The following is a 123,168-nucleotide window of genomic DNA, read 5'->3' as shown; positions in this document are numbered from 1 at the left end:
GGGATTCATCTTCTTGGTTCTTTCGGTAAAGTCACGTAGAATGGACATAATAATATAATAAAAAATAATAATTCTCACGACGTTTCGGCCACAACGCAAGCAGCCGTCCTCAGGTGAAGAACAGGTCTGTCGAGAAGACAGAGTCTGAATGACACACTCCAGGCTTGGAGCGACTATTTAAGCCTGGAGTGTGTCATTCAGACTCTGTTTTCTCGACAGACCTGTTCTTCACCTGATGACGGCTGCTTGCGTTGTGGCCGAAACGTCGTGAGAATTATTTAATTGGTTTATTCTAATTATTGTATTATTTCCATTCTACGTGACTTTACCGAAAGAACCAAGAAGATGAGGTCCTGGAGCTCTTGGGGCCGCGCCACTGGCTTGCCCTGCTCGGCCCTGACAAGGACAGCGAGCCAGGGGAGTCCCAGGGCCTCTTCTGCCGGTCTTCAGTCTTCACTGGTGAAGCTTCTAACACACTGGCCCCGAGCTCTCTGGCTCCCCACCTTTTATAGGAATCCTCTCCGAGGGGTGGGGCTATGGGGGATCACAGCGCCCCCCCCATGGCCCCCCAGGGTTAACCGATGCGGACGTGGATGTAGACACCCGTGTGTGGGTGCAGACACCCTCGTGTTTCTGTCCGCCTTTCTCCCCGTAACAACCCCTACAGTGGTAAGCAGTGGCAGCAGATGCAATGCCGAGGAGCCGCGCACGGTCCGGGCAGACCCTCCGCACAACGGCGATTCGTTATAGCGTGTTGTGTATGCCGTTTATTGTGAAAATTCAGTCACAGTTCCTATGATCACTGTTTCATTGCTTTCGTGGCTTTATTTTGGGGATTTCGAAAAGTGTATTGGTTTGGCCATGTTTGTTTGTTGTAGTACAGAGTTAGACTGATGGCCTTAATCTAAGTTGCCTTGTGGTTGTTGTTGGTTGTTTGACTTGCATCCCACTGGGATTTTTGCACACTGCGTTGGTGTACGGTGTTTTTTCTGCAATATTTAGCTGTCTTTTCTTGGATTTTCTGTTTGCACTCAGTCACATATTCACTTTAAGATGTTTTTTGTTCGTGTTTTTGTTTTTTGTTTGTTGCGGTTGCACCCGATTAAAGAGATGAATGGCTCACAGGGCTATACCTAATAAATGTACTTGAACTTGAGTCTGCGACACTTGTTAGATGGCGTCTCAAGGCTCACCCTGTTTGGTGCAGGCTTTTTCCGTAACTTAGCATTGTATGCAAATCGCTTTGAGGCCTTTTGGGAAGTGTGGTATGTAATACAGTTATTTTTTTTACTTCTCTGGGAACGCATTTTGAGCACGAAGCGAGGTCTGGCCTGTAACACACACAACGTTTAACACGTCGGCTTTCGCGACGATGAAGCCGGTTGTAATTACTGGCGAAACGTCGTACTCAGATTGTAAATGTTGTGGCTTGGCACTCCAACAGACCGGTTAGTGCTGTACTAGTATACTACACTATACACTACTATACACTACACTATACAATACACTACACTATACACTAGTGCTGTACTAGTGATGAATTGGTCACGTTCTGTTGATGTGACAACCCTTCCTAGTTGGCTGTGTCGGGTGGTGGCGGGTTTTAACGATACATTTATATTTTTACGCGATCTAACCCAAAAAACCTCCATTATGAACACGCAACGTTGTCCCACGTCCGGCCGCATGGACATATGTAGGAGTCCCGGACGCTGCCGGTCAGCGTCGTGCGAGAAGAAGCTTCGACGAGCAGGGCGGTTATGTTTTGTACGTTTATTGAAAAAAAGAGACACCTCAAAAAGGTAAAAAACCAGTAAACCAAGCAGAAAAATAAACATAGGGTGCTAAAATGACGTACTAACGAATTTGCGGACTTGTATATGTACACACACGTCAACACACAGGCTCAAGGTATATAACTGCATGTGTTAACAAGTGAATCTTATTATTATTTACTTTCCATAGGCTGTCCGACAATCACTCAAAACTACAAATATTATGAAAACAGCCTTTTTAAAAATACAACACACAGTATATTATGTACTTAGCAAAGTCGAGGTGAAGTCGTGCATCGTCTGCCTGTTTTTGCTCGTTTTGTTGAAATCGTTTAACCACCCCTTGGCGTACAAAAAATTGTTTCATTAATTAATATCATCATCATCATCTCGTTTGCCATTACAAAACGACGGGTGGGCCCACCGAGGCCTGGTTGGGGCTTCCCACACGTGCGCGCGCAAGCGAGCGAACCCCTAAGCCTCGCGTTCTCTCTGCAAGTCACGAACCCCTGCGTTGCCTGCGTGGTCACGCTATCTACTGGACGTCAATGGTGGGTTTGTGTGTAGGGGGGGGGGGTGGTGGGGGTGGTACGTTGGGCTTGCTGACCGTTCGTCACCGGGCAACAGACGACGATAAGTGGATGTGAACGGTGGCGCCGCGCGGGTGTTAAGAGCGCCCGGTTCGCACGGTCCGGCGGTAGCCGCCCTGGGTTAACGCCGCTTTGGGGGGGGGGGGGGGGCGTTAGTACCGACCGTGTGTTTTAAAAAAAACAGGGAGGGGGGGGGGCGCCACTCGCTCCCGTGGCGATTTCGGCGACGTCGTTCGCGAAGACTCTGGAGGCCGCCCACCGCTGCGTTGGTTCGGCGTCGGGGTCCGAAATTGAAAAGTTACGTCGCAAGTCAGTCGACTGGGGGGATGACACGAAGCGGCATCCGTCGCCGCGACAGCGCAAAACTGGCAGGACCCTTCTGCAAAAAGAGTCACGAGACTCAGTGAGGCCCTCCCTTGGTGAACAAGCGTAGTAATAATTGGATGGTTGAGTTTAAATCCCAATTGGGGGGGGGCTGCAACATTTTATCTTCATACCTCCTCCGGGTTAGACTAAAACGAGTTAATGCTTTCTGGTTAAGTTAACAGCTGTCGTCCATTGGATCTACTGGCACCTGCCATAGGAATGTGGAATGTCCACCACTGGCAGGAGCCAATCGGTCAACGGGGACGAGCGCTGTCGACGCAAACGGCGGTGCAGGCCCACGGCCCTCAAACGTTTCATCCCACGGAGCCCCGGCGCTGTGGCTGCGTCACCGCAGCACAACATGGGATGGAGAGGGGGGGGGGGGGTGACACAAACCAGCCATGGCGCACCGCTGGTTAATTGCGTTCACCAATTTGATGGGCGGTCACGGTCAAGCCGGTTCACGCGGTGATGACTGCCGGTTATTTTGGGTTGGGTGTTCACCCCACCCACGCAGTTAACGTCGTGGGGTGAGAAACGCACAACCGTCACCACCACCACCATCATCGTTGACGCCAGCTTTAACAGAGACGTGAAATTCTGCGGTGCAGCGCCGGACGGGGGGGCTCTTCTTCAGGAGTAGGCGGCCAAGAGACAACATCTCCAGCAGCGGATTGACAAAAGGTGAAAAAAGCGCAGCCGTGCAAGTGCCCGCTCACACCAAAGCTGGCGGGAGGGCCTCACCGCTAGAAGGAGCTCTAGAGAGGAGCCCCCCCCCCCCCCCCCCGAGGAGAATTTTGTCTACACTTCCACACTGGCCAGATGTCACCGAGGATGTGAGAATGCTCACAAGTCACCCCACCGCGCACGATGGGTGGACAGAAGCGGGGAGGGGTGGTGGTGGTGGTGGGGTGGGGAGCATTTTTAAAGAAACGGCCCCCAATGTTTCAACCGGCGACCTCTGCGATGATTGCAAGTCCAGTGTGCAGACCGTTACATCACGGCAGGAGAGTGGATTGCTATAGGCGTTCTATATATAAATATACTGTTTCATTGTAAGGCGGCGATAATGACGGCGGTGGAGAAGCGTTTCCAGCGTCCGCGGTTTCTCGCCACCCGCGGTCGCGACAACGTCCCCGCCACGTTCAATTCACGCACGTGACGGAGATTTTGTTTTTGTGTGTCCACCAGCCAGAGCGCCCGCTCCAAACTAGACTTGTAAATACCAACGCTAAGTTGCTTCACGCTACAACAGCCGTAAGCACGTGGGTGTTCAAGAGACAAATAAAAATAACACCCCCCCCTCCCCCCTCCGCTTTGCGTTACGCTTATTTGTGTTTGTCGAGCGCACCTGAACACCGTCTCTAGACTAATTATTATATAAACAAACATCACGAGCTGCCCGGCGTGCCGTTTCAATCCTGTACATGACAGACGTCCGGGCAGATCGAGAGACACTTGAACGCAACCTTGGATTTGGGTGGCTTTGTTTTAGTTTGTACAAGTAAAAAACAATTCCGGTGTGCCTAGCCCACATGCCCCCCCCCCCATAACCTAACCAAATACCCCTTTCCCTGCTCGAGTTACCCCCAAAATCCTGCAACATGTACTATACAACTCAGGCAAATCTATAAACAATTACAAATTTGACGTCGTGTCTCGAATATGTACACGCACAATTACCTTTGTGCAATTAATTTTTTTGTACTTTTTTTTTTAAATCGGGTTTTTTTTAATAACGAGAAGAAAATACATCTGAGCATAAAGTTTAGCACTAATCCGTTCTCCGCCAGCCTTAGCTCATGCCAATCGGCGATGTGTGGCCATCGCCACACACTCCCCCGCTCCTGTAGTGACCACAGGACAGCATCAACGATAAATATCTCATCCCTATTACTTACATCGTTCATAAACCAGAGCAGGGGGAAACTGCGCGCCATGCCTTGCCACAGCGGGCTCCTACGCGTGAGAGTGATACAAGAAACGTCTTCAACTGGAAAACGCACACACGACGACTCTGCTCGCCAAACGGAGCGAGGCTACTCGACAGCGGTTTGGAAATGCCCTCCGGTTGAAACCTTTTTTTCTTTTCCAAACGCCACAGATGGTCACATTTTCAACCGGACGACCCCTTTGCCACAATGCACGGCAACCCACGTATCCCGAGGCCGGTGTTCTTAGTCACGGCTCGGCTCAGGCTCGGGTTCTGGGCGCATATCGTAGGCGGCTCAGAGCCATGCTTAATAAACTCAAGCCGGGCAGCCTCAGGATTTCCGCGAGTCGAGCCAGAGCCACGCCCCGAGCCGTTATTTTAGGAAGCGGAGGCAGAGCTGAGCTGTCACTACAGACACGGCCCCTTGGACCTTTGGTTTCCACACACAAGGTTCAAGGTTCAGCGAGCAAACTTCAACCCGGGAAGGAAATTCACGTGGCGTAACGAGCACGAGACAGAGTAACTAGTTACATCTCCAAATGAAGAATCCCAGTTCTGTCCCACCCCACCCTGAGAGAGAGAGAGAGTACCTGAACTGTTTAGGCGACCACTCTCGCATTCTGTGGTTCTAGTTTAAGTGTTAGTCGAATGTCGTGGAGAAAATATTTCCAGATCTTGCAAGCTCCGCTCTGACCAACAACGTAGGCGTTAAGTGTGTGTTGTGTGCACGCGATTGCATGGGCGTGTGTGCGCGCATGTGATTTCGTGCGCGAGTATGGATGTCGTTACATCTGCGTGTGATTGCATGGGTGTGTGTTTCTATGTATGCATATGATTGTGTGGTTGCGCGTGGTTGTGTGCGTTTTGCGTGCGAAGCGTTTAACACACTGCGTTTTATGAAACCCGGCCACGTGAGTTTGATTCCCGGTCGTGGCTAACATCGGTGGCGAGCGATACCTGAACCAGTTCCTGGCACCCCATTCGGCAAGCACGGTGAAGTATGGTCAAACAACCCCCTTGACTCAGTCGGCCTGGGGATTGCAATTACACTAACGCTACAGTGTTGTTTTATTGCATTAGAAACATGACGCTACAGGGACTGTTCAACAGCGTCTCTGTGAAAGTAAAAGGAGCTGCGTTCTTGCACGACGTTTGTTAACTTAAAATAGCACTGCTCTGTGAGCAAACGGAGAGTAACGAAGACAGCGGGAACAAGAGTTTTAATCGTAACGTCGGATGTTATAGCATAACCCCTACGGACAAACCACCTGAAATGCAGACCATCATCTCGTCAAGATCTCGTAAGCCAAGCAGGCTTTTGGGCCTGGCTAATGCTTGGATGGGCGACCACTACCATGCATACGAGTGGCTACAGGGTGCTTGCTGATGCAAAGCTACGCTATGGGCAGCACCGCGCACGGCAAATGAAACACTTTGTTGTACTGCACTATGCTCCCCCCGCCTTCACCGACCCGCGATGCGCAGCGTGGTGGAATACGGCCAAACATCCGCCACGGTGCGGGGATGGGAGCGGCGGAGGGGGAGCCTTCATCCAGCAGTCGATTGATTGGCACAATGATGGCACGTGTACGTGTTGGGAGTACAGTAGGGCCAATGCGTTTGTCCTTTGGAGGATGTTAAAAATCCAGTGCGACGGGTTAACGTGCGCCGTCTGTCACGCTCGCCGAGGACTTGGCCGGGGGGAGCGTAGGGGGAGCGTGATGATGAAGGGAGTTTTACAAGAAAGAAAAACCACGGACACCTTCCGACGTAAACAAAGCGTTAAAAGCAGCCACCACATTCTTATCACCGACGCTCGGCCCGCCTGCTTCGCTGCTCTGAACGAGTCTTCTCAATGCGATCGTTATCCTGTTCCTACTTTTGCGCGCTTGCCACTGCAAAACTGGAGGCAACCCATCCCAAAATTGTCGACGAATATTCAGATTTTTGCTTTCGTGCGCGTTGTCATTTTGTTTCCGTTTGCGCGGTTATAGGCCCCCCCCCTAAAACCTCTTAGAAAAATAATGGCCGTTTCTTTTCTCTCGCGCATATATATTTTATTTTATTTAGCCCATTTCCTTATTTGGCTTTTTTCTCCTCGTTGTTGTCGCTGCAAACGTTAACAAAGTGAAATACGACCCCGCCGCTTGGCCACGGTAACGAGCAGAGGCGATGCGGAATCCCAACGCGGGGCGTGAAATCGGCTGGGTTTGCGCGCAGCGACCCTAAACAAACATCACACGACCTCCCGCGGGGTCGCTGCCGCCGCCGCCGTCTTCCAACTCTCTCCCAACGCGTTCTCGGGTCGTGCCGCGCTGGCGTTGCCGTTCGCAACATTAAAAAACAAAAAGTCAGTGATCGTCCCAGGCGTTCCCGCTAACACGTGGTGGCAGAGAGTTCGGGAAGTGGCGATTTCAGTTGTCGCAAGAAGCTCCAAAGGGTTCCCCAAACCGCCAGCACGTTGCACGAAAGCTTCGGGACACCGCGCAGAAAGGGCACGCGGCCGCAACCACAGCTCGGAAAGACGGCGGAGAGAGAGAGAGACACCGAGCTCGATCGAGCCGTGTTTGCTGAGCACAGCAAAAGTTATTCCCTTCGTCTGGGTCAGTGGTTCCCAACCAGCGATTGTTGCTTTGCTCTGGGCGCCACGGGGTAAAAGCTGCCAAAGCACACAAGGGAAAAACGATAACGCGCAAAAAAAACTGCAACGCGACAGCCTGCGTGCCATTTATAACCATCACGTTGTTACTGTTGGAAGTCGTTACAAATTAGAGTGACGGAGTGGTAAATTGTCAGTTGACATTCGGCATTAATTCATGAGATAGATGACCTATATTTAAACTCACATGAGAGCCGAGGACCCCCAGAGTCTTATTTTAAAGGGATATGATGATTCATGGCTTTGGATTAAAAGATCTGCTATGCCCACAATCGCTACACGCACGCTGCCGTTTCGTTCGTTGGTTCGTCCGTGCGTGCGGCGTCACGCTGCCGTGCGCCGGTGTACATTGCCGGCTACGACTCACGGGATCGGAAAACCATGGGCACAGAGACGAGGGTAAGAGAACACACACGTGACAGGTGTGCAAAGCAGCACGGAGAGATGCACGCACGGTAGTAGGCCAGGATACACGAAGAGGAACGCAGAAAGTGACTGGGCTTGGGCAGAGCGTATTGTGACGGGAAGGGGCGATGGCTGGAGGTGGAGTTTGGCGATGGACGTATTGTTGTGTACGTTGAACTTCTTTCGCACACGACGTAGCCAACCGTGCTAATCGGAGGTGCGGGGGGAAAGGATAACAAAGTAACACACAAAAAGCAGTTCTAAAGAAATTAGCTTTAAATCTCGATTTAAAAGTGCATAGGCTCCAGTGGCTTCCTAATATCGGAAGGGCATTCCAGACGGCCGCAGAAGGGTGTCTCTAAAAGCTCGCAATGCGGTGACCGGAGGTCATGGGTTGAGGCAATGCTCCTCCGTGAGGATATCCACCTCGGAAACGGAGCGACGAAAGTGAAAGCAGGTCGTGTTAGCGGGGCGCCAGGTGGATCATTACATCGTAAGACTGAGAGATGGTGGTGACAGCTTGGGGTAGGTTTGGGGGAGGGGCATTTAATCCAGCAGTGGGCGAGGTGTTTTCAAAGCTGGCATGACCAGGATGGGTCTACCCCCGTGATACGAATAAGCCATTGGAAGGATGTTTTCAGAATTAAATTTTAGCCTCTGGATAATGGGGGCGCCGCTGTGAACGGTAATTCACAGCGGCATGGGCGGCGGTGTTGCTCTCTCTCGTTGCTTTGCCAGTGAATAGAATCATCGAGCCTCGAGTGAATTCTCCTGCGATAGGAGAGATCTCCCTCGAGCAGTATTTAAAAAATTCGCCGTCCTCCCAAGAGAGACGTAAACACTTTCTAATAATTCACGTGCTGAAATATTAAAATGCCCGGCGCTAGTTTCCCCCCCCCGATGCTCGACTGTTGTGCGGGCGCGTTCAGGCAAGCGTGCGCAGCACGCCACGAATTGTTCCAGCGGAAGAAAAAACACAACCTTGCCCGAGTGGGAGGTGAGTCAACACAACTTTAATGGCCACGTGCTTTTCTTATTTATAAAGGAGGTGTTTTTTTTTGGGTCATCTAATTACTAAGGTTATTATGGGATCCGTTTGCTAACGGCAGATTATTATTCAAACGCAGGCCCCACTGTAATCACAACCGCCCATTAACGTGCTAGGTACCAAAGGTGTTCGGCAGAATCCCCCCCCATCTCAACTTTCTACATCTGTGCCAAGATGCGCAATGATTTTGAAAAGATAATCCAATCGGACTTTCTCCTGTCTTACGCACGCGCAGAAGTTTACAATTTGAGAAGACTAAAGTTTCTTTTTTACAAATCATGTTCCCCCACCCCACCCCCTCCAGTTGTATCGGGCGACTGGTTTAACACGTCTGGGGCGAGGCATCAATTCAACAACTCTCAAGGAGCAGCGCATATCACGCGGAAGGAGATATCAAAGAACTACTTCCGAGATACCTTCTGGTGAAATGTATTCTCCACTCGAGGTCCGCTGTGCGTTCCCAAGCGCCCCGCTAGAGGAACACTTCGTTGCTTGACAAGTCAAACCGATTACTTTCAATTGGCTTAATCTGTGACTAGTTTTTCGTTGCTGCAGTCCCCGGCGACCACACCGAGCCCAACATCTCACTACATTCGAGAACCCGCTTCAAATTGCAGACAGCTGAAACAAAAACATAGAATTTTTTTTACCTAGAATCTCAAAGGGGCCAACTCCACACTCGGCCACCTCAAAGGCATTTTTTTTTTATCCAAGCAATCCCCACTGCTTTAAAAGAATTATGCTACCTTCAGTCAGCAGGAGTAATAATAAAAAAAATGACGTATTTAAATCCGTTAATGGAAAGAGACAGTTGGCAGAATAAAGTACACAATCTTTTGCATCTAGCGAAAAAATTTGTCTAACCGATTGGTAAAATCCACCATATATACACAGTATATTTACAGCATAAATACAGATACACGTACGTGTGTGTATGTACACAGAAGTATAGAAACACACATGTGCAGACGCATATATACATTGGGACAGTATGTACACCAAGACACGAATTACACACACACATACATAAATAAGAGAAAACGGAAAGAGGACGAGTTTTAATTAGGATGAATTCTTACCATAACCAGTTTATAATAATAATAATAATAAAACTAAACAATTAAATAAGAAAATATATTTGTTATTACAGGCAGCATGGGCTGGCAATATCCATACTGTTTGCTCAACAAAGTGGTCCTAATTTTATAAACCCCCAGGAGGGATGATGGGCTGAAATCGACCCCTCGGACCAAGATTTGAACTTACAACTGCCCGATTGGCGAGTCAGGTGCCATGTCAACCCCGACGGAGTTTGAAACGATTCATGAAAACGAATAATTTACAGCACTGTGTTAAATCCACTGCTGGGCTGAGGGCCTGCCCCCACACCATGACAAGAACGGGAGCCGTTTGACCATACTTCACCACACTTGGCGAAGAAGGAAGGGCTGGTTAAGATGTCACTCGCCGCTGACGTTAGTAGCATTGTCTGGGAATACGTGCGCAGGTTATAGGTACCAGAGTTCATAGCGCAGCGCAGTAATCACTGCGCCACCGCTCCACCCGGACGGTACACAAGACGTACGCACGTCACCGTATTAACCCTTTCCCGTTCCGATGACATAAGCATGGCGCACGTCATCAGTTTTTCTTCGGATTCCGTTCCGATGACGGAATCGATTCCAGACGGGGAATCGCATCCGCCACCGGAATCAGAAGTATAAGGCCCATGCCAGAGGGCGCATGGCACAGTTTGGCATCAGCTATCGTAGAGTTGCGGTCGTGTTGCCATAGTTCTCTGCGGTGAGTACAATGCTTTGAAAACAAGCGCCGCTGCGCCTCTCTTGATAAAATCAACGCCCGACCGCTCGCACGCTCCGAGATTCCGCTGTGAATGGGACCCACACACTCTGCAACTTGCAGACGTCTCAGGAACGGGTTCACCCTCTCGCATGCGACATTCTTTGAGCGGCAATTTAACCAAAGTGAGGGCGCAGCGGCGGCGTCCAAGCCGCACAAGCGCCAGCAACTTAACGTGGAATCTTACGGGCCCAGCGGCGCGCAGCTCACAAGGCAAAAAGAGAAGAAATCCCACCGGAGGCTCGCCGCGACCCATCATACCTCTAAGGGTTGAGAAAAAAGGTACACAACCGTGACCGCTGTACGGCAAGTCGAAGGCCGAGGCCGCGTGTTATGAATAGAATCCACCATGCGGAGCTAACGAGCGGTAGGCACCGGGGGGCCGTCTGGCGGAGGTGAACGGCGGCGGCTCCGTCCACGTGAACGAGACGCCGTGTGAACGCCCGGACCCAAAAACGGAGAGTGTTAACGGCGAGAAAGTGACTTTACCGAAATTAAAAAAATATATATGTATGCGCGCGTGTGCGGGCGTAAACACAAGCACGCGGCCACGCAACCTAAATTATATTACGTTGTGTAAATTTTTATTGTTTTTTTTTTACATTTAGTTGCTGCACCTCCCCAACCGCAGAGGCAATTTCCAGCTGGTGAGAGTGAAGAACCACTGAGCTCATGACTTCGGGAAGGGAGGTCAAACCCTGGGTGATGGTTGTTGACCTTTAGGCCGTTTCGCTTACCAACTGGAAGAATAAAGAAAAAGGATTTTTTTTTTATATTGCGTTGCAATGTTTACGTAAAAATATTTGAGGATGAATGAATTTACACAACTGCCCGTCGTCCTACCCAACACTGAAAAACTTAAAAAAAATATTGCCTCGTTAGTTGCACGTGAACCGAGTTCAGCCGCACGGAGCTGTTGCTGTGATTGCTGTTAGCGAGCGCCTATTAAGGCCTGTGTGGCGCAAACGTTAAGGTGGTGACGTTGCCAACACCACGCGCGCGCGAACGCCTGCACGTTTTCGTTTCCCTCCGCTGTGGATGTCTACAAACTGGAACGGGCGCTCGTTTAAGGCTGGGTGGACCTAGGGGAAGCCCAGGACGGGCGTAAACGCCACTTGCTGTCGACGCTGTGAATGGTGGCTGGAACTGATGCCGATGCGAGCACGCGCGGCAATGCATGTGCCAACTCCACATCAATGACCACTTGGGGCGGAATGAGGCATCATTTACGGATCAATATCGATTTTTACACGCACAGAATCGCAAGCGCATGAGTATCGATGTTGTTCCGATTCGCATTTTGACTTGTACGTAATGGGGCTTGAGTCGCACCTTTGCAGCCACTTGGGAGACGCTACCGTTCACCGAAACGTTTCAAACTCGATTTGTGAATTTAATCGGAACCTGATTCGCGTCAATTGAGGGGTGTCTTGGAAGAAGCTGTTAACCCACATGCATTTCTCTTTAATAACCCACGCTAACTCAATTGAAACAATCTACAAGCAACGTGATAGATTATTTGATCGTATAATCTGCCCACAGGTGGACAAACAAGGGAACTTAACAATTCCACTTTTGTCATAAATTTAATCAATTGCCTATCCGTGACAAAAGCTGACTTTTGAGATTTGGCGGGTTACCAAGATTTTCCAGGACGCTCCTCAATGCGAACATCGGATCCCGGCTGATGATCGCTAGCCAGATAGGGGTTTAATAAACAGGGTGGTGGCAATGCAAGGCTTATAGTTATATTGAAATAATTCTCGTGAATGGAAATTAAAACCCAACAGCCACGTTCGTCCCTAAGTGGCGATGATGTCACCAGGGCGCTTATGCCAGGCTAGGTGCACCGTGAGGCCATGTGAAGTGTTGAAGACTCGCCGATAGGAGGTGATGGGACAGACCAAGGTGTTATGCGTCAACTGAGATGACAGATGCACCACCTGTGCTCCCGACTGTGCCAACTTGAAAACCCAGGGCACCCACAACACAGACACCTCCCTCTCTTCCTGCAACAGACGCTGCTGCCTGTACAAACGTTAAGTGAATTTCGAACAAAAAAAATTAACTATACAACGGAAAGTGCATGCAAATGTCGTGAACTAAAAAACGTAACGTAAAATTAAATCGTCCAGAGCTTACGTGTTTTAATAAGTATTACCAGAATACAGTAGATAATAGCGTGTACTGCAGGGTCCCCCCGCATTCTACGGGGAACTTGCATGGAGCACGTGGGGGGGGGGGAGGAAGGGGGCGTAACGAGACGGCAACGGCGGGGGGAATGTCTGACGCTCCAGGTGACCGTCGTGAAACGCAAGGCCCGTCGCTCTTGCTGTGCGCGTTATCCCAAAGGATGGTAACGGCCGCTGCGGAACAGAACGGCCGATGGGCGTTCGCCGCGAGGTGCGGCCTCTAATGCCGATAGGAATTTCAACGCATTTGACTAGAATCCTGGGACTGATGAAATGAGTCACCAAAGGTTTTCCCTGCAGGGGTCAACTCTCCTGGACTGAACGACGAGGGTGCAGAGGGCCCAGAAAAATCCCGGGGTTGAAACGGCAAAGAGGGCGCACAAATGTTGATGCGGCTGTGACGACCCGAAACTGACACCAGATAAAAGTCCTGAAGTGCAATCGCCCTTGGTGCACGATTGTTGTAATCGAGGGCCCTGGGATTCTATCCCCACAAAGGACGAACTCTTTTAGTCTCGCTACTCAAACCGCTCGGAGATCAACAGCTCAGGGTCGCTTTGTGGCTTTTCCCGTGAGTGATTTTTTTTTTTAAGTCTGGAAATGTGTGGAAGGCACTGGGAGCCAATTATGATGTAGGGTTTTCTCCAAACACGTCTCTGAATGTCCTCCAATTTTCGTCCATATTTCTTAAAATGCTTTTTTTATTTCTCCATTTTTCAGTTATAAAACAAACAAACAAAAAAACCCAAGACAATTCAGGAACAATTGGAAAATTGACAAGCATTAATCTAGTGCCAAATTTGTTTATAATCCTTTACAACGAAGTTAGGTTTACTTAACATGCACGCTGTTGTCGCGCAGCTCAACTGCCCAGTGATGGCTTTGTCAATTACAGTTCATTAATGATTAATTCCAAACGGAGCGTGTGCATTTGTGCATTGGCAAATGGGGGCAAGCCTGGCATGGCAATCACTGCAAGGTCAACTCCACACAACGGACGAGATTCATAAACACACCTGTCTGCCTAAAGTCAGCTGTAACAGTACGACTGCCTTACCGTATTAAACACCAAAGGGGTTTATTTAATGTGGGACAGCCCAAAGGGACGCATATTTCCCTTGCAAGGGAGCCTTGTGAAGGAACAAATTGATGTTTTATATAAACCGTAAAATGCATTAATTGTTCCACTCACAAAAGTGAAATATTTACGGATAGCAAAATAAAATGTATTTATGGTATCTCATGTCCGAGGCTTCTGTCAAATGCATGAAAGAATTTTCAATAATTGCGATTAATGCGTGCGTTTTTTACGGCGGTTAAAAACGATTGCTTTTTTGTAAAGTAATCACAAGTGAAGTGGGGATGAGTTCAGATTTAGAATCGTCAGATTTCGGATTTTATAGGCCATTGCAGATATATATTTTTTAGGATTGTGTTGAACCAAACAAAAGTGTCGCCGGATAGTTCAGATTTTTTTTTGGTACGGAGACCATAATTGTGTTTTTTTTCTTCTTCAGAAACAAAAAATGTAGAGATCGTCAGAAAATCGTGGGATTAAAACGTGACGTGGGTATCGATACCAAATTGCACGTCGCATTGAGCGCCAATTTTGCATGAATCAGTGCGCGCTTCCTTGTCCTCGGAGATTGCTAAAATGTCCTCGCCGCATGTGATTTTCGTTTGCTTTTCCCCGTGCTCCATACAATGTTCCAAGCCGGTCCCACGTGGGTAAAACCTTCAGCGAGCTGTCTCGTATTTATTATATTTAAAAAAACAGAACAGGAAACTCCCTTGACAAATTGTGCCAACCAATCGCAGACAGCAGCGCAGCACGACGGAGAGAACTTAACTGAGTGTTAAAAATTTAGGGGGTGGGGGGGGGGGCGCACAAATAAACAAAAACGTAACGAGACACAAAAGGGAATAGGTTAAATTATTTTTTTCCAATTTTTTTTTTACGTTTCGTCTTTTTCATATAAAAACTTTGTTAAAGCCAGCCCCATCCGCGCACACTTGCCAAAAAAAAATAGTGGGTAAATGGTACTGCACTTTATATAAACTTAAAACAGATAAAATTTATATATATTTATATTTCTGTCGTTCCGTTCACAAGCCAAGACCCTTTCTACGTGGCGCGTCGGTGGCGGTGGCGGTGTGGAGCGCGCCAAAACGACCGCCATTGCCGCTCGCGCACCATCACCGACCGCTCCTCCCCCACCATCCTCCAACATCGCCATCACCACCGTCGCCACCACCGTCGCCGTCACCACCGTTGCCAGCATGACCCTCGTAACTGGGAGTCCCGACACACAACCCCTTGAGAGCAAGGCGTTGCTCGTGCGCCAAACGGGCGGGCACTAGTTTCCACCAGCGTCCGCTTAGACGTGTCTCTCTCTCTCTGCGAGAGCTCGTGGCAGATTTTTTTTTAGTTTTTTTTTGTTTTGTTTTGAGCACCTGTGTCTCTTCTCACCCCTGTCCTTCTCCACTCGTCCGCCTTCCGGATCCGGCTACAACAAACTCGACAAGCTGGTGTTGGGCCCGTTCTGTGCCTGGTACTGCATGGGGAATGGTCCATCCGTCCACTGCTCGCACACAAAGATAAAGACAAAGATCCCCCACGTGGAATTAACAGACTGTTGGGGCAAGTGTTGTTAGCGAGCACCTATCAAGGCTGGCACGACACACGAGGGGGTGGGTGGCCAACACCACGCCCGGCCACCTTTGCCTCCATAGTGGCGACGATTACACACCACACTCGGGATTCATTCGAGGCAGAGTCGACCTAGGGGAGTCCCAGGACCGGTTCAGATAATCGTCACTGTTGTTGGCCGTGAGCGGGTAATCGAACCCGTGTTGCCAGGTTTGTAGAGCAGTGCGCAAACCGCTACACGACCGCTCCACACACAAACACACGAGATCCCCCCACCAATCATCAGTTCAAGCCACGATGCACTGGGTGCGGTTTCAGGGCAACTTGCACCGACCAAGCAATAATTGCGAGCAACTATGGCAACTCGTGTGGCAATCTGACAGAGGAGGGGGGTTTCTTATCCTGGCGGCCCCCCGTGCCAGAGGGCTCGTGGAGCGACCCATCAACTCACGGCCCGTCAAGACACGACCAGACAGATCGGTCAGATGAAGGAGACACAAACAAGAACTGGAGATGAAAGGACTTTAGACAAGAGAGGCAGAATAATGAGATGAGAGACTCGAGAGAGAGAGATGGGAGAGCTGGAGACAAGTCGGAACAGATTAGCGGCCACATGGACGGACCGCCTTGACGCAAAATGTGACGTCGTAACACATGACGTCACGTGGCCTGCCAGGGCACACGAATTTCACCGTGTGGCCGACCGGAAAACACAGTGGAAGATTGCCGACATACGAGCAATGGGAGCTGTGTCCAGCCAATGATAACAGAGTTGGTTGAAGAGTGTGCAGACTGCAAACCTGGGAGAGCCATTTGACCTCGGGCCTCCAAGTCTATTTTGGAATCTTAATTTGGGAGCTTTCGTGACTGCAGGAATTATTCTTTGGTTCTTTTCGGTTAAGTCACGTCTAAAAATAAAATAATAAATCAAAATAAAACAACACATTACGACGTTTCGATTGCAACACATTGCAATCGAAACGTCGTAATGTGTTGTTTTATTTTGATTTATTATTTTATTTTTAGACGTGACTTAACCGAAAAGAACCAAAGAATAGTCTATTTTGGAAGTTGCCATCTCGGTTGCTTACGAGCGGGGAGCAGCAATCAGCTTTGGGAAACGAATCTTCCAATAATAGACCAAGGTACGGAACACCATTTACCATGATGACTGCCGACAATGATTGCCGCGAAATTGCCATGAGTGTCTCATGGCCTTTATAGATTATACGGGGAAGGTACTGGCGACGAGTTTCAACTAAGGCCAGAATGGCAAACAAGCGAGTGGTGTGGGTGAGCACCATGCTTGCACGGACGCCTTTGTCTCCCCACTGCCGATGTTCACCAACTGCTCGTTTAAGGCCGAGCCAACATAGTGGGATGGAGCGGTGGCACAGTGGTTAGCTCACTACATTTTGAACCCAACAACCCGAATTTGGTTATGATGGGATTACTATGCCAATCGGGGATTACACCAATCATTGCAACGATTCCAATGATAAACTGTCACTCGAACTCCGATCATCAACCGCAGCGGCGGCTTTTGGCCAGCCATCGAACAAAGAGGGTCACCGCACCGAGCGCTTTCAGATGCGCTACTGCAGCAGTCTGGAATGCTCTTCATTCCGATATTCGAAAGCCACCGGAGCTATTCACTTTTCAATCTTGATTTAAAACTAATTTAAAACTAATTGCGTTTGTTGTCCTTCCCCTCGCGCCTCCGATTAGCGCAGTTGGCCACGTACGGTTCGAAAGAAGCTCAACGTACACACAAACACAAACAACGCAAACGATGATGGTCTCACGTTAATGAGGTTGTGCTCGGGCAAGCTGCAGGCCTCGATGTGGTCATTGAGGAGCTGCTGCGAGAAGTTCTGATGCATCTGCGATGCTTCGTGCGCCTCCAAGCTGTTGCCGCACGCCTTGTTCAGATCTGAGCACGGGGGAACAGAATAAGAAACATCGTCGTCATGGGCCGAGATAAATTGACTGCTGGATGGTGGCCTCACACACCATGCTCCTCTGTCAGCCACGCTTTCGGCAAAAAACTTTCGGAGATCGGACCTTTTCGGACCGTGGCTCTCAGATATGGAACGCTCTCTGTGCCCGACCACTGAGATTTTCCTATTTAGAAAGAAACTAAAAACCTACGTATTGTCTATGATATGTTAGATATGTTAGAGATGTTTTCTCTTTCTCTACGGTGCTCTGAAGCCCTTTGATGGGTCTGCTGTGCCTTATGAAAACGTAAACAATATTAATAATAACCAAGGCCTCGCCAAGTCGTCACCAGCTCTCACCATCTTTTGCGATTCTAAGATTCCGCCCTGCACCTGCGCACGAGCCGAATTCCGTCGCTCCAGAACAACGAAGGCTTTCGCAAAGATAAAAAAAAAAACAAAGCGCCGGATGCAGCAAAAAAAAAAATGTCGTCTCTTTTCAGCCGAGCGCTGGGCTTGAATTTTGCTCGTCTCCACTGACAAGTCCTGAGATGGTGAAACAAACAAAACAGAATGTTCGGGAGACGTTGTGGAGGTGATCCTTCATGGACTGCCAGCAGCAACACCTCCGTCCATCAGGGGTTCTCGGTCAGCATGAGTTTCACCTCCCCACCTCTCACACCCCACCACCTAAACTGCCATTTGGGCGAGCCCATCAACTGTTATGACAGCTATTGCAACTCTCCCCAACAGGATTATGACCTCGAGTAAAAATGTTATTTGCTCAGAGCAATGGCATTTTCTTAACTCTTTTTCAATTTTGTATTCCCCGCCACTTAAATTCCAATTGCGCTATAGGCATTAAGTCATGACCCCGAGTGTCCATTCAGAACTATGAGATATTCGTGCATCAGCCCGTATCAGAGAACGGCCCGAGGAAAGTGAAATCATAGTACTTCTGGAGATCCCTTCGAGTGATTTCTTATCCACATGACATTTCTAGCCACCCTACGACAGAGTCGTGTTCGTGAGCTGAAGGTCAAACAGACAATGTTCAATTCCCAGTGCTCGAGTTTAGCCAAATTCAGCACAGAACCAACATTTTATATGTTTTTTTTGTGCGGTCATTGGCAACTGGGTGGAGATTATAAACGCACTACATTCGAAAACTCAGGCCAATCACACGTAAAGCTACGCAAGTCTATGGGTTTCTATGTGAGCCTATGAGTCTCCTGTGTAAGTCTATGGGTCTCTGTGTAAGTCTACGGGTCTCCTGTGTAAGCCTATGGGTCTCTGTGTAAGTCTATAGGTCTCTGTGTAAGTCTATGGGTCTCTGTGTAAGTCTATAGGTCTCTGTGTAAGTCTATGGGTATCTGTGGAAGCCTACGGGTCTCTGTGTAAGCCTATGGGTCTCTGTGTAAGCCTATGGGTCTCTGTGTAAGTCTATGGGTCTCTGTGTAAGCCTATGGGTTTCTGTGTTAAGCCAATGAGCTCACTGCACTTGAGAAACCCGGTTTATTCACAGGCTGCTGAAACGTGGATTTGAAGCCAGGGTCTCCGTTTTGCTGTCTCGGTGCTCTGACCCCTAAGGACACCCTGACACCTCTCACAGAAACCGCATTAATATTGTGACGAACAAAGTCGTGCTACCACTGCACCCACTGAGAAAATCAATTGACTCAAGCCTAAAATGGCGAGATGGAAACCCACAATGCCTGCCCGACAACCTTTCTGTACTCTTTGGTTCTTTCGGTAAAGTCACGTAGGTAGAAAAATAAAATAAAACATAAAATAATAATAGCCTTTCTGTATTACGCCTGTTGACGTCCGATATATCCTGCCGAGTGGCACAGTGTCCATTAACAGCTGCACGCACTAGCATTTCTCACAAGCGCCGCATGGACCCCAAGTGACCGGCACGCAATCCATTCATACAACGACGGCGGTGTTGTTGTTGTTGTTTCGATGAATGACAGTGACGCCGACGATGCTGTGAATTGCCAGCGACGGCGATGATACTTTTTCATAATGATGGTGACGATACTCGCCGTTTAACGACATCTTTCATAATTCCGTTTACAACGATGACGACAACGTTGCGAATGAGGACGGTAACGATCGCGCCGTGGTCAACGCCGACGATCGTGCTGTCGGCGACACCGAAGTTGACGGTGGCGACGCCATCGTTTGTGACACCGACGCGGTTAACAAAAGGCGAGGACGGTGGCGAGGACGGCCACTGCGTCACCCTCCTCCACCCCTCCCCGTCCACACTCACCTCTGAGGAGAGCCGATGACCACAGCTGCACGGACACGTCGGGGATTTTGCTGGCGAGCTGCATGGCCGGTACCACCATGTTATTGCTTTCCTGTGAAACAGCGCACAATGACGAGTTATAGCCTTGAACAGACTGCTGCGGACAAGTGCTGTTAGTGAGCACCATTTATTAATTTTTTTAAGCCAACGCGAGCCTGGTACAGAGCATCGATCACAGAACAAGGAGTGGTGGTGGGGGGGGGGGGCAGAAATTCGAAAAACAAAGTCCAAGATCAGCAAGGCAGGGCTTAGTGAAGAGGGGCGCGGATTGGGCTCACTGCCCCAGGTGGGGGGGGGGGCTCTAGCAGAGAAGTGAAAGTTCATATGGGGGAGGGGGGGGGCAAAGAGGAACGTAATTAACATAAAGGGGAGGAAGGGGGACGGGAAAGAGGGGGGGGGCGATAAGCACTATTTTCGAAGACCGACGCGCCGCAACAGGATCTGGGCATGCCCATGACTTAGTTCAGATACGCTTTACCGATAGAGTTGGCCGTGAGCGGGCATCAAACTCAGCCGAGTTGCCATAGGAATGTGGAATTTCGAGGTGGCCAAAAGGCTCAAGAGGTCAGAGTGCCACGCCAGCACAGCAGATACCTGGGTTCGACTCCAGGCAGCTGCCCACAATGAAACCAGGTTAACAAGTTTGGAGAATTGATGTTCTCAACCTGGTGAATCATTGCTTTTATAGCTTTATTTTGGTGATTTTCGAAAAGTTTTTCGGTTTGGCCATGTTTGTTTCTTGTAGTACAGAGTTAGACCGATGGCCTTATTCTAAGTTGTCTTGTGGTTGTTGTTGTTTGACTTGCATCCCACTGGGATTTTTGCACACAGTGTTGGTGTACGGTGCTTTTTCTGCAATATTTAGCTGTCTTTTCCTGGATTTTCTGTTTGCACATAGTCACTATAAGATGTTTTCTTGTTCATGTGTTTTGTTTGTTGCGGTTGCACCTGATTCAAGAGCCGAATGGCTCACAGGGCTATACCTAATAAATTAACTTGAACTTGACTACACCAAAAATAAATATTCAGTTATATTAAACTTGGTTCTCCACCTGATTTGGCCAAATTTCACCGGGTAGGAATAGGCTACCCACTACGGTGTAGACTGGAGTTCGATGAAGGGATCTCAGAGGTAGTTCTACGACATCTTCTTCTGCGGGTTGTTCTCTGAACACCGAGAGTTGCACCGCGATTCTTTGTCGCGTGACGCGACGCCGACCACACAATCTGGATAAAGTGTTGGGACTTCTGACGGATGATACCAGTAATGACGCCAAGCCAATCCAGGTACGTAGCCACTAGGGACTTCGAATACTAGAAATCACACACACACACTGTGCACACAGCACATGCGACCGTACTACTATCCTGCTCCATGACTGCGAGGCACATCCAGCATACTGCACTACAGAAATTGATAATATTTAATATGCTTAGAAAGTTCAAGTTAGGTTTACAGAATTACAGCCTTCTTAAGCTTTGCTCAAAAAAGGAGGAAACCCCACCCTCAGGCTTGTGTCTAGATAGCAACCACTACACAATTCGTAACAGCGGAATAAAGAAGCCTGGCTTTGTTTTAGCCCGCGATTACAAAGTTCAATTTGTAAAAACGCTCGGGTGTTGACTGCACTGAGCCAAGAGGTTAAAGGTCGAGACAAAGAAACTCACTGCCCGAGCGAGTGACGGGGGCCGCCGGATCGTCACATTACAACATTTCAGAATTAGATTTTTGTTTTGGGAGGGGGGGGGGGTTAGGTGTTAGGCCACGTAGTGAATGATCCAACAAAATTTGTGTGTCACCGAGGCCCTCCGCCACCCGACGATGATGACGCAACCAAACGAATTCAACCGTCACGTGGGGCGCAACGTCGGGCAACCGTGCCGAAAACAGCACGCAGCTCAACCGCGAAAACTGGCGCGGCGGTATTTTGCCAGTGCCGTCGGGGTCGTTAGTCTAGGGCGTGCGTGTGTGCGAAACAATAAAATAAAGGTCAGTTTACCCTGCGGACACAAAAGATCCCCCCGAGCAATTCTTGGATAATGGGGCGCAGGGTTTAACGGTAGAGTTCTGGTGAAAATTCTCAGCGGGTCAATAAAATGTCGCTGGTTTCTCTCTAATTGGCTTATCACAGTGGGTGGAAAACGATAGCAATCCTCCCCTTGAGAGACCCGGTGTCACGGAGGAAGAAGAAATTGCACTGCCTTGCATGGGTCTGCAGCGAGCATTAATATCGTCAAATAAATAAATCCATCAGTCTCATGCAGGCCGTGCATGGAAGAGTTTATTCAAATTTGCAAAACCACCACAGGGTTATGTTTTCTGATTAGATTTTCTATTAATGCATGCTTGTATTTTTTTTCCCCCCAACTCAAAACAATCAGATTTCATCGCATGCGCCCAGCTGGTAATCTCTTTTTTCCATCCGTTTAGCGAATACACAAAGTGGACGTGCTGCAATGCGTAAATATCGGCGCCCCACTTCAAGGACCAAAGTCAGACCGTCGCCAAGCCCTAGCGAGCACAATGAGGGCAGCAATCATTTCCACTTGCGGCCCTGAGAAAGTTGTGGAAATTACACATTCCTATGGCGAGGGCCAGCTTGTCCATAGGACAACTGTTGATTTCCCACAAAGTGGTATTCATTCATTTTATAGACTCATTAGAGAGAAGAGAGATGATAGCGTGGGTCGACTCACCCAACCGGGATTTAAACTCACGACCTTGCGAGGGTGCGTCACGTGCGTTACTCTATAAACGATTAAAAACTATTTTTTATTTTACCAAACAGAGCTAAATAGCTCTTTTTCAGAAGCGACATGGCCAAAAATGATAGCCCAACGAAGTGGTCGATCATGTGGAAGCAGTTAAATACTCAAAATGCATATTTCGGAAATGTGGAAGGAAAACCGGAGGACCGCATTAAAAATCCACGCGACCACGGGGAGAACATGCAAACTTCATACAGCCGTCAGGGTCCGGATCAAACCCACGACCTCTTGCATACCTGGCAAAGTCATTCACATCTCGCAGTGGTGCCCGGCTGACTTGTGGGCCCAATAACAATCAGACGGCACAACTCATGCAACCCATGGGGGGGGGGGGGGGGAGGACTATAATCGTAGCAGGAGAACCATTGCACGACGGCCTGTGCAGTTGCCTGATTCGTCTTTTTCCACGTTTTGCGAGTGGCAGTTTTACCATCAGTTACGCCTTTCTGATCAAAGACACAAAGATGAGCTATACCGCACTAAAATCTGCCCTACGAATTGAAATCCAAATCTTAGAATAAGTCAAAAGGCGACAAAAACTTTGCTGTTATTTTGTAGATACATGCAAGGAATGTGTGTCCCGGGCTGACATGATTTAAAAGCTTGCTTAGCAATCAAAACATATTGTTTTAAGTGACAGTGACGTTGAGTGTTAGGCACAATGCTCAAGTGCCGCCCAGTGAAGGCAGAGCCATCCATACCAGAGCCTCCCCTCCTGTGCTAAGAGGTCAGCGACTCGTGACCCCGCTGGCTACGAGGCATGTATTGCTTAAGTGATTGGAATAATTGTCAAGATTCATCAAATCAACGACGGTCGCTCCTTCTCCCCTGCGGCTCTCTCCACAGGATGGAACTCCTGGGGCTTGTCCACCACCTCCACCAACCCACACCGACCAGTGTGGTGAAGTATGGTCAAATAATTCCCACCGTGAATGACACAGTGTGGGGGGCGAGGTGGGGGGGGGGGTGAGGAGGCCTGCATCCAGTCCATTCCAGGAGAGGGGACAAAATATATATAAAAAAATATAATCACACGATTGTTTACGCTGAGGCTCTGTCCTCCCTCCTGTAACAGAGCCCAGCTGCGCTGCTGTCGTCACAGGAGTGGTCAGCGTGAGTGACACCGCCTCGCACAACGCATAATTGCGGTGGGCTAATGCGCGCGGGTAAACTAATTTGGCAGCACAGCAGATCGGATTATTGGATCGCCTTTCACCCCTGCACACCCCCCCCCCCACCCCCTTCTGCCCGGCGCGGCACCGTAAAATCGCACTTCCGCTCATCGTATTGAATGTCCCCCGCATCAACGGCGTTCCGTACGATGCGCGTCCGGACTTTCACATCGCTTGCCGCGAGTCACCCGGGGGTGGGGGGGGGGCTATATTTAAAGACGGGCGCCAAGTCAGGCGGCAGAGGAGTCGGCGATATTAACGCACCGACAACGCAAAGACAAACAGATATTTTATCTCGTACGCGCACGCACCCCAGGCTGTGCAAATGGTCCAGATGCTCCTCACGGCTGATGCTAGCCAGCCATCCGTGGCTGGAAAGCGAGAACTCGGGTCGCCAGGTTCATGGAGCGGTGCGCAAACTATTGCGCCACCGTTTCCCCTATTACAACTGTGCATATCCAAAATACTTTCCTGCTTTGTGGTTTCTGTGTGTGCCAGATTATCGATTAAGGTGTTAACATCATCACCACGAAGTAATATCTGTAACTGTATAAGTCAAGACATGAAAACAGAACCCAGTAACTAACCAAGAAGGAACTTCATGGCAGATATCATCAGACAATGAGTAGCTCATTATAGAATGTGGCAAGCGAGTATTGGAGATGGAATCACTAAAGAGGTGTGCATTATGAAGGATAGGGTCAGCAACCTTGAGGTTGGGAATGAAATGTGGCAGGAGGAGGAGGAGGTTGTGTGGGTAGTGGAGGAAGGGGCAAGGCATCAAGAAACGCAGAAGTTTGTGACTAAGGGGAAGACCCCAAAGCCAGATGGGGGTGATGATGATGCGACTCTAAAGAGCGGTCGTGGCAGGGCATGTTGACTTTGGTAACACATGGGGGAAAACCTCAAATCAGAGAGTGGTGATGAGACTGTAAAAGCAGCCCTTGGAAGCGGGGTGACGACTCTGCAATGGCCGTGGGATCTAGCAGGAGGAAGGAATCGATGGCGCGGTGTGGTTACACCGACGGAATTGACCGGCGATGACCTCTTTTGGCCCCGACACAGCCGAACGTTCTAAGTTCGATGGCGCCGGAGAGAAAAACGACTCTTGGGAGAATTTGCGGACGAGGACCGACGCACCGCCTCTCCCCCCCCCTCCTCCTCATCCCCCCCTCCATCTCCGGAGGGCTCCGAGAAAATAACATTTTGTTTTTAAAAATTGTAAGTAAAAAAAAACTAAGCAAAAATTTTAACGCATGGGAAAAGCGTACGGATGCCTTCAAAAAAGGAGACTCGTCAATTTGCAGGACAGGAATAGCTGGCGCACGGGAGAAGGGCACCCTGCACGGGAACCGCATTTAATTGGAAGCTAGGATCAGCAAGATCGGGTCATGGCGAGCCTCCGCCACTCATTATTTTGTTACCGCCCCCCCCCCTCCCCGCCGCTGATTAAATTCCGATTGTGCTCCAAGAAGAAGAAGATGACAACGACACCTCTAAACTCCCCCCCCCCCACTCCGATCCTTATTTAGAACTCTCACGTGGGAGCAGCTTTAAAACGTCACGTCGTGTCAGAACGACGATGCAAGGCAACGTCGTATAGACGACTCGGGAAATCACGTCAGCCGTCATTTTTTAATGTGATTGCACGGCAATAAATCCAAAGCATACATTATCAGCGGATGTTTTTGTTTGCGTGTTCACCGCTTACGTTGGTCAATGCGGACATGACTCCTTGCAAAAGGTTTCTATTTGGTGTTTCAACATCTTAACACCTGTTGTATTGCAAGAAAGGGTAAAAACCTATTCTTCTTTTTTTCATATCCAATACATGTAATAATAATTCTCAGAGCAAGAATTCTGCCAAATCAAGTGACAAGCCAAACTAAGATGATATTTTCAGCAATAATTTGAGAAACCGGTTTAATCACAGATGACTGGAACCCCGGAATAATTATTTTCACTCCCAAAAGGCACCCAAATTACAGCTTCGATTGAACACGACCTGCCAATTCTCAGAACACTTAAACTCGGCGTGGATTTAAAGAGCATCCAACTTCAGTGCAGCGATGAATATAGGCATCTTTTCTTGGGCGGTGGTTATAATTTCGAGGCAGCACATGTTTCAAGAAGGCCCTCTGCTGTCCAAAAGCTGCACCAGCAGTGTTATCCACCACTCAACTTTACATTCCTATCAGCTTGGAAGGGCCTGGCTCCATCACTCGCCATGCAACCGACCTCCTGTTCGTCGTGCAGCTACGCACCAATCGCGACGCCACCACTCCCAACGCCGGCACAAACAACGACCGCCATTCGCCACTTAATGGCCGGTTGCGTTCTGTGCCCAGGTTTGGCTCACTTTGAGGTGTGCACTTATTGCAAAGGTAAAGATCCTCCATATAGCTTTACCAGATTGTTGGGGCAAGTGCTGTTAGCGAGCGCCTATGAAGGCTGGCACGGCACATGTGCGAGTGGGTGGCCAACACCACGCCCGGCCGCCATCGTCTCCCCAGTGGCGATGTTTACACATCGCATCAAGTACTCGTTTGAGGCAGAGTCGACATCGGGGAGGCCGAGGACCAGTTCAGATAATTGTGACCTGGTGTTGGCCATGAACTGGAATTGAACCCGGGTCACCGGATTCGTAGTGCAGCGTGTTAACTGTTCCACTACCAGTTGCCGCACACACGCACATAAACACACGCGCGCGCACGCACATACACACGCGCGCGCGCGCAGACACACACGCACACACTGCTTACTCTGTGATTTCCCAGCGAGTAGAAGATGTGCCCCAGCAACACGAGTGAACACGCCGTCAGTCTGTTCAGATCCTCCGCGTTCGACATTTTCAACGTCTCTCTGAGAAACCGCCTGTCAGGTGGGCAATGGGAGCACGTCATCACCGTTACCACGCGCCCATCTGACGTCACAAGTGCAGGTCACGCGAGACGTGCAAACAGCATCAGCCTCTTAACTAGTCGTAGGTTCACAGCCCACACCAGAGTAAGAGATAGGCCTCGGCAAGGCAAGGTAAAAGTTAAACGGTAAAAAAAACAAGAGAAACTTTACCCTACCTTTTAACCTTACCACAATACAATCGCGCTACCCTACCTTTTACCCTTTAGCAGGTAAGGTAAAAGGCAAAAAAAGAACGAGCCTACCTTTACATTACCTTTTACCCTTATCCCATACAAATTTCGCGATTACAGGATAATTACTGGGATAAAAAACGTGGAAATTTTTTTTACCGATAAATGCTAGTTAGAGCGCTTTATTCATTTTTCGATTTAAAGCTTTCGTGACTGCAGAGATTCATCTTCTTGGTTCTTTCGGTAAAGTCACATAGAATGGAAATAATAAAATAATAAAAATAAAATATCATAAAATAATTCTCACGACGTTTCGGCCACAACGCAAGCAGCCGTCCTCAGGTGAAGACCAGGTCTGTCGGGGAAACAGCGTCTGAATGAAACAGCACCATGCTTGGAGCGTATATTTAATCTGGGTTGGAAGGGGGGGAAAGGGCGCCTTGACAAAATAATTTGCATATCAAGAGGAATTTAGCATATTTATGGGAAATGCAGGTATGTGATTAGTACTACTTATGCCCGTGCATTATGCAGGATTAGCAGCATCAAAAGGAGGGGATAGGGGTAGCATTAATAAAGGGAAGGAGTGTTAATAGTATGTAGCTGCAGTAACTAAAACCACCACGTAAACAACTAAAGTATAAACTACATAGTATCATCAGTATACTAAATATACTCTACAATAAGCTGAGTTACTAACAGTAAGTAATGCATTACAATTCTACGTCGTAAAAAATATAATATGCTTCCATCTAAACTTTATTCTCTTATATCACACGAGTCTACACCGTACTATATACTGCCATAGACAAACCCAACATTAAATTATATACTGTAGACAGGATGTAGAGTGGAGTTTGTCTGGTGCCAGGATGTAGAGTGGAGTTTGTCTGGTGCCAGGATGTAAAGTGGAGTTTGTCTGGTGCCAGGATGTAGAGTGGAGTTTGTCTGGTGCCAGGATGTAGAGTGGAGTTTGTCTGGTGCCAGGATGTAGAGTGGAGTTTGTCTAGTGCCAGGATGTAGAGTGGAGTTTGTATGGTGCCAGGATGTAGAGTGGAGTTTGTATGGTGCCAGGATGGAGTTTGTCTGGCACCAGACAAACTCCACTCTACATCCTGGCACCAGACTAACTCCACTCTACATCCTGGCACCAGACAAACTCCACTCTACATCCTGGCACCAGACAAACTCCACTCTACATCCTGTCTACAGTATATAATTTAATGTTGGGTTTGTCTATGGCAGTATATAGTACGGTGTAGACTCGTGTGATATAAGAGAATAAAGTTTAGATGGAAGCATATTATATTTTTTACGACGTAGAATTGTAATGCATTACTTACTGTTAGTAACTCAGCTTATTGTAGAGTATATTTAGTATACTGATGATAGTATGTAGTTTATACTTTAGTTGTTTACGTGGTGGTTTTAGTTACTGCAGCTACATACTATTAACACTCCTTCCCTTTATTAATGCTACCCCTATCCCCTCCTTTTGATGCTGCTAATCCTGCATAATGCACGGGCATAAGTAGTACTAATCACATACCTGCATTTCCCATATCCCCTCCTTTTGATGCTGCTAATCCTGCATAATGCACGGGCATAAGTAGTACTAATCACATACCTGCATTTCCCATAAATATGCTAAATTCCTCTTGATATGAAAATGTTTTTGTCAAGGCGCCCTTTCCCCCCCTTCCAACCCAGATTAAATATACGCTCAAAGCATGGTGCTGTTTCATTCAGACGCTGTCTCCCCGACAGAACTGGTCTTGACCTGAGGACGGCTGCTTGCGTTGTGGCCGAAAAGTCGTGATAATTATTTTATTATGTTTTATTTTTATTATTTTATTATTTCCATTCTACGTGACTTCACCGAAAGAACCAAGAAGACGCTTTATTCATATAGAATACTCTCAAATCGGGCGTTTAGGCTGTCGACAACACCGTCCTCCATAACCTCCTCGTCCCAGTCGTCTTGGTCGATGGCGATCTCATCAACAACCTGATCAAGTTCGTCATTGCCATCATCCTTGGACGGACGACAGACAATAAGATCCTGCGCCGTTCCAGCCCAGTTAGACGGAACCTTCAGGCAGCCGGCCGTGATCCATGAGCACAAGCACATGGACTTTATGAAGAGCGTCATTGACAGCGACTGGCGAACGCATGTGAACTCCTGGCCGGCTCCGCTATTCGCACGTTCACAGGGAGTTGACGTTGCTGGCGCACCGAAGTAGTCGCAGGCCATCTTGTAGTGGGCGGGGAGCAGCTCTTTGTGGAGAAACCACCACTGCATTACGTCAATGAAGGCGCTGGCGGTCGTGACGCCCATGCTCAAAAAACGATCGACTTCATCGCCGTCGTCTATGGAGTTGCCGACGTTGCTGAACAGGGTGCTGAACAGCGACCGCTCCTCCATATGGGCAGCAACTGCCGTCGGCGAGATCATGAGCACGTCCGAGTAGCGATGCTGCAGGACAGAGCGGATTGTGGCCTTCCGTGTAGCCAGCTCGTCTTGGTCTGTCGTTTTCGGCAGCTGTAGATTCAAGTAGGATGCCACAATGGCGGGTTCCTGAACCCGTAGGTGGCGGTACCGCACCAGTTCGGCCTTCATCCCCATCGCAGTCAAGGGCTCATCGATCGCTGAGGGCGGCTTCACCGTGATCGCATTGACGAACGAGGTGCTCCATCGTCACCGGCATAAGATCCAATGTCGAATTGTGGTCTGCCGACAACGAGGCCATGACCTGGCGCGGCATCTGGAAGCGCGCCATGATAATGTCCAATGGGACACGCTTCTTGATGGCGTCGTCGACCATGTCAAACGTCGAATGCCACCTGGTCGGCGAGTCCTGGTGCGTCGGCTCCTTGCAGGCGAGCTTGGCGATCTCAGCCTCGCGGCGGTACGACTGCCGGACGACCTTGCTGCACCTGATATTGACGAGCGCCTTGCGCAGTTCGGCATTTGTTGACTTGATCAGTTTTAGAACTTGGACGACACCGATCTGGACAGAATGATCCGCACATCGAATATGGTGGCAAGCCCCCAACTGCTCATATCTGGCGTCCACGTTGACCAGGGCGAACAACGTCTTGACAGCACTGTTCGCATCGGAGCCATTGTCGCTGGTGACAGCGAGCAGCTTGGTCGAGATATTGTGCCCGAGGCTTTGGAGGTGCTCGAACAGAGCGGCCCCAATGCGCTTGCCGACACCCCTTCCGGACTGCACATCGAGGATTGTCAGCAGCATGGAATTTGACGCACCAGATTTGCTGTCGATCAAGTGCACCGTGACCATCCAAAATCCCTTCAGGTTGCGGTTCGACCACCCGTCGATGGTGAGCGAGATGGCGACGTCCAGGTTGGAGAAGAACGCCCCGACGATGGGCAGCATGATGGCGTGATGCTCGACAATCCTGCGAATGATGGTGCGGGTCGATGGGCCCTCGTATCCCCGCGTCAATGTGTTGACCAAGGTCTTGAACTTGTCGCTGCCGGCGGCTCGCAAAGAGATTGCACCTTGGATAACAAAATCCACCACCGCGTTCTCAAACTTTGCCAGGAGGCGATACGGGATTGCTGGCCGGCTCAGCGTTTGCTGTATTAGGCGGCTCGCCGACGCCGACGCCCCGACCTCGCTGCCTGGAGCGAGCACGTTGTGTTTCTTGAGGTGGGCTTTCCACCCCGACGCGTTCGTGTGGGTGGAAAACCACTTGCGGCAGTGCACGCACTGTCGCTTCCCTTGCTGTGCATGCGGATCACCCTCCATCCAATCGTGTGTGTGCTCCCACGGGAACGCACACCGCTGCCTCTGTCGATTGCTGTTCGCAGCAACCCCAAAAAAGCCGTTGCTGGCATCCTCGTCCTCTAGTACCTCGACCTCAAGAACGTGGACCGTCTCCATGTGCTCCGCCACCACTTTAAAATGGAGGCCACGGACTGCGTCACTGCTCCACGGAACTTTTAGCGGTAAACAAGGTACTGTATTTACCGGGTAATTATTCGCCCTACCCTTACCCTACCGGGTAATTCTTCTGAGCTACCTTTACCCTACTCTTTACCTTACCCCTTGGCATGTCGAAACCATTACCCTTTATCTTTACCCTTTTACCCGGTAATAAAGGTAATTTACCTTACCTTGCCGAGGCCTAGTAAGAGATGCACACAGCTTCGTAGAGCAGATATGCAGCTCATCAAAGCTGGGTCAGAGATATGTATTTATACATTTCCAACAGTGTTTGCATGAACATCGTACACCTTCATACGAATCCTCATTCACCAACATTGGTGGTGCGGTCTAGGGCGAGTTTTCTGGACAAATATACACGAGCAAATTTACACAGATTGGCCGCTCACTGTCGGTCAGTCACCTAGTTATCACTCTTTTATAACTACTACTGTGATTAATGTTCCTGTGAACCTCACTCGTCGATTCCGCCACGTATGTTGAGGACTCGGCTTAACCGGACAGTTTTTTTTCATCTCGTCCACGCTGTTCAACAACCACACTGCAGGTCACAACAACACTCTTCAGAACTGCTTTGTGTTTAGTTTGTTGTATTTCCCCCGCACCTATTAGCACGGTTGGCTACGTACGGTGCGAAAGAAGTTCAACGTACATACACTCACCTACCCACTCACTCACTCACCACACTGCAGGTCACCTCTCGCTTCTCTTACTGCTTCTTCGCTGACGCTGCTCCACTTTGGAATTCCCTCATCCCCATCGTCTCTTTACCCAATTAATTTCTGAACAATGCGCCTTGCTCAATTCAAGAAACGTATTACACTCTTATCCGTTGCAAATTTGACAATGGGTGCCGTTTGCAGCTGGCCGCTAGACACTTTGCCCCCCCCCCCGCCCCCTTTGGGCCGAGTTGCCCGGCAAATCGTGTAAACACAACAGATGACGTGGGCACTCACTTGGCCTCGTTGTATCGGCCCTGGAAGAAGGAGAGGAGACCCCGGATGTAGAACGCTGCCGCCCGCAGACAGTGAGAGCTGTGGACAAGAGTCGACAGAGATGTTACCCGTCGATTGGAACCTCCCGCTCATGACCACGTGATGGGCACGCTGGCACACAAGCACGCACCTCGCTTGCAGCGGACAAGCGTGCAAAAGGTCAGCTCCACGATTTCCAGGCGTGTACGGAAAGTTCTCGCCTAACGCGTGGTGGCTCACACTAGAACGCGGTTTCTTCTTTCAGGGGACACTTTTCGCACAGCGCGGAACGCGCGCCGTTATAACACGGTTTCGGAGGGGACAATGGCGATGTACTTTGAGTTGCACGGCTGAGCGGTGTGATACAGTATGTCGGAATGATAACACTGGTCAACACACTTTTTCTGGCATAAGGTATTCCAACGGTTTTAAGGTAATTTTGGGGTGCCGATTCCAAATCTGGCATCAGTTTTTGGTTATCACATCAGGTTTTTGAGATATCAAATATTGCATTTTCAATAAAAACTGCAGAAGAAATATATTAAATAAATGTGGATATCTACATAAAATGATATTATAAACACACTATCCTAAAATACAGCACCATATTTTAACACTAAAGCAGTCACTGACTCGCAACAACTTGCAATCATAAGTGACAGAGTTAATTTCGGGTAAAATCAATGAAAATGGGGTATGCCGATAGCATAAAATGAGCTGTGATAGAGCAAATCTGAGGTCAGATTTGGAATCAGCACCCTGAAATTAGTCTAAAACATCTGCAAAAGTCCCGGCCAGAATTTTTTTTTGTTGACCAGTGTAAGTCACGCGGCAGCGTAACCTCAGTTATTTGTCCTGCAATCTTACTTTGTATGCTTACATCGTATCTCGCCAAACTTTATCGTTACCTTAGTTATGCGGAAATAGTGTGTGCTAAACGCGGCACTTTTCAGGAACGCGTTAAATGAGGACTACCTTTACACATTGCAAACTCTAAAAGACCTGGGTAATCATTAGTATGACCTTGAAGTGGCTTTATACTTGGACGTAGTATGTCAACCACTTGGTTTCGCGATTCAGATTGAAATATCATTCTTGACATGGAAGAAATGCCCTTAAAAGTACCGTGGAGTTGGACGTACTCAAACAATTTCACGAATCTGGATTTGAAGCTTTTGTTACTGCAGGAATCCATAATCTTTGGTTCTTTCGGTAGAGTCACGTAGTTAGAAATAAAATAAAACAAATCACGACGTTTCGATCGCAGGCCTGATGACTGCTAGTGTTGCTTGTGTCACGAATGCTCGGATGGTGAGTGTGCATTCAGTTTCACCTGTGTAGCAAACGATGAGACTTATTCAATAAACAAGCCACGTTTTTTGATTTAAAGCTTTCGTGACTGCAGGGATTCATATTCTGGTTCTTTCGGTAAAGTCACGTAGAAGGGAAATAATAAAATAATATAAATAATTTTTTTTACAAATTCTCACGACGTTTCGACTGCAACACAAGCAATCATCATCAAGTGTGAAATCCACACCTGATGATGAATATGAAGCCACGTTTTATTAGCCGATACAAACTTACATTCAAAATGACACCCACTGTGTATTGTTCACTGAGGGCTGCCTAGTTTGCGAAACTGCTCCGTGAGCGTGACGGAAACTCGCGCATTCTTAACTGCGAGCTTTTTTCCCCATTTTTTTATCTAAAAGTACTTACTTGAAAAATGATCAAATGCCCAACTTTTTAGGGCTATCAGGGCTGCTCGTAGTATATGATATATCAATATATTTTGGAAGACAAGAGTTTGACGTGAACGAAAATGCTACAAGGGCAGTGCGTTTTATTGGGCCACGTGTTCATTTAACAATATTGAATTCCCTTTGTTTACTCAGGAGACCATGTCGGCACGGTCACCTTTCTTGGACAACTCCACAGCGAGAAAGAACGAGGAAACGATGGAGAGAGATGGTAGCGTCAGTTTGTTTGGATGACGTCAAGAAATTTGGGGACGCCACGGTGGCGAGATGTCAACTACCTGGCCTGGTACACAGGTCGTTAATTCGATCCTGACGCCTGTATATTTGGAGTTTGCGTGTCTCTCTCCCCGTGGTCGCGTGGAATTTTTATCCGTGTCCTCCGGTTTTACCCTCCACATTTAGAAACGTGTGTTTGGAGTATTTGGCTGCTGTTCCAAATTTCCACATCATAAGCCACTTTGTTGAGGAATCATTTGTGGCCAGGTCGCTTCTGAAAAATAACTACATTGCTCTTAAAATAAAATAGTAGCCGTAGTTTAATTGGTCACATGCGGGCAGTGACCAGGAGTTTCTCAGCAATGCAGGGTCAGAATCAGCTGGAGTCTCATTGCCATGAGCCCCCCTGAAACGCATATGGCGCACACAGAAGTAGAAGAAAAAAATGCGAAATAGCGAAACAAATGAATGCTGGTGTTCTGCAAAATGATGGAATTATATCTTTTAAAAAATCTATAAAAAGTGAACTACACTGCTCCAATCAATGTCAGCGTGCAGTCACAACCGCCTGCGAAAATTAATTACATGGTGGTGCAAATCCGTGCAATGGGAATTGCCACCCTCCTTTACCCACAAGCGTGCAATTAGCGGCCCCCCTTTGTGAGCGTGCGGAAATCACAGTGATTATCGGGCGAGGATGGGCCCAGGCTGTGAAGGGCACCTATCGACGCGTGTGTATCGGCCTGCTATGTCGTGCGGATGGAAATCGTGGACACTGACAAAGAAAGTTCAACTAAAGCTGAAAAGGGCACAGAAAAGCATGGAGAGCTTCGCCATTGGGGACTTCACTGAGACAGAGGAGCACGTGGGCCAGAGAACACACAAATAATCGACATCATAGAGACTCAATTTTGAAGTAAAGCTTTCGTGACTGCAGGGATTCATATTGTTGGTTCTTTCGGTAAAGTCACGTAGAAGGGAAATGAGGACTACCTTTACACATTTCAAACTCTAAAATACCTGGGTAATCATTAGTATGACCTTGAAGTGGCTTTATACTTGGACGTAGTATGTCAACCACTTAGTTCTGCGATTCAGATTGAAATATCATTTTTGACATGGAAGAAATGGCCTAAAAAGTACCGTGGAGTTGGGCGTACTCAAACAATTTCACGAATCTGGATTTGAAGCTTTCGTGACTGCTGGAATCCATAATCTTTGGTTCTTTCGGTAAAGTCACGTAGTTAGAAATAAAATAAAATAAACCACGACGTTTCGATCGCAACACAAGCGGAAAGAAACAAGAATATCATAGAGACTGTTAAAAATACTGAAGTATGCTTGGGCAGGACACCATCGCTAGACGGGATGATGGCCGATGGATGGGAGTATTTAGAGAATGGCAGACTAAAGAGATAACGCGCCACAAGAGGATGAACAGCACAGAACATGGAGCGATGAGACCAGCTCACGTGTAAGAGGGAAATGGACTACGGCATCGCAAGAGAGTAACAGATTACGAAAGCATGGGGTGAGGCCATCATCCAGCAGTGGAAAGACAATGACTCACAACGATGACATAGGTACACTTGAATGCTGTAATGAGCTCTAGTCTGTAAGAGCACGCTTGCTTGTACAATCTCTATATAGTGCGTGGCAAGAAATAATTTATTTTGAAAAACTTTCCAAAGCGGCTAAGCCGCAATGTTTTAACGGCTGTCTTTTTCTACAACTATGTCAGTTACATCCAGGTAAGTCTTGAAACCACCCTGGGTCGCTTCTCATCTGGTTAAACAAAATAACTTAACTTCATCATCGTAACTTGGAGATTGTACGAGTGGCTATGGTTTGCTGAAAAAATTAAGGGTGAGAATTAAAAACTTTCATATGCGAAAGGTTTATTGTTTTTTTTTTTGGTGGCTTCGATAATTTTTTGTTCATAGTACAAATACTCTTTGGTTTTTTCGGTTAAGTCACTTAGGTAAAAAATAAAATAAATAAAAAACAACTAAATTAAATCACGACGTTTCGGGCGCAACAGAAGTGTCCTTCTTCAGGTGGGGGACAACGCAGCGAAAACGCAACCGCTTAATCTCTTAGTATGACAACCATCTTCAACGAAAACAATAATTGCGAATAATATAGCTGGGCAGCTGATAGGTCCCAGCACTAAGCTCCCACCACTGAGATCCTGAATTGTAAACCGGCTGACTTGTGATTGTGGTCGCAGCTGGAAAAAAACAATGACTGAGAAAAAAATCTGTCACATCCCACTTGGCTATGCAAATAATGTGGCTGCATTTTAGCTCCGACAATGTAAAACATTGGTTTGACTCTCATGCGATGATCAATACTCTCAGTGACAGGAGTTAGTTGCTAAGCCATCAATGGGTCGTTTCGAATTCTCCTCCAGGTGTCGCAATCCATCACCCCACGAAAGTGGACCAGGAGTTCAATTCGAAGGGATTCGGAGGTAGCTCTGAGATATCCATTTCAGCGGGCCATTCTCCAGTTGCGAGTGGTTGCACCGCTGAGAGTTCCAAATGGATCCTTCCTCTCAAGACGCGACACCGATAGCCTGGATAAAATTGAGCCAAAATTTCAAAGATGGAAAATCGCTGTGCACGTGCTGTCAAAAAACCCAAGTTATTCGGGGCTGCGTTGCGCCTTTAGCAATACAGCTTACCCTCGCTCAGAGGTCGCAAACGGGTTTTGATTCCTTACCCGTACCCGTACCCGGCCGCACCAGGGTCGCAAATGGGTACCCGTACCCGGCCGGGTACGGGTTCCCGTTCCCTACCCGTACCCTACCCGAAATGAGTGACAAACGGTTACTCACCAGTGACTCACGGCCTACCCGTACCCGGCCGCACACGGGTACCCGTACCCGTACCCGGTTGGGTATGGGTAGCCGGGTATCGGGTAGGGTACGGGTATCGGGTACCCGGTTACGACCTCTGCCCTCGCTCGACGCCGGTTCGGCTTGTGATATTTCGCGCTGTATATATGGCTAACCCTATTTTTACCAAAATTCGCGATACTCTGCGGTTTGAATTCACTCTACATGCGGCAAGACGTGGGACAGGGTTGTGTGCGTACTGTGTTTGTATTGTGTGTACTGTGTGTATACTGTACACGCTACTCGGCAGACAGCCGTCTCCTCGTGCGGTTTCGCTTTTTGTTGGAACGCATCGACTATTACCGCGTTGTGGTAATGATGGGTGGTGACGATGGGTCGTGATGTTAGCGATGGGTGCCGACAATGATGGTTTGCTTTTTGTGTGGCTACGTACATGGCTACGTACATACGTTCATAAATGGAAATAAGTATTTCATCTTTCAAGCTTTTTTCACGCACCCCGGTAGCCAACTACAGTTCTCAATTCAACTGCTGCCGAAAGCTCGAGAGAAGAAACAATGCCCAACAAGCTGCTGCTCATGCCAGAGAAACGCATTTCGGATGACAAGCGACCGCAAAAACGTGCACGTGTTACAGCCACTTGCGCTTCTTGAATTCGTAACCATCGACTCACCTTACTGGGAAGTTGTGGTCCGGGTTTATCCTTTCCAATAACGTGTACAGCTGCAACAACAAAATAAAAGACATTCCTTCATCGATTGGAAACTTGCAAATGAATGTCATCAGCACCAACGGCGGGAGGCGAATGCACTCACGGCATCTTGGGTAACGAAAGGAGGCGGTGATATTTTATGGGAAGCCACTCACGTCCTGGTGCCGGTTGCCCTCCCGGATGTAGACGCTCGCGAGGTTCGTTACGATGTACGTCCACAGCTCCTGGTGCGACGTCAACTGCAAAGACGAGCCATATGCAAAGACATTCTAGATCTGAAGTTTTCGTGACTGCAAGGATTCATACTCTTTGGTTTTTTCGGTAAAAGTCACGTAGGTTAAAAAATTTAAAGAAATTAAATCACGACGTTTCGGAAGCAACACAGCAAAATTACTGTATCAAGTAATTTTGCTGCGACGGTTCCACCTGAAGACGGAAGCTTGTGTTGCCTCCGAAATGTCGTGATTTAATTTATTTAAATTTTTTACCTACGTGACTTTTACCGAAAAAACCAGAGAGTATGCAAAGACACTCCATTTAGTCACACGCACTGTTGGGGCGTGCGCTATTAAGCGAGCACTTATTAACACCGTCAAGGTGCATAACGGGATGGATTTAGCCATAAAACATTCCCGGTCGCCTTTGTCTCCCCTGTTCTGATGTTTACACACTGCACCAGGTACTCGTTGAAGGCTGCATCGACCGTGGCGAAGCCTAGGACCGGTTCTGATATTGCTCGCCATGGCCGAGAATGTAACGGAGGTTGCCTGGCTCGTAGCACAGTGTGCCGACAACTTTGCCATCGCTCCTCAAACAAATGCTTGCAGATATGCATTGCGGCACAATAGGGTAGTGTACACAGTGATGTTATATCATCATGAGCCGTAACTCATCTACTGCTGGATGAAGGCCTCTCCAAGCTAACACCACACAGACGCACGACGAAGCAATCCATCTCGCTGCGGCACACAAGCCGGTCTCATCGCTCCATCTCCTCCTCGTTGTGGATGTCCTCGCGGGGCGAATTCACTTCATTTGGCTGTCACTTCGTTATTAGCGTCCATCACCAACCCATCGTCCCTTGTAGTGTCGTCGTGTTCTGCCCAAGCCCACTTACTTTGCATCCGATCAGAGTCCAACTACCGGGTTTCTCTATCCCCCTTGCTAAATCGCACGCTCGAACGCAACGTGGGAGATGCGCGCACACATTCCGCAAATGGAACGTTGAGGAATCGCCGAACCGTGACAGTGGTGAAGTCCAAACCATCAAACGCATTGCCGACGAATGCACCATCCATGCAACATTTTCAACAGATTCAACTTTTTTTTATTTTAACAGCTGAGGCCCACTGAGCTATATAGATTTTTCAGAAGCGACCTGGCCATAAATGATAGGTCAACGAAGCGGCTTATCATCATGTGGAAATGGACAGCATCCACATTTAGAAATGCACGTTTCTAAATGTGGAGGGAAAAGCCGGAGGACCGGCAGAAAAATCTACACGACCACAGACAGAACATGCAAACTCCAGACGTACATGCGTCAGGGTCAGGATCGAACCCGCAGCCTCTTGTATACCAAACAAGGTAGTTCACATCTCGCCACTGTGGTGGTGTCGCTGCTACCCGTAGCATCTACTGCTGCCTCATTGTATTGGTTAAAAAAAGTGTAAGCATTTAAGTCCAACATGTTTCAAAACTGTTGTGTTTCCCTGCAGCCATATACGAAAGAAGAAAAAGAATACGACTTGGGCTGATTGCTTGGGTTGATTTGAATGCAGAAAGACAATTCCAAAGAGCCTCCCTTCTCAAAGCGGCACAGTTCCAGGGACCCTTTGACAGACAAAAGCACTGCGCACGTGGTGGCAGCTCTGGCCACTGCGATTTCTCACTTACCCTGAGTGCTGTCGTGAACTGGGCTTCTGCGCTTTCCATGCAGTTTACGGAGACGCTGTAGAGACCCTGCAGCAGAGACGACAACACCAACGTGTAGGCGTCAATTTATTTATTATCATCATCATCATTATTATTATTCTGCTCGTCTGCCGAGTAAAGGCTCACCGAGTCTCATCTCTCTTTTTCAGGAGGGCTCTGCCAAGTTTCTCGCAGTAGGGGAGTGACTTCGCTGCTGTTGCCGTGTATGATCCCAATCGATTAACTTGTAGTAGAATTTTTCAGCACGTGGATTTTGGCCAATGAAAGCTAGACTGTATGTTTATTAGCTATGGGAGGAAACTGGAGAACCCGGAGAAAACCCATGCCGAACATGACGAGAACATACAAATGCCACAGAGATGTGTCGGAGTCGAGGCACTAGCTGTTAACACTGCACCATCCTGTCGCCCAATCATCAGTGACACGACGATGTAGGTGGGTCGGTATCATGCAGGTACTCTTTGGTTCTTTCGGTAAAGTCACGTAGGTGAAAAATAAATTGATCGACTCGCAACTCGTTGCGAGTTCACCGTTGCGAGTCGATCAATTTATTTTTCTACCTACGTGACTTTACCGAAAGAACCAAAGAGTATGGATTCTTGCAGTCACGAAAACTTCAAATCTATCATGCAGGTGTCACTCCATCAGCAGCAATACGAAATGTTCACACAGACAAAGCAGAAAAATCCACACACACAAAGCGGCCAAACACTTTGCGCGGGTTTGAGAATGTTTACGGTGCCGGAGGGTAAGGCCTAAAGCCAGATAGTGGCAGTGGGCGGTGGTGTTGGAGGTGGTGGTGGTGGGAATGGGGAACGGTAGTGGAGCGGTTGGCTGGGTGCGCTCCGAACCTGGCGACCCGAGTTTGAATCCCGCTCACGGCGAACACCAGTGGCGATTATCTGAACCGGTCTTGGGCCTCCCCTTGGTCGATTCAGCCTTAAATCAGTACCTGGTGCGGTGTGTAAGCATCGCCACTGGGGAGACAAAGGCGGCCGGGCGTGGTGCTGGCCACCCACCCCCTCGTTTGCCACGGTGGCCTTCATAGGTGCTCACTAACAGCACTTGCACCAACAGTCTGTCGAGGCTACACGGGAGATATTTGTCTTTGGTGGGACTGTAATCGGTTCATTCATGGATGCACTCCAACTTGCGGGATCTGTCAGCAAGCGATGAAGTGTGGTGGGACGAACGGCATTATCCTTGATGACCTCTCGATTTCAACCGTTACCGTCGTTAGGCCTCTGCAGTTGTAATCATTAACAGCTGTGCCTTGGTTTGTAGGCGTTGAACAACTGATGGATAATTGACTGCAGTGGCTGTGTACTCGCGCATATTACGTCAGCCATTCAAGTAACACGTTTCGCGCCTCCGATTATCACGGTTGGCTATGCACGGTGCAAAAGAATTTCAACATATAAACATATACAACCAATTGGGCCTGTAATTCAGATTACATTAATTTGTCCACCTAACCCATTAAGGGAGAAATACCACGCTGGGATGGTGCACTCCGTTTTGTGTATGTGTCAAACCATCGCCTTATTCCATAAAAAAAAATCCATGCCTGTCAAAGCGATAGCGAGCCACCTTCAAAATGACACCCCCCCTGCGATTTACTGGGATGTCTGTGAGACACCGAGGGCAAGAGTTGCCTCACTTGTGCAACTTCCCCGTAAACCCTCACCAGCTTCCCTTTATTGGCAAAGCGCGTCATGCGCTTAAATATTGAACGCCCAACTTGGCAAAAGCCATCAATGCCAGCCACGGGATTTTCTAGACGACACACGTGGATGTCATAAGCTACTGGTTGGATGTGTTAAACCAAAACTAAATTGTTTTTTTTAATTTACCGGGTAAGGACCACTAAGCAATAAAGCTCTTTTTCAGAAGCAACCTGGCCACAAATGATAGCTCAACAAATTGGCCTTTTCATGTGGAAATTTATAGCAGTCAAATATTCTAAACGCATGTTGATTCTAAATGTGGAGGGAAAAACCAGAGGACCCGGAGAAAGAATCCAAGCGACCACGGGGACAGAGAGACATGCAAACTCCAAATATACAGCAGGCGTCAGGGTCGGGATCGAACCCATGACCTCCTGCATACCAGGCGAGAGAATTAACATCTCGCTCCCATGTTACATCGACCGTGGCAACGGGGAGGCTGAGGTTTTTACCAGCAACGTGTGCAGCTGTGCAGCGTGGTTCGAGAAGAGCCGGGGAGACTGCTGACACAGCTGGCATGCCTGCGAGATCTGCAGACGCACATAAACACAACACGAGAAGGCGTCAATTCCATCCGTTCCACCAGAGCAATAAAATAACATTTTCACGTCCGCCCGGCCAATGCGTTTTCTTTGCCGAGCCACAGTTTTACCACGGAGTTTCTTTCGATCAGCTTTGACTTTAATGACTCGCACACCAGGAATACATGGCTCTTCCATCCTGCCTGGGTGACAGTAATGACTAATTGTACATGTAGAGCCCTTTCGTCAATGCAATGCTGGGTGATGGACTCCCCACAACTGCACAGGGCGTGGGGATTGTTTGACTTCACCACGCTGGTCAGTGCAAGTTGGTAAAAGACGGCGGGAGCAGAGATCCATAATACAGGTTTTTTGTTTTTGGGTATTATGGATGATATTGGTCGCGAAAGTCTACGTGTTAAATCGGAAGCATAGACGTACAGTATAATGGTTTTTGCTGCTCTCGAAGAGCAAGAATGACTCACGTGGCAGTAAGCAGGTGGTACCAACAATTGCCAAAACTCTGCGGTCCTCTATATATTAAGGTGTTATCGGCCAATTGATATCGTTATTATACGTGTCAGTGGAAAACGCAGAATCCCACAAAAAATCCACGCGTGCGATGGGGCAACACTCGATGCCATAAAAATGGAAGACAGACAGATAAGTCCACACTAGCTGTGCTACCAACATTCTGGCGAGTCTCCAAAACCGCTGGAACGCAGGGGGCACATTGCCAACACAAGCAGGAACCATCCAGGAACACCATGGGGCCGCCACAAGGTTACGTTTGTTGTAGTCCAGCGGAAACGTAAAAAAGAATCATAACGCCACGCCGTCTCAATGAACGGTGCACAGCTGTCCCAGCCCACAGCCCCCCCTTAGGTCAATACCAGCTTACGAGTCTCTTTATTATGGTTTTACTTACAAGCGTAAACACATTGTTTACAGTTACACTACTCCTAAACTAATGATTTAGAGTTCTCTGTCAATGAACTGGTGGCCGAAGATCTCCCCACGCCGTTTGTTTGGCCATACTTCACCACGCTCGTCAGTGCCGGTTGGTGAAGTCAGGTGGGGGGGAGGGGGGCAGGAATCAAACTCGGTCCCGCAGGGTCCGTAGTGCTGTTAGCGAGCACCAATAATATCGCCCATGAGGGGTGGTGTGGCTAGAACCACACCAAGCCAACTTTGTATTCCCAGTGCTGAGGCTTACCCACGACACTGGGTACTCATTCAAGTCCCCGGGGTTTGTAGCGCAAAGTGTGGACCACCATGGCCACCGCTCTCCGCACATTCACACACGAAACAAAGCCAAAGATCCCCCTGTACAGCCTGACAGGCCGTTAGGGCAAGTGCTGTCAGTGAGCAGCAGATGCTTACACACAGGTGCTCATTTTAAGGCCGAGTCAACCTAGGGAAAGCCCTAGAACGGTGCATATATTGAGCACTTATTAGTTTCGCACCTCCGATGAGCACGATTGACTACATACGGTGCGAAAGAAGTTCAACATACATCCATATGTGAGGAGGAACTGAACTCGGGGTCGCCGGGTTCGTAGCGAGCGACGACAACACACACGTACGGCCATACCTCTTGCAATGCCAAGGCCTTGTGCCCCGTGACGAGACGGCACATGATGATGTGTTCCAGCAGCATCACTTGGAAGGAGGAGAGGATGGGACTCGTGTCCAGGACTACGGAATCACAGGACATTTCAATTAATGTCACAAATTAAGAAATGAAGCAAACAACTAAATTAAGAATCGCGTTTCCCGAGACGATGTCTCACTGCGTGGCTTTTAATGAACGCGGGGTCAGATTTGGAGTTGGTCGGACATCCTGATGTAGGACCAGAAAAGCTTGTATGTGGTTTCCTGCGCCTCTGAAACACTCCCACTCTCTCTCTCTCTTTTCTGAGAGTGAATGAAAACTGTGCATTACAAATCAAAAATTATTGCTATGATTTACATAATAACAATGTAGAGAACGGCTCATTTTCACCAAAAGCCTGATAGTTCTGATGAAAAGGAACATCCGGCATTATGCAAATCAAACAAATGTTTATTGAATGATTTACTGATGACTGTGTTTAACTGTAACAGTGACAGCACAGTAATTATTGTGCCATGGTAAGTATGTATCATTAATTTACAGTCCATTGTCAATTCATTGCTGCATGAAGACCTTATCACGGCGTGTCGGTCGTGAGTTATTTTGATCAAACTTCACTATGCTGGTCAGAGTGCATTGGTAGGATTGGTTCAGGTATCACTCGCCAATGACGTTAACTGTGGCCAGTATTCAAACTTCCGATTGTCAACTTTGTAGCGCAGTGCATTAACCACTGCGCCACCGCTCCGCAACAAAGACCCCCCGTATAGCCTAAATAGACTGTTGGGGGCAAGAGCTGTTAGCGAGCAGCACCTATGAAGGTTGGCACAGCACACGAGGGGGTGGGGGTTGCCAGCACCATGCCTCGATGCCTTCGTCTCCCCAGTAGCAACATTTACAAACGGCATCAGGTTCTAATTTATGCTGAGTCGACATAGGGAAGGCCCGGGACCGGTTCAGATAATCATCACTGGTGTTGGCCGTGAGCGGGAATCGAACTTGGGTCGCTGGGTTTGTAGCACACTGCGCTGATTGCTACACTACCACTTACCCACACACACACACACATGTATATAAAAAAACAGGCGGGTGCTCACTTTTGAGCTTTTCTATCTGCATGAGCGCTTTGTCCGTGTACTTCTGTGCTTTCTCCAGGTAACCCGCCTGCATCGAGTGCATGACCGTCACCTGCAGTAGAGGAGAGACAAAAACGGGTGAGTGAGTGGGACACTCATGAAACAGCGCTGAGGCCACTTACACTTAAACATTGAAATATCCGTTCTTAACGCACCGTAAAATTTAAGACCAGAGCGCACGTTGCATTACCACGAATACCGTAACGTACATCTCACCTTCGTGACCTAATAAAAAAGAAAACTCGTTGCGATTCGTAAATAAAAAAGCTAAAAATGCCTCCGCGTTCACAAACATTAAACGCATCTCAAAGTGAACATTTTCTAGTCTTCCTCAGACCGGGGGTTGGCCACCAGATGGACTATCCTGCGCCGTGGGGCTCTGTCTTCGCCAGTTCTTGCAATGTGTCCTACGCGAAGAGCTGTCCCTACAATCAGCATCATCAACCCAAGTTCTAGAGGTTCGATCACGTGATTATTTTTATACATTCTTGCTTGTGCTTAGGCGATTCGAAGTGAAAACTACGATGATACAAATTATGTTCATCGTGACATTGTTGACAATGATGAAGATGATGACAAACACGATGTTGATGATGAAGACGATGCCGCTGCTGCTGAAAATGATGATGGTGGTGGTCGTGCCAACGATTCAAATTCGCATGTCTCAAGGCAGATCTGCCCATTGTCATCACAAGTGGAAAATCTAAAAAATCCTGATGTGCCCCTGTGGAATCAATGACCAGACCATAAAGCCATTTCATATCTAACTAAATTAGACATAAGACTGAGGAGATGCTGGACATTTACGAGGGCGGTACGGTGAATTGAGGACGAAAGCTCAAGACAGGACAGGATGGGAGAGCGTTTAAGCCAAAAACCTGCCATTGGGCAGCATACAGGAGAGTTAATTTTGTATAACTAGGTTAGAACTCAAGAGACAAGGAGAGTACCATTTGCAAGGGTGACCTTGGGCAAGAGTCTGTCAGGAGGGGGTGAGGATTGCTGCTGTTTAATCCCGATTGAGTAAATTTGCAAATCATATCAGAACTGGGGAGAGTGTGGCACCCGATTGTGGCACACAATGGCCTACTCTTGCGCATGACATTGCAGGACCTGTAACGTCCGCTACGCAGCCGCCAGTAATCACACGCCGCAGCATTGACCAGGGTGGCCAATGGATTCGAACCGTGAACCTCTGCAACAAGCGGCGAATGCGCTACCGCTGGGCCCGACTCACCGAAGATTGCTTATTCGGCTATATGCGAGAGAGGTAATAGAATTGACATTATCTGGGGTAATGGTGGAGAGAGGGATGGATGGCCCAGATAAACCAGAAACAGAGATAAAAGCCTACTGCACGGAATGCGAATTGCTTCTTAAACGAACCGGTTTCCTTGCCGACGCGTTTGCGGTCACGTGTGCACCGATTCGCTGACACTGGATGAAGCCGGCGGAGCTACTAAAATTGTACACAGCGTGCGTGTAAAAAAAGTCCGCTCGTGCGCGAGCGCAGTAAATCGGCGACAATGACATGGGGTTGGCGGAGGCGACTAACCAGGTAGACAAGGACACACATGTGCTCCTTGGGGAGCCAGTGGAAGAGGTCGGCTGGGTTCGTGGGCAGGATCTCGTCGTCGTGCAGCGTGGATATCGTCTGGATGCCCTGCTGCAGCTGCTTGAGACACGGCTTCACACTCTTCATCTGCGAAACGCGCACGGGGGAAAAAAGGCACAGCGTTGCAAAGGAGTGGACGCAAAAAAATGGTTCGTCTGCTCCAGTCGGCAAAGAGAGTAGTTTGGCGCGTGAATGTTTTCAGGGGGTTAGGCCACGCAATGAACTGGTCAAAATTATTGTCGTGAAACCCTCCACCACCCACCACAACGAAACAAATTAAATTTGTCACGCGTACAATCGTTTTAACGTGCCATTCCCACTTCCTGGTTTCTGACCGGAAGGTGACTGATGCAGTTTCAAGCGAAACGTCGTATCTCATCGCTAAAATTTGCTTGTGAAAAAGTGTTCTTCACCGTAACCAGCGAACTGATACAATAATAACTGGCGCGTTAACAACGTCGATGATGGCGAGGAAGACCATGACGGCAGCGGCTGTCAGCCTCACCTGGCCGGCGTCCAGGTAGTGGGTGACCTGCAGAACGAGGAAGAAGATCCGTAGCGACTCCTTCTGTATGGGGTTGCCTTGCCAGCCCTCCACGAGCGTGCCGCACAGCGACAGGATGGGGTGCACCTCCTGTAGCTTCCTCTCCATGAGCAGCAGGAGACCTTTACTGAGCAGGAACAGTACTCTGCGTGGCAGAGAAATTAACCACAGCGACAGTCGTCAGCAGCAGCAACAACAGCCGCGTCCGCAGCAGCACAAGACAACGCTCCATAACAATGTTTAGTTTCTATTTTGTGTCGTGACTCATGCAAATCGCATCTCAATTCGCCATGGAACTTGTTGTGGGTACAGTTTTCGCAAGGATGGCTTTGCGGGAAAGCACAGGCGAGTGGCAAGACAGGCACAATCAGTGGCAACAGTTGCCCAAGCCCTGTGGTCCTATATCACAATGTTTGACTAACTTATTTTGCGGGTGTTTATACACGCGGGGGGGAAATTGTAATACCTGGAGAAAGCCCACGCGTGTGATGCAGGTAATACTCAACTTCCATACGGATGGAAACTAATGCACTCCCCTGCCAAACCCTTGCAAACCAGTTGCCCTTTGGTAGGAAGTTTCGCAGATTTGTGTGATCCAGCAACACTCGTCTCCAAAGCGCTAGATTAAGAGGCAAGCATAGCCACCAGAGTGCACTTGTCAGGAAATGAGGATTTTTATAATTCTGCAAACTATACATGTATAGCCAATTGCCAAACTACTTCCGGACGAGGGCCTCCTTATGCCACAAAGGTTAGGCGTGAGTAGGCATGGAATTTGGGTCACCCCAGGTTTGTAGCATTGCACGCAAACCAACGCACTACCGCTCCCCACACAAAGACACAAACTCAGACGTACACACCACAATGCACAACTGTAAGCACACACAAATACACACACGACAATGACAACCACCATTCACCACTAAGTGGCGGTGAAGTCATCACGGCGCTTGTGCCAGGCTATGTGCACTCAAGAGGCTACGTGAAGTTTCAAAGGTTTGCTGGCAGGTCACGGGACACACCCAGGTGCCATGGGTTGACCGAGATAACTGACAGATGCACCAACTGTGCCAATACACAGATAAAGATCCCCCTGTAGCCTTAACAGACTGTTGGAGCAAGTGCCGTTTGCGAGCACTTATGAAGGCCAGCACGGCTCACGAGGCGGTGGGTGGCCAGCACAACGCCCGGTCGCCTGTTTCTCCCCAGTGACGATATTTAGAAATCACACTAGGTACTCATTTGAGGCCGAATCGACCTTGGGGAGGTCCCATCAACGGTTCAGATAATCCTCACTGGTGATGGCCGTGAGTGGGATATCGAACTCGGGTCACCAGGTTCTTAGTGCAGCGCGCTGTTACACTACCGATCTCACACACTCACACAAAGATAAAGACAAAGATCCCCCATATAGCCTTAACATACTGTAAGGGCAAGTGCTATTAGCGAGCACCTATGAAGGCTGCAATGGTACACGAGAGGGTGGGTGGCAAGCACCACGCCCGGCCGCCTTTGTCTCCCTAGTGGAGATGTTTACACACCGCACCAGGTACTCATTTGAGGCCGAGTCGACCTAGGGGAGGCCCAGGACCGGTTCAAATAATCGTCACTGGTGTTGGCCGTGAGCGGAAATCGAACTCGGGTCGCCGGGTTCATAGCGCAGCGCACTGACCGCGACACTATAGCTCCCCACTCACACAGGCACACACACACAGCTGCACACAAACGAGCCGGCTGTCACGACACAACGTACCGCGTGTACTCGGAGCCAACCACCCGTGCGTACTCCGCCCCTACGCCCAGGAGGTCGCTGGCCGAGATGAGGTCCTTCTCCAGCGTGTGGAGTTGCTGTTGCGAGGGCGGGAAGAGACAAGAAAGCGAGTTCACACCAGGGCTCTCAGCTTGAAGACAGCTCCTCCTGCCGCAGTGGAGAGATGTCAACTAGCTCGCCTGGTATATAGGACTGTCGAGAAGACAGAGTCTGTCTTCTGTCTTCGACAGACCTGTTCTCCACCTGAGGCGGCTGCTTGCGTTGTGGCCGAAACGTCGTGACAATTATTTTATTATGTTTTTATTTTTATTATTTTATTATTTCCATTCTACGTGACTTTACCGAAAGAACCAAGAAGATGAATCCCTGCAGTCACGAAAGCTTTAAATCGAAAAATGGTATATAGGAGACCGTGGGTTCGATCCCAACCCTGACAATGCCTGGATATTTGGAGTTTGCATTTGTCTCTCTCTGTGGTGACGTGGATTCTTCTCCGGGTCCTCCGGTTTTTCCCTCCACATTTAGAATCAGCATCACACAATTCGATTGTATGGCTGCTCCAAATTTCCACATTGATAAGCCACTTCGTTGAGCTATCATTTGTGGCCAGGTCGCTTCTGAAAAAGCGCTACATAGCTCAGTGGGCCTTACCTGGTAAAATAAAAAGTTAGTTCGTTCCTCCTCCTCCTCACAAACAACACAAATTTAACGAGGCGAGACGTGGGCAGGTCGCTCCAGGGTAAAAGCACAGAGCTGTCACTACTGAGATCGTGGGTTTAGATGGATAACTCCTGTGATTAAACCGGGTTCTCAAGCACAAAGATGGTCTCGGCCCGGTCACCAATGACTGCACAAAAAGTCACAACACTACATGTGGTTTTTCACTTAATTTGGTTGACTTGCAGCTCTAAGACTTCAATATTTCAGTTCAACACGTAGGCTTTCGCGACCAATATAATCCATAATACAGGTTTTTTTGGGTAAGATCGCGCAAATATATAAATGTGTAGTTAAACCCGCCACCACACGACACAGCCAATTAGTAAGATTTGTCACGCAAACAGAACGTGGCAATTCGTCACTAGTACAGCACACCGGTGTGTTGGAGAGCCAAGCCACAACATTTACAATCCGATTAAGACATTCCGCAAGTAATTACAACTAGCTTCATCAGGCGGGTTTAACGACACATTTTTTTTATCTACGCGATCTAACCCAAAAAACAACGGTATTATGTTCAATATTTCAGTTTTATTGATATGCAAGCAAACACCCTTTACAGAGGTGTGACCCTGGCATGGATAGAAGCGTAACCCAAGTGACCTCAGAAGTAGTTCTGACGTCATCTCCTGGAGTTGTTCTCCGAAACATGGTGATACACTGTAAGCTGCAGAGTTCTTAAATAAAACCTCGTCTCAATTGATGTACAACGGAGAGAAATTATCGTACGTACATGGGGTATAGTGGTGACATGTTGGTTAGTGTCCTGCACGATGATCCCAGCGACCAGAGTTCGATCATTATTCACATCGCTGGTGAGTGTGAGATGAACTAAACCGAAATCTGCCCTTCATCACTACACAGACCAGTGCGGCAAGGTCAAACAACCACCGTGACTGAAAGGCATGAAGAACACTCATCCAGAAATGGACCGATAAAGGGTTGTAAATGACTACAATTTTATCACGATCTGTAAACGACTTAAACCTATCTGTGTGTGGTGTATGTGACTCTGGTGGCAGTGCGGTGAACTCACGGCGAGCTGGAACAGCAGCCTGCAGTGCCAATAGGGCGTCTGTTGTGAAATCTGGATGGCCTTCCTCAAGAGCGGCTTGGCAGAGTCCACAAGGTTCTGATGTTCCGATGCAAGCATGGACAGAGACACAAACAGTTATGCAGAGAGGCGAGCGAGAAGTTAACAAGACACACAGACATACAGGCAGACAAGTAGGCATGTATGGAAGTCAACGTACAGAGACCTGAAAATATACTGGCCGTACAACTGCTGAAATTTCATTATTGTGGAATTGGCCAAACGTGTGCACACGCACACGCGTAATGCAACAGCGCACGCATTGCCAACCAAATGCTGAACTTTTACTTCAATACCACTCGTTCGCACTCAGCTCCGAGAAGAATTAATCATATGCCTCGCTTACCTGTTGACAGTAGAGCTCGGCCAGCAGACTTGCCGCTTCGAACTTGACATCTTCAAATGAAGGGATCTGGGACAGCTCGAGTAAAGGCCAGTAAACACTTCACTTTTTCTTCTCACACAACAGCGCAAAAAATTATCGCAGTCCAACAATCCCAACCGCAGGGCGAGAGTTTGTTTTGGGCAGAAGTTGCCACCACGTAACCAAACCACCAACCTTACCGAGTCTAAACTAATCATGGGACCTCCTTTGCCAGTACCAAAATAAACTAATAGGGTTTTTCCCCTTTTTTCTGGCAACAAAACTGACACCTTTTGCAAGGAATCATTGTTAACATTAACCACAATACTTGCAGTCAAATGCGAACAAAAAACTCGTTTTCAGGAGGGTTCTGCATTGGCGTGTGAAGGCCCTGGCTCTTTTTATGAAGGAGCATTTTGGAGTATTGGAGAGAACAAGCCGGCACCATCAGCCATGATATATCCACTGCTGGAGGAAGGCCTCTACCAAGCTCTGGCCAACTTTTAATGGTCCTGGAATTCACTAATCCACCTGGCTGATGTAATCGCTCCATCTCCATGGTGGAATATTGTTTAGGCATGGTGCCTCCTTTGACCATGCCACTTGTTAGTTTCGACCGCAAGACATCAATTCTAGCAACATGTCCTGCCAAAACCCAATAACTTTTCTGAATTAAATACATATAATGCGCAAGTGTCTGTCCATTACGCTCTGTATCTCGCACACTGTTGGCCGTACGAAAATAAACATTAATCAAAAATGTGTTTAACTTGGACATACGTACAAAATTGTCACCTTTCCAAATTAACGTTCTGCTACCAAATTTTTTAAATACAACGTCCAATGCAAGCCAATGGGAGCAAAAATCTTCCGGAAGAGGACTCGTATTTCATTGGAAGCACTGTTGGGAAGTTTGGTTCCACATGACGTTATGTTACCTGAAACAATGTCTATGGCTTCTATGATGAAGTCACCCTACGAGGCTGAGCTACTCCTTGACGATGCCATCACGCTTACAGCCAAATAGTTACGCAAGGCACGGGAGTGGGGGCACGGTGGCAACATCAACCTCCATCCCACCCACCACCACGAGCGTGGATCCCGAGCAAATGCATGGGCAGTGCTCGTGATGTAAATATTGCCATCCTCTTTTTCCTAAAGAGTAAAAAAAGCATCTGAAGAAAGGTCAAGCGTTTGGAGGTGTTAACACTCAAAAAATTGGCTGACGAGATATGAACCCACTTGCTGTACCAGCCATATCTTGCCAAAACAGCAATATTTTAAAAAGGCTGCACATTAATAATCCATAGCTTTGTGCTTTATTTTCCCTTGCCAAGTTATCTGACCCAAAGTCAGAAACTGTCATGTGGAAAATCAGTTTTACAGCACTCCTAAACTCTGACATCACACTGGCAAAGAGAATGTGAATGCTTTGAGCTGTCATTGATCAAGCTCTCGATGTCTTCCAAAATATCTCAACTATGTACGATCTCATACCTAAATCTGTGCAAAATCTCCCGAATCCATTATTTTCATACCCCAGCTACAGCTGAGATCGCCTCCCTCACCCATGCCCTCCATCACATCCCAAATTGTACCGTGCAATTCATAACACTTTGAAACGTCCAGGTAGCACCAATAGTTTAAGACTATTTCTATACAATTCAGACATTCAATAAATCCGAATGCAACTTGCTTATAGTTGAACGTAGTGTGAAGGCACACAGCTGTGCTACGGCGCACTGGTGGGTCAAATTGAGGTCATTGTGTGCTGCAAGTCTGTCCTGCGAGGTGGCTTGGAAATGGCAGTACATAAACTGGGACCATTAACCGGTCTGTGTATGTGTTCTTCAAGTAGTCCGGTTTCTTCCCACTTTGAAAAGGAGCTGGGACAAACATCCTAATTCAGCACCATCATTAAAAAAGGGCCCTGAGACTCGATGAGGCTTTCCTTGATAAATGAGTGGCATTCATTTATTTAGCGTAAAGGAAAAGCAAGCGGCTCAGTGGATGGCAAGCATGCTTTGCAAAAAAATGCAGAAACTATTTCCAACTGCATGCTTGACTGGCTTAATACTTAGCAGGACACGCCCCCGTGTCGCCACGCAAAATCTCGTTTGTGCAGAAGCGATGGGATCCGACTACAACAACTTTCCCAGTGTGGTACAGCTACCCGCCTGGCTTCAGAGCCATCTCATCAATGTCTCTGTGGGAACAAGGGGTCTTTAAAATCCCATGTACGACGATGACATTGCTGTGGTTAACGTAAATGTCCCTGCATGCTTCAGAGGTCAACTTCCGTGCGTGTTAGGTCATGTGCCAAGTTGTTTCCTTATATACAGTATGCAGTATTTTTATGTAAAACGGTCTGTAATCAATTCAAGCTTGTTCAACATCGTGAAATGTTCTTCACACATTTAAGCTGAATCTACGGCGATACGCACACACACAAACGTCACACGTCTCCTACGTAAGATAAGATTAAATGAACAAACGGGGAAATGGCTTGCAATTTGAGGACTCAATAGGCCCGCTTACCTGCCTAGTTGCGTTGTTTATAAACATTTGTTTGCAATAGCATCAATGTCTTATGCCCAACCAATCTCAAATAAATTAACTATACCTGCTCATAGAGGTATCGAGTGGCACTCGCCTCAAATGGCTGCCCAGTGTTGGAAATTCCACATCGCTGTGACCGTGGTCAGTCTTTCAAAGGACAGTCAAGAAAATGACTCCTTGCAAAGTAGGTAGTATTTATTTTCCCATTACACAGGCTCAGCTGCCTCTGGCGAAACTAAAAAGTATCTCCGTGTTCATCTGTAAGCTATGAACCGAAATATTAACTCCACCGAGCAATGTTTGCGATTTAAAAACTGGAAGTAAACCCAATTGCGTGTTCTCTTTTAAAACAGTTTTTTTTTAAATCTAAAACTTCAACGTGTTACTTCCTTGTTACAAGAATGAGTCCTTATAACCGTGCGTGTAAAAAAACACTGTACACACACGTCACATTTGGAATACACTAGCATGCGTACTATTTCAAATGAAAACAAACACTGGCAAAGAAGTCACTCGCTATTCTCACCGGTAATCTGAACACCACCCACAACCTCACCGTGCAATGCAGCATATACATCACATTCCAATGCCAATTCAACAATGGTTTGCTTTAGATAAAACTGCCCGTCACGAGTGGAATTTCCACCACGAAAAGTACCCCCCTGTCTTTACGTCTTAAAATTATAACTTTTAAACTGGTCTATACTTATGTAATACAGTACGTTCATAAACTGGCAGTGCATGGCACCGTGTTCCAATGCCGAATACCCTACAAGGAAGCTTATTGCTTGTTTCACATATCGATACAACTCGCAACAAATACGCCAAGTAACACAGGCGTCTTAACTAGATGCGGATTTATCGTAATACAAATCCAAAAATTGTACCGTGCCAATGTAACATTACAAACTTTATATATATTGAAAAAAAAAACACCGTAGAAACGAGACCCGCACGCAGTGAAATCCCTCAAGGGACCCCACGCCTTCCCCGGTAGAAGAAACTAGGCTAGGCCGGTGCCTTGGCCTATACGGCCTACACATTTAAACGCGGCGCGAAAGCTTACCCGTTTTGACAGAAACGCAACTTATTAAAATATCAACAAAGGATACCTGTTGGGACAGCAGCCACTGCAACGACAAATAAAAATAGCAAGGACAAAATAATTAATTGTAAAACATCAAATCGGCGTGATGTTAATGGTTGCAAACATTACATGAAATACATAGGAAATGAAATCACATTTACACATTTCTAAACAAATATCTCCAACATTCAAAACTCTTACATCGTTAAATCGCATTACTGTATTAAATGTATGTTTACAAGGAACCCAGTCAATGTGCTCTTGAGTTCAGTTGAAAGGAGTTTGGTTCAACGTTGGGGTTCTTTGAGGCCAACCTCAACAAGAACACCACACGCATGCGTTGCTAATAATTGTTGTGGCTTTTTTACATGCACAAACCTTGACAATATACACTGTTAGTTCAGTAAGTTAATACAATGCACTGGATTTAAGCGAGGGGAAATAGAGCCCCCCCTGTTAAGCAATAAGCCGCCAGATTAGTCAACAACTAATGTACGGCAAGACATTAACCATGCTGGACGAACGCTGCTCAAGTAACATTCACAAAACGACGTTAACTCGCATAAACAACGTAAACGAAAATAAAAGCGACTTAAAAGCTGACAGCATAATACATCCCAACATCGTTACCATGCTAATCACAACACCACGCACAGTACAGTGTGCGTTTACCTCCCACATAGCAATCACTTTCAAAAATAAAATAATAAGAATAAGCAGAACAAACATGCCTTCTAACAGAACAACAACCTCGCGTGTCAGAACTCACAGATTAACAGGCAACTTGATAATATTTGAAAATTCACGGGGAAATTCTTAACGCAAAAAGACCAAATAGGCCCAATGGAGCCGCGGTATTTCCTAGATGCCCTACCGGGGTAAGTGGCTCTCAGACAAGGGGCAGTCACCCAGGGTAAATCGGTCTCCCTCGGTCTCTCTCACATCGGCAGCAGCAGCAATGACCAAGCCTGTACACAGACTGGGTTCAACACTAACCCTAACTGTATATCTTCAGTGCCATCACCGGTAGCAAATACCATAAACACTTCCAGAACGTCCTTTACCATCAGTAACATCATCAGTACCCGTACCATGACAGCTACCAGTACCATGACGATTATCATATCAACACTGGCAGTACTAAATTGATATACATAGTGACCACCACTCCACAAATACCACTAAATACTATTACTACCACCACCACAGATACAACTGTACATATACCGTAGTATTATTATCACCGCTACACATTTACAATACTAGTCCCAGATATTACCACCACCACCACAGATGCTACTACGACCACACAAACTAACCATGATACGGAAACTATGAAGACACAAACATGTACAGTACTACCACGACTGGTTATATTATCACTACCACAACACAGACACCACTATAAGCACTTTCATCACTACTACAGACACACACAAACTCTTTTAGCACCAAAGAAACCAACACATACTACTGCCACCGCCACTTTCAACATCACCGAGAAACTACCACATTAGTATGCAACCTACGACAATAACCACAAGATTACAAACTATAATATTGATGTAAAGCTTTCGTGACTGCAGGAATAAACTATAATATGTTGAATTCCCAAGCCTCGGTCTTGCCTAGAAGCGCTGCCGGGGAAGGTGCATCTCACCCCGGGAGGGGCACCCAGTGTCACCGGCCCCTCTTGCTCGGTCTCCCCCCTCTCATCTCCATGTGTCTGTGCGCCATTCTCTTTCTCTGACCCTGCTGTTTGTTTATCTCGGTATCTCTCTCTCTATCGCCTGGACAGCCTCAGCAACGAGTACAATATACCAAGCCTCGGTCTTGTCTAACAGGAACGCCGGGTTAAGTGGTACCAGACCCGGCGTTTGATGATTGGTATTGGGTGTTGAGGTGGTGTTGGTGTTGTTGTTGGTGTTATTGTTTATGGTAGTGATTGGTAGGGGCTTAGGGTGGTATAGTTATGATGATGATGGTGGTGGTGGCAGTGTGGTGACGATGAAACACCGGTGATGTTATGGTGCTAATGTTGATGGTAGTTGTGGTGGTGATGGTAGTTTCGTTGATAACGCTGTGGTGGTGATTGATGATAGTGGTAGGGTTGATGGTGGTATAGTAAATAGTTGTGGTGGTTGTTGCTGTGGTGGTTGTTAGTGCTGGTGATTGGGGTAACTGTGGTAAGATGCCGGGCTTGGCAGTGATGATGATAGCTGCTCACGGTTCTAGTAATAAGTGCTACTAAACGATGAAAGTGTTTCTGGCAGAGATGATAACCAACGTTTAGTGAAACTATGCTACCGATGATGTTGGTTCACAGTGCAGCAGAACACGAACATATTTGTGCTGGTAGTGATGACAACAGTAGCACAATGTTGATAACACCTTCCCTGTATTCGTGTGTTGGTACTTGTGTACCACTACCCCTACAGCGGCCCTTCTGCCCCAAAAACTCTGGACACCATCACCACCAACCACACTGTCACCTCCCTGTGACGATAACAGTACCAAACAACAACAGCAACATCATCAGCAGCAATCAACAACAACAACTGTGTTGATACTAACACAATCATTCAACGTGCAGAGGAGCCAAGAAGAGAGACACACACACACCGCCACAACGTTTAGCGGACCCGCATGACGCACACGCCAAAGTACGAACACAACACACCACCACCAACCAACCAACAACACAGCTTCAAGAACGAAAGCAGCTTTGACGAACGAGTCAATGAATGAATCCACGGGAACGAAACGTAACGAAACGAATCCCTCACCGCCTGCTCGAGGTGAGAGCGAGCCAGATCGACGTTCTTGGTGTGGTGGTACAGCACGCTGCCCAGTTGCAAATGAGTCCTCGCCTCCACTCGTGCCCCTGGTCCGAAGTGGAAGATGGCTTGAAGGCAGTGGACACAGAGACGGATCCGAGGGGGACTTGATGTCCTGAAGTTCTCTGCGAAGCCCAGCAAGGAGAGATACCACGCCTCGCTGTACTGCGTTACGGGCGCAGCCACCACCGCCGCCATGTTAGGCTTTTTGGTGAAGGACTTTATTTCATTAATTGTCGCTTTTCCCTCCTTTCGTCTTCGCGTCTCTCTGTCTCCCTCTAGCGTCGTTTGTTAACTCCCTCCTGTGTGTCTCTGCTCCTGTCGATCTGTGCGGTGCTTTGCTAAGGGGGGTGGTGGGTTAACAACGACGGTGGCTTCACGTGAAGCACTTTGGCGCCACGAGTTTCCGGATCTTTAGCCAACGCTTTGGCGAGCTCATTGTCCACCTTCTCGTCTCTCCAGCCAGCCTCGTTATACTAGCTGCTACCAGCTGCTACCAGCTGCTCTGTTCTTGTCTCCCGTTCCGTGTAGTCTCACCAACAACTACCAACCACCACCAACAACCACCAACCACCACCACCACCAACAACCACCACCAACCACCACCACCAACCACCACCACCAACCACCACCAACAACCACCACCACCAACAACCACCAGCAACAACAACCACCACCACCAACAACCACCAACAACCACCACCACCACCAACAACCACCACCACCAACAACCACCACCAACCACCACCAACAACCACCACCACAAATAGACAATCACCACGAGTACACTCACCACGAGTACACTCACCACTAGTACACTCACCACTACACTCACTAGTACACTCACCACTAGTACTCACTACTACACTCACCACTGCTACACTCATCACTACTACTCACCACTACTACTCACCACGAGTACCTGTAAACCCCTTATCAGTGTCCTACATTATTGCAGACCAATTCAGACCTTACTTCGTGTCACTTATTAATCTCAACGTGCATCCTACAAAGTCCCATCACAAGGGAGTAAACACACAAATAGACAACAATTGTTACTAAAGAAAAACTGCTTTATGGATTATAATTTTGATAATTGGTGCCAATGATGCTACTTATCATGCTGCTGTGATTTTGCAAGCTGATGGTGCTGCTTGCTTTATATGTGGATGCACACTAACATACATGCCAACCCATTACCAGTGCCCTACCTGATTACATACCAATTCAGATATTATTGGTCACCCCGTGTCTCTTATACATCTCAACGCTCATCACAAGGGAGAAACACAAATAGACCAAAAAATTGCCCGTATTCAAACGGCTGTACGCCGTATGGGCCTGAGAAATCAATGTCCCTGGGTTGACAGGTATGCAATAGCAGGTAAGGGCCCACTTGAGCTCCCACCTACTTATCTTTCAAACATTCTTGATCTTCCTACTCATCCTGCTGGTCCCACCTTCTCTTCGTCCACCTCCTGCTCTACCCGCCCATACTTGGACATTTGCAAAAAGAGCTTCACAGCTTTTCGGATTCCTCCAGTCTAAATATTCGGATTCCTCGTTGCGCTCCTGCCGATCCACCTCCTCTTTAATTCGCCACCTGTTTTCGTTAGATTCATCCTCTTCACATTCACGGTACGAGGCTTTTCTGTTCTCTGTAATCTTTGGAAGATTCACAGACGACGGAAGGAGTGTAACGGCCTCAAGTGAGCTGCTTGTGTCAAAATTAACCCATCAGATATGAATTTTAACACCTGGGTAATGCAGTAGTGTGCTCATGCACATGTGCGTGGTAGACACGTGAATGTACAGCCCTGTTGACCATCCACTGCTGGATGAGTGCTGCCCCACGTCGTTCAGATCTTGGTGGTAATTTGGCCAGACCACACCACGCTGGCCAATGCAGATTGGCAAAGGCAGGGGGCGTCGTAGAGGTGCAGTGCAATTCGTACATTGTAATAGCACTGCCCTCTGCTGGCTGTGCTCACTTCCAGGGGGTAATCTTCAATAATCGTTTTTTTAACATCGCATTGACTGTAGCGGCCCCTAGTGATTGCCCGTGTCACAAATAACTCACACGCGACCTACAAGCCGTGGCTGGGAATTACACAGATTCATAGCGCAGCGCACACTGAAATCACAATCCTGCATACCTTCAAGTATCTAGTTAAATACACGTCACTGAATCAACAACAGAAAAAACGTGCTTCTTACATAACCCAAACCTCTACTTCAACAATGAAGCACTGTAATTTCAGCCGTACTAATTACCGGGATAGCCATACAAGGTGTGATCAGTGGCCTGAAAGTGGCAATACGTCAGGTAAAAAGTTGTTAAACGTGTTTAAAGGATGTACCCTTCGACTACAGTATCTCCCTTTAACGCAAGCGTATGCAATTAAAACATTTTTTTGTAAAATAAATCTGAGACAAGATCCCACCAGACCTGGCTCTCAGTGTTTTCTGGGTGTTTGCAATGAAAGTTATTGTGAATGCGTGGGATGAATAAAATAAGACCAAACATTATTCCGAGAAGGGGGGTTAAAAGTCTTGTAGCCAATGTACCAAGAGCATCATGGCATGTCAACCTAATCACGGAGATACACAAGTTTCATAATTGCTTCCGATCGTCGGGTCAAGCACATTTCCGTTACTTATTTTATAAGCACACACGTTGAATGCATTTATTTATTTCTGTCATCAGTGACATCGCAAAGACAAATGAACTCCGTGGCCACAACACTCCATCTAGATTAAAGCTGTTCAGCGTCTTACATCACGCGAAACAGCTGCGAAATGCGACCAGCTGCTCGAACCGCCACAAATAAACCCATAAAAAGCCACGAGAGGCGGAATAATTACATGAATAAAAACACTCAAATGGAATGAAGTTGACAGCTCATCTTTGCAAGAGGCAATAAACAATGGCCTGTGGATTTAATGGCAATGTTCTTAACAGTTCTTATTTTCGTTACAGCTCTTATCAAAGGCTCGACACTTTTGTTTTTATAATTTAAAACGTCAAAGTTTGTCGCCGTGCACAAATGAGTGCTGGGCCCTGCTTATCCCAGTTGGCGGTACCGAGTGGTGTAAATGCCACTTTCCTATGGCAGGGACAGATCTCGCCACATGTCATGCGTGACTGATTTACATGTGCATTTGCTTCAAGGCAATTGTAGGCCGTTTTCCGACGTTAGTCTAATCAGAAAGATACTGCCTAATTCAATCACTGCCACTGGGCGTCCTGATATTACAGATGGGAACATTCACCCACTAACAATGTGAGGTGCAAACATGGAACCGCAGCAGTGAAAACATGAACAAAAAATATATTGAGAATTGTCCATTCTATATATATTCTACGTAAGACAAAGATCGCCCGCATAGCCTTCATCGACTTTTGGGGCAAGTGCTGTGAGCACCTGGGAAGGCCGGCACAGCACACAAGGGGGTGGGTGGCCAGCACCAGGGCCGGCCGCCTTTGTCTCCCTAGTGACAGATGATGTTTATACACCGCACCAGGTACTCAAAAGGCAGATTTGACATCGGGGTGGCCCAAAATCGGTTCATATAATCGTCGCTGGTGTTAGCCGTGAGAATTGAACTCAGGTCACTGGGTTCGTAACGCAACTCGCTAACCGCTGTACTACTGGTCCCCCATTTTATATACACTCTTCCATTTAGCCTAATCGACGACAGGGGGTAAGTGCTGTTCGCGAGCACGGACAATGGCCAGCATGACACAAAAGTGTGGTGTTGCCAGCAAAGGTCTGCCCAGTGGTGACGATTATACACACCAGGTACTTATCTAAGGCCGAGTTTACTTGAGAGGCCCAAGGCTGATTAAAAATATAACTTGCTACTGATGTATGTTGTGCATGGCTGGGAATTGAAGTCATGTCGCTGTGGTTGGGTGCAGTAAATGAGGCACTAACATTCCACATACACACACGTATCCGTGACAAGGTGTAACATCTGATGTGAACAAACACTATATTTCAAAACGGCACACACAGTTGGAAAATTCAAGCAACTTCATGATATATTAAAAGTAACAAAGAAAGTCTCTTCTCGTTGACCTGTCATTCCGAGTTTTCAAATCACGAGTCTCCAGTCATAATTGCAATAAACTCCTCTTGGTTGACTGCAAAACAGGGAAGAAAACAAACGTAACATTACTTTCACAAAGTATGGCCACACGCTGTACGGCATATGAAAATAAACACAGGATAAAATTCTAATTTTGCCGAAAAGCCTTTTGAGCTTTTGGAACATTAGCATTTTAAATGCCTCACTGCCACTAAAGGTTTCAACAAGAGTAATTGTCTAATTTGCTTCCGGTTCATGTAATCTAGTGATGCGTTTAGTATCACGTAATTATGTCTCAAGTTAAATGATGCCGTCTGCTCAAGGCTGCTGGCCACAACAATGCATCATCAGCGTGGCCATTGGTAACGCCTGTGCCTCGCAGCAAGAAGGACCTGGGTTCAATCTCATTGTTCGCCAAATGTGGCCGTTTGTTGAGAGTAGGCAGATTAAGCGGACGAAACTGTTAAGTTCATCGTGTGGCCGTCTGTGGAGATATGAAACAATAAACACAATCAAAATCCGACTGCAAAGTGTTCTGACGACTACGTGCGAGAGATAATTGTGGGAGGGAGGCTCCTCGCCCGCTCACTCTCTCCGTCGCCGTCCGTGTCAAACTCGTCGATCATGGCACGCAGCTCCTCGTCGGAGACGGTCTCCCCGAGCTCGCGCGCCACGCGGCGCAGGTCGCGCACGCCGATGCGGCCCGAATCGCCCTCGTCGAACAGTCGGAACGCCTTGAGCACCTCGTCCAGTGGGTCGCGCTCCAGCACGCGCTCCGTCACTGCGGCATCGGCACACGCGCGTGCTCAACTCGGGTGCACACCACCTGCTCACTCATTGCTTCCTTGCTTCACTCGTCCACTTAAATGTCTCACTCACCCATTCATTTAATCAACTCGCATAATTACACGCCTGCTTGCTCACTTGTCAACTCACTCAATGATTAATTAATTCACTCAAGCATTTACTCACCCGCGCCTTCATCAATCGACCAGTACTCACACTCACTTGCTCACGCACCTATGTACTTACACTTGCACAACAATTTACTCATCTGTTTGCTCACCCAGTCGCGTAGTCACACACTCACTAACACACGTGCATTCACTCACTGAACCATCCATTTACTCACATTCCCACTCACGCACTCATTTGAATGCATATGAACCAAAACGCTCACACACTAATAATTTGCAGTGTCGGCACTCAGTCCTGCAAACCAGAAGTCAGGACTGAATGGGATTATTTTTCATTTTGACTATCAGATTTCAACTGCCGCTCTGGATTTATATTTCGACACTGTATCGTAAGGTTGCTTCTGCATGTCGTTGAACAAAATAAAGGTGGGCACTCACTGACTTCACAGAAGTCATCGTAGCTGATCTTTCCCGTGTCTTCCCTGTCGTAGTCCTTCATGATCTTAATCACGTCCGCCTTGCTCACCTCGAAGCCCAGAGCTCGGATTGCCACCTGCAAGGACAGATACCAAAAACATCAAGGCATTAGCACAATGCTGGTCTTGGTGGTGGTGAGATCTAATACCCCTATAAAACCACAAGATAAGGCCAACGAAAAGTCCCTCCAGAACATTAATTTACCCCCCATGTGTCACTTGGATTTGTCCGAATATTACAAATATTACCCACTCTTAACTCAAACTATGAAAACGGTGGAGAGTTTAGAGATTCCCAATAACTAATAAGATTAGGATGGAGAAATCATTCGTTCAGTGTTTTACCTCTGTCAAAGGTCATGTTGTGCATAGCGCATCATCGATGCCACTGGGCTTGAAATATCACGAGCGCCTCCCAACCTTGGGAAGTTTCTAGTTCTGCCTCTGTGGGGTTTCTTAATTCGTGGAACTGGCCCATCGACTTAAGACTGACAGAATCCCTTCACTGTAGAGACGCACGCTGTTTGGCTTCGCAGCATCCACACGCTTGCCTTGAGCTCGTGATAGTCAATGGCTCCGTCTTTGTCGGTGTCAAACAACTCGAACGCCTCCTGGATCTCCTGCTTCTGCTCCTCCGTCATCTCACGACGCCTCCTCCTCTTGCCCTTGTCCATGTCGTCGACCCTAGCAAGCGGAGGAATTAAAAGGCAGCAGTCAATGGTGCGCACTTTCACAACCGTCCTCGGTTGTTCCACACAACCAATGACAACGTTGACTCCCAAGGTGTTATATTTGTTCCATTTGTAAAAAATATATTTTTTTAATGACCTACACGAAGCCTATAACTTTCATGTTCTCCATCTTATTCGCTCAATGGATTTCCCGGCATGCACTTCTCCATGTTTGTGCATATTGACTGTTAAACCCCATAGCTATCGACCCCTTATCAGTGCCCTACATTATTACAGACAAATTCTGACATTATTGGTCACCCCGTGTCCCTTATGAATCTCAAATTTCATCATACGGAGTCCCATCATGAGCAAGACACAGAGACAAACAATGTTTTGCCCCGTAATGAAACGGCTGCACGTCGTATGGACTTGAAAACTCCTGTACAAGAATACGTGGTAAACCGTGTGGGTTGTTGACATAGTATGAATCTCAACTTTCATCCTACCGAGTCCCCTCACGAGCAAGACACAGAGACAACCAATGTTTTGCCCGTAATGAAACGGCTGCACGTCGTATGGACTTGAAAACTCCTGTACAATAATACGTGGTAAACCGTGTGCGTTTGTTGACACGGTATGAATCTCAACTTTCATCTTACAGAGTCCCTTCATGATCGAGAAACAGAAACAATGTTTTGCCCCGTAATGAAACGGCTGCACGTCGTATGGACTTGAAAACTCCTGTACAAGAATACGTGGTAAACCGTGTGGGTTGTTGACATGGTATGAATCTCAACTTTCATCCTACAGAGTCCCATCACGAGCAAGACACAGAGACAAACAATGTTTTGCCCGTAATGAAACGGCTGCACGCCGTATGGACTTGAAAACTCCTGTACAAGAATACGTGGTAAACCGTGTGGGTTTGTTGACACGGTATGAATCTCAACTTTCATCCTACAGAGTCCCATCATGATCAAGAAACAGAAACAATGTTTTGCCCCGTAATGAAACGGCTGCACGTCGTATGGACTTGAAAACTCCTGTACAAGAATACGTGGTAAACCGTGTGCGATTGTTGACACGGTATGAATCTCAACTTTCATCTTACAGAGTCCCTTCATGAGCAAGAAACAGAGACAAATGTTTCGATTTAAAGCTTTCGTGACTGCAGGGATTCATCTTCTTGGTTCTTTCGGTAAAGTCACGTTGAAGGGAAATAATAAAATAGATAAAATAAAACATAAAATACAATTCTCACGACGTTCTCACGTATGAAAACCCGTCAATGGGCTTGGCTTGAACGCCGTCGCGAGGAGGAAAGATGGGCAGTGATGGAGAGTGGAACCGACATCACAATATGTATTCGTACTGGAGGAATCCGATGAGCAATAAAGCTCTTTTGCACAGATGTTCAGCATATGAAGAAATGAAATCTGCATGCGTGCAGGAGTTAGATGGATCGCTGTGAAACGATACTATTCGAGACGGAAACATTTTGGGGACGACTTAAAAGTCCAATAATTATTGACATCTTTGGAGCAGAGTTGGTGGCTCACGGTGATCCGATGTGTGCCCCGTACCTGCTTGGCTTGGAATCGCACACGTGGCAACATAGCAAGTGGGTCCATCAATTCTAGATTTGAAGCTTTCGTGACTGCAAGGATTCATACTCTTAGGTTTTTCGGTAAAGTCACGTAGGTAAAAAAACAAGTAATAATAAAAAATAGAAATAAAATAATAAATCACATTTCTATTATTTTTATTTATTTTTTACCTACGTGACTTTACCGAAAAACCTAAGAGTATGGGTCCATCAACCCATCTGTGCGGATATTCCAGCATTATCCCAACGTATGCGTGTGGGGCTTCTCTTGGTTTCCTTCCCATACAAGAAACAAAGAGCTGAACAAACATCCAAATGGAAATAAAAACCATTAATACAACCTCGAGACATTTCAGGTTCGTAAAGCCCGATTAAGCGAATTTTAGCAAAAAATACTTCACGTCCTTGGCTCACGGAGCCCGGATAAAAGCAGCTTTAATATTCTCAGCTTTTAGCGTTTAAAGGGGTGACAACATCGCGAGATTTATAAGCGGCCAAGTGTCAACGTTAATGAATTTAAAGGCTTAAAGTTTCCCGCTCATTCGCCCCGCGAAGACGACCGAGAGGGCCCGAGAGAAGCCTCGGCCTCGCCTACTTTCCTACCCCACGCCGCGCCGGCGCGAGCCTCCACTCGGAACCGCTCCGCCGCAGGCCGAACCACTCACCTCGTCGCCACGGAAAGCCGACGCACGAGCGACAGATGTATCAAATATGTGTGTGTGTGTAAATATAAATGTATTCGTTCGACGTTTGATCACCGCGAAATCTGTGAATTGGAATCGCGCCACTCGCAAACTCCGCAGTGGTAAAAACTCAAAACGACGCAAGCGAAGTTCCCACAAGACAATTGAACGGCTGTACTCACGCTGCTACCACACCCCCTTCAGTTGCTCGAACAACTGCAATCGTTGAAGTGTAGCAAGGAGAGGGAGTAGGGGGGGGAGATGTCGGTGGTTATAAAAGTGGTTCCGGGACAGTGGTGGACATCATCCGCCGAAATAGCTCAGTTGGGAGAGCGTTAGACTGAAGATCTAAAGGTCCCTGGTTCAATCCCGGGTTTCGGCAGGATTTTTTGTTTTGTTTATTAAAGTAGTTCTACTTGAGTCTGGTGGGAGGTGCTTTTTTTTTACATCGCTTTAGAACCCCTTTAAATAATTTTGCTGAGCAATAATCAAATTTGACACGTGTCCACAGATGTACCATGTTCCATCAGTCAATTGCCCATTACCGCATGCAACAAATTCATTTAAGCAATCGAATGACCGGAGAGAACTCAAACTACGCTCGATTTAAACCGTCACGTAGATTTTATATTCAACAGATAGTTGCTTTTGTTGCGCTAAACCCAGCCCTAAATAAATCGTGATTTTAAGCGTCATTTACCAGCGACATTTATATTTGCCTCTACCAAGAGAAGCGGTGGCACGGTCCACTGTTACCGCCAGAGGGCAGCAAACCACGTGGACATTCAGTCCAGGCTGTCGCTCTTTGAATCACTGCTTCGTGACGTTATTTACGATTGACCACCCCATCTCGTGTTCACCACACAGCGCATTGCAGCTATTGAAATATTGACATGTTTTTTGTTTTCATTTTTATTTTGACCAAATTCGAAAAATGGCCCTTCTTGCGGTCCCCTTACTTGAGACTGATGCAGCCAAAGTGGCCTGAAGAATAAAATAATAGGTTTTTACCCTTTTTGGTAATGAAACAGGTGTTAAGTTGTTCAAACACCAAATAGGCATCAAGTCTGCATTAACCACACGTAATTGTGGTTAAACATGCAAATATATGCTCAGATAATATATGCATTTTCTTGGTTCTTTCGGTAAAGTCACGCAGAAGGGAGATAATAAAATAATTCTAGATTTGAAGCTTTCGTGACTGCAAGGAATCATCTTCTTAGGTTTTTTCGGTAAAGTCACGTAGGTAAAACATCAAAATGAATGAAAATAAAATCTAAAATCACAACGTTTCGGAGGCAACACAAGTCTCCGTCATCAGGTGGGACCGTCACAGCCGAATTAGCTGCATCAAGTGAGGCAATGATTCAAGATGTAATCCCTTAAAAGCGAGTTGAGGGGGGGAGGAGAGGGAGGGGGGAGCTCATCAGACTATGGTAGCCACCATAGTCTGATGAGCTCCCCCCTCCCTCTCCTAGTCTGATGAGCTCCCCCCTCCCTCTCCTCCCCCCCTCAACTCGCTTTTAAGGGATTACATCTTGAATCATTGCCTCACTTGATGCAGCTAATCTGGCTGTGACGGTCCCACCTGATGACGGAGACTTGTTGCCTCCGAAACGTCGTGATTTTTGATTTTATTTTAATTCATTTTGATGTTTTACCTACGTGATTTTACCGAAAAAACCTAAGAAGATAATAAAATAAGTTTATTAATAAAAAATAATAATTAAATATTAGTTTATTATGTTTTATTTTTATTATTTTCTCCCATCTACGTGACTTTACCGAAAGAACCAAGAAGATGAATCCCTGCAGTCACGAAAGCTTTAAATCGAAAAATGTGTCTGTTTCTTGCTCATGATGGGACTCTGTAGGATAAAAGTTGAGATTCATACCGTGTCAAAAACCCACACGGTTTACCACGTATTCTTGTACAGGAGTTTTTAAGTCCATACGACGTGCAGCCGAAATATATGCATTGTCTTTGAAAGTGACCTACACCAACAGTGTCAGACCAAAGAATGCCAAAAAGCGAACAAAGACAATGCAGGTAACAGAGCATTTATAACTCGGGTTGAGCAGTTATATCTACACATGAACCAAAACGTATCGCCAAAACACCAAACGAAATAAAATATTTAACTCGGCCTATATTTTCCAGTTTGATTTTATTAAAAATAAAATCTGCATCAAACGGGGATAAATAGTATAATCTCAAATATACAATACAAATTTAAAATGTATGTTTAGTGGTAAATATATGCCCATACAATTACTGCTCCAGTGAATAGATAAGCAATTGTATAAATAGGCCCCCTCAGTAACAATACAGCTATGCCCATTATAATAACTCACAGCTCACAGGCCTTAACTTTATTTTGACAGAGATTCAGAGACTGAGTGAGTGGATTACACAGGACTAAAAAAACACATTAATCTCAAATTGTCTGCCAGTGTGCCCATACCTTTTTTCGTACAATCATCGGTGACCAGGCTGAGATCACTGCCTCCCTAAACCTGACGAAATTAAGTTTCATTACACAGGTGGTCTAATTCCAGACTTGATCCCAGGAACTCAGTGGTGCTTGCCCCCAACATGGCTATTATAAACTCCCAACCACTTCTCGAATGTTGTCGCTATCTGGCGTGGTAAATGTGCATTATTCTTCATGTGAAACGTGAGGATCTGTCTTAGGCGCTATACTGTGCTGCTGGTGCCGATGTTGTTAGTACTGCCGACGCCTGTGCTGCTGCTCGTATTGGCAATACTGCAGATGATTATTGGTATTGGTGCTGCTACACTTGCTGCTGCTGCTGCTGCTGCTGCTGCGGCTATTGGTATGGATGCTGCTGTTGTTGGTGTTGTGGATGGTGGTGTTGGTGGTGGTGTTTGCGGTTGATGAGCGAGAGCTCGCGGTGCAGCTCCGTGAACGTGGGCCGCTGCTCCGCGTGGAACTCCCAGCACCGCAGCATGAGGCTGTAGATGCCGTCCGGGCAGACTGCTGGGGGTGGCATCCGATAGCCTGCGGAGTGTCGAGGAGCATCGTCGTCGTCATCATCATCATCATCAATTCATCGTCAAAATCATCAATTATAAATCATCAAGCGCGGGAGGAAATCTTCTTGGTTCTTTCGGTAAAGTCACGTAGAAGGGAAATAATAAAATAATAAAAATAAAACATAATAAAATAATTCTCACGACGTTTCGGCCACAACACAAGCAGCCGTCCTCAGGTGAAGACCAGGTCTGTCGGGGAGACAGCGTCTGAATGAAACACCACCACGCTTGGAGCGTATATTTAAGCTGGGTTGGAAGGGGGGAAGGGTCGCCTTGACAAAATAATTTGCATATCAAGAGGAATTTAGCATATTTATGGGAAATGCAGGTATGTGATTAGTACTACGTGTGAAATGCGTAGGAGGTGGGCGGGGGGTTTCAAAGTCATATTATGCCCGTGCATTATGCAGGATTAGCAGCATCAAAGGGAGGGGATATGGGTAGTATTTAATTATGTTTTATTTTTATTATTTCCCTTCTACGTGACTTTACCGAAAGAACCAAGAAGATGAATCCCTGCAGTCACGAAGCTTTCAATCGCGGGAGGACAGTCGGTTTCGGGTATTCGTCACCGATAGTGGCCGTGGGAGTAAATGGAGCTCCGGTTTTCGGGTTCGTAGCACAGTGCGCTAACCACTGCGCCTCCACTCACCGCTGGCCACCTGCTCGCACGCCATCTTGTTGGACCAGCCCGGGTATGGAGAGCTGCCCAGGCTGAAGATTTCCCACAGCAGAATGCCGTAGCTCCACACGTCGCTCATGGTCGTGTATGTGCCTTCACACCGGGGGTTAAATCACAGGATGAGGACACGTGGACAGACATGTAAAAAACCACTCGCAAAAGACGGAAAAACGCCCGTCCATTCGTTTGCTGATGATGGCGCTGGTACCGTAATGCAGCGCCTCCGGCGCCGTCCACTTGATGGGGATTTGTCTCATGACGCCTGACGCCAAATAGACACCGTCCGCCTGATGCCGGGACATGCCGAAGTCGCTGATCTTCAGCACGCTGCCCTCGCCCACCAAGCAGTTCCTGGCAGCCAAGTCCCTGTCACCATGACGCAGCCGCCCCCCCCGCCCCGGCACACAACACACCACAAACGGCGCTTACTGCCGCAGCACCGGCTCCGATATAAACCAAACTGAAACTCTTCTTGGTTCTTTTGGTAAAGTCGCGTAGAAGGGAAATAATAAAATAATGAAAATAAAACATAATAAAATAATTCTCACGACGTTTCGGCTACAACGCAAGCAGCCGTCCTGAGGATTATTTTATTATGTTTTATTATTATTATTATTTTATTATTTCCCTTCTACGTGACTTTACCGAAAGAACCCAGATGAATCCCTGCAGTCACGAAAGCTTTAAATCGAAAACTAAACTGAAACTATTTTTATTTGACCAGGCGAGGCCCACTGAGCTGTATCGCTCTTTTTTAGACGTGACCTGGCCACAAATGATAGCTCAACTGAGTGGCTTATGATGTGGAAATTTATAGCAGCCAAACACTCTATAAGCATGTTTCTAAATGTGGAGGGAAAAACCGGAGGGCCCGGAGAAAAATCCACGTGACCACGGAGAGAACATGCAAACCCCAAAGCAACAAACGGCAGGGTCTGAATCGACCCCACGACCTCCTACATACCTGGTAAACTAAAAAATAGTTTAGTTTTAGTTTCGAACATTCCCTTACCAGCCTCCTGTCTAGACAACAATACACACCTGTGTATGCAATTGTGGCTTTCCAGGTAAGCCATTCCTGCAGCTGCCTGCTCGCTGTAATTCAGCAGCTGTGGTACGGACAGCCGACTGCCCTCCCTCCGCAAAAACGTCAGAAAATCTCCACCTGTGCGCACGCACATTCACGTCCGGTCATCGCTGTCGTTCCAGACGCGAGAACAAAAGAACCCATCCGAGTGGCGTGTTGTTTTTCCGACACTGGCTCAGGGATGTAAACATGAGATGAGCACAGCTCATCCAAGACGGCCACTGTAGACCACAGAGGGAGACGCTCATACCGTATAGCCTCAACAGACTGTTGGGGCAAGCACCGTTAGCGAGCACCTATGAAGGCCAGCACAGCACGCGAGGGGGTGGGGGTGGCCAGCACCACTGGTCCGGTTCAGATAATCGTCACCGGTGTTGACTTTGAGCGGGGAACCGAACTCTGGTCGTCGGGTACAAGGTGCGGCGATTAGCGCTAACCGCTGCTACAACGCTCCCAGGGCCTACGCACGATACCCCGGCCGTCTCCTGGTCTCCGACGTGGCCGCTGCGGATAACGTCCGGGGCGAGGAGGTGGAGCGTGTGGGGCCACTCCTCTCTGAATGCCGCCACCTGCCTCTCACGAGTTCCATGACGATGTAGACGGGAGTCCTCCGTGTGCACACGCCGATGAGCCGCACGACGTTGGGGTGGTTGTACCGCTTCAGGATCCTGCACCGCACGACGGCAACCTCCACGCGTTAGGCGAGCGCGCGCTCAACATTTACAATTCATTCATAATCAACGTTTTTGGGTTTAGATCGCGTTATTTATAAATGTGTCGTAACCCTCCACCACCCGACACGGCCAATCAGTAAAAAAGTGTCACGTTGACAAAAGACAAATAGTTCACTGCTTTAGCCCACCGGTGTGTTGAAGCGTGAAACCACAACATTTACAATTTGAGTACGACGTTTCGCTGGTAATTGCATCCAGCATCATCGGGCAATTCGCCAGAATGGTGAGGTTCTGCAGTGAACTATTTGTTTTTTGTCAACGTGACACTTTTTTACTGTTTGGCCGTGTCGGGTGGTGGAGGGTTACGACAAATTTATAAATAACGCAATCTAAACCCAAAAACGTTGATTATGAATAATATTGGTTGCGAAAGCCTACGTGTTGAATTTACAATTCATACCACAGCCTCGGGACAATGGCGACGATCGATGATTATGATGGGTCGATGGACATTTCATTATGGTTGATTCGATGAATTGATGTTGCTGATTGACGGATCGAGGATGATGGATTGATGACAGACCAAGCGCACTGCACATCCGAGGGGACCAAAGAGAAATGACTTCGCATTGCCGAGGCCCCTCACTGCCCTCCTTATCACCACAATAGACTACATCCCTTAGCCCCTTGCCCGCGCGCGCGCACTCCGTCTCTCTGCCACACACCGTCGGTCCTCACCTGGCCTCCATGAGGAACCGGTTCTTGAGGTCCTGCGACAGGTTCTCATGGCACGCCTTGATGGCCACGGGGACCCCTGAGGCCTTCAGGCGACCGGCGTACACCTCTCCGAAGTTTCCCTGCGGGGTCACGCGCACGTCTGTGGCTCGCCGGAACTCGCGACACCCATGCTGATAATTAAACACTTTCGAGGACAGCGTTTCATTCCATAACCGGATTACTTGGTGATGCTGCTGCGTTTGCAGTCGTGCACAAGCACAATTAGCGAAGAAACGCAACACATTTGTCAATAACACCGTGGCCTTAAAAGGAAAAATGTGTAATGGGTGACGTTTCGGGCAATGGACCTTCTTCGTAGCACATACATAGACAGGCCAGAGAGATGATGTGATCCACTCTATATCTACATTATTTATCATTCGATAAACCAGTGGTGCTGAACCTTTCTGGAGCTGTAGATCACCATCAACCCTCAAGGATTATCCGAAGATCCCTCGTATAGCCTTGAACAAACTGTTGGGGAAAGTGCTACTCGCGAGTACTCATGAAGGCCGGCACGGCACACGAGGGGTTGGGTGGCTAGCACCACGCCCGGGCGTCCTCATCTCCCCAGTGGCAATGTTTACACACCGCAGCAGGTACTCATTTGAGGCCGAGATGACCTAGGGGAGGCCCGGGACCGGTTCAGACAATCGTCACCGGTGTTGACCGTGAGTGGGGAATTGTACTCGGGTCGCCGGGTTCGTAGCGCAAGCGCGCTAACCGCTGCGCCACCGCTCCCCATGTGCGGGGCGACGCGTGGACAGCAAACCGCTCACCTTGCCCAGCTTCTCTCCCAGGATGATGTCATCGTGCTCCAGCAGCCACTTATCCTGCGCGGGGTGAAGCATCATTCCCCTCGTTTTGTCAGGGACCAGGGGTGGGGGGAGGGAGTAACGATCAGCCGTCTACCGATGCATCGATCCATCGACTTAAAATCGATTTACAATCGCAGTGTGGATTTATACAGCGGCATCTGAATGCCACCGCGTCTCAATGCGCCGTACAGAGACGGTGGGTGTGTTTCAGAGGTCGCAAATGGGTTTTGATTCCTTACCCGTACCCGTACCCGGCCGCACCAGGGTCGCAAACGGGTACCCGTACCCATACCCGGCCGTACCCGTACCCTACCCGTACCCGGCCGGGTACGGGTAGGGTACGGGTATCGGGTACCTGATTGCGACCTCTGGGATGAAGCCATGTTGCAGGCGCGGGTGGGTTGATTCTAGGAACTTGAATTGTGAGAAGAGACAAGACGTTGGGAAATGAGTGACAGTTACTCACCAATGACTCACGGCCTACCCGTACTCGTACCTGGCCGCACCAGGGTCGCAAACGGTAGCCGGGTATCGGGTAGGGTACGGGTATCGGGTACCCGGTTGCGACCTCTGGTGTGTTTGTTTCAAAGACGAATGGAGAGGGGTGTTAATCATGGGCAAAGGAGGAGAGGATTGGCTTGATCACAATGGCCCTGCGGGACACGTTATTGTCTCCGGCAGGCTTCTCCACTGCAAGGCCCCGCGGCCCACTGGCGGACCCTGGTGGCCTTTAGTGCGGCCCCTGACGTGCGAGCGGCCCACAACAACACGCAACATCATTGGTACCTCATTTGCCAGTAAAAAATATGTCTTTTTACCCTTTTATCTGGCAACAAAACTGACACCTTTTTTACGAGGAGTCATGTTTGCATAGACCACAATACCTGCAGTCATAATGCAAACAAAAAACATAACTCTGAAAGCTGTCTCGGGTGTGGACCAATCAACTTCAAGGACAGTGCATACATTATCAGAGTTATGTTTTTTGTTTGCATTATGACTGCAGGTATTGTGGTCTATGCAAACATGACTTCTTGTAAAAAAAGGTGTCAGTTTTGTTGCCAGATAAAAGGATAAAAAAAATGTATCAACACGCAACATGTGAAAACACCCAGACCATGTTGTCAAGCCCCAATGGTTTCAAATATGTGGCGGTCCTCACACTAATGTCTTGTCGGCGCAAATTCCACCCCCCCTCTGAAAATTAGTGCAGAACGCTGATCTACTGTATTCTGGTAATACTTATTAAGGTACGTGAGATCTGGACGATTTGCATGCACTTTTCGTTGTAAGTCACACTTCAGTTTTTGTTTAAATTCACGCAACGTTTGTACAGGCAGCGGCGTCTGTTGCAAGATGCGGAGGAGGTGTCTGTGTTGTGGCTGCCCTGGCTTTTCAAGTTGGCAAAGTAGGGAGCACAAGTGGTGCTTCTGCCAGTCATCGCAGTCAGTCAAACCATAACACCTGGGTCTGTCCAGTGACCTGTCAGCGCGTTTTTGACACCTCACGTGGCTCAAGGTGCAAATACAAATATCCCCTTTATAGCCTGTTAGGACATGTGCTGTTAACGAGCACCTATGACGGACGGCACAAGAGGTGCACCCAGCCTGGCACAAGCGCTGTGGTGACATCACCGCCGCATAGTGACAAACAGCGACTGCTGTTTGTTGTTGTTGGGTTTTCATTTCACTCACAAGGGTTATTTCAATATAACTGAGCCTTGCATTTAAGACCGCCCTGTTTATTATCAGGGGAATACAACATCATAATAACGATGATCCTATTATATAACACACACGTGGCCGGCATCCTTGCCTTCAGGCACGGGTGTCCGAGGATGACGCCCGACTTTTTGGTGATGGGCTGCCGGGTGCACAGGTAGTGCTCCATAAGCCCTGGAATCGTGGGGAACGTTTTGCCCTCGAAGCGATACAGGTTCTGCGGGGAAATAACAAAACAATATTTCCTTTAACACCAAAAGTTCTTGTCGTCAACCCGCTACCAACCGACCAGACTGCCGAGTTCACAAAGGTATTAATCAGACCGTGCCCAATGTACTGATGACAATTTTGAATTATTAAAGCTCCTTAAAGTGGCTTGAGACTTTTCGTGACTAAATTTAACAATGACTGGTAGCATACAACTGCATACCATGTGGCCTAACCCAAAAAAAAATACGGATTGTTTTACTGCAATTTTTTATTAATAATTCAATTATGTCGGTATGTGGGTAGGTAGGCAAGTCGGCAAGTATTGCAATCGGCAGGCGGGTAACCAAGTAAACAGTCACATTTCTTGTTGCACCCACCGACCATAGATCACATAATTTGTGAGCGGATGTCTTTTTTTTCTACAAGATTTATCCCAGTTGTGCTATCGGTGTCATGTGATGAGAGGGCGAATATCAGTCGGATCTCTAGCATAGCAGCATCGCCCTTCATGTTAGAGGACAGCCCACGGAAGCGGATATCAGAGCTGCCTCTGAGATCACTTCAAGTGACATCAGTGCCACCGCAGTAGATGTCACAGCACTTTCCCACCCGATCTGTCATAAAAAAAAGTATTGCCCATCACGTGACAATCGTACAGATATATTACACATTTTGAGAGCTGAAATTTACCCATGTTAAGCGCAGAACCAACATTTACTGTGATTTTCTCTTGTGCATTTCATTGGTGAACTCCTGGAGACCATCAGTTTAAAGCCACACGATTGCCTCAATTCGAATCCAGGATCTGGGTGGTGCCACATTTGCAGTTATTACTTCAACTCCACATGGCATTGCTGCTTTTTAACGCAAGACTCAACCAACAAACGGCTCTTATCTAGGATATACTTCAAGGGTGAGGCTGTCCTAGACAAACTTGAAGCTCTGTTAATGATAAAGGCTTTACAGTGGAAACAAATGAAAACATGTCCAGTGGAGACCTACGGCCTATCAAGATGGTGATGAAAGTTACAGAGAAGTGTGCCGTTATGGCACAAGTAATGGGAAAGCCTTCATCCGGCAGTTGATAGATCATGGCTGACCATAACAATGATGGTGCCACCGTGCATGAATCAGTCTCTCTGATGAAACGAGCAATGGGGGCTGGGGGGGGGGGGGTGCGCCTCTGGTCCCCATCCACCGATGTTGGAAATTCCACATTGCCGTGGCGGGGGGCCCGGATGTCGTGCTCGCCTCCACGGTCTGGATGATGAAGTGGCGACAGGCGCCGCCGCTGCACACCGACAGCGCAAACTGCCCCGGCTTCCCGTGGCTCTCGCGAACCAGGAAACTGCCCTCGTTCATCAGCAGCTCCTGGGCCTCCAGGCGGGAGATGGAGCCGTGGAACCAATCCTGCTGCGCCAGAGGCCGCGCGGAGTTCCACGCGGGCTGTGCAGTGGCGGCGGATGCACGGAGGGAGACGTGACCGTGTCAGAGACATGGGGGAAGACGTGACCATGTCAGAGACACGGAGGGAGACGTGACAGCGTCAGAGACATGGGGGAAGACGTGACCATGTCAGAGACACGGGGGGAGACACGAGAGGATCAGAGACATGGGGGAAGACGTGACCATGTCAGAGACACGGAGGGAGACGTGACCGCGTCAGAGACACGGGGGGGAGACACGACAGCGTCAGAGACACGGGGGGAAGACGTGACCATGTCAGAGACATGGAGGGAGACGTGACCGCGTCAGAGACACGGGGGAAGACGTGACCGTGTCAGAGACATGGGGGAAACGTGACCGCGTCAGAGACACGGGGGGAGACACGACAGCGCCAGAGACATGGGGGAAGACGTGACCGCGTCAGAGGCACGGGGAGAGACACGAGAGCATCAGAGACACCAACACGCACACGTGCACACTCTGTTGTCCATCTACTATTGGACGACGGCCTTCCCCCTGTGTCGTGTCAATCAGGGGGGTTGTTTGACCATACTTCGCCCCGCTGGTCAGTGCAGATGAGGGTCATGGTGGAGGGGGCGTCACTGTATTTTCTTGATTGTGAGATGCTCTGGAAAGTAAGATGCACCCAAAAAACCTGTGCCTGGTGTCAATGAAATTATACTAATCTGGTCACAAACACACACAACTCCCAGCTTTTTCTTTCAAATGTGAGCGGGGTTTGGGAAAAAGTGCATCGTTTATATTTTGGAGAATGCGGTATTTGATCACAATTCACCGTGCTGGTCAGGGTGGATTGGTAAAGGCCAGGGAGCGGGGAACTGCTCATGAATCACAGTACAACGTCAAACTAGGACCAACGTTGTCAGTCCTAATCGGTTAACATAACTACGCCCGAGTTAAAACTCGCTTCGCGATCGTGCACAATATATACACTTGCTCCGTACTTCTTCTCGCGTAAAATTCGCGATAGACACACACGAGGGGACCCGCAGCGCTTTACCACCGGGCTCTGCTTGTCGTTGTCGGCGGCGGGAGGGGGCAGAGTGAATGTGGCGCAGGTGGGGTCCGCGTCGCCCATCCCGCCCAGCGCTTGCTCCAGCATCTCCTTCTGCGCCGAGAGTTGCATCTCGGCGCCCTGCAGCTCGTACTTGCGCAGCCACAGCGCCTGCAGCTCGTGCTTCTTTCCGAGCAGCGTGACGCTGTCGGGGCTCACGCATCGCAAAAAAAAACACAACGGCCGCCGTTCGCCACAAGGCGGCGGTGACATCGCCACGGCGCTCGTGTCAGGCTAGGCTCGTTCAGAGGCCGCGTGAAGTGTCGCTGGCAGGAGGTCACAGGACAGACGCAGGAGCCATGGGTTGATTGACTTAGATGACTGGCAGATGCACCACCCAAGCTCCCCACTCTGCCAACTTGCTGCGTTTTAACCACCCAAAAAGTGCTGAGCCGCCACCGCTGAAATCCTGGTTTGAAATCCGGGCGACCGCCTGTGATTACGCCGGGTTCTCAAGTCTCCGGGGTGACCAGTGACTCATCCAGAGACTCACGTAGACTGATCTGTGGTTAAACCAAGTTCTCAAGTGTCGTGAGTCGGCGCTATCTCACTCTCTCCAACATCATCAAGCGCACTGTGTCTTCACAGCGGCTTGAGATGTGGCCACATTTAGACGCTGCTATATGTAAACACACATTGGGGTTGTACTTGTGTGATCGCAGTGGGTACTGAACCTTCTCCTCCGCACACTCACGAGGTTCGGCAATTCTGCGACGCTGCCATTTCCACGACCTCGCGTTCCAATCCGCGCATCTTCTCTTTGTGCTGCGACAGAACAGCCCTCATCTTGTGCAGGTCGTCGGTAATCTCTTGCAAGCTGCAGACACAATCAAGCAATAATTACATTAGGGTCACATCCCTCTCGCCCCGTAAATCCTATTATACGCGTAGCACCGTAGATGGGCCGCACTTACCTGCAACGGTGGACAGGGCCCATCAGGGGCGGTACCTCGTACCGTCAGGGGAGGGGCTGCATTGCTCAGCCCAAGAGGGGGAGGGGCTGCGGGGGTTCCAGGATCCCACGCAGCCCCGCCCCTCGATGGCAAGGTGCATCAAGGGGGACCTCCCCAGTAGCTCAGGTCCAGTCGGAGACCGAAGCAAGAAGACCGGCCAGCCGAGGACACTGGACCCCCTTGCCCCGCTGTCCTTGTAAGGGCCGGGGTGGCGCTGTGCGGGCCAGTGGTGGGACTCTGGGACTCCCGGCCTGACGTCCTTGTAAGGGCTGGGACGCTGTGCGGGCCAGTGGTGAGACTCTGGGACTCCCGGCCTGACGTCCTTGTAAAGGCCGGGGGACGCTGTGCGGGCCAGTGGTGAGACTCTGGGACTCCTGGCCCGACGCCCTTGTAAGGGCGAGGTCCGAGGAAGCCAGTGGTCTAGACCCGCACCTTGGCTGGGTCGGGTCAGGTAGCCTCCCCTAGGGTAATCGTAGCCGGAGGACCTGGGAACGTAGACCAGGCTAGGCACGCTACGTAGATAAGCTGTGTAGGAGACCTATGTGAATAGGCTGGGAAATCAGTGTATAAATACGTGGTGTGTGGAAATAAAGACGTGCCCTCTAAGAAGTGTCCCCGGAACCCATTACATACGTGGTCCCAGTCCATGGCCTTCACCATCATCTGGGGTCCCTTGAGGTCGAGTATGATGGTCCTCCGTGGACAGCAATGATTGTCAGGGTTTGTGCGTACACAGGTGGCTGATGCGGCCAATCCGGGAACCAAATATCTTCTTACATTTTCTTTTCCATGGAGGACGCAGATTAGCACGAGGACACTGTTGCACGCCAGTTTCCGCACAATTCTTAATCAGGACAGAACCTGGATCCGTTGGCAAGGAGACCGAGACAATCGGAAGATCTGCCGTAAAAGCGTGCCGGCTACTAGTGGTTCGTCCGCCCAAAAGTGGACCAACTGGGCCGCAGTTCAACCGCGGCCAGCGATGGCCGTGACGTCACGGAGTTAGCCGCTCGCCCCTCCTACGCTGCCCCAAATGACATCACGAGATCTTTAACGTCCACTGTGAATTAGACGACGTGTATTTTACGGTTGACGCATGTGCGGTATTGACCAGGACTGCCTGGCGGATTCGAACGGCGAACCTCTGCAACGACCGCTGGGCCACCTCACCGCGCCCCGAAAAGCCGTGTCGCGAGCTGTATGCCCGACAAACTTTCAAGGCTGAGCCGACCAAGAGGTGGGCTACTCACCGGTGCTGAAGGCCGTCCGCCGTGTGGGGGGTGCATACCAGCTGCTCGGGCTGCAGGCCCTCCTGCTCCGCCGGGAGGGACAGGTCAAAGTTCACCGTCAGTGGGCTCCCGTGCCTTACACATACACACACAGGTGCCGCACAGACACGTCAACCCCACTGCTGCGTGGAGCTGCCATCGCATGGCTCAGAGGGTAGACACCCCATTATCAGGGTTGCCCCGTGCACCAAGCTCTGTGCTAAAAGCCATGAGCCATGAGCCTCATACCCAGTAACCCATGCCCAGTAACCCATGCCCCATGCCAAATGCCTGCAAACCTTACCCGGAGCCCCGCGCCGCATGCCCTCTGCTACGTGCCCCGAGCCGTGAGCCTCGTGCCCCCCACCTGTGCAGGCGTGGACCCTGGTCAAGCCGGTCCTTGGGCTCCAGTGCCATCACCACGGCGCGCATCTCCCTGTGAGCGGCGGCGACGTCGTCCTGCGCGCAGACGCTTGCCTCCAGCAGCGCCAGCAGCACCTCCTTCCTGTGCGGCACGGCGCGGCACGGCGCGGCACGGCACGGCACGGCGCGGCACGGCGGGACTTAGTGCATAGCAGCACACAGCGGGGTACAGCATGGCAGGGCATAATAGTGCACGGCAGTTCAGCGGGGGAAAGTGTACGGTAAGTCCTCGCTTAACGCGCGGTGTTCGCGCTACAACGCGGTTCTTCCATGAGAGAACATTGCACAACACGTAATACACACCGTTACAACGGGTAACACGCACCGTTTACAAGGCAGAACGTGCCCACGACAAACTACTTTCTTGAGCTGCGCGGCTGATCGGTACGATAGAGTAAGCAGAATGATAGAGCAATGCGGCGTCGTATTCTCAGTTATTTGTCCCGCCATCTCACTGTGCGCGTGTAGTAGTAGTACATCGTATCTCGCCAGACTTGATCGTTATTTATGGGGAAATGGTTTTCGCCGAACGAGTTTTTCTCTTATCACGGCGCTTTTCAGGAATGCATATACCGCGTTAAATGAGTGCTTACTGCTAATATTGTAAATAAGGACTTCGTATGGGATACTATATAGCATATGCATCCAGACCAGATGTTTCACTTGTCGGTACCACCTGAGGTGACAGGACTTTAGCGGTTCCAATTACTTCATGTGTCCAACAGCAATCAAGTGCTAACTGCTTGAAATAAGTGGGGATATAAAGTAATCCACTTTTAATAGCCATGTAAATAAATCTCTCCTCTTACATTTTTTCCCCCACCAATTTCTCTCGACCATGCATTCACAGCGCAAACGGGGTAAAGACTAGCGCAGCATAGCAGGGCATGGCACAGGCGTCGGCGACCACAATAACAAGAAGAGCCATCTGTTTCGAATTCGATAAAACAAAAAACTGAACAGTAAAAAATATGAGGTACCAATGGTGTAAATGCTTACCCCAAGCTCTCATACTCTGATGGTGCATTGTGCGCCTTTTGGCATCATCTGGTCCAACCCATGTGAGACTAGGCTCAAAGGAAAGCTGTCTCGGGTGTGGACCAAACAACTTCAAGGACAGTGCATACATTATCAGAGTTATGTTTTTTGTTTGCATTATGACTGCAGGTATTGTGGTCGATGCAAACATGACTCCTCGTAAAAAAAGGTATCAGTTTTGTTGCCAGATAAAAGGGTAAAAAACCAATTATCATATTTTTTACTGGCAAATGAGGCACCAATGGAGATCAAAAGCCGCCAAATGCACCGTGCGGTGCATACGAGCCGGTGAGGCCCTTCACAAATAACATCACGAAGCGGCCCGTCAAGAGCCGCATACGGCTCCACCAGAGCCGCAGGTTGGCGACCCCCGACATAGCCCATGAAGCACAACACTCCACTCCCAGGCAATTCACTGCATAGCAATGCACTGCATAACTTCGCGCTGTGCAATAAATCATAGCGTTACAAAGCCAAGAATAGTATTTGGTGACAAACCACGACACAGTGTGGCATAGCACTGGACGATAGTATATCAAAGCATTACATGGCGTGTCATTACACGGCAGAGCGCTACGAAATACAATGCAGCATTACATGGCATGGCACCACCCAGAGTAGCACAATACAGCCACGCAGCGTGGCCGGGCATAGTGGTCACGAGGAATATCCGTGTAGACGTGTGCACGTTGGGAGGCGGTAGTGCAAGGGTTAGCGCACTGCGTTGTGAACCCGGCGATCCGAGTTCGATTCTGAATCGGTTATGGGCCTCCCCTAAGTCTACTCAGCCTCAAATGAGCACAAAGGCGGCCGGGCGTGGTACTGGACACTTACCCCATCGTGTGCCGTGCCGGCCTTCATAGGCGCTGCTCGCTAACAGCACTTGCCCCAACAATCTGTTGAGGCTGCACGGGGGGGGGGGGGGGGCACCTTTGCCTTTGTGTGTGCGTCTGCGTGCGTACAGCGCTCACAGGAGCAGCAGGCTGTCGTGAGCGGAGAGCTGCAGGGAGTCTCGCAGGCAGGGCAGGGTGCTGTCGCGGTGGTTCTGAGCGTGCCGCTGGGCGCCCCGCACCGCCAGTGCGTACTCGTTGTGGGCGCAGTGCAGGCGGCGCGTGGCGCGGGACACCTTGCGCTCCGCCCTCTCCAGCTCTCCGTCCCCCACGGGGCCTGCGGGGACGGTCAGGGGGTCAGAGGATCGTCAGGGCGAGGGGTTGGAGTTGGGAATTCTCACGTCAAGCAGTGCGAGGGGAGACGCTGAGAGCGAAGGTGTTGCAACCTGCGGTGGATGAGTGAGTGGGTTAAGCGAGCGTATTGTGAGTGTATTGAGTAGGTGAGTGGGTGCGTCGGTGGGTGAGTTGGTGAGTGTGTTTGATTGAATCAGAGTGTGTTGTTGCAGCCTGCAGTGAGTACTTGAGTGTGTGCGTCAGTGGGTGAGTAGATGAGTGGGTGAGTGATCAACACACAGTAATGGATGGGACAAAACATTCAGTCTTGGAGACCAAGTCCTCAACACGGGTGAAGCAATCAACGAGTGAAGTGCGCTGGAGCAAAAAACCCAAGGTAGCAGTGATAGAAGAGTGATAAGGAGGCGACCGACTGCTTGTAAGCGAGTGGCTGGGGTGAAAAGTTGAGCACTGGCTGGGAGGTTTCCGTGCCGACCTTCGTGTTGAAGTGAATTGTGCGGAACTTTTTGACCTCTGGAGGAAGCGTCCAGCAATTTTTGCCGAGCACAGTTAAGCTCGGCCGCCTGCTGCCTGTACTGCAGCTTCAGCATCTCCAGCTCCGTGTGGGTCACCTGCAGGCGAGAGTTGGCAAGCTGAGCAAAGGAGCCCAAATAAGCATCTCCCAGTTGACTTTCCATTGGTCGCTGTCGGCTAAGCTAAGACTGCAACGAAGATAAAAGCGGCAAATCATTAGTACGTTTGGTATTCGCGCCATTCTCATAGCACGAGGCTAACACGAATCCGCTGTTTTGCACGGTAAGATTCGCAGTAGGGGGCGATGTTGCGATGTTTCGTCAGTAAATTGCGGGTACAATTTTTTGTTTTTCACATTTTCTCCTCGACACCAGCGCACAAGGCCTACCCTTTTCCCCATCAACGTCGCAGGATTCCTTTTGACGTCCACGGCGAAGCAGATTTTTTTTTACGGTTGATACATCCCCGCAGCATTAACTGGGGAGGCCGTGGGGCTCGAACCGCGAACCTCTCCAACGAGCGGCCAACGCGCTCCCGCCGGGCCACGTGTCAGACATAGTCGGGGCGAACTACGCTGGGATGGCGATGGACTAAATCAGAGTTCCGCATTGCATGGCCCGCAGGCCGCTGGCGGCCCCTGCTGGCCTTTCGTGCGGCCCGACATGCGGCCCCCGAAAAATACACGTGTGAAAACACCCGCCATCATCATCATCGTGCTGCTGTCCAACCCCAGTGGTTTAAAATGGTCTGACGGTCCTCACGCTGATGATGTCTTATCAGCGAAAGTAGCCCCCCCTCTGAAAATTGTCGAAGAACACCGGACTCAATGAACTCAGCGCGACGACTGTGAATCTGCCGACGTTTCTCCGCCACGCGATCGCGCCTCCCTGCGCTTCCCCCCCCCCGCGTCCCCCCCCCGTCGCTCCGTACCTTCTCGAACTCGCGCTCCAGCGAGCGGCGCGCGCTGGCGTACGCGTCGTGCGCCCGACTCTGGGAACCCAGCAGCTCGGAGAGACGGCGCATGGGACCCGAGCTCATCTCCTCCGCGCGGCGCCGCATGGCCTGTCCCAGCGCCTCCGTCTGCGACAGCAGGCTCGCGAGCACCTGCGGGCCGGTTGCACGCGGCGTGGCGCGGCGCTCGTAAGTTCCCTTCAGCGATGAAATTTCTCGTCGCTCAGAGTAATACGACGGAGTTACGACGCCACGCTGCTAGTGGCGAGCGACGTTGAGCTCGTCAATTTACGGAAGACCAATTGTCTAAAATATATGTTCTTGATTTGAAGCTTTCGTGACTGCAGGAATTCATACTCTTTGGTTCTATCGGTAAAATCACGTAGGTAGAAAAAATTTAATAAAACAAAAAAATATATATCACGACGTTTCGATCACAACACAAGCGGTCGTCCTCAGGCAGAAAAAAATAATCCAGCAATGGAACTGCTGAACCAGCGAGAGAGCTGTTACAACAAGAGGTTAACATAAATAAAATGTTCTGACAATTCAACAACATATATTTTATACTCTTTGGTTCTTTCGGTAAAGTCACATAAATAACCTCTTGTTGTAACAGCTCTCTCGCTAGTTCAGCAGTTCTATCGCTGGATTGTTTTTTCCGCCTGAGGACAACCGCTTGTGTTGCGATCGAAACGTCGTGATTGATTATTTTTTGTTAGATTTTATTTTTTCTACCTATGTGACTTTACCAAAAGAACAAAAGAGTAGAAAATATACATTGTTGAATTGTCAGAACATTTTTAAAGAAAAATTATTCCAGCACCTCAAAAATATATTTCAGCCGCCTCTTAACCGTTTCCTATTCCGAGACGATTGCAAGATGCAGAGTGGGTCCCGTTCATCTCTGAATCTCGGAACGCGCACGCGGCTCAGAGTTAATTTTATTTAGAGAGGCATAGCACCGTTGTTTTAAAAGATGCTGTTATTCACCCCAGATAATTGTAGTGACATGACCGTACTGCATGATTGCTGGCACCGAACTGTGCCACACACCCACCCGGATGGCCTTGTGGGAGCTTCGGTACCGATAAAGTTATTTTATTTTTTCTTCCGATTCCATTCCGATGACGTATCTGAACGTGCACACGTAAGTCATCGGAATGGGAAAAAGAGTAATATTTAAGTAATATTTTCACCTATTGTCTGTGAGGCGCATGTGAGAGAGCAAAGAGAGGCGGATAGTCTTAGATAGCGGAGGAATAAATGAACTCGGCATGACTGCAAAGCCGCGGAAACGCTTATGGCGCATCACTGCTCAGGATTCCCAGTAACGTGCTGGACAGACTCCAGCTCGCTCACAATGCAGCTGCCAGAGTCGTGACGCGCACACCGTTTCACGAGCGCACGTCACCATCACACACCTGCTCTCTTTGTCTGTGCTCTGGCTACCAGTCAAATATCGCGTGCACTATGAGCTCCTACTGCTGACCTATAACGCTCCCAATGGGTTAGCCCTGCAATATTTTCAGGAACCAATCCGTGTTCACACTCCAACAAGGTTCCTGAGATCTTCGGATTTCCTTCCAAGTACTCCGTGTATGTGTAAACGTTCATGGCGATTAAAACCATTTCTGATTCTGTTGCTGGACTGATCGTGCCTTTTTGCCAAGACTATGGAACAGCGCTTTGCCTTTGGCAAAAAATCAATAGGTCGTTTGCGCTAATCAAGTCTGTCTTGAAAACTCACCTCTTCAAAATGACTTTTACCCCCTCCCCCCCGCCTAGTTCTGGCCGTTCTGTTAATTTCCTGGCTTTCCATACAACGGTGGCACATTGGAATCTACGGATGACATATGCCACTTTACGAATGTGCATTGTTATTACGATGCATGTATGTTGAACTATTTCGTGCCGTACGCAGCCAACCGTTCTAATCGGAGGTGTGTGGGAAGGACACCAAACTAAACACAAAAAGCAGCTCTCAAGAAATGAGTTTCCAATCTAGATGATTTAAAACTGCATAGCTCCCATTGGCTTCCTACTATCCGAAGAGCGTTCCAGACGGCCGCAGCAGCGCATCTGAAAGCGCGCGATTCGGTGACCGTCTTTGTTCGATGGCCAGCCAAAAGCCGCCGCCGCTGTGGGGATGACCGGAGTTCGCGCGGTGATGGTTTACGCTCCTTGACCAGATCAGCAAAGGTGTGCTGCCGGCTTCCTAACCAAGTAGCACCTGCGCCAGCTCGCCACCCTCTCCGCAAGCCCCGCCGTGCCCCACGACGGCACCCGCCTGCATCAGGGCCTCGCCGTAGTCGCGCTCCGCCTGCACGCGGCGGCAGGCCCACTGCTGCGTCGTTTGCAGCAGCGCCATCTCGGAGCGCTGCAGCCGCAGCAGCGGGTCGCCAGAGTCGAGCAGCAGGACGCCGCCGCCATCGCCGCCGCCGCCGCAGGACATCGCCCTTCTGGTGGGCGGGGAAGGAGAAGCACCTGTGAACGTGAGCACGTGCGGCGTTGCTGCAACGTAATGCTCGACGAGAACACTTGTTTCTCTGCAGCAGTGTTCTTCACGGATTTTCAGGGGGGGGGCGGGGAGAGCACTTTCAAAGATGAGGCATCATCAGTGCGAGGGCCGCCACACATTTGAAACCATTGGGGTTTGACAGCATGATGTCAAACACATTCGTGTGTTGTCGGGGGCGCACGCCAGGGGCCGCACTAAAGGCCACCAGGGGCCGCCAGTGGCCCACAGGCCTTTGCAATGAAGAACACAGCTCTGCAGTAACGTGTATTGCGCAATCCATGTTGCGTCCGTCTGGAACGCCCTTCCTTCCAATAATAGGAAGCCACTGGAGCTATGCACTTTTTAATTTAGATTGAAAACTCATTTCTTAGTTTGTTGTCCTTCCCTCCGCACCTCCAATTAGCATGGTTGGCTCCGTACGTTGCGAAAGAAATTCAAAATATTATTTGGTTCTTTCGGTAAAGTTACATAGAAAGAAAATAAATTAAATAATAGAGTACGACGTTTCGATTGCAACACAAGCAGTCGTCATCAGGTAGAACTAAATTTGAGAGAGAGACAAAACACAGACACGGAAACACACAGACAGACACACAAGCAGAGAGAGACAACACAGACACACACAGAGAGAGAGAGACACACAGAGAGAGACAACACATAGACACACAGAGAGAGACAAGCACAGAGAGACAACACAGACACATAGAGAGAGACCACACAGACACACAGAGAGAGACATACTCTCTCAAATTTAGTTCTACCTGATGACGGTTGCTTGTGTTGCAATCGAAACGTCACGTAGAAGAAATAATAATTTATTTTCTTTCTACGTGACTTTACCGAAAGAACCAAAGTGTAATTCCTGCTGTCACGAAAGCTGCAAATCACGTTTGAAGTTCAACATACATATATACTTTTATTCACTGTTTGAATTATTTGAGTAATTCCAAGCAGTCCATCTATCTTCTTGGTTCTTTCGGTAAAGTCACGTAGAAGGGAAATAATAAAAATAAACATAATTAAATAATTATCACGACGTTTCGGCCACAACGCAAGCAGCCGTCCTCAGGTGAAGAACAGGTCTGTCGGAAAGACAGCGTCTGAATGAATCACCACATTCACCTGAGGACGGCTGCTTGCGTTGTGGCCGAAACGTCGTGAGAATTATTTTATTATGTTTTATTTTTATTATTTTATTATTTCCCTTCTACGTGACTTTACCGAAAGAACCAAGAAGATGAATCCCTGCAGTCACGAAAGCTTTAAATCAAAATTTAGTCCATCTAGCCTTGCTTCTTTGCACACTTCTCAATTTTTTTTCCATTCCCTCCACGAATCACCACGTCTCTGAACCATATCTCATAAGCATGCAGCACGCATCGATAACGAAAGTTATTCTGTGAGTGGGGGCATGACTTCGTTGCTTTTCACGATCGAGTTCAGTTTTCACGAAAGCGTCTCCGGCCCATTCTCGTCCCACCTCGTTAATCCATCACTTTGATCCCGTGCCCTATGTCGACATGCTGTCCCAGGTAACACTCAACTGCTGTTCGTGACCCCTATGTCTGTAAGTTGAACTTCTTTCGCACCGTACGTAGCCAACCGTGTTAATCAGAGGCGTTACTGTGCGTTTGCGCATTTACACCCCGAGCCCAACTTTGCAGCCTTCTCTATTTAGGCCTCTGTCACGATATGTCCAAATTGACCTGTAAACCTATCATCGATTTTTTAAAATATATAACTAATAAAAAATGCCATGCGATTATCGATAGCGGAAAGATAAACAACACGATGTTTAACCACTCTGTTGATATAACCCGGTGTTCTTAAGAACCTTTGAGGCCTAACGAACTTTGACAAATTTAAATGAATGATAACCACCCACAAGACACTGGTCACGGGTTCGACTCCCGGCTACCATCAGTGGCATATGAGATCTGAACCCGCTCGCTCCCTGTACCCCCTCGCTCCTACTCACTGACCAGCGTGGTGAAGTATGGTTAAACACATCCCCTATATATATACTCTTTGGTTCTTTCGGTAAAGTCGCGTAGGTAGAAAAACAATAGATCACGACGTTTCGATCGCAACACAAGCAGCCGTCATCAGGTGGGACAACCACAGCAAGAAACAAAACTGCTGATCCACACTAAGTGGAGGAAGAAGAAAGCCCTTCATCCAGCAGCGGATTGACACGTATCTGTAAAACAAAAACACATTAATGAATGGTGGTGTCCATGTGTATATACTGCAGTACAAAGCCAACGTTGGTGAGGGGGGGGGGGGTGTGCGTCTTATAATCGGGTACCTGCGTGAGACCAGATTTGTTAAACTTTATTGGCACATTTACAAAGACAAAGATCCCCCGTGTAGCCTGTAACAGACTGTAGGGGCAAGTGCTGTTAGCGAGCACCTATGAAGGCAGACACGGCACACGAGGGGGTGGGTGGCCAGCACCACGCCCGGCCGCCTTTGTCTTCCCACTGACGACGTTAACACACCGCGCAAAGGAAACTCATTTTAGGCTGAGTCGACCTAGGGGGAGAGGCCCAGGACCGGTTCAGATAATCGTCGCCGGTGTTGGCAGTGCACACACACGACTCAGCAATTAGAACAATTAGCGGTTAAACCGATAATTAATCATCAACAACACGCTGGGTCAACATTCAAAGTCGCGAGCAACAACTTCTCTCCTCCCCTTACCAACAAAAACGCCACCGAATCTTGAATTCCGTTTTTTTTGTTTTAAAACGACGACAAAGTAACGTGCGCTAATCAACGGCGACAATAAACGTATCTTTGATTAAATATAAAAATAACCTCTTCAACGTTCGTTGACGACGAGGCGGCTTTTAAGTGGAAGTTGTTGCGTTGTTGTTGTTGGTGTTGCTGCTGCTGCTTCCCGCAACCTCTCGCGGCGAACAGCTGCTGCCGCCCGTTACAAGGCGAACGCGCCTCGCCCATTGGCTCCGCACGCGCGTCACGTGACGGCGTTGTGGAGGTGTGGGCGGGGAGGGGGGGAGAGGGGGGAGCAGGGGGGGAGCAGGGGGGGGGCAGGAGGGGGGAGCAGGAGGGGGGGTCAGGAGGGGGGAGCAGGAGGGGGCAGGAGGGGGGAGCAGGAGAGGGGGCAGGAGGGGGGGGAGCAGGAGGGGGGGGCAGGAGGGGGGGGGCAGGAGGGGTGGGCAGGAGGGGGGAGCAGGAGGGGGGAGCAGGGGGGGGAGCAGGAGGGGGGAGCAGGAGGGGGGAAGGAGGGGGGCAGGAGGGGGGGCAGGGGGGGGGCAGGAGGGGGGGCAGGGGGGGGCAGGAGGGGGGGGCAGGAGGGGCAGCGGGAGTGGGGAGCGGGAGGGGGGAGGGGGGAGCAGGAGGGGGGGCAGGAGAGGAGGGGCAGGAGGGAGGGAGCAGGAGGGGGGAGCAGAAGTGGGAGGGCGCAGGAGGGGCCGGAGTGCCCCCCCCGCACGCTCGCCACATGCAAAGACAAAGGTCCCCCGTGTAGTGCCGTTAGCGAGTGGCACCCACCTACGAAGGCCGTGCACGCGGCACACGAGGGGGGGGGGTGGTCAACCACCACGCCCGACCGCCTTTGTCTCCCTCGTGGTGAGGTTTACACACCACCGCGCCCAGGTACTCATTTGAGCAGTGCCGGCCCGAGCCTCTTGGGGGCCCTAAGCAGAATTTGATTTGGGGGCCCCCCTCCCACCACGCAGACTCATCTGTGCTAGAAGATTATTGACACAAATGTCACACTATAATGTTATAGCGAATATTATAAACGAATACAGTGAGGTTATGTATTAATAAAAAATAAAAACAACACTTAAAATACTTCACTCTTTTATTAAAACTTCTGAATACAAACGGTCACAAAAAACATATTAAATAAATTATTTGCAAATGTGCATTAAATGTGCAATCTTTTAAATAAAACCAAAATAGACAAACATTAATCTAATCAAAAATAGAATGTTACAAAAAAAAAGATACTTAAATAATGAAAGCAAACATAAGAACAGCAAGGGTTCAACAATGTCAACTGTACAACAATGACCTCAAAATCGTTCCTTCCTAGCTTTTCTGGAGGCAAAGTCACTAATGACATCATTGTATGGTATTGCTTGGCCAACTTTGTTATTAATACTAATGACTGCAAGTCAAGTGACGTGAGCACAATTTGTGCTGCTGCTGCACAAAACATACTGTAAATAATAATGCAAACATACCTTTATCTCGCTCTTTTTTCTCCTCCTCGGTCCTTTTCTTTTTTCTTTTTTCGGCACCAGAGGGATACGTCCTTTTTTGTGACATGGCTTAGGCGTATTTATTATCGTGACGTACAATTGCGCGCACCTGCCCGCGCCCGCGCCCGCGCCCACGCGAATTGTCAATGAGCCGTGACATCCGTGAGCCGTGACAAAGCAGCAGTTGTCGACAGAATTTTCTTGTCTTGAATCATTTATTCATTCATTCATTAATTCATTTATATCACTTGTTTAAGTTATTTAATTGTAAAAAAAAAACGATTCGGGGGCCCCCTGGTGGCCAGGGGGCCCCAAGCAGCCGCTTAGTTCGCTTATGCCTCGGGCCGGCCCTGCATTTGAGGCTGAGTCGACCTTGAGACCGACGACAACTGCCGCCATTCGCCACTAAAGTGGCCGTGACCGTCACCACGGCGCTTGTGCCAGGCTGGGTGCACGTTGAGGCCACGTGAAATGTCAAACGCCCGCTGGCAGGAGGTCACGGGGCAGACCCAGGTGGTGCCACGGGTCGACTGACTGAGATGACTGGCCGATGCACCACCTGTGCCCCCTACTGGGATCCACATCCCTCCACATCACACACACAAAGATCCCCCGTGTAGCCTTTAACAGACTGTTGGGGCAAGTGCTGTGCGTGAGTAGCACCTATGAAGGCCGGCACGTGTGTATGTTGAACACACACACGTGTGTGTGTAGGTCGACTCAGCCTCAAATGACTACCTGGTGCGATGTGTAAATATCGCCACTGGGGAGACAAAGGCGGCTGGGCATGGTGTTGGCCACCCACCCCCTCGTGTGCCGTGCTGGCCTTCATAGGTGCTACTCGCCCCAACAGTCGTTTCAGGGTGTACGGGAGTGGGATCTTTGTCTTTGTGCGCCGTAGAAGGGCCGTTGTCCGAAACGTCGTCGTTTACACATCCCTTTTATCGACGACGAATGTGTTGAGTTCGTGTTTTGTTGTTGTTGATTGTGCTTGTTCACCACTAGAAACGGCAACACCACCCAATACACACTCTGTGCGTGTGTCGCCCGAAAGGGGTGGGATGTGATTTGAACCTGGCGAGGAAAAACTCAAGAGACCGGGATAGGGCCTCATTTGCAAAGAGTGACCTGGGGCAATGATATGCATCATCATCCACGGGTTATCCACAGAGCCTAGCCAGGATTCGAATTCATAATCCCCATCATTGGAGGGACTAATGATGCTAAAATAACCAAGCTTACAACATCGTAAAATCGTTTTTTTTTGGGGTTGGATCGTGTAAATATCCCCATTGTTACGTCCGATTGTTACTCATTCCACAAAGCTGCCGAAATGAATAGGTTAGAGCCTGGCACACTTAATTAAGGATCATATGCAATTCCCCTCGGCGACATAAATGACCTTTGTAAATAATTGCTTTCGTGCATTGCGACTGCGTGAAATGTATTCAACACTTCACGCAGCGCGCTCGCAAGCGTCACTCCGTCGGATGTGGACCACCAGCCAGGTGATAGCACGACGGCATTAACCCACGCGTGGCGAGAGAGGCTTGTCAACTCGTGTGTCGGCACGTGCACATTCTGCAGGGCAAAGGGCGCTATAGCGAATCAGCGTCCTCCAGGGGTCGTATTTTGTACATGCGCAGACACGTGTGCGCGCGTGTGTTTGTGTGTGTGGGGGGGGAGCGGTAGTGCAGCGGTTAATGCGCTGCGACCCGAGTTTCATTCCCGCTCACGACCAACACCAGTGATGATAATCTGAACCGGTCCTGGGCCTCCCCTAGGTCGACTCAGCCTCAATTGAGTACCTTGTGCGGCGTGTAAACATTGCCACTGTGGGGAAGACAAAGGCGGCCGGGCATAGTCCTGACCATCCCCCCCATCCTGTGTCGTGCCGGCCTTCATATGTGCTACTCCCTAACGGCACTTACCTCCCCCCCAAAAAAATTACGTTAAAGGCGATAAAGGGTGGGTGGGGGGGGGATCTTTGTCTTTGTGGATTAAGCGGGTTTGGGACATGACGCGTCACGGCGAGAAGGGATGATGGTCACTGGTCACGGGGACTGGTGACGTCACCATAGAGCGCGTGCACCATCGAGCGGCTATTGGCTGAAAGCCATCGAACGCAGACGGTCAATGCATCGCGCGCTTTCAGAAGCGCTTCTGCGGCCGTCTGGAACGCTCTTCCTTCCGCTATTAGGAAGCCCAGTTGGAGCTATGCACTTTTAAATCTTGATTGGAAACTCAATTTCTTCAGAACTACTTTTTTGCATGTGTCGTCCTTCCGCTCGCACATCCGATTTGCACGGTTGGGCTACGTACGGCGCGAAAGAAGTTCAACGTACACACGCACACGGAGAGGTCAGATGAGTCTGGAATTTCTCCAGAATTCTCAGGAATGTATCCGTGCGGTTCACTGGCCGTGCAAACAGGGTTATTGCAGACACTTCCTAGAAAAAACCGATTTGTTTGAACATTTACACTGCGTGTGTGTTGTAGCATAACTCTTCTCGGTCGATGTTTTATTCATGGTTTGGGCTATGACAGTGTGGTTACATCCTGGGATAGTTTTGCGCATATAATGAATTTTACCGCAGACATTCATATTTTATTTAAAAATTAAGTGAAATACTGCCCGATAATCTTTCCGTGGAATCGATATCGTCAGCATCGACATCATCATCAGCAGCAGCCGTAGTATCATCATCATTGACAAATTCATCATCACTTTTTTTGTTTGTGCTTATTGTTTTGGTGCCATTTATTGATTTGGTTGTTCGTTTTCATTTTCTGAAGGTTTTCATTTGCTTGACAGTTGTTATAAATATAATTTGGCCTTTCTTTATAATGAACGAAAAGCATTGTGGGATGCAATTCGCATGAATGACGCAATATAAAATGAAGTTAGTATTACATCCTTTTTTTTGGAGACCGTCTGGAGATGATTCCAGGCACGCGTTGACAACGATGTCGAACAAGTGTGAGAATTTTTGAAGCTATTAACATTACATTTGTCATCGTGTTAATAGTGTTATTATCCGTTATTTTTCCATCAAAAACGATGGTCCCATGGAAGTGTTCAAAAAATGTTTGAAGCACCCAGTATTTTTAGAAATGTAAAAATCATCTGGCTTCCCATGCTGGTGAACCATGAGAGACGGTAGGTGGCACCAGATACCCACAGAGCACACGATCGCTTGACAAAACGGGCAACGAAACATCGCCTTCCCATATATTTTCCTTCCCATGAACACATTAAGGCTGGTGTTGTTGTTGTTGTTTACACGTGCTATCGGCAACACGGCGTTCTGCGAGTGCATCATTTGAGCAGGATTGGTTCAATAAAGCAAACTCGCCTTTGACATTGAGCGGCTGGTCAGCAGAATGAGGCTTCGCGAAAAGAATGATTAGGCGAACTGCCGAATGTGTATGATGTATGTTAAACTTCTTTCGCACGGTACGTAGCCAACCGTGCTGTCCAGTGACGTAGGGCGATACACAATGCACGCGATGCACCTTGTACACTAACCACGTGATGATAATGAGCACGTGACGCACCTTGTACACTACCCACGTGATGATGATGATGAGCACGTGACGCACCTTGTACACTACCCACGTGATGATGATGAGCACGTGATGCACCTTGTACACTACCCACGTGATAATGATGATGAGCACGTGACGCACCTTGTACACTAACCACGTGATGATAATGAGCACGTGACGCACCTTGTACACTACCCACGTGATGATGATGAGCACGTGACGCACCTTGTACACTACCCACGTGATGATGATGATGATGAGCACGTGATGCACCTTGTACACTACCCACGTGATGATGATGATGAGCACGTGACGCACCTTGTACACTACCCACGTGATGATGATGATGAGCACGTGACGCACCTTGTACACTACCCACGTGATGATGATGATGAGCACGTGACGCACCTTGTACACTACCCACGTGATGATGATGATGAGCACGTGACGCACCTTGTACACTACCCACGTGATGATGATGATGATGAGCACGTGACGCACCTTGTACACTACCCACGTGATGATGATGAGCACGTGATGCACCTTGTACACTACCCACGTGATGATGATGATGATGAGCACGTGACGCACCTTGTACACTACCCACGTGATGATGATGAGCACGTGATGCACCTTGTACACTACCCACGTGATGATGATGATGAGCACGTGACGCACCTTGTACACTACCCACGTGATGATGATGAGCACGTGATGCACCTTGTACACTACCCACGTGATGATGATGAGCACGTGATGCACCTTGTACACTACCCACGTGATGATGATGATGATGAGCACGTGACGCACCTTGTACACTACCCACGTGATGATGATGATGATGAGCACGTGATGCACCTTGTACACTACCCACGTGATGATGATGAGCACGTGATGCACCTTGTACACTACCCACGTGATGATGATGAGCACGTGATGCACCTTGTACACTACCCACGTGATGATGATGAGCACGTGATGCACCTTGTACACTACGCACGCACGTGATGATGATGATGAGCACGTGACGCACCTTGTACACTACGCACGCACGCACGTGATGATGATTATGAGTACGTGATGATGATAGTAACGACTCATCCCGAGTGAGCATGCGCCGGCCAAAGACCCATGTCTGTTAAGTAGTACGCCCTGGTTCAATTAAAAGAAAACGATACAATACCTAACAACACAATCACGAGCCTCATTGTGCAAGGACAAATTCAATCGATCGACGCTAATGATTATTTTGTATCAGTTTTACGCGTGCAATGATTGTCTGCTGGTAACCAATATGTTCCACAGAGATGCTTGATGATTCTATTGAGTCGCTGGAGATAGATCGTACACGGAGGGGATTTAGGCCGCCTGAATCCGGTTGGCTGAGCAATTTGCAAGGCCCCGTGGAATCAGATGTCAGATTTAGCCTCGAGAAAGGCGACGCCGAAGAGAGTGACATTATTGATAAGGCAAGAAAAATACAGCACTGGATTCTAATCGAACAGACGCCCTTTATATTACTGCCGGATGAAGACATCCGCTTGCAGTGTCAATCGTTTGGGTTGTCCGACTAAACCTCGCCACGCTGTTTAGTGCGGTGTGATTGTGGAGGTGGTGATTGGTGGTGGTGGTGGAGGGTGCCAGACGCCACTGACGTTCGCCGTTGTCTTCATGTTACACGGCAACCATTACCAACTAGATTTGAAGCTTTCGTGACTACAAGGATTCATATTCTTAGGTTCTTTCGGTAAAGTCACGTAGGTAAAAAATTAAAATTAATTAAAGCAAAATAAAAATAAAATATAAAATCACGACGTTTCGGAGGCAACACAAGCTTCCGTCTTCAGGTGGAACAGTCACAAGCACGATAGCTGTATGCTTTTATTAATTTTAATTTTTTACCTACGTGACTTTACCGAAAAAACCTAAGAACATTACCAACTACTTAACTCAGAGTCACGGCAGCAACGTGAGGAGGATGTGGAGCCCCAGCACAGATTATGGTGGTAAAAAAAAAACACTTTCAGTCACATGTTCTTATTTATTTTTTAATACCCCCCCCACAGACGAGCCAACGATGACCGTTATTCTCCCGATTATAAGACGCACCTATCCCCCCCCCCCCCCCCTGTGTTTTAAATATTAAGTTGGGGGTGCGTCATCTAATCCAGCAAGTATGTGTGTGAATATGTGTGTGAATATGTGTATGTGCGTGAATATGTGTATTTGCATGTCACCGTATGTGTACTGTATAACTTTACAGGACACAAGGTTATGGACCGTCCTCCGGTGAAGACCAGGTCTGTCGGAAAGACAGCGTCTGAAGCTTAAATATACGCTGCCAAGCCTGGTGGTGCCCATTCAGACACTGTCTTTCCGACAGACGTGTTATTCACCTGAGGACTGCTGGTTGCGTTGTGGCCGAAACGTCGTGATAATTATTTTATGATGTTTTACTTTATTATTTTAATATTTCCCTTCTACGTGACTTTACCGAAAGAACCAAGCAGATGAATCCATGCAGTCACGAAAGCTTTAAATCGAAATTTAACCAGGACCATTGTATGGTGGAAGGCAGGGGCGGGGCTGTAGCCATGGGAGAAATTCGCAGAAATCCGGAGGAACCGCATACAGAACAGAGACATAAACGTAAAAAAATTTAAACTCCACGAAGAAAAGCGCCCGAGTTGGTAATAGAACCCGGGAGACGTCGCGCTGTGATGCACAAGTGTTCGCACTGCACCTCGCAATTGGGGCAGTTGATGCCGTCGTCTTGAAAATACATAAATATACATCGTTGCTGGAGGGCGACTGCCTCCAAATGCCCAATGGCGTCGTTCACGAGCTCCCTACAACAACAACAACCACCACCGCCGTTAAGGGCGCCACGGTGGCTAGGAGATGTTAACTACCTCGCCTGGTATACAGGAGGTCTTGGGTTCGATCCCGACCCCTGCTGTGTATTTGGAGTTTGCGTGTCTCTCTCCCCGTGGTCGCGTGGATTTTTCTCCGGGTCCTCCGGTTTTTCTCTCCCCGTTTAGAAACATGGGTTTAGAGTTTTTGGCTGATAAGACACTTCCACACTATAAGCCACTTCGTTGAGCTGTAATTTGTGGCCAGATCGCTTCTGCAAATGAGCTACACAGCTTAGTGAGTATTACCTGGTAAAATAAAAAAAAACATACCATTGGAACCTCATTTGCCAGCTCTCATACTCTGATGGTGAGGTTCCAATGGTGTAAATGCTTACCCCGAACTCTCATACTCTGATGGTACATTGTCTTTGAGTTGTGCGCCTTTTGGCGTCATCTGGTCCAACTCATGTGAGACTAGGCTCTAAGGAAAGCTATCTCGGGTGTGGACCAATCAACTTCAAGGACAGTGCATAGATTATCAGAGTTATGTTTTTTGTTTGCATTATGACTGAAGGTATTGTGGTCTATGTAAACATGACTCCTTGTAAAAAAGGTGTCAGTTTTATTGCCAGATAAAAGGGTAAAAATCAATTATCATAAAAAAGATAGTTTTGAGTTTAAATTGGCGGTAACGTCACCACGGCGCATTGTGCCACGCTCGGTGCCCTCTTTGAGGCCACGTGAACGTGTCGAAGACTCGCTGGCAGAAGGTCAATTTTCGCTCTCTCCTCTGGCCATTAATTAAGGCCCTAATTCATCCGGCACTCTGTTGAGAATCCCCCGCAGTAACCAGGGAGAGAGCTCATCTCTACCCAAGACGAGCAAATTATGAATTCATCTTCTTGGTTCTTTCGGTAAAGTCACGTAGAAGGGAAGTAATAAAATAATAAAAATAAAACATAATAAAATAATTCTCACGACGTTTCGGCCACAACGCAAGCAGCCGTCCTCAGGTGAAGACCAGGTCTGTCGGGGAGACAGCGTCTGAATGAATTATTTTATTGTTTTATTTTTATTATTTTATTACTTCCCTTCTACGTGACTTTACCGAAAGAACCAAGAAGAAGAATCCCTGCAGTCACGAAAGCTTAAAATCGAAAATTATGAATTTCTCAATCCGCTCGCCTGGCCGGCACTTTGCCTGTCCCCCCCAATCCATTACCCCTCGCTGACAGCGCCTCTATAACCAAATGGCGTTTTATTAATTGCCTCTGACACAACCTTAATTACTGTGAAACACAACGCCGCCCCTTGGAACATAGCTGGGGTGCAGAGGACTTCTGCTCGGGGCGGAGCCTTCATCATAAATCAGTGTAACAGTTAAAAAAATATATAAGTATAAAACAAAATGTGTAATGCGCCCCCAATGCTTGATAAATTTATACTCTTAATTTTTCATCGGCGTGAGAGCGAGATAGCGTGGATGGATGTACGAGCTGGATAATGGGATGAGAGTGAGAGCTTTCTGTGCAGATTGTAAGGGGGTGATGGGGTGGGTGTGGTAGAGAGTGGTGGTAGCGGGTGGTGGTAGGGAGTGGTGGTAGGGGGTGGTGGTAGTGGGTAGTGATGGGGTACAAGACGTGGTTTTGAACCTCCACATCCAGACATGAGAGCCGCCAGTGACCTTCGCGAGACCTGGCTTCTTATTCTCCCTGGCAGAGATTCCACTCTATCGTGGGCTCTGCCTTTGTGGTTCTATTTCACCACTCGCTCCTCTGTACTGGGCCATCATCTCCACATCCACCCCACAGTCCATCGTAGCCTGGCTCACAGCTTCGAACCGCCTCTTTCTAAAAGTAAACAAATCATTTGGCTGTGCTGATGCTGCTGCCTTGGCAGCGGTTGCACATTCACAATTGACAGCAAGCAAAGTAGCCTCAGCACATTCGTCAAGAGCACTGCGTTTAAAAGGAATGTTATTATATCTATTAGGTGACGTTTCGGGCAATGGCCCTTCTTAACAGCACACAGATAAGTAGGGTCTCCGTCCTGGTGCTTCCCGTTTGCGTTCTCTCCCCTTTCACCACCACGTGTCCCTCTCACCACCACGTGTCTCTCTCTCCATCACGTGTCCCTCCTACCACCACGTGTCCCACTCACCACCACGTGTCTCTCTCACCACCACGTGTCCCACTCACCACTACGTGCCCCTTTCATCACCAAGTGACCACACTCTCCACCACGTGTCCCTCTCACCACCACGTGTCCCTCTCACCACCACGTGCCCCTCTCTCCACCACGTGACCCTCTCACCACCACGTGACCCTCTCTCCACCACGTGCCCCTCTCATTACCACGTGTCCCACTCGCCACCACGTGCCCCTCTCACCACCACGTGCCCCTCTCACCACCACGTGACCACACTCTCCACCACGTGCCCCACTCGCCACCACGTGCCCCTCTCCCCACGTGCCCCTCTCACCACCACGTGTCCCTCTCACCACCACGTGCCCCTCTCTCCACCACGTGACCACACTCACCACCACGTGTCCCACTCTCCACCACGTGCCCCTCTCCCCACCACGTGCCCCTCTCACCACCACGTGACCACACTCTCCACCACGTGTCCCTCTCACCACCACGTGTCCCTCTCACCACCACGTGACCACACTCTCCACCACGTGTCCCACTCGCCACCCGAGACGACTTTCTCTCGCCTCCCTCCGAAGTGGGCGCCTCTAGCCCCTAGCCCCCTGGCCGGCTTCACCGTCGTACAAAGACGCGCACCGCATCGCGCGCTTGCAGATGCGCTTCTGCGGCCGTATCGGAACTCTCTTCCTTCCGATATTACAACGTCACTGGGAGCTATGCACTTTACAATCTAGATGGGGAACTCATTTCTTTAGAACTGCTTTTTTTCGGGGATCGTTTGCTGCCCTTCTCCCGCACTTTCGATGGGCAAGGTTGGCTACGTACGGCGCAAAAGAAGTTCAACATACAAACATCATCGTAATGTTCACAGTAGAGGAGGGCATCGTCAATAGAGTCAACAACATCATCAGTATCAGCACCACGAATCTGCATCATCTTTTTTTAACAGCAGCAGTGTCATGAATACTGTCATCATCGTCATAACTAGGATCATATTCCATTGCAAGATGATCGATATCATCACTAGGATCATCAAAGCTATCATCACGAGCATCGTCATCAACATCGCTATCATCATCATCAGTAACATCGTTATCATCATCATCATCAACATCGCTATCATCATCATCAGTAACATCGTCATCATCATCAACATCGCTATCATCATCATCAGTAACATCGTCATCATCATCATCAACATCGCTATCATCGTCATCAGTAACATCGTCATCATCATCATCAACATCGCTATCATCATCATCAGTAACATCGTCATCATCATCAACATCGCTATCATCGTCATCAGTAACATCGTCATCATCATCATCAACATCGCTATCATCATCAGTAACATCGTCATCATCATCATCAACATCGCTATCATCATCATCAGTAACATCGTTATCATCATCAAGATCGCTATCATCATCCTCAGTAACATCCTCATCATCATCATCAACATCGCTATCATCATCCTCAGTAACATCGTCATCATCATCACCATCGGCTTCAGAGAGCGAGTATCTATCTCACTCTGAGAGTTGTCGACAGTGCTCATCACATACACAGAACAGTATTAAACTGGATCCTGCCATGGTAACGAGGAATTTCCACCACCGACTCGGGGCCCCCGATTGAGACGAGCGCCCCTCCCCCATATAACCCCTCACGCCCCCCCCCCTCCCCTATAGAACGGCCCCCACCCTTTGAGCGGGGACAGGCGAGGCGACTGGCCATGACGGATGGTTGGACAAATGCGTATTGAGATGTTATGAATGTTATGATGAAGGGGCAGATTAAGGATAGGATGGATTTACTGATTCATGGATCAATGCATTGACAATGTTAGAGCGAAATGCATCATGCGGAGCACGGCGTGGGCTCGCCCGATATAAATGCAGACGCATTAGGACGGCTCATGAGACGAAAGGCGGGGCAGAGATGATCGTGGTGATGATGAGAGCGGGCAACGTTGAGATCCTCGGTTTGAATCTGGGTTCAGCTGCCCAACCACGCCAGTGTGATTATATTGTTGGTGATGTTTATTGTTGTTGTTATCATCACCATCCCAATCTCACCAAAAACACAACCGCTCAACATAACCCTTCACCCACCCACTCACCCACCCACCCAGTCACCCACCCACTCACTCACTCACCCACCAACCCACTCACCCACTCACCCACTCACTCACCCACCCACCCACCAACCCACCAACCCACCAACCCACCAACAGTGACCCACCCACTCACCCACCCACCCACCAACTCATCAACAGTCACCCACCAACCCACCCTCCCACCAACACATTCACCCCCACCCCCACATTTAAATCAGACATCTTAGTCCCAAGTCAGACAACACAGAGACAACGATCTCCCGCATAGAGCCTCCAAGAGACCTTTGGGGCAAGTGCTGTTAGCGAGTGGCACCTATGAAGGCCGGCAAGGCACACGAGGTGGGTGGCACCACGTCCGGCCGCCCACGAAGCCAGACAGCAAAGATAAAGACAAAGATCCCCCGTATAGCCTTAACAGACTGTAGGGGCAAGTGCTGTTAGCGAGCACCTATGAAGGCCGGAACGGTACACGAGGGGGTGGGTGGCCAGCGCCACGCCCGACCGCCTTTGTCTCCCCAGTGGCGATGTTTACACACCGCACCAGGTACTCATATCAGGCTGAGTCGACCTAGGGGAGGCCCAGGACCGGTTCAGATAATCGTCACTGGTGTTGGCCGTGAGCGGGAATCGAACCCGTGTCTCCGGGTTCATAGCGTAGCGCGCTACACTACCGCTACACTACCGCTACACAGCACACACTCACACACACACTCACACACACACGCGCGCACACACACGCACATCCATCCAAGCCAATGAACGATGGTCAAAACGCAGGCCGCGTCCAGGGCGAGATCAAAGGCGATCGCTCTGCGCGATGAATTTCACCGCTGCCTGGAGGCTAGGGGGGGCCTCTGTTTCGTGCCGAAGGAGTCACCGTGTCGCGACCTATATTGCTTCGACGAAGATCCGCTGCTGTGATCCATAATGAAGGTTGCCGACGTACGGTGCGAAAGAGGTTCAACGTAGGTGCGAACACGAATAGAAACGCGTCGATGCTCAAGGGGCATTTGTTGTTGGGGTTAGATCGCGTAAAGGTCAATGTGTCGTTGAAGCCATCACCACCCGACACAGTGAATTCGTGAGGTTTGTCACGTAAAAGAAAACGCGCCAATTAGTGTTGGAGAGTAAACCCGCAACGGTTACAATTTGAGTACGACGTTTCGCGGGTATAATTGCAACCAGCTTCATCGAGCGATTTGACAGATTCGTGACCTTTGTCACTGCCAGGCCGGGAGTGGGATCAAAGCTGCAGAGAACACAGCTAGCGGTCCGTAAGGGGGGGCGATTGAATTTCGATTTAAAGCTTTCGTGACTGCAGGGATTCATCTTCTTGGTTCTTTTGGTAAAGTCACGTAGAAGGGAAGTAATACAATAATAAAAAATAAATAAAACATAATAATCAGGTGAAGAACATGTCTGTCGACAGACCTGTTCTTCACCTGAGGACGGCTGCTTGCGTTGTGGCCGAAACGTCGTGAGAATTATTTTATTATGTTTTATTTTTTATTACTTCCCTTCTACGTGACTTAACCGAAAGAACCAAGAAGAGGGGCGATTGGTTCACGAAATTCGGATTATGTATTCCCACCTAACGTCAAACAAACTTAACGAATAATAATAATTATTATGATTTTCTTGGTTCTCTTGGTAAAGTCACGTAGAAGGGAAATAATAAAATAATATAAATATAAAACAATACACATTTTTTACGACGTTTCGACTGCAACACAAGCAATCGTCATCAGGTGTGAAATCACACCTGATGATGATTGCTTGTGTTGCAGTTTAATTATTATGATTTGAAGTTTTCGTGACTGCAGGAATCCATACTCTTTGGTTCTTTCGGTAAAGTCACGTAGGTAGAAAAAATTATCGATCACGACGTTTCGATCGCAACGCAAGCAATCGTCAGAAAGAGGGTCTCTTTTGCCTCTTTCTTCCACCTGATGACGATTGCTTGCGTTGCGATCGAAACGTCGTGATCGATTATTATTTTGTACTTCCGTGACTTTACCGAAAGAACCAAAGAGCAAAAGTTATGATCTGAAAATCAAACCCAGGATGCGAAATTGTTGGATGTTCCAAGAAATGTTTTTTTAAATCGGGGTTTAATTCCGAGAATATGACATTAGAGGGATATTACCCAGTGAGTGGGTGGGTTGGTGAGTGAATGAGTGGGTAAGTGAGTGAGTGGGTGAGTGAGTGAGTGAGTGGGTGAGTGAATGAGTGGGTGAGTGAGTGAGTGGGTGAGTGAATGAGTGGGTAAGTGAGTGAGTGAGTGGGTGAGTGAATGAGTGGGTGAGTGAGTGAGTGGGTAAGTGAGTGAGTGGGTGGGTGAGGGAATGGGTGGGTAAGTGAGTGAGTGGGTGGGTGAGTGAATGGGTGGGTAAGTGAGTGAGTGGGTGGGTGAGTGAATGAGTGGGTGGCTGAGTGAATGGGTGGGTGAGTGAATGAGTGAGTGGGTAAGTGAGTGAGTGGGTGGGTGAGTGAATGGGTGGGTAAGTGAGTGAGTGGGTGGGTGAGTGAATGAGTGGGTGGGTGAGTGAATGGGTGGGTAAGTGAGTGAGTGGGTGGGTGAGTGAATGAGTGGGTAAGTGAATGGGTGGGTGAGTGAATGAGTGGGTAAGTGAGTGAGTGGGTGGGTGAGTGAATGAGTGGGTAAGTGAGTGAGTGGGTGGGTGAGTGAATGAGTGGGTAAGTAAGTGAGTGAGCGAGTGAGTGAATGAATGGGTAAGTGAGTGAGTGGGTGAGTGAATGAGTGGGTAAGGAAGTGGGTGGGTGAGTGAGTGAGTGGGTGGGTGAGTGAATGAGTGGGTGATAGAGTGAGTGAGCGGGCGAGCGGGTTAGTCGCTGAGTGAGTGGGTGAGCGAGTTCGTGGGTTTGCGAGTGAGTGGGTGGGTGCGTGAGTGGGTGCGTGAGTTAGTGGATAACGAGCGCGACCTTAAACTATTACAATATTTCTGAATACCCGAGAAAATCCGCAGGGTGGAAATGAGGAGGGGGGGGGGGGGGATGAAAATTGATTTGATGATTGAATATCCGTGACCAAATATACCCTCCCACCCAAGCTCCCTCCCTCCCTCGTCCCCCACTAGCCCCCCCCCACCGCCTTCGATAGGAGCGCTCTGATGAATCTGTGGCACTCGATACAAATGGTTTTATCGCGTCCGCGACAAAGGGGGGGGAGGTGGGGGAAGGGAGGGGGGGGGAAATTAGGCCATATTGTGGCGCTCCGTAATTCACGCGGTGAATTATTCACGAGTGGCGAAAGCGAGACGGAGGCCGGAGTCAGTCGCGTGACCAGCGCGGTGAAGTATGGTTACCGGTAGGGTGACCAGCGTGGTGATGTATGGTTACCGGTAGTGTGACCAGCGTGGTGAAGTATGGTTACCAGTAGGGTGACCAGCGTGGTGAAGTATGGTTACCGGTAGGGTGACCAGCGTGGTGAAGTATGGTTACCAGTAGCGTGACCAGCGTGGTGAAGTATGGTTACCAGTAGGGTGACCATCGCGGTGAAGTATGGTTACCAGTAGGGTGACCAGCGCGGTGAAGTATGGTTACCAGTAGGGTGACCAGCGTGGTGAAGTATGGTTACCAGTAGGGTGACCAGCGTGGTGAAGTATGGTTACCAGTAGTGTGACCAGCGTGGTGAAGTATGGTTACCAGTAGTGTGACCAGCGTGGTGAAGTATGGTTACCAGTAGGGTGACCAGCGTGGTGAAGAATGGTTACCGGTAGTGTGACCAGCGTGGTGAAGTATGGTTACCAGTAGCGTAACCAGCGTGGTGAAGAATGGTTACCGGTAGGGTAACCAGCGTGGTGAAGAATGGTTACCGGTAGGGTGACCAGCGTGGTGAAGTACGGTTACCGGTAGGGTGACCAGCGTGGTGAAGTATGGTTACCAGTCGCGTGACCAGCGTGGTGAAGTATGGTTACCAGTAGGGTGACCAGCGTGGTGAAGTATGGTTACCAGTCGCGTGACCAGCGTGGTGAAGTATGGTTACCGGTAGCGTGACCAGCGTGGTGAAGTATGGTTACCGGTAGCGTGACCAGCGTGGTGAAGTATGGTTACCAGTAGGGTGACCAGCGTGGTGAAGTATGGTTCCCGGTAGGGTGACCAGCGTGGTGAAGTATGGTTACCAGTAGGGTGACCAGCGCGGTGAAGTATGGTTACCGGTAGGGTGACCAGCGTGGTGAAGTATGGTTACCAGTAGTGTGACCAGCGTGGTGAAGTATGGTTACCGGTAGGGTGACCAGCGTGGTGAAGTATGGTTACCGGTAGTGTAACCAGCGTGGTGAAGTATGGTTACCATTAGGGTGACCAGCGTGGTGAAGTATGGTTACCAGTAGTGTGACCAGCGTGGTGAAGTATGGTTACCAGTAGGGTCACCAGCGTGGTGAAGTATGGTTACCAGTAGGGTCACCAGCGTAGTGAAGTATGGTTACCGGTAGTGTGACCAGCGTGGTGAAGTATGGTTACCGGTAGTGTAACCAGCGTGGTGAAGTATGGTTACCAGTAGGGTCACCAGCGTGAAGTATGGTTACCAGTAGTGTGACCAGCGTGGTGAAGTATGGCAACCAGTAGCGTGACCAGCGTGGTGAAGTATGGTTACCGGTAGTGTGACCAGCGTGGTGAAGTATGGCAACCAGTAGCGTGACCAGCGTGGTGAAGTATGGTTACCGGTAGTGTAACCAGCGTGGTGATGTATGGTTACCAGTAGGGTGACCAGCGTGGTGAAGTATGGTTACCAGTAGGGTGACCAGCGTGGTGAAGTGTGGTTACCAGTAGCGTGACCAGCGTGGTGAAGTATGGTTACCAGTAGGGTGACCAGCGTGGTGAAGTATGGTTACCAGTAGTGTAACCAGCGTGGTGAAGTATGGTTACCAGTAGTGTAACCAGCGTGGTGAAGTATGGTTACCAGTAGAGTGACCAGCGTGGTGAAGAATGGTTACCAGTAGTGTAACCAGCGTGGTGAAGTATGGTTACCAGTAGGGTGACCAGCGTGGTGAAGTATGGTTACCAGTAGCGTGACGAGCGTGGTGAAGTATGGTTACCAGTAGGGTGACCAGCGTGGTGAAGTATGGTTACCAGTAGGGTGACCAGCGTGGTGAAGTATGGTTACCAGTAGTGTAACCAGCGTGGTGAAGTATGGTTACCAGTAGCGTGACCAGCGTGGTGAAGTATGGTTACCAGTAGCGTGACCAGCGTGGTGAAGTATGGTTACCAGTAGCGTGACCAGCGTGGTGAAGTATGGTTACCAGTAGCGTGACGAGCGTGGTGAAGTATGGTTACCAGTAGGGTGACCAGCGTGGTGAAGTGTGGTTACCAGTAGCGTGACCAGCGTGGTGAAGTATGGTTACCAGTAGGGTGACCAGCGTGGTGAAGTATGGTTACCAGTAGTGTAACCAGCGTGGTGAAGTATGGTTACCAGTAGTGTAACCAGCGTGGTGAAGTATGGTTACCAGTAGAGTGACCAGCGTGGTGAAGAATGGTTACCAGTAGTGTAACCAGCGTGGTGAAGTATGGTTACCAGTAGGGTGACCAGCGTGGTGAAGTATGGTTACCAGTAGCGTGACGAGCGTGGTGAAGTATGGTTACCAGTAGGGTGACCAGCGTGGTGAAGTATGGTTACCAGTAGGGTGACCAGCGTGGTGAAGTATGGTTACCAGTAGTGTAACCAGCGTGGTGAAGTATGGTTACCAGTAGCGTGACCAGCGTGGTGAAGTATGGTTACCAGTAGCGTGACCAGCGTGGTGAAGTATGGTTACCAGTAGCGTGACCAGCGTGGTGAAGTATGGTTACCAGTAGCGTGACGAGCGTGGTGAAGTATGGTTACCAGTAGGGTGACCAGCGTGGTGAAGTATGGTTACCAGTAGGGTGACCAGCGTGGTGAAGTATGGTTACCAGTAGGGTGCGACAACGGAGCGCCCCTTACAGCGTGAAATGTTCGAGACCGTGAGCGTAACGGTGACGTGATTAGGGCAAGAGAGAGGCCACGATCTCGAATCGCCTCGGGGTACGGCTGTGCGAAACAAATCAAATATTGGGGGGGCACCACCTGACCGATTGAGACACACCCCCTGAGCTGATAATGTTGTTACCACGCCACTGGTTGGAGTACCGGGGATTACCACACTCCGGTCTGCACCATCCACTCCACCACCACCCACCACCACCCTAACCTATCACAATAACCAACCACTCATGTCTCCCTCATCCTCATCACCACCACCACGCTATGTCTGTCCGCGTTTCTAACACAAATTTACTCGGTCCACGTTGCCACGCATCATCACTCATCCATCACCACCCTCACCCATCACCACCACCACCACCCTCACCCACCACCACCCTCACCCATCACCACCACCACCCACCATGACCACCACCCATCACCACCACCCACCACCACCACCCTAACCCATCACCACCCTAACCCATCACCACCACCACCACCCACCACCACCCTAACGCATCACCATAACCAACCACCCATGTCTCACCCATCACCACCACCACCACCCATCACCAGCACTTTCACTCATCACCACCACCCACGTCTCACCCATCACCACCACCACCCACCACCACCCTAACCCATCACCACCCACCACCCACCACCACCCTAACCCGCCACCATAACCAACCACCCATATCTCACCCATAACCACCAACCTAACCATCACCACCACCACCAACCCAATGCCTCACCCTCAGACGATGACGCGGCCAGCCAGGAATATGGATGAAGGTCATTACGGAGATGTCACATGTAATTAATTGGCGTGACAGCCCTGCGTGGACTCGCTGGGGAGATGAGAGATTGGGAGTGGGGGGGGTGCGGCCGCAGCCCCGCGTGGAGCAGCTCACACAGCCGGTGTCTACACCCGCAGACCTTTACTCCATCCACTGCTGGATGAGGGCCTCCCCCACGCCGTACGGTCCGCGCGGGCGGCTTATTTGAGCACTCCGCTGCGTGTGTGTTTGTGTCGGCCAGCCAACCCACCTCGTGTGCCGTGCCGGCCTTCATATGTGCCACTCGCTAACAGCACTTGCCCCAAAGGTCTCTTAGAGGCTCTATGCGGGAGATCGTTGTCTCTGTGTTGTCTGACTTGGGACTAAGATGTCTGATTTAAATGGGGGGGTGGGGGGGTGAATGTGTTGGTGGGAGGGTGGGTTGATGGGTGACTGTTGATGAGTTGGTGGGTGGGTGGGTTGGGTGGGTGAGTGGGTGGGTCACTGTTGGTGGGTTGGTGGGTGAGTGGCTGGGTGAGTGGGTGGGTGAGTGAGTGGGTGGGTTGGTGGGTTGGTGGGTGGGTGAGTGGGTGGGTGGGTGAGTGCTTCTCGCTAACAGCACTTGCCCCAACAGGCCGTTGAGCTTATAATGGTCGAGTGAGGCGTCCACCGTGAACACAAACAAAAAATAAAGATCCCCCCCCCGTGTAGCCTTAACAGGCTGTTGGGGCAAGTGCTGTTAGCGAGTAGTACCTTGGAAGGCCAACACAGCACACGAGGGTGTGTTTTGTGACCAGCACCACGCCCGGCCGCCTTTGGCTCCCACGTGGCGATGTTTACACACCGCACCAGGTACTCATTTGAGGCTGAGTCGACCTAGGGGAGGCCCAGGACCGGTTCAGATAATCGTCACCGGTGTTGGCCGTGAGCGGGAATCGAACTCGGGTCGCCGAGAACGTAGCGCAGCGAAGCGCTAACCGCTACACATACGCACACACGCACCCACACGCACACACGCACTCACACACACACACGCACTCACACACACGCACACACACACGCACACACGTGCACTCACACACGCACGCACACACGCACTCACACACACGTACACACACGTACACACACACGCACACACACACACACTGACACACGCACTCACACACGCACACAAAAGATCCCCTGTATAGCCTTAACAGACTGTAGGGGCAAGTGCTGTTAGCGAGCACCTATGAAGGCCAGAACGGTACATGAGGGGGTGGGTGGCCAGCATCACGCCCGACCGCCTTTGTCTCCCCAGTGGCGATTTTACACACCTCACCGGGTACTCATTTGAGGCTGAGTCGACCTAGGGGAGGCCCGGGACCGGTTCAGATAATCGTCACTGGTGTTGGCCGTGAGCGGGAATCGAACCCGGGTGGCCAGGTTCATAGCGCAGCGCGCTAACCGCTACACTACCACTCCCCACACATACGCACACACGCACACACACGCACACACGCACTCACACACACGTACACACACACGCACAGACACACGCACACACGCACTCACACACGCACACACGCACTCACACACGCACACGCGCACGCACACACGCACGGACACACGCACGCACACACGCACAGACACACGTACACGCGCAGACGCACGTACACATGTACACACACTCACACACACACGCACTTACACACTCACACACGCACACACACTCACGTACACACACACATGCACACACGCACAGACCTACGCACACACGCACACACGCACAGACGCACGCATTGCTCTCTGATCAATGCGTCTGTCTGTCTGTCTGTGCCAGCCAACCCCCCACGGAACAATAATGACTCTGGCGGGATGTCAATCACCGCTCTGCTGGTTATGCTAAATTAGGGCCAACACACCACTGCCATGACACGCCACCATCGCCCCCGTCTAGCCTCGCGTGAGCGTGTGGGGAGCGGTGGTGCAGCGGTTAGCGCTACGCTGCGCTACGAACCTGGCGACCCGGGTTCGATTCCCGCTCACGGCCAACGCCGGTGACGATTATCTGAACTGGTCCTGGGGCCTCTCCTAGGTCGACTCAGCCTCAAATGAGTAGCTGGTGCGGTGTGTAAACGTCGCCACTGGGGAGACAAAGGCGACCGGGCGTGGTGCTGGCCACCCACCCCCTCGTGTGCCGTGCCGGCCTTCATAGGTGCTACACGCTAACAGCACTTGCCCCAACAGGCTATACGGGGGATCTTTGTCTCTCTACGTGTATATATATCCTCTCATCCACATTGTGTTCAATCACCACACTGCGGATTACGAGAAAGACAAAGATCCCCCGGGTAGCCTATACAGCTTGTCGGGGCAAGTGCTGTTGACAACCACCGATTCAAGCCCAGGCTGAGTGCACTCGGGGTTGGGTCGTTCAGCACTGCGCCGGGCCGCCTTTGTCTCCCCAATGGCGATGTTTACACAGCGCACCCGACACTCATTTAAGGCTGATGTATGCAGACACACGTTCACATAGACAAAGATCCCCCGTATAGCCGTTAACAGACTGTTGGGGCAAGTGCTGTTAGCGAGGGGCACATATGAAGGCCAACACCACGCCCGGCCGCCTTTCTCTCTCTCGTGGCGATGTTTACACATGTGGTACTCATTTGAGGCTGAGTCGACCTAGAGGAGGCCCAGGACCGGTTGAGATAATCGTCACCGGTGTTGGCCGGGTTCGCAGCGCAACGCGCTAACAGCTGCACTACCGCTCCCACCACACACACGCACGCGCGTACACACACACACATACACACACACACACATACACACACACACGCGTACACACACACACATACACACACACACGCGCGTACACACACACACATACACACACACGCACGCGCGTACACACACACACATACACACACACGCGCGCGCGTACACACACACACATACACACACGCACGCACGCGTACACACACGCACATACACACACACGCACGCACGCGTACACACATACACACACACGCGCGTACACACACACACATACACACACACACACGCGCGCGCGTACACACACACACATACACACACACACCGACACACGCAGATTTACGCCGCTGCCTATCGATCGAGCGGGTCGCACACGAATCAGCTGTGCCGAGGGAAACCATCCCCACCCTCCACACCCCCCACACCAACACGAGAGGAAGAGAAATGAGAGTGAGAGTCAACGCTAATGTGGCATTTATGCTCGCCAGTCACAGGGCAGATTGCTGGGGATTTACCCAGTCCGGCCCCCCCCCCACACCCACCCACCACCCAACCCCCCACCTCTTCACCCCCCCACCACCACCACTCGTCCCCCCCCACCACCAGCATGCTGCTGGGATCAAGGCACCACTACAAGCTGAGAGCCCGGCCCAACAACGCAGCCTCTCTCCTCCATTCGGTTGAAACAAAAAATGATTGGGCCAAGGTGCCCGATGCTTGCTGTGCGTCGTCTGTTCACAGCTCCACGTCCACCTCGGACCGGCTCTTTCTGAAAGTGAACAAATCATTTGGCTGCGCTGCTGCGTCGGCATTTGGTGCACAATCACAATTACTAAACAACAATAACAGCAGCAACAACAACAATAACAGCAACAGCAACAACAATAACAACAGCAACAGCAACAACAATAACAATAACAACAGCAACAACAACAACAATAACAGCAGCAACAGCAACAACAACAACAATAACAACAGCAACAGCAACAACAATAACAACAGCAACAGCAACAACAATAACAGCAGCAGCAACAACAACACTAACAGCAGCAACAACAACAACAATAACAACAGCAACAACAACAATAACAACAGCAACAACAACAATAACAGCAGCAACAGCAACAACAATAACAATAACAACAACAACAATAACAGCAGCAGCAACAACAACAATAACAGCGCATACTCAACACACACCGGTCAGAAACATCGCCACACCTTACAATTGGCACGGTTGGCTACGTACGATGCGAAAGAAGTTCAACACAATACGTGCATGCAAAAGAAAAAAAACAATTGGCGACGTTTCTGGCAATGTTCATGACGAAGGGCCGTTGGCCGAAACGTCGCCGATTGTCTATATTGTTGTTGTTTATTGCTGTGCTGTCTCACTGCACCACTCAGACAAGCAGCTCAAGTAGCTTGTCGTCGACTGCTCAGAAACCGCGTTATAACGGGACGCGTTCCACGTTATAACGGGATGCGTTCAACGTTATAACGGGGCGCATTCCACGTTATAACGGGACGCATTCCACGTTATAAAGAGGCGCATTTCGTATTATAACGGGACGCATTCCACGTTATAACGAGGCGCATTTCGTGTTATAACGGGACGCATTCCGCGTTATAACGGGACGCATTCCACGTTATAAAGAGGCGCATTTCGCGTTATAACGGGACGCGTTCCGCGTTATAACGGGGCACGTCCCGCGTTGTGCGAAAAGCGTCCCCTAACGCAGGCCTCGTGTTTCATTGATCCATCTTTTCCTGGGCGAGTCAGGTCACTCTTGCCAGTAACAACGTCTCATTTTTATTTCACCGGGCGAGGTCCCACTGAGCTATGCAGCTCTTTGTTCCGAAGCGACCTGAAAATCGCCAATAACAGCTCAACGAAGTGGCTCATCATTTGCAAATTTACAGCGGCAGCCAAACACTCGAAACGCGTGGCGTCAATTCTAAATGTGGAGTGGGGAAAACCGGAGGACCCGGAGAAAAATTCACGCGGTCACGGGGAGACAGAGAGACACCGCAAACTCCAAATCTGCAGGCGTCCTCAGGGTCGGGATCGAACCCACGACCTCATGCATACCAGGCGACGTAGTTAACATCTCCTCGCCACAGCGACGGCCTGCTCTCTTGACGTCTCACCTAACCCCACGTGCGCCCTGGAGCGGTGGCGCCGCGGTTACCGCAACAAAGCCACGAGCCAATTCCCCCTTGACGGCTCGCGTCGGTAGGTGAGTGTGATACTATCGGGGAAAAAAAGATTATAAAAAGTATAACATCAAACATGTTACTTTACATTGCAGGGACAGTGGTGGGGAGTGAGGCTTGTAGAATATTATTGTATTGTTTTCTGTGTTCGCTGAAAATATCATCAATGCGATGGGCAATTTTAGTTGCGTAAAAATAATTGTCGCTGTTCCACTCGCTTTGTGCCTGTCTGATATTTTATCGTCGTTGCGGCGATTGTGATAATTACCCCAAAAAAAACTAAACTAAAACAAACACCCGCATCTTTTTTTGGTGTAAATAAAGCCTCACTTGATGTGTTGGTTTTTTTGCTGCCCCTTAGATCTCCAGCTGTCCCTGATATCGTTTCTCCTTCTCGGCTCAATTGCTCTCGAGTGTCCAACCAGACCCCAGAAACACACACACACACAAGACACAGAGCCCCCGTATAGCCTTCGACAGACTGTTGAGGCAAGTGCTGCTAGCGAGCACTAATGAAGGACCACACTTCACGGCACACGAGGGTCGACTGATGTTTACACATCGGGCCAGGTACTCATTTGAGGCTGAGTCGACCTAGGCGAGGGCACGAGACCGGTTCATTTAATCGTCGGCTGTGAGCTGGAGTCGAACTCGGGTCGCCGGATTCGTAGCGCAGCGCTACGCTAACATCTGCACTGCCTCTCCCCCAAAGCTAAAGCCAAAGATTAAGATTTCCCGTACAGCCTTGACGGACTGTTGGGGCAAGTGCTGTTAGCGAGCTGTTAGCGAGCACAAACACACATACAAATACAATGATCCCCCGTATAGCCTTTAACAGACTGTTGGGGCAAGTGCTGTTAGCGAGCACCTATGAAGGCCGGCACGGCACACGAGGGGGTGGGTGGCCAGCACCACGCTCGACCGCCTTTGTCTCCGCAGCCGCGATGTTTACACACCGCACCAGGTACTCATTTGAGGCTGAGTCGACCTCGGGGAGGCCCAGAACCGGTTGAGAAAATCGTCACCGATTTTGTCCGTGAGCGGGAATCGAACTCGGGTCGCCGGGTTCGTAGCGCAGCGTAGCGCTAACCGCTACACCACCGCTCCCCACACGCACACATATATACACACACACACAGAGAAGACAAAAAACACACACACACGCACACAAAAATAAATCGATCGAACGGGTGAAAGAGCAAGGCAGGGCAATTCAAGCTGTACGCCGGATTAATTCACAAATCAAATGAGGTATTCACTCCGCCTTTTCTCGACCGATGAAGGGCCTCCTTTGTGCGGCGAAACAGCCCTGACATTCACAGCGGACCCGCGGGCTTTGTGATGCGAGCTGTGGGCTAACCGCGTGTGGGAGTTAGGCCCCGGTGATTGTGGCCTCACTGGGGGGGGGGGGTTGGTGGGGTTGGTGGGGTGGGTGGATGGGCCCTGAGGGATGGGGGAGAGGTGTGGGGCCGCGGGGCCGTTGAGATTTTGAGAAGCGCGGGCGTGGGGGAGGTTTTTGCGGGTGGTGCCACTAAATAAGCTCAATTTTGTTGTTGTCAAAAAAAGCACCGTCACCTCCAGGGACAAAGATCCCACGTGTAGCCTTTAACAGACTGCAGGGGACTGGGGGGGGGGGCTGTTGGTGGGCAAGCGGCAGCACCTACGAAGGCCGGCACGGTGAGCGAGGGGAGGTGGGTGGCCAGCGCCACGCCCGGCCGCCTTTGTCTCTCCGTACAGTGGCGATGTTTTTTTTTTTTTTACACCGCTCCAGGCACTGGCCGTGAGTGGGAATCGAACTCGGCTGGCCAGGTCCGCGGCGCTGCGCTGAACCACGACGCTTCCGCTCCCCCCAAACACTGCCACCAACAGCTACTGCTGCCAATCACCACCACCGCCGCCGCCGCTACTATGCCACCACGATCCACCCCAACCAACCCCCGCACCCACCAGCAATGAAGCATGCAAGTGAGATTAGCTTTTAAGTTTCAGTGGGGGGGGGGGAATGTCCGTCCCATTACACAGCGCCACCTCTCAACCTCTTAACTGACCGCCCCTCCTCCTCCTCCACTCGGCATTCTCTGACAAAGTTGTCACCATGGCCCGCGGATTAACACGGCACAGCCTTGCGCTCCGCAGCGCAAGGCTGGCTGCTCCTGCTGCTGCTGCTCCTACAGATACTGCTGCTGCTACTACTGCTACTGCTGCTACTACTGCTGCTGCTGCTCCTACTGCTGCTACTGCTGCTGCTACTACTGCTGCTCCTACTGCTGCTGCTGCTGCTACTACTGCTGCTGCTGCTACTGCTGCTGCTCCTACTGCTGCTCCTGCTGCTGCTGCAGCTCCTACTGCTGCTACTGCTGCTGCTGCTGCAGCTCCTACTGCTGCTACTGCTGCTGCTCCTGCTCCTGCTGCTGCTGCTCATGCTGCTGCTGCTGCAGCTCCTACTGCTGCTACTACTGCTGCTGCTGCTGCTACTGCTGCTGCTCCTACTGCTGCTCCTGCTCCTGCTGCTGCTGCAGCTCCTACTGCTGCTCCTACTGCTGCTGCTCATGCTGCTGCTGCTGCTACAGCTCCTCCTGCTGCTGCTGCTCCTACTACTGCTGCTGCTCCTACTGCTGCTGCTCCTACTGCTACTGCTTCTGCTGCTACTGCTACTGGTCCTCCTGCTGCTGCTGCTCCTACTACTGCTGCTGCTGCTCCTACTGCTACTCCTGCTGCTGCTACTGCTACTGCTCCTGCTGCTGCTGCTACTGCTGCTACTGCTGCTGCTACTGCTGCTACTGCTGCTGCTCCTACTGCTCCTGCTGCTGCCCCTACTGCTGCTCCTACTGCTGCTCCTACTGCTCCTGTTCCTACTGCTGCTGCTCCTGCTGCTGCTGCAGATACTGCTGCTGCTCCTACTGCTCCGACTGCTGCTGCTGCTACTCCTACAGCTACTGCTGCTGCTCCTACTGCTGCTGCTCCTACAGCTACTGCTGCTGCTCCTACTGCTGCTTCTACTGCTGTTCCTACTGCTGCTGCTCCTACAGCTACTGCTGCTGCTCCTACTGTTGCTCCTACAGCTACTGTTCCTACTGCTGCTGCTCCTGCTACTGCTGCTCCTACTGCTCCTGTTCCTACTGCTGCTGCTGCTGCTCCTGCTGCTGCTGCTGCTCCTACTGCTGCTGCTCCTGCAGCGATATGGATACCTTTCCTATACTTTTCACTCCAATCGTGTTGTTGTTGTTGTTGTGTACTGTTTGACGTTGTCACGCTCTGACCCGCCCCTACTGGACATCTGTGAACAAGAGCTTTACAGCTCATCGGATTCCTCCTGCAGAATAAATAATTACATTCTGATTCTGAATGAGCCTTTGGCTGAGAATCAAGGGCGATGCTTCTGATGTCCCCACGGGGTGGCCTGGCATGGCTGGGGAGTGGGGGGGGGGTGGTCAGTTTAATGCGAGGGGGTCCATAGCTTTAGGATTTATAATGCAGGCAGTAAGGCTCATATGGAGCCACGTGGCACAACCGCCTTCTTCTGCACGACTGCTGTAGACGCAGGGCAAGACACCTACAACGTCACCTCCAGGTGGTCAATTCGCGTCATCAGCAGCAGCAGCCGAGTCGTGAATCGTCTCTGTGGTGTCTCCTTCGTATTTGTGGAATTGGTCATTGCGTTCTGGACGACAACCACGGAGACGTTTTCCATTTGTTTTTCTTCCCGTTTGCGCTTCGGGTATCCGCATCTACTGCCGTGGTTAGCGAGGCGGGTGTCGTCCAGGGTGCACCACGAGCTTCGTGGACGATCGAACCCCAAGGAAATCCTCTGCGTTGGGGTCTTTCGCAACCGCGGTGTTTGCTCGAACGGAACAAACACCGTTCGGCCCTCCAATGATAACGCAAGAACGACGACGACGACGCGCAGCCAAGTGGCTTGAACGGTTGACCGTGAGTCACCTTTACGAGCGCGTGTGCGCGTGTGTCTGTCGCGGGGGAGCGGTGGTGGAGTGGTTAGCACTACGCTACTCGGCATGCAACTCTCTCACGCAGAGATATAACACGGAGGTGATACACGCACAGACACGGAGATGCATACAACAGCAAACAACAACCGACATTCGCCACCACTAAGTGGCGGTGACGTCACCACGACGCTTGTGCCAGGCCATGTGCACCTTGAGGCCACGTGAAGGCCACGTGAAGTGTCGAACGCCCGCTGGCAGGAGGTCACGGGGCAAACCCAGCAGGTGCCACGGGTCGACTGACTGAGATGACCGAGATGACTGGCTGATGCACCACCTGTGCCCCCTACACACACATATATAGATGCAACGTTGTGTATGTGTACTGTTTGTGAAACGTCGTGATTTATTATTTAATTTCTATTATTATTTCTATTATTTTATTTTTATTATAATATATTTTTCTACCTACGTGACTTTACCGAAAAAACCTAAGAGTATGAATCCTTGCAGTTACGAAAGCTTCAAATCTAGAATGTGAAGAAGAGCTTCATAGCTCTTCGGATTCCTGCGGTATGAATACATGTGATAATGATTGCGTGATTCTAGATTTGAAGCTTTCGTGACTGCAAGGATTCATATTATTATGTTTTTTCGGTAAAGTCACGTAGGCAAAACATTTTAATTAATACAAGTAAAATAAAATAAAAATCACGACGTTTCGTGGCTGTGACGGTTCCACCTGAAGACGGAAGCTTGTGTTGCCTCCGAAACGTCGTGATTTTTATTTTATTTAACTTTTATTGATTTTAATGTTTTACCTACGTGACTTTACCGAAGAAACCTAAGAATATGAAATGATTGCGTACTGTGTGCGCTGTTCGGGAGGCAGCTCTCTCCTCGTGCGGTTTCGCTTTGTGCGGCATTTGTTTGGCACGCACTCTACCACTACCACCACCACCACCGCCGCCGTCGCATACAGCGAACGAAACCTGTGTGTGTGTGTGTATATATATACGTAGGCTTTCACGACCAATATCATCGATACACAATTGGTTTCCTTTGGATGAGATCATCTCGTGGCTACACAACTTTTGATGCTTCCTTTGTAACATCCCACCGGAGAAGCTGATTAATCAATCGGCGCATGTGCCCCCCCCCCTCATCCCACGTGACAACCCGCGTTGATTGGCACTGCTGCTGGGGGGTGGAGGGTTATTTTTATTTAGCAAATGGCAATACACCTAAACGATGATCGAACACACACAATTATAACTCAATGTAATCGGAGTGTTTCACTCCGAAGGACAAGCCAGACATCTCCACACATAGACTCTGTGTGTGTCTCTCTCTCTCCTTCCTTTTTTCCTTCCCTTCCCCCTTAAGAGTTTAAACACAGATTACGATCTATTCCGGGATAACGTATCGGCATCAACTATAAGGATCTATTGCTTTTGTGTGTGTGGTGTGTCTTTGTCCGTGCGTGTGTCCGTGTGTGCGCGCTAACGGCACTTGCCCCAGCAGTCAATTGAGACTATACTGGAGGATTTGTCTTTGTTGTGCACTAGGGAGACAAAGGCGGCCGGGAGTGTCGCTGGCAACCCACTCTCTCGTGTGCCGTGCCGGCCTTCATAGAACTTTCCCCCAAAGTCTGTTGAGGCTATCCAGGGGATCTTTGTATTTGTGTGTGTGGGTGGGGGAGTGGTGGTGCAATGGTTAGCGCACTCCGCTACGAACCCGGCGACCCCGGATTCGATTCCCGTTCACGGCCAACACCAGTGACGATTATCTGAAACAGGTCCTGGCCCTCCCCTAGGTCGACTCAGATTCAAACGAGTACCCAGTGCGGTGTGTAAACATCGCCACTCGGAGAGACAAATACGGCCGGGGAGTGTCAACCCACTCCCTCGTGTGCCGTGCCGGCCTCTCATAGGTGCTCGCTACTCGCTAACAGCACTTGCCCCCAAAGTCTGCTGAGGCTATACGGGCGGAGTGTCTGGGTGGTGGGTGGGTGGGTGGGTGCTTTGTCATTGTGAGCGCACTCACGTCTCTCTGGCTGGTGCTGAGTTACTCTGCTGCAGCGGGGAGGTGGGTGAAGGAAGTTAAGGGCGGGGTGGGTGGTGGTGGTGGTGGTGGATGGTTATTCGAGTCAGCGTTGGAGTCGGCTCGGATTCTGCGCTGCGATTACCGAGCTCAATGCGAGCGCAATGAGGCGTGTGCGCTTCATTGTCTCGCTGTTAAAAAGGAAAATGTTTGAGCGATAACATCAGTTACGGAGTTAAACTGCCGTGCCGAGTGGAACCCTTAATTATGTATGTAACGGGATTGAGATAAAGGTACAGCCCCTGCAATTGCTTTTTTTATATTGTGATTGTGCTTGTACACCACTGCCAACGCAGCAGCAGCATCATGGCTCACAGGGCTTTACCTAAATAAATGAACCAAATAATTAGTTTACTTTCCCAGAACTGAAATTCTTCGGCCATTCATTTTGCAGCGACATTCCAAATGTCTTGGGTTTTCACATCTCCTCTGGCTTGAGAGATAGAGACGCACCCATCTCACCGTCGTCACCATCTCGCGTGGGCTCTCACGCGGCCCAGTGACGAGAGGAGGCTGCCCAGCAGCGTAACTAGCGTGGTTCGTGAAGTGTGGTTACCAGTAACTAGCGTGGGGGGCCTGAGCCCCTCCCCCCACCCCCCGTGACCATCGCTCAGAGTTGGGACCCCCTTGAGAAGGAGCATGAGATGTGTTTTCAACAACAACAACAACAGCGAACAACAATAAACTTGTTTAAAATGCGGTTTAATTTAAAATTGTATAAAGAAAATTGATTTCATTTACGTTCCACGTTTTTGTTTTAATTTACTCGGAGCGGTCACGTTTGGCTTCCCGCAAATTGCGCATCGAGTGCCGTCGTCATCGTCGTCATCGTCTTAATCGTCGTAAGTGTGACCAGGTAGACAAAAGGAAACCTTTGCGAGGGTCTACCTGGTTACACGACAAGCGGGAAGGTATCAACAAGATGGCATCACTTCGTGTAAACGGGGCTGACAGCCACGTTAGTGCTGTTCATTTCGGCGAACCAAAAAATTCACTTTGCACCGTTGGAGCCTCTCCAAATGAGCGGGTCCTCGGGAGCCGGGTGCCAACCCAGTGCCGTGGTGAGACCGTGCGAGACAAATCGAATGGGGCGCCACGATGGCTGTGAGATGTTGACTACCTCGCCTGGTCTACAGGAGGTCGTGGGTTCAATCCCGACCCTGACGCCTGCTGTATATTTGGAGTTTGCGTGTCTCTCTCTCTCTCTCATCATCATCATCATCACGGTGGCTAGGAGATGTTAACTACCTCGCCTGGTATACAGGAGGTTCGTGGGTTCGATCCCGACCCTGACGCCTGTTGTACAGTTGGAGTTTGCGTGTTCTCTCTCCATGGTCGCGTGGATTTTTTTCCGGGTTCTCCGGTTTTTACCTCCACATTTAGAATCGACACTCTTTGTCGTGTGTTTGGCTGCTAATCATTTACACGATAATGATAAGACACTTCGCTGAGATATTATTTGTGGCCAGGTCACTTCTAAAAAACAGCGACAAAGCTCAAGTGGGCCTTACATCTTCTTGGTTCTTTCGGTAAAGTCACGTAGAAGGGAAGTAATAAAATAATAAAAATAAAACATAATAAAATTATTCTCACGACGTTTCGGCCACAACGCAAGCAGCCGTCCTGAGGTGAAAACCAGGTCCGTCGAGGCGACAGAGTCTGAATGAAACAGCACACGAGCTCGGAGCATATATATAAGCTGGGCGCCTTGACAAAGGAATTTGCATATCAAGAGGAATTTAGCATATTTATGGGAAATGCAGGAATGTGATTAGTACTACATATGCATGTGCATTATGCAGGATTAACAGCATCAAAGGGAGCTGCAGTTGCTGCTGCAGTTACTGCTGCTGCTGCAGTTGCTGCTGCTGCTGCAGTTGCTGCTGCTGCTGCTGCAGTTGCTGCTGCTGCTGCAGTTGCTGCTGCTGCTGCAGTTGCTGCCTTATCCATTTTAATATAACACTATGTATTATTCTACCCACCCTAATGTGTATCACACTGCTATATATTTACTATACAATTACGACACCATACATTACTCTGCACACTGCACCATGCCAGTGAGTGGAACGCGGTCTGAAAGTCACCGTAAACGTGAACACAATCAGTTAAGATCCGAAATGGTTTATTACGTCCTTCCAATGATTGTGTTTGTATATGTGGATCGCCTCATGAACGAATCTCTCATGATAGCCAGATGGCTTGCAGAGAACCTCTGTCTTGGAGAAGTCAATGTCATGTGAGCCCACTGAATTGTAACAGTGATCTGCCACGGCTGAGGTGTTTGTCCTACCGTGTTTCAGGTCTGCTTTATGTTCACGGATGCGGTCCGAGACATGTCGTTTGGTTTCTCCAATGTAACTGCTACCACAGAGGCAACTTAGTTTGTAGACGCCAGGGTACTGTATGTCTGGAACCATATCTTTTACAGACGATGTGGTTCCACATCTTTTACAGACGATGTGGTTCCAGACATACAGTACCCTGGCGTCTACAAACTAAGTTGCCTCTGTGGTAGCAGTTACATTGGAGAAACCAAACGACATGTCTAGGACCGCATCCGTGAACATAAAGCAGACCTGAAACACGGTAGGACCAACACCTCAGCCGTGGCAGATCACTGTTACAATTCAGTGGGCTCACATGACATTGACTTCTCCAAGACAGAGGTTCTCTGCAAGCCATCTGGCTATCATGAGAGATTCGTTCATGAGGCGATCCACATATACAAACACAATCATTGGAAGGACGTAATAAACCATTTCGGATCTTAACTGATTGTGTTCACGTTTACGGTGACTTTCATACCGCGTTCCACTCACTGGCATGGTGCAGTGTGCAGAGTAATGTATGGTGTCGTAATTGTATAGTAAATATATAGCAGTGTGATACACATTAGGGTGGGTAGAATAATACATAGTGTTATATTAAAATGGATAAGGCAGCAACTGCAGCAGCAGCAGCAACTGCAGCAGCAGCAACTGCAGCAGCAGCAACTGCAGCAGCAGCAACTGCAGCAGCAGCAACTGCAGCAGCAGCAGCAACTGCAGCAGCAGCAACTGCAGCAGCATAATGCACATGCATATGTAGTACTAATCACATTCCTGCATTTCCCATAAATATGCGAAATTCCTCTTGATATGCAAATTCCTTTGTCAAGGCGCCCAGCTTATATATATGTATGCTCCAAGCTCGTGTGCTGTTTCATTCAGACTCTGTCGCCTCGACGGACCTGGTTTTCACCTGAGGACGGCTGCTTGCGTTGTGGCCGAAACGTCGTGAGAATTATTGTATTATGTGTTATTTTTATTATTTAATTATTTCCATTCTACGTGACTTTACCGAAAGCACCAAGAAGATGAATCCCTGCAGTCACGAAAGCTTTAAATCGAAAAAATGGGCCTTACATGTTAAACACATTTTTTTTATTGAATTATGGTTTTCAAATATTGGGGCCCCCACCTGACCGATTGCCACACCCCCTGAGCCGATGATGTCGTCACTGCTCCACTGGGGCTGCCCCCCCCCTCCCACGTGGAGCTCAAAGCAGCCTCGTGTCCCCCCGGCACCGTCTCAAGTCCCGGGTCAAGGAATCGACCTCCACGTGCACAAGAGAGGGACGGAGGTGGAGCATCGTGGAGCAGTGATGAGGTCCGCAACAACACATTCATCCTCCACCTCCACCTCCAGCTCCTCCACCTCCTCCACCTCCACTACCTCCTCCTCCACCTCCTCTAGCTCCTCCTCCACCTCCTTTAGCTCCTCCACCTCCTCCACCTACTCCACCTCCACCGCCTCCACCTCCTCCACCTCCTCCGCCTCCACCTCCTCTAGCTCCTCCTCCACCTCCTCCTCCACCTCCTCTAGCTCCTCCTCCACCTCCTTTAGCTCCTCCTCCTCACCTCCAGCTCCTCCTCCACCTCCTCCAACACCTCCCCCCCACCCCCTCCGCCACCTCCACCTCCTCATCATCCACCACCTCCTCGTTGTTGTTATTGTTGTTGTTGTTGATCCAATGCGACAGTTGTGGGATTCGAGCTGTCCCGGAAACTGTCGTCTGCAACGGGACCGATCCCGCACTGCCACGGGGGGATGTGGGACCGCGCCCTGCTCGACTTCACAGGCGGGGAGATCTAAAAGGTCCCAGTCATCGTGCGAACGTTGGCTCAACGTTGGCCGACGTTGGATCAACGTGTCGCCCAACGTTGGTTGATGTTGGCCCAGCGTTGGTGCAACGTCCACCGACGTTGAATCATCGCTGACCCAACGTCGGTTCCAACGTTCGCCGAACGTTGGTTGATGTTGGCCCAACGTTGGTGCAACGTCCACCAACGTTGGTGGCACGTGTCCTGGGAAAGTCCAGAGTGCGACTGCGGAGACGGTGACCGAACGTTGGAACTTCGTCATCGTCGTCGTGGTCATGGTGGTCAACTCGGAGAAATATTTCGCAGGTAACCTCGTGAGGAGGGGGGGGGTGATGGTTGCAGAATCAACAAAACGGTCACGCGCGAAGCACGTGACCAGCCCCCCCCCCCCTCCCTCCTAGACGTCGGCTCAAGAAACAAGAGCCTTCATAGCGCATCAAGATTCCTCCGCTGCGAGATGCAGTTCGTGACTCTGACCCAGCCACACACCACCACCACCACCCACCCCCCGCCAAGGCAGCAGAACGGGGAGGTCAAGCAAAGGGCTACGGAGCGACGAGGATGAATGAATTTCGATTTAAAGCTTTCGTGACTGCAGGGATTCATCTTCTTGGTTCTTTCGGTAAAGTCACGTAGAAGGGAAATAATAAAATAATAAAAGAAAACATAATAAGATAAATCTCACGACGTTTCGGCCACAACGCAAGCAGCCGTCCT

General features: G+C 49.3%; 3 protein-coding genes and 1 non-coding gene across 7 annotated transcripts; 1 reads left to right on the top strand and 3 right to left on the bottom strand.

Annotated features, from left to right (window-relative positions):
• Window positions 1–1,928: 1,928 nt before the first annotated feature.
• On the bottom strand, window positions 1,929–56,996 carry MAU2 (MAU2 sister chromatid cohesion factor). The gene is made up of 18 exons (XM_078879265.1): window positions 56,741–56,996; window positions 53,980–53,997; window positions 50,291–50,356; window positions 49,888–49,983; window positions 48,114–48,208; window positions 46,322–46,505; window positions 45,757–45,903; window positions 44,163–44,253; window positions 43,045–43,148; window positions 41,382–41,459; window positions 39,164–39,229; window positions 37,423–37,506; window positions 37,229–37,278; window positions 31,699–31,776; window positions 26,439–26,550; window positions 19,697–19,787; window positions 17,284–17,411; window positions 1,929–15,410 (listed from the first exon to the last, which is right to left on the bottom strand). Exons 1-18 carry the CDS (start codon window positions 56,987–56,989, stop codon window positions 15,336–15,338), a joined length of 1,812 nt encoding a protein of 603 aa, XP_078735391.1. The 5' UTR covers window positions 56,990–56,996; the 3' UTR covers window positions 1,929–15,335.
• A 2,432-nt stretch (window positions 56,997–59,428) lies between these two features.
• CETN3 (centrin 3) lies at window positions 59,429–65,453 on the bottom strand. Of its 4 annotated transcripts, none has more exons than XM_078879063.1 (5): window positions 65,435–65,453; window positions 62,828–62,960; window positions 62,239–62,353; window positions 61,473–61,664; window positions 59,429–60,938 (listed from the first exon to the last, which is right to left on the bottom strand). In XM_078879063.1, the coding sequence occupies exons 2-5, from the start codon at window positions 62,948–62,950 to the stop codon at window positions 60,895–60,897; spliced, it is 474 nt and encodes a 157-aa protein (XP_078735189.1). In that variant the 5' UTR covers window positions 62,951–62,960; window positions 65,435–65,453; the 3' UTR covers window positions 59,429–60,894. The 4 variants fall into 4 exon arrangements, with proteins under 4 accessions (XP_078735189.1, XP_078735188.1, XP_078735187.1 ...); XM_078879062.1 differs by having other exon boundaries at window positions 65,422–65,441; XM_078879061.1 differs by lacking the exon at window positions 65,435–65,453 and adding an exon at window positions 65,222–65,397.
• Window positions 65,454–65,548: 95 nt separating this feature from the next.
• Window positions 65,549–65,621, top strand: TRNAF-GAA (transfer RNA phenylalanine (anticodon GAA)). Its single transcript has one exon. It is a non-coding gene; the product is annotated as a tRNA-Phe (tRNA).
• Window positions 65,622–67,405: 1,784 nt separating this feature from the next.
• LOC144949304 (tyrosine-protein kinase Fer-like) lies at window positions 67,406–85,572 on the bottom strand. The gene is made up of 17 exons (XM_078879254.1): window positions 85,351–85,572; window positions 83,097–83,270; window positions 82,129–82,264; window positions 81,441–81,636; window positions 79,376–79,513; window positions 78,991–79,104; window positions 77,482–77,604; window positions 76,734–76,932; window positions 75,518–75,712; window positions 74,151–74,273; window positions 72,297–72,350; window positions 71,479–71,597; window positions 70,640–70,734; window positions 70,021–70,144; window positions 69,188–69,345; window positions 68,950–69,072; window positions 67,406–68,262 (listed from the first exon to the last, which is right to left on the bottom strand). Exons 1-17 carry the CDS (start codon window positions 85,570–85,572, stop codon window positions 68,072–68,074), a joined length of 2,484 nt encoding a protein of 827 aa, XP_078735380.1. The 3' UTR covers window positions 67,406–68,071.
• Window positions 85,573–123,168: the final 37,596 nt, after the last annotated feature.

Source organism: Lampetra fluviatilis, chromosome 53 (genome assembly GCF_964198595.1).
Source record: "Lampetra fluviatilis chromosome 53, kcLamFluv1.1, whole genome shotgun sequence".
NCBI lineage: Eukaryota > Metazoa > Chordata > Hyperoartia > Petromyzontiformes > Petromyzontidae > Lampetra > Lampetra fluviatilis.
The sequence above is the reverse complement of the archived record's forward strand: the minus strand, read 5'-3'. Positions and strand labels throughout refer to the sequence as shown.

Bases quoted from the DNA above. Each gene is read 5' to 3' on its own strand.
- MAU2 (XM_078879265.1), bottom strand. From the start codon at position 56,989: ATGGCGGCGGTGGTGGCTGCGCCCGTAACGCAGTACAGCGAGGCGTGG. The intron at 48,209-49,887 runs GTGAGTTCACCG...CCCTCGCAACAG, and splicing joins GGCTGCTGTTCCAGCTCGCC to CAACTCCACACGCTGGAGAA. The intron at 15,411-17,283 runs GTGAGACCATCA...GTGTGCGAGCAG, and splicing joins CCGAGCACAACCTCATTAAC to TGGACGGATGGACCATTCCC.
- CETN3 (XM_078879063.1), bottom strand. From the start codon at position 62,950: ATGGACAAGGGCAAGAGGAGGAGGCGTCGTGAGATGACGGAGGAGCAG. The intron at 62,354-62,827 runs GCAAGCGTGTGG...CTGTCCTTGCAG, and splicing joins TTGACTATCACGAGCTCAAG to GTGGCAATCCGAGCTCTGGG. The intron at 60,939-61,472 runs GTGAGCGGGCGA...CCTGTTTTGCAG, and splicing joins CACGGACGGCGACGGAGAGA to TCAACCAAGAGGAGTTTATT.
- LOC144949304 (XM_078879254.1), bottom strand. From the start codon at position 85,572: ATGTCCTGCGGCGGCGGCGGCGATGGCGGCGGCGTCCTGCTGCTCGAC. The intron at 82,265-83,096 runs GTACGGAGCGAC...TCTCGCCTGCAG, and splicing joins TGGAGCGCGAGTTCGAGAAG to GTGACCCACACGGAGCTGGA. The intron at 69,073-69,187 runs GTACCAGCGCCA...CCCGGTGTGAAG, and splicing joins GCCGGAGGCGCTGCATTACG to GCACATACACGACCATGAGC.